Genomic DNA, 144,049 nt, shown 5'->3' with positions numbered 1-144,049 from the left:
TCCAACAAGACTGACATCTAGAAAATGAAAGGAAGCTGGTGCAGCCAGGATACAGAGCACCGAGATCAACTACAGAGACAGATGTGGGAAATTCTGGAGCCCTTCCAAAGGGCCTCATTGAGGAGACACAGCTGTGGATGATGAGCCTGCGTGAATGGGGGTCCTCCCAGAACTTCTGGACTCTCAGCTGCCCCTCCCTCCTTTCACAACTGCTTCCCCAGCACTAATCCCATACAAGACACATACAAGCATTCAGTAAAAATTGGCTAAACTCATGAGGAAGTCAACAGTCCTCACTTAATTCCTAGATTGGCCACGTTACTGAGAAGCAGCACACAAGCCCAAAGCTGGATAGCCACATCCATGAAGTATGTGAGAGAGGACGCACTTCTTGGGAAATTCACAGTCATCCAAGTTCACTTCCTGCTGGTGCAGGTTCAAGGACCCAAGAAGTGCTTTGAAGGTTGAGCAGTCACAGGCTTTTGCAGGCTGGGTTTGGGTTTCATTGATAGCATAATTCCTTAAAAAATTTAGTAGACCTTTGGTCTGTTTGGTTCTGGTCAATTCCAATGTGAGTAACTACAGCCAAAGATCTTATCTAGACATGGTTTTCAAGCCTGAAGATTCTGATCTTCTACTTTCTTGCCATTCCTCCAACTAGATGGTGGCTCTCTTCAAGCCACCTGAAACAACAGGCTTGAGTGGGAAAGCACCATCTCTCTTTGCCAATAGGCTCACAGCTTTTCTAAAGAGGGCACTAGTCTCAACTCCTCCTAAGGCTGCCACTTTGCAGTTACCACTCATAAGTGCTTCAGTGAGGAAGCAACTGACTTTTTAAACTCTGCAAAACTCAAAATTACAGGATTCTCAGTCAACCCAGATTACAGGTTATAGCAAAGAATTCTCCCTTAGCAAAGCTGTACAGAGTAGCTAGCTCTAGTTTGAGCTTCTCTATGTCTTTCCCTCTAGTAGCACTTTGCTAAAAGTAGCACGAAGAAGCCAGAAAACACCAACATTCTAAATTTCCCTACCTTTCTACATTGCTACCTTGCACTGCTACAACCTCAAATAGACCATAATATGCTTTTCAAGGCTGGGTATCTAGTGTCTGAAGATTGCCTCCAATGACACACGTCTCCCAGTATTCACAACCTTATGTAGTACCCTCCCTTTACGTATTTAGTTTTTGACACCCCGCGCCGCTTTCAGGAAATTAGTTCCCCGACCAGGGAACCACTGGACCACCAGGGAATTCCCAGTACCCTCCCTTTAAATCTGGGCTGGCACTGTGAATCACTTTAAATCCTTAAGAAAGTCTGACAGCTTTTACTTTTGCATACTTGGGGTCCAGCTGTCATGTAAAGAAGCCCAAGCTACAGCACATGGAGAGAGAGGTCACAGCCCTTCCAGCCATCCCACCAAGGTGCCACACATGTGAGTGAAGTCATCTTGGATATTCCATCCCCAGGCACCATCTGACTGAACCCTCATGCAAGACCCCTGTGAGACTGGCAGAAGAACCATCCAGCTGATCACAGTCAACCCAGAGAATTATGTGAAGTAATAAAATGCTTGTTGTTTTAACCCATTAAGTTTTGGCGGGGAGGGGTGGTTTGCCACAGAGTAATAGGTAACCAACACACAAAGTTTCGATCAAATATTTTACTACTGTCTAACCAGTCACAGGCATTCCAATCTGCAATGCCTGAGTCCTTGCCATCTGCAAGCCAACTGCACTCATTAATTAAGCATCTAGATTCTGTCACTTGCAGTGCCTTCTTTGCAGGTACCAAATTCAACATCAATTAGAATTAGGTTCACCTGTGACAGAAAAATTAAAGCAATTGTGGTTTAAACTAAATAAAAGTTTATTTCTGTCTCCCATAAATGCAGTCCAGAGATAAGTAATCTTGACCCTCCACAGTTTCAGGGACCCAGACCCCTTCTTTCTTGTTTCACCATCCTCAACACATGGCTTTTCTTTCATGGTCCAAGATGGCTGCTCAAGCTCTAGCCATAATGACTGCCTTTCAACCAACAGAAGGTGAAAGAAACAAAGATATGTCTCTCCCTCTAAGGACATTTCCTGAAGTTTCACAGGACACTTCTTCCTATATCTCATTTGCCAAAACTTACGTGGCCAAACTAAGCTGGAAGATTGGTTGGAGATATGGTCTTTATTCCAAGTGGCTGTGTGCCCAGATGTAAATCTCAGGTTCCACCGGGGAAGAGGAGAATGAATATTGTAGGTAAATTAGCAGTGTCTGCCACAGATTGCTCTGATTACATGGCTTTCTAGTCAATTCTGATTTCTGGAGAAAAGTCTCTGTAACTGAGCAGGACCCTATGAGGTCTTCCCAGAACTGACCCCCACTCATGTCCTCCGCCTGCCTTTTGTCTGTAGAAAAATTTTAGTCAAAGAGTAAATTTAAAGGGTAAGCTGTGACAAAGTGAGAGAGTGGCATGGACATATATACACTACCAAACGTAAAATAGATAGCTAGTGGGAAGCAGCTGCATAGCACAGGGAGATCAGCTCAGTGCTTTGTGACCACCTAGAGGGGTGGGATAGGGAGGGTGGGAGGGAAGGAGACGCAAAAGGGAAGAGATCTGGGAACATATGAATATGTATAACTGATTCACTTTGTTATAAAGCAGAAACTAACACACCATCATGAAGCAATTATACTCCAATAAAGATGTTAAAAAAAAAGAATAAATTTAATCAGAGAAATGAGAAAATGCAGAAAGAAAGGAAAGCAGTCAAGCAAGACAAAATAATAATACTTTAGCCATTAAACAAAGTCAAGGACATTTAGTTCCTCCTCAAGGACTATAGATAATATTCTGAGCCATGTCCAGTGAGCTGTTTTGCAGATACTGAAACCCCCACCAGGTGGAAGAAGTTATCTGTATGCTGCCTGCAAGCACATAGACTCCCAGGCCGGTTAGAACCAGAAGGTTGATGATGTTGACTCCCAATTACCTCACCACCAACCAATCAGAAGAATGCCCATGAGCTGCTCACACACTGCTGCTTGAACACTATAAGACTCCTCACTACCCCCTCCAGGGTGGGACACACAATTTTGAGGGCATTAGCCCACTGTGGCCCCCTTTGCCTGGCAAAGTAATAAAGCTATTCTTTTCTACTTCACCCAAAACTCTGTCTCCTTGTTTCTATTCGGCACCAGTGAACAGAGGTCAAGTTTCGGCAACATCTCCTCCTCTGCTTTTATTCTTCATACGTCCTTTGGTCAATTCCTAAAAAAAAAGATGAAGTAAATTTGTTAGTATTCTAGCTGGAACTAATTGAATGTATATAGTAATTTTGGAGAATTGACACTTCTATGAATTTATATCTTTCCATTCAAGAATGCAGCATGGGGCTTCCCTGGTGGTGCAGTGTTTGAGAATCTGCCTGCCAATACAGGGGACACGGGTTCGAGCCCTGGTCTGGGAAGATCCCACATGCCGCAGAGCAACTGGGCCCGTGAGCCACAATTACTGAGCCTGCGTGTCTGGAGCCTGTGCTCCGCAACAAGAGAGGCCGCGATAGTGAGAGGCCCGCGCACCGCGATGAAGAGTGGCCCCCGCTCGCCGCAACTAGAGAAAGCCCTGGCACAGAAACGAAGACCCAACACAGCCAAAAATAAATAAATAAATTAATTAATTAAAAAAGAATGCAGCATGTCTTTTCACTCATTCAAGTCTAGTTTTATACCTTTTAATAAGATTCGGTGGTTTCTCTTTATAGGTTCTGTACTTCTCTTGTTAAGTGTTTTCTGAAGTATTCCATAGTTTTGGTTGCTATAAATGTAATTTTCCCTCCAATTTTCATGGTAAGTATTCACTCTAAGAGTTAAAAAAAAAAGATTGACAGTTTTGCTTCCAAGTATGACAGAGCAGCTTTTGGCAGTGAGTGCTCCTGCTGAGAACAACTACAAAAGCCAGATAAAATAGTTCTCCCTACCCACCTCTCTGCCCCCCAAAATCTGTTCAGCATTGGCGAGGTGCGGAACCAACCAGGCCTGGGGACGCCAGTTTCCAGAGGAGGGAATCGAAGGAGAGAGGAGCTAACAGCCTACAGTTGCTTTTTATACCTCGATATGAAGTTTTCTCAAAAAAAAAAAAAAAAAAGCATTTGCACTTTTTGTTTATTTTTATTTTTATTTTTTTTTTGTTTATTTTATATACAGTCACCTTGCCCAATTCTTTTATTAATTCTAGCAGTTTTTATTAGAGTCTCTTAATGTTTACCAGGCATACACTGTTAACAGTAAAAAGAGTTTTATCTCTTTTTTTCTTAAGTTTATAACTCTATTTTATTTTCTTATCTCAATGCTCTTGTTAAACCTGGGTGGAATAACAGAATACTGGATTAATGGAAGGAGTTGCTAATGCCTTGGATGATGGAATTTTACTAAACTCTTTTGAACCCATTACCTGCCAGGCTCTATGTCTACTCTTGTGTTACTCCTCACAACTTCATGTGAAGCAGGCATTGTTGTCCCAATTTACACATGCCGATAAAACACTCAGTCTCCTAGTGGGGATGGCAGGGTGGGAGTGGCCCAGGAATGAGGAGCCCAGGGCAGAGCTCCCACTGCCCCTTTCTCTCCACCATCCTACACTGGATTTGAAAGGAGTTTTAAGCTCTCCTAAGGGAACCATCTCCTGAGGCAACAGAGCTAGTGTTACGTGTGAATCTGCAGGGATGGCAAATGATGGCTTTGTCCCTCCTTCATCTGTTCACTCATTCATTCATTCTCTCCAAGAATATTCATGGAGCACTGAGCACCTATTCTGTGCCAAGCTCTGCCTTGGGCACAGGGGACACAGACAATGAGGCCAAGTAACCACAGGATGGGCCTTGCCCACAGCTGGGCAGCATTTTCCAGGCAGAGGGAATAGGATGAGGCCTCCAGGGCCACAGAAAGAGAGGTTTAAGTAGAGAAAAGAAGGAGCCCTGGACAAGGTTGAGGGTATCAGGGTATCTGACACAGGGCTGTTGTATTCTTCCTGTCCCGCCTTGACCCTCTCATTCATAGTCTGCCTAGTTGCCAGATGCAGGCTTGGTTCTGGGCGGATACTTGCTCAGTGTTCTCCACTCCCAGAGGGACTTGGTGACAGCAGAGGGGGCTCTGTGTAGCCTAGATATTGTGGAGGGGCTTTGTCCTGACACGGAGCTGCACCGTTGGCAAACTTGGGAGCTGCTGCAGAGTTCTATGCAGGAGTGCCTGACAATGTGAGACCACATCTCACTCTCCTGGGCATCAATGGGAGTTGGTTCCATGTGCCATGACAGTATACGTGTTAACAGTTCCCTTGGTTTTAGGCAGAATTTTTTTGTACAAAGAGTCAAGGAACACACTATTAACAATTCAGCACTAGCTGTAATAAAATAAAAGGCCTTGTCAGTTTCACACTGCAATGAAAGAAGTGCCTGACACCCTGGAAATGCCTAACCACATGATTTAGTCCATCTTATGCTTAATAGCAAACCAGCTAGGAAAAGAAAAACTTCAATATTCATATCAAGATAAGCCAATCTCTTATAACATGAGAAAGATCCTGTGTCTGGAAGCAGGAACCAAATCCATCAAAAATACAAGTGGAAAAAGCAAAAGCAAACTTAATGCTATATGGGCAACAAAAGAAAGACTCAGGACCTTCATACAGAACTCCAGGGCATGTGTGAAGAGTCAGGTCAAGTCTCTGGAGAAATGTTGGCTAAAGATGAAAGACCTGACAGCTCCCCTTGGAGAAGAGAACACAGATAATGACTTGGACTTGGGAAGTGGAGACAGTATTTATGACCAGACCAGAGGAGCCAGGAGGAAACTGACTGATGTTGAAAAGTCGAGTGTGCATTTGAACATCCAAGATGGAGGGAGAAATCAATTCTACATCAACATTGCTAAAGAAGGAAACACAAAAGCCGACATGACTAATCATCTTAGAAGTATTCAGGCTGAGCAAATCTTGACTTTTGAAAAAGTGCATATCAAAGGCTTCAGGGAAGAGGAAATGAAGTGACTGAACTTTGTCAAGAGAAAGAAATGGAGTCTCTTGAGAAATTATCTGTCCTGGAAGATCATTACTTGGAACAAGAGGAGGAAAGTTCTGAAGCAAATGACAAGATGAGCATGCAAATGAAGAGCTGAAGACCTTCAGAGAGCAAATCAAAGACCTTTACGAAAAGCTGGAAAGCATCATTTGTTCTCAAAACCAAATTATCTCCCTTGAACCAAAAGGTCCTGATCGCTGAACAAGAGCACAGGAGGCTGAAAGAAACCTCTTCATCTCAAGACAAAACATTGCAGATATGAGACAAACAACAATGGAAACAGTGAGCTTCTAGAAGTGGTTCCTCATGCATCTGATGATCCAGATGGAGAATTTTCCAGGGAGCATTTGCAAGCCCTCATCTCTGGGCATGGGGTGCTGTTTCTTCTGAGATAGGAGGGTCTCAACACCCCTCCCCTCAGACCCTCTCCTTGGCTGCCAGGCTTTCTTCCTCCATTCCCAAATCTGGTGTTTCCAATACATTCAAACAGGGAGTTCCTGACAAGAAGACATCTTCCTCCCTGTATTAGTCAGGGCTCTATAGGGAAACAGAACCAGTAGGCTATACATACATATGTAAAGAGATTTATCTCAAGGAATTGGCTTATGCAATTGTGAGGGCTGACAAGCCTGAAACCTATAGTGCAGCCAGCAGACTGGAAACTCTCAGTCAGGGGCTGAGACTATAGTCCACAGACTATATAGTCTTCTTCCTCAGGGAAATCTCCATTTTGCTCTTAAGGCCCTTTGACTAATTGGATGATCATCAAGGATAATCTCCTTTACTTAAAGTCAACTGATCGTAGAGGTTAACCACATCTACAAAATACCTTCACAGTAACACCTAGATTAGCATTTTGACTGAATAATGGGTATTATAGCCTAGACATAAAACAAATAAAACTAACTGCCTCCCACTCCAGAAGCCTGGGTGAACCCCTCAGGGATGGCTTTCCACTAAGAGGTTGCTGTCCTTCTTATCTTCCCTCATGGGCTGGGTTTTTCTCTGGACATTCCTGTCCAGGAAATGGAAGTATGTTACCTTCCAGGTTCTTTGAGCCTGAACGTAACCTTTCTACTCAAACCTCTGAAACACTGCAAGACCATTTCAATGTTTTTCCTCAAAGTTATTTGAAAATTATCTACATTTTTTAAGTTAAAAAAAAATTTTACAACAATAAAGAACAATCCAACTGAAAAATGGAGAAGAAACATTTCTCCAAAGAAAATATACAAATGGCTAATACGCACATGAAAAGATGCTCAACATCACTGATCACTAGGGAAGTGCAAATCAAAACCACAAGACAATACTTTTCACCTGCTAGGATGGCTGTAATCGAAAAGAGAGACAATAACAAGGGTTGATGAGGATGAGAAAAACTGGAATGCTCATGGATTGCTGGTGGGATTGTAAAATGGTGCAGCCACTTTGGAAAATAGTTTGACAGTTCCTCAAAATGTGAAACAGTTACCATATGATTCAGCAATATCATACCCAAGAGGAATAAAAACATATGTCCACCCAAATACTTGTACACAAATATTCATAGCAGTATTGTTGATAATAGCTAAAAGGTAGAAACCAAAAATGTCTATTAACTAATGAATGGATAAATAAAACATGGTATAGAATGTTATTCATCAATAAAAAGAAATGAAGTACAGTCAACCCTCCATACCAGCAGGTTCTGCACCTGCAAATTCAATCAACTACAGATCAAAAATATATTAAAAAAAATTCCAGTCAGTGCCAAAAAGCAAAATTTGAATTTGCCTAGGGAAGGCAAATTTACATAGTTGTAAAAACACATTGTATTTGCAACTATTTACACAGTATTTACATTGTTTTTAGGTATTATAAGTAATCTAGAGATATTTTAAAGTATAGGATGTGTGGGGCTTCCCTGGTGGCACAGTGGTTAAGAATCCGCCTGCCAATGCAGGGGTCACGGGTACGAGCCCTGGTCTGGGAAGATCCCACATGCCACGGAGCAACTAAGCCCGTGAGCCACAACTACTGAGCCCCCGTGCTGCAACTAATGAAGCCCACGCGTCTAGAGCCCGTGCTCCGCAACAAGAGAAGCCACCACAATGAGAAGCCCGCTCACCTCAACGAAGAGTAGCCCCCGCACCGCAGGTAGAGAAAGCCCGCGCGGAGCAACAAAGACCCAACACAGCCAAAAAATAATAATAATAAAATAAAACAAATTTTAAAAAATAAAGTATAGGATGTGGATGTGGGTAGGTTATATGCAAATATTATGCCATTTTATACAAGGGACTTGAGCACCTGAGGATTTTGGTGTGTGTGTTTTGGGGAGTCCTGGAACCAATTCCCCACAGATACAGAGAGTCAGCTGTACTGATACCTGCTACAACATGGATGAAACTAGAAAACATTAAGTGAAAGAAGCAAATCATGAAAGGTCACATATGTCATGTTCAGAATAGGCAAATTCATACAAAGTAGTGGTCGGCAGGGGCTGGGGAGAAAGGGGATTGAGAGTGACTGCTAAAGGATATAGAGTTTTGTTTTGTTTTTTTGTGTTTTTTTGCTGGGCCGCATGGCATGTGAGATCTTATTTCCCCAACCAGGGATCGAACCCGCACCCCCTGCAGTGGAAGCGCAGAGTCTTAACCACTGCACTGCCAGGGAAGTCCCAGGATACAGAGTTTTGTTGGGCTGCACCCCACAGGCCTACAAGGCCTGTGCTTGCCCAGCTTCAAAACCGAAGAAAGAGCCCGAAGTCAGCAACAGAGACATCAATGGTTTAATGGATGGGGGAGCTTACACGTCCGAAGCAAGGTCCTGGAGTGACACCCCACTATGCGCAGCAGACGGCGGGCAGGATATGGTGGCAGTCTTCGCTCCCGAGGTAAGGGAAGGTTACCAGTTAGAGGGGAATTGATATCAGGTGGGCTCATTAGTTACCAGGGGAACCAGTATCACTGCCTCTTTGATAAGAACAATTACCAGCTGGGGCCTGGGGCAAGTGTGTAGGAAGGTCAGTCATTTGCGTAGGGTTTAGGTGAAGCAGGTACTGGTCCGGCAGGGGATTCACAGAGAGTAAGAGAACAGCCATCTTGAGTGGCCTGACCATACAAGTTTCTTTTTGGGGTGATGAAAATGATCTGAAACTAGATAGCAGTGATGGTTGCACAACTCTGTGAATATATCAGAACAGTGAATTGTATACTTTAAAAGAGTGAATTTCATAGTATGTAAATTATATCTCACTAAAATTATTTTTAAACTTTTACATAAGAGGTTTTGCTCCAGTTGCATTTTGATATAAATTTCAGAATTTTTTGATAAATAGAGATAATATAAATTATTCTCATTATATTATACTCTCTAGAAAATGTAAGTAGTAAATTTTAATTTGATAAGCCAGCCCACTATTCTCTAAACAATATATTATCCATGAGCTGTTCATCCACCAGAGATATTTGAAATAGCAAAATACTTTTCTCTCTGCTAATGGTTCTATGTACCACAGTTACAACAGAAATGTAAAAGTTAACTTGTTGGCTTGTTGGTCTCAATACATTGTAGTTAATTAAACAGCCTCTCAAAGCCAGTACTGCTGAAGCTGTTTCCTACTATGCTCTCAGCCCTTCTCACTTGTCAATCCACACTCTTCCACCCATCTGCACAGCTGTGAAGATTAAAAACAATCTCAGTAGCAATCATAGCTTCAGGGGTCTACGAAGCCCCAGGAATTATATGCAAAATGTGATGTGTGTGCATTTTTTCCTAGGCAGAGTCTACAACATTTATCAGCTTCTCAAAGAGGGTCATTGACCAACATTTTAGAGATTTATGTCAGGTCATGCTGCGTTTAGATTCTATAGTGGCATCTGTGGTTTTAGCTTGCCAAGCATCCTTTCTCCTTTCCCTTTTTTCTCGTCATAGCGCCCCCCTCTTTGGTTGGGGAGTGGGGAGACCTTTCCCTGACTTCCACACTGATGCTGGAAAATCTTTTTTTCATCTGTTACTAAATCCAGAGAATGTCCTCTGGGAGCTGTCTGCACTGTTCCCCCGCCCCATCCCTCTTTGAAGGAGCCACCAAGGGGAGCAGGGAGAGCAGGGAAGAGGGGCAGCACCAAGATTCCCTGAGGCTAGCTCCACCCTACCCTCCCTCCTTTCCGTCCTTCTGCAGTAGCAGCGGCAACTGCAGTCTGGAGAAGGTAGGGGTGGGACATTCCAGACAGACACAAGGATGGAAAACAGCGTGGTTTAGGAGAACTGATTCCTGGGGCTGCACGGAGGGGATGAGCTCAGAGGCAGATAGGATCAGCCCTGGCAGATCCCCCAGCAAGGCACGCACTGCATGAAGGTCCGAGGCACCGGGTTAGCTTGAGGTCAGGATTACAGAAAACCAGGAGCAAGACAGGGAAGCTTAAAGAGCCAAGCTGTGCATCCAGGACTGGGGTGATGGCACGGTCAAGCCCGGCTGGAGGAAGATTGAGCCCCGCCCCCGACCGAGGGAGGAGGGCTGGCCTCACCCCCCACCGGAATCTGAGCGATGCTAGTCCAAGACCACCTCCAAATCACAGATGACTTGTTATCCAGTGAACTGAAGGTCAAATAGGGGATCAGTCGGTGGGCCTGGAACTGGAGAGAAAGGACGACTTTCTCTAGGATATATGTGCCCCCTCTCTTTGCCACCCCCTTCCGGTTTCCACTTGGTAGCACCTTCCTGATCCCCTTATCTCCAAGGCGCTTAGGGAAATGTCCCCCTGCAGGAGCCTTCTGGGACATGCTGCTCTGGCCGCCCTGGAACCATGAGCCCTGCAGCTCCGGTAAGAAAGAGGTCTCTGGGACAGGAGAAAGGGCCCAGGGCAGGGTGGGTTCTGTTCTCAAGGGATCTTTCAGGCCCTGACAAGCTCTATCCTCTGAATGACATCCTGCGTCTGCTCCTAGATGGGGGTTTGTGGGGCTGAGCTATTCAAGGAAATGATCCTGGAGGAACAGACTGTGGTGGTAGATAGAGAAACAGTCTTCTTTCTCTAGTTGGGCCCCTTTCAATCCATTTTTGACTGTCCTAGAAATACCTTTCCAACCCATAAATTGAACCACCTAACTCCTCACCTTGAAACCCGCAAGCCCAAGCTCCAGTCACTATGTCATAATGCCCAAGCTCCTGAGCCTGTCATCCAAGGCCTTCATGTTATATCCTTGCAACCCCTGCAGCTTCATCACCTGCTGATCCCCATGCCCTCCCCACCCCCACCCCTGCACTCTACTTTCCAAACACACTGAAATACTGGACACTCATACTCATCCTTCAAGACCTCTTTCAGCCTCCTCTGGGAAGCCTTCCTGAACCTCTTGGTCAAAGTCAGAGTCTTCTTTCCTATTGTCAAATCATACCCTGTGCTTTGTGTGTTTATGTTGTCTCCTCCACCAGAGGGGAAGCTGGGAAAAGAAGAGGAAGGGCCTTGTTGGATGATTTTTTGTGCCCTCCACTAACGCCCGGTGCCAGGCACAAACTGAGTATCAAGAAAACATGGCAAAACTAGGAGCCTGGTTTCTCCTTGTAATTTACATTTTTCTAGAAAATTAGAGCTCAAGATTCTTGGAAAAAAAGTATTTCATGATAAATGAATGAACAAAATAATGACTTAATAGCAAAATAAAATCGCAGGTGCGGCCTCTCACCTGTGCTCCGGTTGGGCACCGGGCTACCACCCACGAGAGGCTGTATATTGATTACCCACATCTAGGCCTGCAGACTACAAGTCCCAGAAGGCCTCCTGTCAGCTCATCTCTACACCCCCCGCCCCCTCCCTGGTGGCGGGGCGGGACCGGAGGGCGGGGCCCCGAGGCAGCTAGGTCCCGGGCGCAGCCTGGGGAGTGAACAGGCCCGGGCGCTCTGGGGCGCACAAAGCGCAGGCGCAGCGGGTTGGGAGGCCGCAGCACCAAGTAGCGGCCGTTTTGGCAGCAGCGTCGCAACAGGTGTAGACAGGTGGGTGCATCAAGGGGGGTTGGAGAGGGAGTTTGCACCTGGCCGTCTTATCTGACCTATGTCTGAGCTTGAAGATGGGAGGGAGCGGCAAGAGAAGCAGGGATAAGCACTGGCCTTCCAACCCAGGTGTGCCAGCCGGCCCTTGCTGCGCAGCAACAGGTGTGAGTTAGTGGGGGGAAGGGCGAAGGCACCAGCTCGAAAGTAAGCCGCGTTCAAGAACAGAGGGCACCTGGATTCCAATCCAAGCTGCATCACACACATGGACAAGTCACATGCTATATAGCTCAGTTTGTCCATCTGTAAAATAGGAGTAAAGATCCTACCCATCTAGTAAAGTACCCAGTAGAGTTGCAGTGGGGCCCAAACTTTGCTGTACACTGAATCACCTGGGTATCTTTGAAGACTGTCAGTGGTTACCTCCTGCCCCCAGATATTCTGATTTAATTATTACTGGGTATGACCTGTGTATTGGGAGTTTTAAAAGCTCCTACTAGAATAATGGTTAGAAGCCAGGACTGCTGGGTGTGAATCCTGGCTCCACTGCTTAATAACCAAGCAAATCTGCCCAAGTGACTGGACCTCTCCAGGCCCCAGTTTCCTGGGAATAACAAGGATTATTGTGGGGCTTCAACGAGATACTAGATGAAAGCACTTGAGAAGTATACCTGGCACACAGTGCTCGATCAATCATAGTTGCTGTTGAACTATTATTTTATGCACTTTGTAAATGGCTCCGGTGGGGTTCAAATGTGAGGGAGGCTTCTCTTATCATGAAAGCCCCTCATTCATTGCCATGATTCTAATATTCTCTGCTGCCAGCGTTTCAAAATTCCAGGGTTTCTAACATTTTAAGAGTTCCTCACTTCAGTCTCTACCTGCCTGATGGACATGCTTTTACAGATCTAGAAGTGGAGGCCAGGGAGAAGGGACTTGGTCAAGGTTATGGGGCTGAGATTGGAATCCGGGCTTCTGACCCCCCAGCCCCACCCCAGCGCAACGGGTGGCTGCCCTGCTGACCCCACAAGCACGGTGCTCGCATTTCGTGCCTGGAGCAGAGAATGGGCTGACCCCACAAGCACAGTGCTCCCATTACGTGCCTGGAGCGGAGAATGGGGAGGAGACAGACAGGCTTGCCCTTGTTTGTTTACTCACACTCCTTTAAGCGGTTCCTCGGTGGCTCCCCCAGGGAGGACAGGGGTGGGGGCTTTTCTCTGAGGAGCTGCTGTGGAGCAGCTGATGAGGCCCGTGCGTCCTGTGGCTCCTCTGACAGGTTCCGCCTGACTCTGCCCTGGAAAGTCCTTTTGAGGAAATGGCCCTGGTGAGGGGCGGCTGGCTGTGGAGACAGAGTGAGTGACCCTGGGCCAAGCCCTCATCCGTCCTGCACCTTGTCCAGGGGCAGGGATGAGGAAAGTGGCCTGTTGGACCTGCACAGTGAACCCTTCTCCCAAGAAATCATGCCCTTTTTATCCTCCCCTCCTTTGCCCATACTCTTCTCTCTGCCCGGAATGTCCTTCACATTCCTGACTGCTTGGTAAACTACTTATTCTTCAAGACCCAGCTCAGATGTCCCCTTCTGTGAGGAGCCTTCTCTGCCTTTTCTCTCCTCACCAGCCCAGCCCCTGCTGTAGCACCAAGCTGGGTTAGTGGCCCCCTTCTTCGTTCCCAGTGCCTCCTACATACCCCTGTTATAGCCCTGATAAATATATAACCATCTTTACCTGTAGGCCTCACCACTCCCCCACCTCATACTGGCTCCAGACTGTGAGCGCCTCAAGTGCAGGGACTGGGTTTAATTCTCCGTGTGTCCATAGCACCCATGCTCAGGGCTGGCCACAGAACAAGGCGCAGAACAAAATGAAAAATGCCTCTGTGCTTTGGAATTTGTAAAGCTCTAAGAAGATCTCTTATGTCTTTACCCTTTTCTGTTAAGATTTCCAGTCACAAAATGTCTAAAGCTAGGGCTCAGGCTTCCAGACCCACCTCTGACCAGAGTCATGATCTGAATCAGAGCTGTCCCAGGCTAGGAGCTCCCCACACCCTATGACCCGTACTCACTTCATTCAGTTCAGCAAACACTGAGTCCAGGTCCTGCTGGGTGCCAGGACAGGTGAGGTGAGGCATGGCCAATCCCTCTGCTCCCCATTTGGTGGAAGAGGCAGACACTACACAAATGACTGTCACCTGGGGCTTGGCCTTTTTTTTTCAGGTATGCTCACAGTAATTGTACACCCCTCAGCAGAATGGATGCAATGGAAACTAAGGGTTTCCTTAAGGCAAGCACTTGATGACTAGTTGTTTTCTGTTAATTCTTGCATAAATCATATTCTGCATTCATACAAAAACAACTTAACGCTTTTTCTCTGACAAACTGTACATATAGAAACAAATGTTCAATTGGACATGAATTTAAATTTGTGGAGGTGCTCCATGTCTTGTGACACTTAAAAAAAAAAACAACAAGATTTCCAGCTTCCCCCAAGGAAAGAATCTGATCATTCATTTACCATTCAGCACATTTATGGAGCCCTGACTATGTGTTAGGCCCAGTGGGAGGCAATGGGTGAGCAAGACAGAGAGAGGCCCTGCCATCATTTCAGGGGGTAGATGGACAAGGACGGGGTGGTTATAACACTGGGGGCCGGGGGGTAAGGGGACTCTGGGAACCCACCCAGGGCTCCTGCCCCCGAGCAGGCTCTGTGATCAGCCTGCCTGGCGGGTCTGGAATATCACACAGGCTCCATCCTCCGCCGCTGGAAGCGGAATTGGTTCGCCCTGTGGCTGGATGGAACGCTGGGCTACTACCACGATGAGACTGCGCAGGATGAGGAGGACCGCGTGCTCATCCACTTCAACGTCCGAGACATAAAGATAGGCGAAGAGTGCCGCGGTGAGCAGAGCCCCTTTCTCTCTGGCACTGTGACTATGGCCATGGCCCCCCCACTGTGTCTGTCTGAGAACACCTGCTGTTCTCAGGTGGAAGGCTCTTTGCGGCTTTCAGAGGCCTTCCATAGACATTGCTTCTGGGCCTCTATCACCTCCAATTCATGTGGGTGTGAATTAAGAAATCAGTTCCTTATTGAGTTCCTACTCTGTGCTGGACCTGGGCCCTATGCTGGGTTCACAGAGGTGAGTCAGACACAGTTCCTGCCCTCTCCAGTGCTAGGAATGGAAAAAGATGAAATGAAATAAGGAGGCTCAGAGAAATTAAGTGACTGGCCCAAAGTCACACAGCAAATTTCCTTGATCAAGGCTCAGGCCATAATTATACAGGGAAACTGGGAGATAGATATACCTAACTAGAGAAGCAGGCAATGTGGAAAGGTGGAAGGGTCTAAAGAGTTGAGCAGAATCCCAAGGAAAGTGTGTGGGATCAGACGAGGTTGGCAGTGGCCAGTAAAAAGGACTCAGAGAAGTCAGTTTCTATTCTTGTTTCTGGTTTACTGGGGAAACCTGGGGCCTGTGCCCTGTGGAAACCCCATATATGTGTGTCTGCCTTTAGATGTGCAGCCCCCAGAGGGCAGGAGCCGAGATGGCCTGCTGACCGTGAACCTACGAGAGGGCTCCCGCCTGCACCTGTGTGCAGAGACCCGGGATGATGCCATGTGAGTGGTTCCCAGGAGAGGAGGGGGTGGGATCTTGGGGAATATGACCAGACGCCTCCTCCTCATTGGGCCTCTAGTTCCCTAAAGGTAGGAAAAGGGGACAAAGACCAGTGAGCATGGTAGTCTCAATGGAGGCTGGGCAGAGTGGATTTGAATGGCTCATGGTGATTGGTATGGTATCCAGTAAACTGATATGGTTAGGGATGAATTCCGGACTGTTGGGGGAGGGGTGTGCATACCTGCCTCAGGTGTGTGGTCCCTGGTCACTCAAAGTTGGGTATCTAGCAGCCTCTGAGGTGAGCCCTCGCTTGGGGGTGATACAAAAGAACAGACAGCCCCGTGGCATCCTCAGAGGCCCTCCTTCTCACTCCCTTCCTAGAAGATGGCCTGGGGCAGGGGGTACTCTGATCTGAGGGATAGACCCTAACCTGCCTAACAGAGGCAGCCCGCGGGCCCCCCATGTGAGATGCAGATCCACACTGAGAGACTGGGCGTGTCTTCCTCACTCACATTCTTGCCCTTCCCACTCTCTGGCGGAAGGTCAGTTGGCCTTTGCGCTGTAGGAGAGTGAAAGAGATGGGATGTGTGGGGAGTAGGGGAGGCTGAGCTCGGGGTAGACAAAGCACAGAGCCGCCTTGTCCACCCCAGCCAGGTGCCATGGCAACCAACAAAGGCTCAATTGTCCGGTGTCCACTGGGTGTTCCCGGGGCTCTGGGGTCAGAGCATTGGGGAACTGAGTTTGTAGGTTTGGGATGTGGAGGTGGGCTGCAGCCAAAGAACCAGCCTAGGCATGTCAGAATCTGAACTCCTAAGGGACCACCCAAGCCCAGCTGTCTTTTGTCTAGATGGGGAAACTGGAATTTCTAGAGGGAAAGAGACTATGGACTAAGAATGAATTAGGAGGCTGCAGCTCAACTGAGGGCTTGTCTATGTGACTGGAGCAGCAGAGGGGGTCACCTTTGTCTACCCAAGGGAGTCAAGAGGATCTCCCCCTTCACAAGAGACTAGGGCTAGAGGCTGGGTTGGGGAGGAAAGTCTAAAATGTGGGACCCAATCTGCTTTCTCCTGAACTCCCTCCTCATGGTCTGGTGGGTTTGCATTGCAGAGCATGGAAGACGGCACTGCTGGAGGCAAACTCCACCCCGGTGAGCCCCCTTCCCTCCCTGTCTCCTCCCCACCCCTACCTGCCATGGAATCATGGGTGACTCAGATTCGGTCTCTGCCAGCCAGCAGTTCTCAGTTTCCATATATGTGAGTGAATAGACTTGTGCAGACTCAGATGCCCTGAGTCCCGAGTGGAAAAGGACAGAAGACATCCAGCTGGTGCTTGGAGGAGGGAGAGAGAGGCCTCCAAGAAGGCTTGTTGAAGGGGGTGGCATGTGAACAGGGGGAAAGGAACTATCTTTTATCCAGCAACTATTATGTCTCAGGTGTGATATAGTTACAATACCAGCTACTCCCCTTGACCGTCCTGTGAGGTTGGGATTATTGTTCTCTCTCTGCAGATGATAAGATTGAGCTTCATTCATCCACACAACAAATATTTACTGAGTTCCTACTATGTGCCAGGCGCTGTGCCAAGGACCAGGGATCAGAGGGTAGCTCAGGAGACGTGGGCCCTGCCTTCCTGGACTTAGCCTAATGGGGAGCTAGACGTGACGTCACAAATTACATAGTCAGTGATTCCATTGCAGTGGTGGTAACTTCTCTGACAGAGACAGGCAGGGTGCATTCAATGTGCATGCACCTTGATGGCCTGATCCAGGTGGGAGTCCAGACAAGGCTTAAGATGAGACCTGAAGGATAACAGAAATCAACTGGGTGAAAGGGCTGGGGTAGGGTGAAGGGAAGAGCTTTCCAGGCAGAGGGAACTGCAGGTGCAAAGGCCCTGAGAGGGGTTATGATGCTGGCAAGTTGAAGAACAGAAGGAAGGCTGGGGTGGCTGGATCTCAGGGAGAGAGAGAGCCGTGGGGGAAGGAGGGTTAGCAGAGCCAGGCATTAAAAGCTGTGTTAAGGATAGTGGTTTCTGCCAAGAACACTGGGAAGTCATTGAAAGTTTTTAAGCAGAGGAGCGGCATGAGCAGATCAGACCAGACTTGTAGTTTTAAAAAGACAGTCTGGCTGGTAGGTAGGGAATGGATTGTAGAGGGTAAGAGTGGATGCCCGGAGACCTGTTAGAAGGCTGGGACAGTGTGCAGGTGACCGCCTGCGGGTCTGGACTAAGGCCTTGCTGGCAGAGACAAGCTGATGAGGATAAGACACATTTAAGAGGTAGAATCAACAGAACTTAGTGATTGATGGAGGTATGGTTTTGAGGAGCTGCCCAAAGGCGTGGTTTTGAGGAGCTCGGGTGGCCAAGCTTGGCCTCAACCCCCATCTGCCTGACCCCAGATTCTGTGCTTGCTCCTTCTACCTGTGGCACGGTGGAGCTCCTTCTCGTCTAGAAAAGAAAAGTCTGCTGGGAAGTAGTAGGGAAGACTGGGCTGCATTTAGAAACTCCCTCAGGCATTCACCGGCTGAGGGCCAGGCATTGTGCTTGACCAGCCGGCATTGGTTATATCATTTAATCTTCAATAAGAAGGGGTAGGGGTTGGTATTTTTAGTCCCATTTTATAGCTGGGGAGCTGAGGTTCAAAGGGAAATTGACTCGTCCAAAGTCTCATAGTCTTAAGTCAGTGGAAGAGCCTGCACTGGAACCTAGGTCAGTGAGACTTTGAGGGAAGGGCATTAACTGCAGTAGGAGCTACATGAGCAGAGGTGGGGAAGTGGTATGTGCAAGTGTGTATATGCACACATGTGTGTCTAAAGGCCAGGAGTCTGGCCTGGCTGGAGGGTAAGGCATGGAGGGAAAGAAATAGGAGACATGACCTCTGAGGAGCCATGTCACAAACGGCCTTGAAGTCCAGGTGAAGGAACTGAACTTTATCCTGAGGTTTGTGGGGAGCAATAAAGGGCATTAAGCAGCGGGGCTGTGGTCCGGCTTTGGGGAGCAGACTCAGGCTTCTGGGTGGAGGCTGTGTAAGAGGAGGCTGGGGCAGTGGTCAGCAGGGTGGAGGGACCTGGCTCTGAGCTCCAAATCCCACTTAGGCAGGGCAGATCAGTCCCACCCAAGAGGGGCAGGAGGAAGGAGGTGAGGGCTGACCGTTCTGCACTCTGTGACTCTATGAAGCTGCCTTGTGTCTTCTCTGCCTATCCACCTTCCTGCTGCTCTGCTTCCTAAATCTCTCTCCTCTGACCCTCCACTCCACCTCCCCCAGCTCTACACACACATATACACACACGCACATGTGCGCGCACACACACACACACGCACGCACACGCGCACGTGCACACACACACATCCCTCTGGTCCCTAGGCTTGCTCGAACTGGGTGTGTTTGTACCTCTGTGTCTTTGTACTAGTGTCTGCCCATCTCTGAGTGTTCATGCCTGTGTCTGTCTGTCCTGTGCCTAGTAGGAGTGACCTGTGCTTTGTCCCTCCACATCCTGTAGGTTTATACCCCACTCTGGGTAGAGGCTCCAGGAGGAGCCCCTGACCCTGGCTGTTCCAGGGAACACAGGGCTGGGGGCACAGTCAGGACGCTGGCTGTTCCAGGGAACACAGGGCCGGGGGCACAGTCAGGGGCAAGGCTGTGGGGCCAGTGATGGGTGCAGGTGGGTGGGCAGTTAGATGAGAGCTGTACTGTCCTCCCTGGAGACTGGGAGCCTCAGCAGCCTGAAACAGGCGAAGGTGGGCTAATTCTGGAGAGACACTACTGATCCGTCTTCTCTGTGTAACTTTGGCAAAATCACCACCCCTTCTGAGCTTCCCACCATTACCATGGGCTGAGGAAGAAGAGGATACCCCCTTCCCTTGCCCAGCTGGCAGAGGGCTCTGCTAGGGCCTGTGAAGAGCGCCAAGTCTCTCCAGATGTAGAGGGCCTCTGACATCTCCCTCCCTCCCCTTCTTGGGTTTCTGTGGCTTGAGCAGGCCCCAGCTGGAGCCACCGTCCCTCCCAGGAGCCGCCGGGTTTGCCCCAAGGTCAGGTGTGTGACCCGCTCGTGGAGCCCCTGTAAGGTTGAGAGGCGGATCTGGGTAAGTGCTGGCTCAGCCCTCCCGGCCTCCATTCTGGCCACCAGGATGTGCCTCCAACAGTGGGCCCAGTCACATCCCTTCCCTGCTCGCAAAAATCCCATGGCTCCCGATCGTTCATAGGAAACCAACCACAGCCCTGCTTTCAAGGCCCTCGGAATCTGGCCTGGGCCAGACTTGCCCACCTCATCCCCCTCATCCCCTGCGCTCCAACTGCGCTGCTCAACCCCCTGCTCCCAGCTATGCCCGACCTTTTCTGTCTCTCCAGCCTTTGCATGTGTTGCTCTATCTGCTGCAAAGACCCTTAATTTCCTTACTCACCTGACAAAATGATGCTTATCCTCTAAGATGCACCTCAAAGGCTGCCACCTCCTCAGGGAGGACTTCCCAGACCTCCAGGCATTGTCACTCCCTCCCACAACCCACTGCATTAGTGCTTAGTCCTGTCTTCATTCTGCCTGATTTCTAGTTCCTTTATTTTTGTCTCTATTCTCCCAGGAGACCTGGCACTTCCTTCAAGGCAAGGATCAAGTTAGGTCAGCTCTGCCCCTGTGGAACCTGGCACAGTGCTGGGTATACAGCCGGTGCACAATGAGTGCTCAGTGATGGGGACAGTCTATTTTGACCCTCCTATTCCTGGTGCATGAGGGTGGGGTACAAGTAGGCCTCAAGCAGTAGTCACTGAATGGGCAAATGAGTGAATGAATAAAGAGAGGAAGGAAGGAGTAAAAAAAACCTCTGTTATGGCCTCACTACTGCGTATTATAATTTAGTCCGTGTCTGTCTCCCTGCCACACACCCCTCTCCCCAGTGTTTCTGGAAAGCAGGATTTGGGGATGAATCCCCTCTCTGTCTCCAGCACTCAGCCTGACCTGGGGTGGGCACAGTGGGGGGCTTGGGTTAGAGTACCTGTGGTCAACTGTGAACTCCTTTTCTAGCACAGTGGTGCTCAATGTGGCTGTGCATTAGAATCGCTTACGGACTTAAGAACATTTCAAATGTTCAGCTCCTACTTCTGGATGCTCTAATTTTGTAGTTCTGGGTGGGGCCTTGGAAACCTATGGTTTAAAAAATTTCTCCTGACGATTCTGATGTGCAGAACCACCGAGCCCAGAAGTGCTAGGACCACCTCGATGCATAGACATGGTTCTGCTGGATTCTCACTGTGCCTTGGGAGTGGGCAGTGTAGGAAAGACTGTCCTCATTTACAGATGAGAAAACTAAAGCTCTGAGAGGTTACATAACATGACCGGGGTCACTTAATTCATCAGTGGCAGGGCTGGGATTCCCAGCCCAGCATTCTGAGGCATCCCCCATACCCAAACTAGGATACAAGTTTGTTTAAAGTGGGTATGCCAAAAAATTGAATTTAAAAAGCTATAAACTTGAGCTTTTCTGAGGGGAGGGGTCCATTTGCATGTGACCTCCTGATTGACTGACCCTGTCCCCACCTACAAAAGGGGCTGGGCCTGGAGTGGGAGAGGATCAGGATCAAACCCTTAGATTCTGTGAGGTCTCTGGGGAATCCCCTGCCACGTTGCCAGGTGACCCACATGAGCTTACCTCTGGGCCTCTTAGTCCTGGAGGGTAGAAACAGGTGCCCCACAGAGACATGAGATGGTGTTTTCCACTTTCTCCAGGGCCTGACAGGCCCACTGGCTCACAGTGCAGGGCAGATGTAGGCTCTGGACCTCAACTTCCCTACCAGTAAACCTGGGGCTCTGAGTGCTTAGATCTCTCTAGCCCCTTCTAGGCTTAGAGCTCAGATCTTGGTCACCCCTACCAGAAAGCCCTATTGGATCACCCTTGGGGAAGGAGCACAGTAAGGGAAGTCACTTGAGACTGAGCGTTGTTCGTCTGAGCCTCCTGCATTGCTCTGGGTCTGGTCATTGTCCCTAACTTGAAACTGGACTTAGAGTTGGGTGACCTTAGTTCCAGTCTGACCCTGTATTTGACTCACTTGAGATAAATTCAATACATTAGGCACCTACCATGTTCCAGTCAGGCCTGATTAGACCCAGTCCCTGCCCTTGTTGGGGGCAGGGGGTGTTTTCTTCAAGTCTGATGGAGGAGACACCTCACAGGGATACAACAATGACACCATAGAGTGGTTGGTGCTGTGATGATGGAAGTCTAAGGGCCGTGGGTGCCCAGATGGGACCCTAACAGAACCTGAGGTTCAGGGAGAGTGATATGTGAGTTGAGTCTAAAAGACAGGTTAGGTAGTTGAATGAAAAAAGGTGAGAAAGGAATCCCTTTCAAAGGGAAATGGCATGGATACTTGAAATCACAGGTGTGCTTGGAGGACTCCCCTTTACAGCCAGACCTCTTAAAAGCGATGTCATGACATGCTGACTCCATCCCTCTTCTCTCTACCATTCTTCAGTCCTCCATAGTCTGGCTTCTTTCTCCAACCACTCCTCTGAAAAGTGTTTTCATGGTCGCCCACAATTTCCAATAAACCAATGGCTTATTCTCTTGGCACTGGACAAGAGGATGGACAGAAGAGCATATTCAGAAGATAAAATCATGAGATCTGGTGGCTAATATGATGTGGAAGATGTGTGTGAAGACAGCGGTGCCAACCTGATGTCTTGGTATGAGTGCATGGTGGTGGCATTTAGAGGAAAGCATTCACAAAAGAGCAGGTTTGGGGGGATCGAAGGATAATGAAATTACTTTGAGATGGTTTAAGTTTGGACACCTGGACTTTTAAGGGACCACCTGGACCATTTAGGTGTTAAGCTCAGTTAGAGATATAAGGTGCAAGGGGCCTAAGAAGTCTGTTCCAAGTCTGTTCCCCATGGATAAAATGAGGGTCTTGGATTAAAAGCTTCCATTTAATTCAGCATATATTTATTAGTCCTTGCTATTCCCTAGGCCCTGCTGGCAACACAAATGAATCAAAGCCCTTGCCAATAGGCAGCTCACATTCAGGGTGCAGGCAGGAAAGGCCAGGAGGAAGGCTAGGAACAAGAGGCACAAGCATAGTCCACAGAGAACTCAGGAAGAAAGGATTCTTTCTGAGGCCAGAAGGGCTTCCTGGAGTGGGTGACTTTTGAATTAGGCTTTGAGGGGTTGGTAAAAATCTAATGGGGGAGGGAAGAGGGCGGACAGTCTATTCCTCCCTCCCAGAGAGAACACTGACCATTCTTCTCTGAGCCTCCATCCCCAGCTGTGTGGCAGAGTGAATAATGCCTGCTATAAGGATAAGAGGAAATAACACATGTCAGCATCTCCCTTAGGACCTGGAACATGGTGGATGCTTAATAATACTTTAGTTACTTCCCATCTCTACCTTTCCTTTCCCTTCCTTCCTCCACAACCCCCTTTTATTTCCTGGCCAAGGCCCAGGCCCCCTTTCCATAACCGGGAGAGTAGAGAAGTCCATTGGGTTTCTCCAGGTGTCATCACTGGAGAGCTGCTAGCAAATATTAGACTATCTATCAAAGGAAGTAGGGAGCCATGGAGAATTTTTGATCAGGGGAGTGCTAGGTAGGAAGCCAGGGCAGGAAAATGGCATCGCTGGGAGCTGGATGGAGGGGCTGAAGTATTAGAGGACAAGGGCCTTGTGGGGAGGTAGGGTCTTTCTTCAGGAGTTTGCTGGTATCTGGGGACTCATTTGTAAACTTGGTGTGGTGGCTCTGTGGGCCCAGAAGGGCCTGAACCAGGTGTGGGGGGTAGGGGACAAAAGCCGGGCCCAGCTCTCCGGCAGCTGACCAGGCAGGGCTCCCCAGGTGCGCGTCTACAGCCCGTACCAGGACTACTATGAGGTGGTGCCCCCCAACGCTCACGAGGCCACATATGTCCGCAGCTACTATGGACCGACCTATGGTAAGTCTCCGACCCACCCCTCCCCCTGCCTCAATTCCCACCCCTGGTCTGTCAGTAGGGGCCAGGCCCCACCCTTTTAGTGACCATGGATTTTCCCAGGTGGGACCTTCCGCAAGGCCCCCTCCCCATCCCATGACTCAGAACGGTTCTTGAACCAGAGCCCCTCCCCACTCCAGAGCTGACCTCTTCTCTAGTCCGGCCTCTATTCGCTGGCTGCCCAGCAATACCCATTCTTGAGCTGGTAGCGACCCCTGGTGGCTAATGCGGGAAAGGCTACCTCCTCTCACTCCAGGGTCTGCCGTTTGGGAAGGCCCATCCATCATCAGGTGCAGTCTGGAGTTTCTTAGAGACCCCGGGGTTTCCTCGCCAGTCCATCCTAGCCCCACGGTCCCAGAACGTCCGTAGCAGATCCAGGGCATAGAAGCCGTGGGAACAGAGCGCACGTCCTTCCCACATCAAGGCCTCAGTTTCTCCGACTGGGGAGCAGGAGAGTGGGTTCAGTGCTTTATCTTGGTTTGGGCTGGAGTCTAGCAGAAGGAGGCGGATGATCTCTTTGCTCCCTCCTCTTAAGTCCCTGGCCCTCACGGGTTCTCTCTCCGCAGGCCCCGGCGTGACGCACGTAGTGGTCCGGGACGATCCTTGCTACAGCGCGGGCGCCCCCCTGGCCATGGGCATGCTTGCGGGAGCCGCCACAGGTGCAGCACTCGGCTCGCTCATGTGGTCGCCCTGCTGGTTCTGAGCACTGGACCCTGCGCGTAGACCAGAAAGACCGCTTTCCTGCTTGGTCCCACCCGCCACCATCCAAGCCCTGTCCCACTTGGCCCCTTAGTTTCCATTAGCCCCTTCTGGGCTCGGATCGTTCCTCCCACTCCCCACCCTCACCCCGCACATCAGAAGAAGCTATCATCCCAGGCAAAAACATAGCTCAAAATTCTTTTATCTACTGCTAGACACCCTAGAAATCCGTTATAGACAAATATGGGTATGTTTCCCCCAAACACGCCAGGACACAGAAAATGCAACTCATGGGTCTTCAGGTTGCCCAGGCACTGGAGATACAGGAGTCAGATTCTTTCCTCTGGCAGCTCCAGGCTTGGTGGGGCAGACTGGAGTAAACAAACACTTTACAAGGTGGAGTTATCAGTCTTTTGACAGTGTGATGGCAAAGAGTGAGGAAGGTAGGCTAGGAGTAAAGTTGTTGGCAAGAGTGCAGAGCCGTGAACATAATGGCACATCCAAAGAATTGAATGGGAGTTCGTTTGGGCTGGGGTGTGGGCAAGGGTCAGATCATGATGGCCCTCCAGGCTAAGGAGGTTGCTGGCTAAGGGGGAGGTGTGAGCTTTTTGGAGGGAAGTTTCATGATTGCACCATAATGAATATATTGCCTGTTTTAATACCCAAACCCAAAACACTCCCTGAGTTTAGCCCCATCCTTCCCAGCTACCAGATTTCTGGGTCCTTTGTTCCTTCAGTATTCAGAAAGCACCTGTTTTCCATGTCAAGGTGCCTGGGGCAGCAATTGAGCTGAACCTGGTGTCCTCTTTCTGGGGGGCAGGTGAGCTCTCTTTGTGATTCGCCCTAGGTTGGTGCCTCCATCAAGAAATGCACTTCTATTCCCCAAAAGCTTGGCCCTCTATCCATAGCTGTGGCTATCACCATCTCAGGCTTTGTCTCTTCCTTCACTCTGGGGGAGATGGCAGTGTTCACCTCTGGGACCTGGTCCACCTTTGTCTCAGTCCTGAAGGCCCCACATGTGCCTCCCTGCAGGTGGCCCAGCAGTCTCCCCATTTGGTCCCCTTCTAGTCTCCTCCCCTATCCTGTCCCAATCACTAGTAGAAATGCTAACATCCCTGCCCAGTAGCCAGAGTAGCCTGCTAAAGTTCCCTTGTAGATAGGGGCTCCAGTTGCCCTGCTGCAGAGACTAATAAAGGTGTGGTTGGCTCTAGCCCTGACTCTGGCTTTGTTTGTTCCCCCAGGGGGGCCCTGTTTCCCTGGAACACCTCTATGACTCAGCACCTACTAGTGCCCTCTCTGGTATAGTGAGAAGAGTGTGGATTCTGAGGTCAGGTAGAATTGGTGGCAGCATGTTAGCTGTGCAATTTAGGGCAAGTCACTTAACATTTCTGTATCTTGCTTTCCCCACCCATAAGCTGGCAGGTTGAAGCTGGCTGTCCCTGAGGGCTTGAGAGGAGAGGCTGCATCAGAATCTCTGTCATCTGAGCAGATGGATGATCCAGGTCATGCCCTGCCTGCTTTCTGAGAGCCCTGTGGTGTTGGGTGGGGTCTTTTCCAGTAGGTTCCCATCCTTCTAGAGTTGAATCAATGAGTTGGACTCATAGAGACAAAGGTGGCCAGGGAAGGAAACCATCTTACATCAGGCCTTTTCAGGCTGCAAGTAACAGGAACCCCCATGCTCAAACTGATTTAATCCCAAGAAGGGAAAATATTGGGCCACATACCTGAGAAGTCCAGAAACTGCTTGGTCCAGGGACTCAAATATTATCACTTAGACTTTGCTTTGTTTCCATCTTTACAGCCACTGGGCTGGCTCATTCAGAGGTTGCAGTGATATTCAGCAGCTCTAGACTAATGCCCTCCTTGGTTCAAGTCTAGCCAAGAGAGCTTCTTTTCCTCCAACAGTATGAATAAAAGTCCTGGCATGAACTTTTATTCAAACTGTTGCACATTAGCCTGAATTGGGTCTTGTGGCCATCTCTGAATCTACTGTGATCTGGAAAAGATGGTCTGAAATAACAGAGCTTAGAGCAGGGGTGGGGTGGTGTCCCAAAAGAAATTTAGGGCACTGTTCCCAGAAGTAGGATGAATAGGTGAGAGCTGGGTGGCAAAAATATCAGGTATCCACCTCAGCCCATTCCCAGACACCAACTTAGAGGGATACATAAACAAAAAGAAATGATTCAATGAAATTCGATAGGAACATGGTGCAGTGGGAGCTCTGAGGAAGAGGTATCCAACTGTGCCAAGGGGACTGAGGAAAGCTTTGGGACAGGAAGTGAAAATTTAGGGTGAGCCTTGAAGGATGAGTAGGAGTTTGTCAAACAGAGAAAGGAGAAAGAACAGATGGAAGAAATGGCATGAACAAAGGCCTAAAAACATTTTGGTCTTGAGAGCACTGTGAAGTTCAGGAAACAGTCTGATGTCACAGCAAGTTGCATGGTGAGGAGTGGTAGTGGATGGACCAGGTTATAGAGAACCTCCCACCGCTGGGTTAAGGGCTCTTTTCTCTGTGCATCTATGGTCTTAGGGCTACATTTATCATGGTCCTGATGATACCATGGTTATTTCCACTCACCCCACCAAACAGGGCAAGAAAGATGCAAATGGATGCTCCAGGTGCAGTTTGCTTCAAAATCTCTCCACTGATGGTTGTAGCATGAATTTTTTATCTTCCAGCTGTTCACTAGACAATTATTAAATTATTCACACACATATTAAGACAAACATTAATTCTCACAGACAACACAGTTTAATCTGGAGGTGGCCTATGGACCACATCTGGCCCACATATTGTTTTGTCTGGTCAGCACAGTGGTTTTTAAAAGTTTTGAATTAAAATGTGATATCACTACATACCCAACTAAATGGCTAAAGATAAAATAGATAACATTAAGTACTGATGTGAAACAACTGGAAATCTCGTTTAAGTGTAAATTGGTACAACTGCTTTGGAAACTGATCAGTTAAGTCACACATATGCATACCTCTTAACCCATCAATTCTACTCCTAGGTACCCTCAACAAAAATGGGTACATATGTGCACCCCAAAAATAATAGGTACAAAAGTGTAATAAAAGCAAAAACTCAAACTCTAGAATAGGTGGATCCATTGATATATTCCATTCACAAGATAGAATACTATTCAGTGAGAATTAATTATCCGTAAGTATATGCAAAATCATGAGTGAATCAAAAAAATGGCTGAGAGGACAAGGGGAGTGGGGGTAAGTGGGAAAATAGAGTTACACTATGACAAGTTTCCTTTTCCTTATGTGAAGTGTACAATATTAAGTATATGCTGATAAGTCAAAGATGCACATTAGAATTCCTAGAGCAACCAATGAAAATATAAAGAGGTTAAGCTAAAAAAGCCAGTAAAGGAGGGACTTTCCTGGCGGTCCAGTGTGTAAGACTCCAAGCTCCCAATGCAGGGGGCCTGGGTTCGATCCCTGGTCGGGGAACTAGATCCTGCAGGCATGCTGCAATTAAGACTTCTCATGCCACAAATAAGAGTCCTCATGCAGCAACTAAAGGGTCCGCATGCTGCAACTAAGAGTCTGCATGCTGCAAGTAAAAAGATCCCACATGCCACAGCTAAGACCCGGCACGGCCAAATAAATAAATATTTCTAAAAAAGTAAATAAATAAGCCAATAAAGGAATTTAAAAACATATGAAGCAAAGAAAACAAACACCAAAATGGCAGACCTATATCCAAACATACTAATTATTACATTAATGGTAAGTAGACAGAAAGCATAAATTAAGAGACAGAGACTGTCAGAATAAACAAACAAGCAAGACCCAACTATATAACTTTATACAAAAGATACACTTTGAAATGTGCAAGTAGGTTGAAAGTAGAAGAACAGAAAAAGATATGCCAGGGAATTCCCAGTCCAGTGGTTAGAACTCAGCACTTTCACTGCCAGGGCCTGGGTTTGATCCCTGGTCGGGGAATTAAGACCCCGCAAGTTGTGTGGCATGGCCGGAAAAAAAAAAAAAAAAAGAAAGAAAAGAAAGAAAAAGATATGCCATGTAAAGAGTAAGCATCAGGGACTTCCCTGGCACAGTGGTTAAGAATCCGCCTGCCAATGCAGGGGACACAGGTTCGAGTCCTGGTCCAGGAAGATCCCACATGCCACGGAGCAACTAAGCCCATGTGCCACAACTACTGAGCCTGTGCTCTAGAGCTCACGAGCCACAACTACTGGGCCTGCGTGCCACAACTGCTGAAGCCCACGTGTCCAGAGCCCATGCTCCTCAACAAGAGAAGCCACCGCAATGAGAAGCCCGCGCTGCAACGAAGAGTAGCCCCCATTCACTGCAACTAGAGCAAGAAAGACCCAATGGAGCCAAAAAAAAACTACAGTGAGATATTACCTCACACCAGTCAGAATGGCTATCATCAAAAAATCCACAAACAGGTACTTCCCTGGTGGTCCAGTGGTTAAGACTCTGTGCTTCTAATGCAGGTGGCATGGGTTTGAACTAGGATCCCACATGCTGTGAGGCTTAAAAAAATAAAAAAGATCCACAAACAATAAATGCTGGAGAGGGTGTGGAAAGAAGGGAACCCTCCTACACTGTTGGTGGGAATGTAAATTGGTGCAGCCACTATGGAAAACAGTATGGACGTTCCTTAAGAAACTAAAACTAGAGCTACCACATGATCCTGCAATCCCACTCTTGGGCATATACCCAGAGAAAAACATGGTCCCAAAGAATACATGGACCCCAATGTTCATTGCAGTGCTGTTTACAATAGCCAAGACATGGAAGCAACCTAAATGTCCATTGATACAAGAATGGATAAAGAAGATGTGGTACATATATAAAATGGACGGGCTTCCCTGGTGGCGCAGTGGTTAAGAATCCGCCTGCCAATGCAGGGGACATGGGTTCGAGCCCTGGTCTGGGAAGATCCCACATGCCACAGAGCAACTAAGCCCATGCATCACAACTACTGAGCCTGTGCTCTAGAGCCTGTGAGCCACAACTGCTGAAGCCTGTGCACCTAGAGCCTGTGCTCCACAACAAGAGAAGCCACTGCAATGAGAAGCTTGCACACCACAACAAAGAGTAGCCCCAGCTCGCTGCAACTAGAGAAAGCCCACACACACCAACAAAGACCCAATGCAGCCAAAAATAAATAAATAAAATAAATTTATAAAAAAAGAAATAAAGAGGGGCATTTTATAAACATAAAGAGTCACTACATCAGGAAGATGATAGCAGTTCTGTGAGAGAGATTTATACCTATAAATGCATACATTAAAAAAGAAGAAAGATCTCAGTAACCTACCTGGACACCTTAAGGAATTAGAAAAAGAACAAACTAAACACAAAGCTGGTAGAAGGAAGGAAATAACAAAGATTAAAGCAGAGATAAGTGAAATAGAGAAAAGAAAACAAAACAGAGAAATTCAATGGAACCAAAAGTTAGTTCTTTGAAAAGATCAATAAAATTGACAAACTTTAGCTAAGGGAAAAAAAAAAAAGACTAAAAAAAAAGAGAAGACTAAAATTACTATAATTGGAAATAAAAGTGAAGACATCACTACCGATTATACAGAAATAAAAAGGATTATAAGAGAATACTATGAACAGTTGTATGCCAACAAATTGGATGACCAAGAGCAAATATTATACTCAATGGTGAAAGACTAAAAAGCTTTCCCCTAAGATCAGAAATGAGACAGCATGCCCACCTTTGTCACTTCTACTGGAAGTTTTAGCCAGAGCAATTAGACAAGAAAAAGGAATAAAAGCCATCCAAATTGGAAAGGAAGAAGTAAAATCATCTCTATTCACAGGTGACATGATCTTAAATGTAGAAAACCCTATATATTCCACACACACAAAAAAATGTTAATAAACAAATTTAGCAAAGTTTCAGGATACAAAGTCAACACAAAAATCAGTTGCATTTTATACACTAGCACTAAACAATATGAAAAGGAAATTAAGGGGAAAAAATTCCACTTACAATAATATAAAGAAGAATAAAATATTTAGGAATAAACCTAACCAAGGAGGTGAAACACTTGTATGCTGAGACCTAAAACATTGCTGAGGGGACTTCCCTGGTGGTCCAGTGGTTAAGACTCTGTGCTTCCAGTGCAGGGGGTGTGGGTTCAATCCCTAGTTAGGGAACTAAGATCCCATATGCTATGTGGCATGGCCAATCAATCAATCAATCATTGCTGAAAAGAATTAAGATATAAATAAATGCAAAGTTCTATGGTCTGAATGTTTGTATTCCCCAAATTTCATACATTAAAATCCCACGAGCGACTTCCCTGGTAGTGCAGTGGTTAAGACTCCGCGCTCCCAATGCAGGGGGCCCAGGTTCAATCCCTGGTCAGGGAACTAGATGCCACATGCATGCCACAACTAAGAGTTTGCATGCCACAACTAAGGAGCCCACATGCCGCAACTAAGGAGCCCGCCTACTTCAACTAAGACCCAGTGCAATGAAATAAATAAATAAATAAATAAATATATAAAAGAAATAATCATTTAAAAAATAAATTAAAAAATAAAATCCCATGAGCAACTAACACAACATTGAAAATCAACTATACTTCAATTAAAAAAGTAAACTATAAAAATTGTTTAATAGTTAAAAAAATAAAGAAATCCTAATCCCCTAAAGGTGATGGTATTAATAGATGGGGCTTTGGGAGGTACTTAAATCATGAGGGCAGAACTCTTATGAATGGTATTAGTGCCTTGATAAAAGACACTCCAGAGAGATCTCTAGCCCCTTCTGCCATGTGAAGATACTACAAGAAGTCTGTGACCCAAAGAGGGCCCTTCATCCAACCAACTCTGCTGGCACCCTGATCTTGTCAGACTTCCAGTCTCCAGAACTGTGAGCAATAAATTTCTGCTGTTTATAAGCTACCCAGTCTGTGATATCTTTTTATAGCAGCCTAAACAGACTAAGAGAAATTAATACCGAGACGTGGGATTGCTGTCATAACAAATACCTAGAAATATGGAAGCAGCTTTGGAATTGGGTATGGGCAGAGGTTGGAAGAATTTGGAGGTACATGCTAGAAAAAGCCTATATTGTCATGAATGGACTGTTAAGGGCAATTCTCATGAGGGCTCAGAAGGAGAAGAGGAGAGCTGTAAAGAGGGCCTCAGTCTTTTTAGAGAATACTTAAGTGGTTCTGACCAGAATGTTGGTAGAAATATGGATGGGAAAGACCATTCTAATGAGGTCTCAGTTGGAAATAAGGAATGTGTTACTGGAAACAGGAGAAAAGGCAATCCTTATTATGAAGTGGCAAAGAGCTTGGCTGAACCGTGTTCGTGTCCTAGTTTTTTGTAAAAGGTACAACTTGTAAGTGATGAAATTGTTGTCTGGCTGAAGAAATTTCTAAAGCAAAATGTTGAAGGAGCAGCCTGGCTTCTCTTGAATGCTTATGGTAAAATGTGTATTAAGAAACAAAATTCAACTGAGTAAATTTTAAAATCTAATTGGCTTGGGAATTCCTTGGTGGTCCAGTGGTTAGGACTGGGCACTTTCACTGCTAGGGCCCAGGTTTAATCCCTGGTCAGAGAACTAAGATCTGGCAAGCCACGTGGCATGGCCAAAAAAAATCACACAAAAAACCAAAAAATGAATTGGCTTTATTCAACAACTCATAAATTGGGCAGCCAGCATCTCACCTAGCAGATAGAAAGGACCTCTGAGCTATACAAAATGGAAGGCTTTTTTACAGACAGAAGAGGGCAGGAAAAGAAATTTCTAGCAAAGAATGGATTGTTTCAGGCAAGGTGACTTTTCTATGGGGGACAGATGGGGTCTATTGGGTGGATTACCTTACTAGTGCTGGCCAGGTAATTCCAGATTGACTGGTTAAAGGTCATATTCCAGGGAGAGGCTGAAACTCCAATTAGGTTAGGTATTAAGTCTTGGTTTGCTGATACAGGGCTTAGCACAAGTGACTCCATTTTGGGTCTGTTGTTTCTTTTTTAACAATCCATCCCTTTTGATCAGACTTTTAGCCTGAGAGATATGATCAAAATTTAAGGTATTAGCATCATTCCTAGCTACCGTTCTGTAGTCTTGTAGCTTTTATTGAGTCTTTGTGTATACTCACAGGTCTTTTTTTTTTTTTTTGGCCACGCTGCACAGCATGCAGGATCTTAGTTCCCCAACCAGGGATCGAACCCGTGCCCCCTGCAGTGGAAGCACAGAGTCTTAATCACTGGGCCACTAGGGAAGTCACCAGGCTCAGTTTTTAGCCAGTCATTTTCTTCATTCTTTTTCTGGCATTCCAGTCTTAGGGAGATCATTTGCTTGGTTGTAGGTGGCTGCAAACATGCATTTAAAGCTTTTGAGAGAATACAGCACACCAGGAGGACTACTATAATTATTATATTCAGGGTAATTCCCAATGTTTGGAGTGCACTTTGGAGCCATGGTCCCCAAGACCCAAACAAATCAAAATTTAAAAGTCAAAGAAAGATCACTTGAAGAAATCACTTTCTGAAGCCAAGAGGCTTGTTCAGTAATCTTATGTAGCTGAGTTTCAACCTCCCCAGAATTGTTAATCCAGGTGCAGCAAGTAGTGCTAACCATAGCACAAACACCTCCTTGTTCAGCTAAAAGATAATCAAAGGCTATCCTATTATCAAGGACAACTTCAGCCAGAGTTTGATTTTTGTTGGACAGCTATTGTTTTAGCAGCAGATTCTGCAATATGTTCATTGTTAAGGAGAGGTTCCTTATCATAACCTTATCTGCATTTACTCTTTTTTTAAAATAAATTTATTATTTATTTATTTATGGCTGCATTGGGTCTCCGTTGCTACACACGGGCTTTTTCTAGTTGCAGCCAGCGGGGGCTATTCTTCGTTGTGGAGCGCCGGCTTCTCACTGCGGTGGCTTCTCTTGTTGTGGAGCACGGGCTCTAGGCACGGGCTCCAGTAGTTGTGGCTCACAGGCTCTAGAGCGCAGGCTCAGTAGTTGTGGCACACGGGCGTAGTTGCTCCGCGGCATGTGGAATCTTCCCAGACCAGGGCTCGAACCCGTGTCCCCTGCATTGGCAGGTGGATTCTTAACCACTGCGCCACCAGGGAAGCCCTGCATTTACTCTTAATTAGGAATTAGAGCTCTGCCAAAGGAAGCAAATCCTGAAACCGAGCGGGGGGCCCTGTGGGGCTCCCGGGCAGGGAGGCCTTTTTGTCTCCCATTTCTTGTAGGCAAGACTCTGGCTTCCATGACCTTCTCTGAGTTCCAAAGGGCAGATTTGGAACAGTTGCTAATCATGGGAGGAGCAGTCAGGAAACCACCTGAGGCAAGAATAAAGGGACCAGAGAAGCTCATCAAGATTAGGAGACCCTGACCACCTGAGACCCTGCACACACCCTAATCTTGTCAGCAACCCCACCCTTTTGAAACTTTGCAGAAGAAAGAAGAATGCAAGACTGTTACTGCCTTGATCCTTACCGAATACCCCTGACCATAAGACCCAACTATAAGACCTCTCCCTATTCCCCAGGGAGGGGGGCACATTTCTTGAGGCGCTAGCCTGCTGTGTTCCCTTTTTGCCTGGCAAAGTATAAAGCCACCCTTTCTCCTCCAAAACTCTGTCTCCGTATCTCATTTTGGCATTGGTATACAGGGAGCCAGTATTTTGGCATCAATCCTGAATCATGAATGCTTCCTGGTAGGTCCTTTCTAACTTGAAGATATAAATTCAGGGGAGCTGGGACTTCCCTGGTGGTGCAGTGGTTAAGAATCTGCCTGGCAAGGCAGGGGACACAGGTTCAAGCCCTGGTCCGGGAAGATCCCACATGCCGCGGAGCAACTAAGCCCATTTGCCACAACTACTGAGCCTATACTCTAGAGCCCGTGACCCATAACTACTGAGCCCACGTGTCACAACTACTGAAGCCTGCGTGCCTAGAGCCTGTGCTCCACAACAAGAGAAGCCACCGCAATGAGAAGCCTGCACACCTCAACGAAGAGTAGCCCCCGCTCGCTGCAACTAGAGAAAGCCTGCGTGCAGCAATGAAGACCCAACACAGCCAAAAATAAATAAATAAATAAATTTATATTAAAACAAACAAACAATAAATTCAGGGGAGCTGACCAATGTGGTATCTCAGTTTGTGAACAGTTAAAGGCATAGTTAAATAATGTAAGAGGCACTTTCTGGTTATGCTCCAGCCATCTAGGCATTCATAGGCCTAAGGAGAATGATAACTATCACTGATAAGGATAAACCCTGTCAGGGCACAAACCATTTCTGCTAAGGTGGCACTGTTAATGGACAGATTGGATTTTTTGATGATAAATTCGGCAGTTGGAAAGGTTACTCCCCTTAGTAATGGCCTGGGAGATATGGGTTATGGTGTTATCTTTCCAGGACAATGCCAGAGTAAAGGAAAGAGAAAAGAAGAAAGAGTTTCATGTTAAAGTAGGAAGTCGATCTGAGGTGGAAGCAGTCTACATCGATGTCAGCTACTTCTCTTCCTTGTCAATTTGACTTGGAGGTCTCCAGCATCTGCACAGGACCAGATGTCAGGTGGTGCCTTCTTTAGCTGTGAGATATGTACCCAAGGTTCAAGTCCCTGAAGTTTAACTGCTATCTGGATAGTGAAGAAGACCTAGTATAGTCCCTTCCAAGGAAATTTAAGGGCAGTCTGTTCTTAGTGATTCCTAATCAGAAGGGTGGGGGAAAATTAGAAACAGTAGTTTGGAGAATCATAGCCAGATATTTGAGGAAACTAGAAGAATTCCAGATCCAGGCCAGTTTACAGGTATATAATAAAACCTTAAAGACAATTAACAGGACTAGAATCGAGTATCTACAAAGTTGCAAATATAATTTTTCTCTCTACAATTATCCCCATTTTTTACCAAATATAATCATAGTAAAACTAATTTGTTTGCAATAAACTTGTCTTGATTATTTACATAAATGCAACAAGAATATTAATTGACCATATAAGCTCTTTTTAAGCCTGCTTTGCTGAAACTTTTCACAAGGAATCTCAGATTGCACTCTTACAGCCTCTGAGGCCAGTAAGCCAAGCCAAGAACTCACCATCAGATTTTACCTGCAATACCTATAGTTTGGGTGAATTCTTCTCTTCTCAACGTCCTTCCAAAGATCCTGAGGTTCCTGGGCCTGCCAAGAAATGACCTTCCTTATTCACCTCTTAAGGCTGCTGGGAACCCTGTAAGCAGAATACCAGGCCAATTTTCCCAAGGGGCTTTATTGGCTTTATAAAGTCAACAGTTTCCTTTTTTTTCTCTTTTTTCACCATGCCACACAGCTTGTGGGATCTTAGTACCTCAACCAGGGATTGAACCCATGCCCCCTGCAGTGGACCACCAGGGAATTCCCAAGTTAACAGTTTCTTAAAGCTGTCTGGTCATATTTGAGTCTATGCACATCTCTCTCAAATGTGACATTCAAGTCAAAGCCTTGGTAATATAGCTAATGTTTCCAACTGTGTCCTATTACAAGGAGAACAGATTCTTATTGCTGAACAACTATGTTTAGATTACCCATAAAAACTTCACGAGACGTTAGACAAAATCAGCCATCATCCCAAGCTATTTTCTTATTGTTGACAAATTTTATAACAGAGATAACATGAGCTCACTTAACTTTCAGTACATCTAGGTAGAATAAAAACATTATATTTAATGCTGATAACTCTGAAGACATGCCTGTTTTAATTAAACCAACAAACTTAAACCAGCTTTCATTTACTTAAGATTAATCTTAGATCATGTGAACCTGAAAAAACATTTAAGTCTCTATTATATTTCTGAGATTTTTAGGAATATTTAATTCATAAGTGCTTAATTTTCTTTAAGCCAATCAAATAAGAGTTTTACGAACTAATTTTGGCAATACCACCCAGAGGTAGAAAATACATCAAACACACACACACACACACACACACAGATATAGATATAGATATGGGGGGGGACATAAAAATACAGATAGACACAAACAGAGACCTTATAGCTTTCATTTAAAACTTTTAGCCATGAGACAGGTTGTGGTAATGCAAAACTCACTAGCTTATGGAATAAGTTAAGTTTACCTGCTCAGATGGCTAAAGCTTTTTCTACTAATATTTCTGGAGAAGACATCTACCCCCCCCCACCACCACTTCTGTTAAGAAATAACTCCCTGAAGCTTGCATTTCAAGGAGAAGGTCTAGATAAAAAACAGGAGTTCTCTGAGAGGACCAGGTAGAACATTTACATATAAAAGGCATGGGGGAAAAAATGCAAGTTCCTCCAAGAAGGACTTTTGTTCCCTAAGGCCAGAAATTTTACCATACCCACAAGTCTTTTGAGATGAATAGGCAAGGTTAATTGTTAAAAAGGATATGTGGACACTGAATTGTTTCTGGAGCCAAATTTCTGGTTTTGTAAAGATCTGTAAGATAAGGACAGTTGCTTTTAGTTTATTAAGGAATTGCATTGCAACTTAAATGACATCATAAGTTAGTCCACCCATACAACCACATTAACTTCAATTTGCTTTTTTATTTTTTTATTGGCCATGCTGCACGGCTTGTGGGATCTTAGTTCCCTGACCAGGGATCAAACTTGGGCCCTCGACAGTGAAAGTGCCCAGTCCTAACCACTGGACTGCCAGGGAATTCTGTTTGCGTTTTTATATCAGGAAGATTTCCAGCTTAAATGTAAATCAAAAGATTTCTATATTCTGGATTAGAGCTGTGTGTCTTTGGAATGTTTTAGTAAATCCTTCCACAAGGCTTTAAAATTTAAGGCTTTTCTTTCCCTCTGTTTACATAGTTTTATTTTAGCTTAAGGGAGAAGGCCTAAAAAATTCTCTTAAATATATTGTTAGCTTCCAGCCGGGACAAACAGTAAATATTTCTGGTAGTACTGAACAACCCCTCCTTGGATGTAAGCGGAATCAAAAAGGGTACAAAGGATACTACCTTCCCAAGATCCAGAGTCACTCCCAAAAAGTAGCCAAAAGAAGGAACTGACAACCTATATGTCCGAGGCAGGCAGAAAGCCAGGCCAAGTTCTTAAGACTCAAGACAAGATAAGCAAGAAGGCAATAACTATCCCTGGGAGGGACTTCCCTGGCAGTTCAGTGGTTAGGACACGGTGCTTTCACTGCCATGGACCCGGGTTCAATCCCTGGTTGGGGAACTAAGATCTTGCAAGCTGTGTGGCACGGCCAAAAAAAACAAAAACAAAAACAAACCTATCCCTGGAAGAGAAAGAATTAATAACAAATGGGTCTGGATTTGGAAAGCAATGGACAGTGTAAAATTTAATTCTCCTCTCTCAACTGGGCACCACAGACAGAGATTTGGGAGAGCTGATCTGGTAAGAATTCTCACTCTTTGCTGGCTTCTGCCAGTTTTCCCAGGAGCCGCTCTGTAGGCTCTGGTATCTATCAGAATTTGGCAAGATTCTTCATTAATTTAATTTTAAATTTTTCGCTGTTTAAGAGATTAATGTAGAAGTTTATCAGAAAAATCCCTCAGAGTCTTGTCAACTCAGGGAGGGGCCCATTTGGGGGCCCTCCTTCGAGGGTAGATATGGGGCCTTCAGCAAGGCTACTAGCTTGGCAGATTTTTTTTACAGTCTTGTTTTTTTTTTTTTTTAAGGCTGCGCCGTGCATCATGCAGAATCTTAGTTCTCCGACCAGGGATCAAACCTGCGCCCTCTGCAGTCGAAGCAGTGTGGAGTTCTAACCACTGGACCTCCAGGGAAGTCCCTTAAATGATCTTATTGAATTGGAACATTTGTAATAATGGACTTTGTAATTCTAGGCTGTTTTTAATAAGATTTTTGCCTTTTTTGTAGATATCTATGGCTTGTGGGACCATAGTTCTTAGACATAAACTAAGCAGTTGTGCTGGAAGGTGGTGTGCTCAACACTTTGGAATTTAAGGATCCCATTTTTATTAAATAATTAATTAGTTAAGATTTTGGGTCTCTTGGACCCAAACTGATACCTTTTTTTTTTTAAATTTGGTTGTGCCAGGTCTTAGTTGTGGCTCATATGCTCCTTAGTTGTGGCATGTGAACTCTTAGTTGTGGCACGCATGTGGGATCTAGTTCCCTGACCAGGGATTGAACCCGGGCCCCCTGCATTGGGAGCATGGAGTCTTAACCACTGCACCACCCGGGAAGTCCCTCAAACTAATACTTGAAAGGGATGTGCAGCTGAATTGGGAATTGTGTGATGTTTTACAGTGTACCTTGTTGCATGGAAATTTTCTTGAGGTTGGCAGGTGGCCTAGTGTCAATCTAACCTGGTCCATAACCAGCTTATCCTAACAAAGGAGTCTTTGGGTCGGTGGCAAGTGCTCTATTACCTTTTAAATGCTCAATGCATGCCCACCAATTTTGTGGCTGCTTCCAAGATTTCCATTAGCAATAGCCTTTACCTACACAAAACACAATGGACCCAGTCCAGTTTAAGCCTGGACCCAGTCTGGTTTTTAAGTCAGACCCAGTGTGACTCTGGCCAGTAACCACCAATAGTCCCTGATGTGGAATCTGGGACTACAACCAAATCCTGGGGTTTTCCACTCAAAATGGGGAACAGTGGAAAGCCAATTAGATTGGGGGCTCGATGGACAGAGAACAGAGCTCAGAACTGAGGGGAACTTACCCACAATCTTCAGAAATGGTGAGAAAGAGACCTCAAAAGGGTTCGTGGGTATGCCTGTGTTTCTTTTTGTCCCTAAAGCCATCAGAAGCGTCCTTCCTCGGTCCAACTGCTGCCACCACATCTGTTGAAAAACAAAATTCAGCTGAGTAAATTTGAAGATCTAATTGGTTTTATTCAATGATTCATGAATTGGGTAGCATCCCGTCTAGCAGATAGAAAGGAACTCTGAGGAGCTGTATAAAATTGAAGGCTTTTACAGGCAGCAGGGGATGGGAAAAGGAAGTTTCTAGCAAAGAACAATTTTTTAGGCAAGGTGACCTTCCTATAGGGACAGATGGGATCTATTGGGTGGGTTATCTCACTAGTGCTTACCAGGTAATTCAAGGTCAAGTGGTTAAAGGTCACATTCCAGGGAGAGGCTGAAACTGCAATTAGGTTAGGTATTAAGTCTTGGTTTGTTGACATGGGGTTTAGCACAAGTGACTCCATTTTGGGTCTGTTGTTTCTTTTTTAACATGTGAGGAGACAGAAATCATTTAAAGGTAGAATTCTTAATGAAAGAGAAAGCAGAAATTTAAAACTCGAAAAATTCTCAGACTATCCATATTGAAAGAAATAAGAAAACTCATTTGAGAGAGAATACAAAGTGTGTGGCAGGATCTGATAAGAAGATTGGTATGGATCTACCACTCCAACAGAAGCTGGGAGCTATTCAAGACAATGGGGAGATTGGTTGGTCATCTAAAAGAAGACAGGACCTATTGTCCAAGACAATAGAAGAATGACCCCGAAGGCACTCCCATCACAGTCTCAAACTGAAAGGGCATGTGGGGCAGAACAATTTCAAAGGAGGGGCTTCTGCTGCCTGGCACCCTCTCACATCCCAGGCTCTGCTCCCCCCTCCCCAAATTCTGGCACCTAGCACCTCAGCTACCCCAGGTGTAGTGCAGGCCATGGCGATGGTCCTTCCAGAGGGCACAGGTAGTAAATCTTGGCAGTGTCCACTGCACCAGATGTGGCTACCTCCACCCAGATTCCAAAGGATGGACTGTTCTGGAGCCTCTAATGTGCAACACAGAGGGCCGCTTTTGGGTACAGTAGAAAGCTCCTGTTAGAGCAATGCCCAGCAGAGTTGTGGGGATGGGACTACCCTCAAACCCCCAAACTGGTAGAGCCACTGGCATGACATTCCTCCTCTAGAGCCACAGGCACAGGACTCCAACCCATGAGAGCTAGGGTGGGGCCACCCGTTAGTCCAAAGTGCAGGTCCCTGCCCCAGCATGCCTTAAGGTTTTAGACTTGCGTGGGACCTCTTATCCCTTTTTTCTTTTCTATTTCTCCTTTTTGGAATAGGAACATCTATCCTATGCCTGTTCCACCATTGTATTTTGGAAGCACATAACTTGTTTGACTTCATGGATTCACAGCTGGAAACCAATTGCCATAAGCTGAATCTACCCTGAATCTCACACATGTAAAAAGTTAATAGGGACTTCCCTGGTGGTTCAGTGGTTAAGACTTCGCCTTCTAATGCGGGAGGTGCAGGTTCCATCCCTGGTCAGGGAGCTAAGATCCCACATACCTCGTAGCCAAAAAAACCCCACATAAAACAGAAGCAATGTTGTAACAAATTCAATAAAGACTTAAAAAAAATTAATAAACGGAAGCTTCAATTAAATAGTCAGGAGACCAGAAGAGGGAGCTCTCAAACCATGCAATGACAGCAGAGCCCAACAAGCAGACAGACTAGTCTTCCTTCCTGGCAAGGACTCAGCCAATGAAAAGTCATGGGCTTTGTTCATAGTCCTCCCAACTTCCTTTTCCCCTCTATAAAAAGCATTCTCCTTCCCTTGCCTTGCAGGGACTTGCCATGGTTGCAGACCCCAAACTGCAATTCTCCACTGATTCTGAATAAACCCATATTTGCTGCAGGAATAACCTGGAGTCTATTTGTTTTAGGTCAACACCCATATCTAATTTAGATGAGACTTTGGACTTAGACTTTTGAGTTGACACTGGAACAGGTTTAAGACTTTTGGGGTTACTGGGATGGAATGAATGTATTTTTCATGTGAGAAAGACGTGAATTTTGAGTGGGCAGGGGCAGAATGCATGGTCTGAATGTTTGTGTCCCCCCAAAATTTACATACTGAATCCTCCAAAAGATGATGGCGTTAGTAGGTAGGCTTTGGGAGGTGCTTAAATCATGAGGGTGAAGCCTTCATGAAAGGGATTAGTGCCTTTATAAAAGGGTCTCCGGAGAGATCCCTCAGCCCTTCCACCCTGTGAGGACACAGCAAGAAGGTGCTTGCAACAAACTGGGAAGAGGCCCTCACCAGGTGACTGTGCTGGTGCCTTGATCTTGGACTTCCAAGTTTTCAGAACTGTGCAATAAATTTTCTGTTCTTTGTAAGTTGCCCAGTCTGTGTTATTTTGTTATAGCAGCCTGAATAGACTAATACAGAAAGACATCCTGTGTTTATGGATTGGAAGACTTAATATTAAGATGACAAACTACCCAAAGTGATCAGAACAAAGCAGCAAGACTCACACTTCCAGACTTCAAAACTTACTACAAAGCTACAGTAATGAAAACAGTGTGGTAATGGCATAAGGACAGACACATACACAGATGGAACAGAACAGATAATCCAGAAATAAATCCTCACATATATGGTCAGTTGATTTTCAACAAGAGTGTTAAGACCATTCAATGAGGAAAGGACAGTTTTCAACAAATGTTGCTAGGAAAACAATATCCATATGCAAAAGAAGTTGGACCCCTACCTTATGCCATTTACAAAAGTAACTCAAAATGGATCAAAGACCTAAGCTTAAGAGCTAAAACTATAAAACTGTTAGAATAAAACATAGGAAAAAATGTTCATGACATCGGATTTGGCAATGATTTCTCCAATATGACACCAAAAGCATAAGCAAAAAAGGAAAAAGATAATTGGACTTGATTAAAATTTAAAACTTTTGTGCATCAAAGGACACTCTTAGAGAGTGAAAAGAAAACCCACAGAATGGAGGAAATATTTGTAAATCCACGTATCTATCAAAGAATTAATAACTAGACTATATGAAGAACTCCTATAACTCAACAACAAAAAATAAACAATCCAATTTAAAAATGGTTAAAGGACTGAACAGACATATCTCCAAAGTTTCTCAGTAAAACAGCCTGCAAGGAACTTAACAAAATAGACATCCTCCAAAGAATATATACAAATGCCAAGTAAACAAGATGTTAAACATCATTAGTCATTAGGGAAATGTAAATCAAAACCACAATGAGATAGATACCACTACACGCCCATTAGGATGGCTATTATTAAAAAAATCAGAACATAAAAAGTATCGATGAGGATGTTGAGAAGTTAGAACCCTCATGCATTGCTTGTGAGAATGTAAAACGGTGCAGATGCTGTGGAAAGAAGTTTAGCATTTCTTCAAAAAGTATCACATGATCCAGCAATTCTACTCCTAGGTTAAATACTAATAAGTGAAAACAGGGACTCAGATGCTGGTACACTAATGTTCATAATAGCATTATTTAAAATAGCCAAAAGATAGAAACAACACAAGTGTCCATCAACAGATGAACAAAATACTGTATATACATACAATGGAATATTATTTAGCCACAAAAAGGAATCAAATCTGATACATGTTACAACATGGATGAACACTGAAAACATCATGCTAAATGAAGGAAGTCAGACACAAAAGGACAAATATTGTATGACTCCAGTTATATGTGGTACCTAGAATAGGCAAATTCATAGAGACGGATAGCAGAATAGAGGTTACCGGGGACTGGAGAAAGGGAGAAAAGGAGGGTTATTGTTTAGTTTGCATTTCTTAGAATTTTATATAAATGAAAACAAAATATATACTTTACTCTTTTTTGTCCAACTTTTTTCACGAAGGATAATTTTCTGAGATTCAGCTATGTTGTTGGTATCAACAGTTCATTCTGATTTATGGCATACTATTCCACAGTAAGCATGTACCATGATTTGTTTACATAGTCACCTTCTGATGGACATTTGGGTTATTTCAAGTTCTTGGCTAATACAAGTAAAACTGCTATGAACATTTGTGTGCAAGTCTTTGTATAGACACATGCTTTCATTTCTTGTGGGTAAATACTTAGGTGTGGAATGGCTACTATATATAAATGTATATTTAACTTTTAAAGAAACTTCCAAACTGTTTTTCCAAAATCTCATGTAGCTGTGTATGAGAATTCCAAGTTGCTCCTCATCTTCACCTACACTTGGTATGGCCAATCTTTTAAATTTTAGCCTTTCTGATACATATGTAGTAGTATTTCATTGTGGTTTAAATTTGCATTTCTATAATGACTAATGATGTCAAGCATTTTCCATGTCTTTTCTATCAAGTTATGAGAGTTCTTCATATATTCTGAATACTTGTCCTTTATCAAGCATGCAATCTACAAATATTTTGTCTGTGGCTTGTTTTTTATTCAGTTCTTTGCAGGCTGTCTTATTAAGAAGAACCTTAGTTCCTCATTGGCTGGAGGCTGCCCTCAGCTCCTTGCTGCTGGGCCTCTCTACAGGCAGCTCAAATGTGGCAGATTGCTGCATAAAAGCAAATGAGGAGTCAGACTGTGTGAACAAGACAAAAGCCACAGTCTTTCATAATCTAACCTTCAAAGTAATGTAACTTTTGCTGTCCTATTCCTTAGATGCAAGTCACCAGGTGCAGCCTATATTGAAGGGGAAAGGATAATGCAAACATTTGAGTACCAGGAGGCAGATACCATTTCAGAAACTGCATTCAGAAGATACACAGATGCCTGTCACAAATACTATCTTCAAAATTCTCTGTTTTCAGTACTTTAATTTTCCTGATTTTCATCTCCCTGGAATTTCTGAATGTTGCTATATACACTATTCTCCTCCTAATCTTTATTTTTCTATTTCTTTGCTTTCTAACGAAAAGAGTTTAATTGAACGCTCTCACTAATTCAATGAATAGAATTCAGCCTACTACTTACCTGTTTTTTATTTCAACTATTATATTTTTCACTTAATAGTTATACTTGATTATTTTATGATTCTTGTTCCATACTGGTAGTATCTTACCTCTTTAATATTTATCATGCCATCTTTAAATTACTGGTTGTCTTTTCAAGTGGTTCTGCTTCAAATGGTATTCACTTTTTCTTTTGAGGCAGTTTTCAGGTATCCAACTACTCTGACTTATGAGTCCAAATTCTCCTGGGGTATGGGTTATAACTCTGGGATGGTATACTGGGCAAGGGTCAAAGACCAGAATGTGCAGTTTTAAGATAGGGAAAGGACAAACCTTGGGACAGAGTTCTAGGTACCACAAGACCACATGTATTGTTCCCATTCAGTATCATCTCACCAAACCAAACTTTATTTCAGGGCCTTACCTTTAAACCCAGTTTAGGAAGCAGCAGCTCTTGCAGGAGGCAGTCTCCCTAGATCACAGTCCACTAACTGATGTTTTGAAAGGGTAAAGAGTGAGTGAAAAGCCTAAGGCAGGCAGGTTATTCCCCACCTAGTTTCATCAACTCCTCACTTCTCAGGGACTTTTTATATTTTTTCTGCGCTGCACGGCTTGCAGAATCTCAGTTCCCCAACCAGGGATTGAACTTGGGGCAACGGCAGTGAAAGCACGGAATCCTAATCACTAAGCCACCAGGAAATTCCCTCTCAGGGATTTTATACTGCCCTGACGTTACCGCTGTGGATACCTGAGCCTGTAGTCTGGGCTGTGGCCTCCATTTCTATAGTACAGCGGACAGCTGTGGTTTACCCTAAGGCCTGTTTATACTTTTTATACTGTTTATACTGTATGTATATATGTATGTATATATGTATATATGTTTTATACTTTTTATACTGTTTATACTGTTTATACTGTTATACTGTTTAAACTCCATCTTTGCAGTGAGAAAGTATGGCTGAGGTCTAACAAAACTTAATTTAAGAACAGGTAGGAGGCTGGATTTGGTGTGAGGGCAGTTTGCCACCCCTGTCCAAAGGCAAAGGTGGAGTTAGGAGTGAGGAAGCATAAGCAGAACTTAAACTGCTTTTCTTAACACATCCTATTATTGCCTCCACCAGTGGCCCTATCTTTCAAGTTACAGCCACTTTCCCTCACCCTCAACAGTTGAAAAGAGTCTTGTGACTCCCCAGGGGTTTCGCAGTTTTGTTGTTGTTTTGCTATTTTTCTGGATTCCACATTCCCTTTATAGTCCTAGGGAGGAAGTAGCACATAGTAATTCATCACTTTGGCAGGAATGGGAAACCAAGTCAATAAGTGTTTTCTTTTGTGTTTATTTATACATTTTTTGGGCAGCAAAACTGTGTTTATTAAAAAAAAAGTGCACTATGAACACACTTCACTGCTTCGGTTGAAGAACCCCCAGCTAAATAAAAAGACCAATATTAAAAGCAGCACTAACTGGTTACTGCCTTAAAGATACATTAAAAAGAATCAAATGCTACAGTGTAGGAACACAATCACCCCCATGTCAGAAATCACAACTTCTTCCAAATAAAGAATATGACCCATCGCCATATTGAATTGATATTTATTTCAGGACATGCCATGTCAAAATAAAACAAAAGAGTCAACCCTTGCCTTTAACAATAATATTGTATTATAAAAGCACTTTACAACTCCATCCCGTCTTTGAGTACAAGTTACTGGGGTATGTGGGCTAATGATTATTTGAAAGCATTTCTCTATTCAGACCCATAATCCAAGTGCTCTCTGAATATTATAAGGTGACAGTAAGTGGGAAGTGGAGGAGGAAGAGGAAAGAGAGGGGAAGGAATAAGGTTCTCCCAGTTAAGGGTTTTGTTGCAATGAGGGGATGAGGAACTATGAAGATATTTCAGTTGTCTTTTCATCCTTATACTGTGTTAAGTAATGCTTACAACATAAATTCAGCAGGCTTTTCCTGAGCTGTAACTCAGAAATTTTCTTCTTGCAAACAATGTATTTACAAATGTATTTATTAACTTACACAGCAATCTCACAATAACTAGTAAAGATTAAAATGGTGCACTCCTAGTATATTTGTTTGCAGTGTTTTAAGGGAAATACATATTGCCATTGTTATGAAGCTCTAAATGACTGAATAAAACATCTAAAAATTGAAAGTAGTTTTAAAAAAGGCAAAGAAATAAATATCACCAAAGAAAAAAGATTAATTGTAGTTTAAATATAAAATTAAATCACTAGTTAATTAAGCAAACTATACAGAGCTAATAAAAAGCAAAACCAGATTGAGAGAACCAACATAAAAAAATGCTGAAAAATAAGGCATAAATCTGCATATTAAGTTTTATTTTCATTCTCTCCTTTCCCTCTTCTATGTATGCTTTTTCAGATCTGCCTCTAGGGCTTATAAGAAAACTGTTTCCATTTTCAATTTGACCTCAATTGTCCTGGGCAAAGTATTCGCTATTCTGTTGAGGATTCTTTAGTTGGTAAGCTTTAGATATCATTGTTTCTACTGGTTACAGTAGTTTCGATCAAAGTGCCAAATTTAAATTCTTCCACTGGTTCTTCTTAAAGGAATTTGATTTCTACAGTGCCTTGCCTGCATAGCATTTCAAAGAAAAGAAAGAAAGAAAGGAAGGGAGGGAGAAAGAAAGGAAGGAAGAAAGAAGGAAAGAAAGAAAGGAAGAAAGAAAAAGAAAACTCAAGAGAAATCTATTGCCTAAAGAAGTTTAGTTTTGTTTTTTAAACAAACAGAAGAACTCGATTTTGACAAATTTAAAATCTTGGGAGAAACAGCTCTTAGAAGAATTAAATATTTAAAACCTGTTCTGAAGCACTTTTACTTTTCTCTCCCGGAGTCTAACATGTGAAAGAATCATTTGTTTTGGTCAGAAATATATTTTATGTTCATTTATTTGTAGGTACTCAGTATGTTCATTAGGACTTATTCTGAAGACGCACCAGAACCTTTTCCTTATTCCAGCACTGCCTACCATGATAGTTGAGTTTTGACCTCAATTAAGGTCTAAGTAATTTATGTCAGTGCTTAAGAAAAATTTTGGATATCTTGAGAGCAAGTGGTATTGCTAAAACTGAAGGATAATTCCAATGGGCTTGGTCTGACTACTGCTTTACCCCCTCTTGTTTGTTTTGACGGAGGGAGGTTTGGAATAGGAAACGGGGTAAAGAACAAGCAAGTAAAGCAGGGAGAGATCAAGTAGGTAGGTAAGTGCTGCTGTGAACAACTGCTCCTTAACCAAGCCACATACTGTTGAGATTTCCATCACTTTGAAGTACATTCTCATAACATTAAAAAGGAAAAAAAAATGTTAAGAAAATGTATCTAATTTTTAAAGTTATCACTGGAATATGCTTGAATTGTTTGGCTTTTTGTAAAATATAAATAATGAAGACACTGACTTTTTTGTGCTTGTGAAGCTAATAGATCATCTCCAAGAGACAGGCAGCAATGCTGAATTGCAATACGTTATTACTGAAGGGAAAAGGGTCAAGCCAATATTCACACTGCAGTCAATGAAAGAGTAAGGGGGCCAAAGCAGTGAGCTTCTGGAGGAAAGTTGAAGGTGCCATAGGGGATTAGCAGGAACAGCCTCCTTCGCTGACTGGTTGCTCCTGAGGCTTTTCCAGTTTTATGTCAATCACTGAAACAAAAGCTAAGGAACTATAAATGGGAAAGTACAATTCCAATTCTGCTGAACATCGACAATTCTGCTAAGACCCCCTTCCATTCCTATTTGGCTTCAGAGACTACTCAGCCACTATTTTCTATATAGCTGGCTCACCATATAAGGTGCTCATATGGAATAAACTTGCTTATATCTCCTATATGCAGCAAGGTTCAGAATAAGGTTAATTCCTACTCATGGAAATCTATCCTAAGGAAATTATTCTACAGGAGTAAGAAATCACATAAAGATGATGTTCCTTAAAAAATTATCTATAATAAAAATCTGAAAATAGCCTATGAGAGAGTTCCACAACAGGGAGAGAATTTAATAAATAATGGGGCTTCAACTCTATAGAACACATTATGCTGCTAAAGTAAAGGCTTAGAAAACATAAAACATTCAGAAGTGGGAAGAGCTGAATACAAAGTGCTATGAATTCTATGGCTTAATAAAACTGTCTGCATATGGAAAAACACTAGAAGGTAAATATGAGACAAACAAGGAAAATATCAAAGTTCTTTTAAATAACTAATATTACATGTGCTTCATTCTGTCCCATTTCTGAAAGCAGAGGCCATGATAAAGCTCCAAACTTAGTTATCTCCTGCCTATGCCAAGTAGACAGTTCAACTGATAGAAAAAGCAGGGGAAGGAAATATGATATATATTGTGGGGAACAAGCCCAGAGCCAAGGGATGTCAAAATTAAGAAGCAGGAGGGTGGGATGTTAAGAGTTTCCTGCTCATTAAAAATCAGGCAAGCAAACAAACACAAACCCTCTCACTGATTAATCGTAGTGAGCAGCAGGCTGCAAAGAATGCAACTGGATACCCAGATCTCATTTGTTATAGAAAAACTTTTTGCTCCTAAACCATCAATTCTTGGCTGTAAAAGGCAATGGCATAATATTCCTAAGCCAACCAAGTGGGGCTCTAAAGACTTGTAGTAACAATAAAATTTCCTGATGAAACAAAAAGGATACTGTCTTCTCTGCTTCTGTCCTGTGTGCTTTCCATTCCAGGCAGAGCTGCTGCAACACGTCGGAAGAGCTGTGGAAAAAGAGACGTGATAATTGGGAGGGAAAATTTTAGCAAAAGGTATCAAGTAAAGGGATGACCACTGGATGGTTGAGTTAAAGGATATGGTTTCTGGGTTATTCCTTAGACCTTAGCACAATGAAAGCACATTAAAATGTCTATTTATTTTAAAAATGAATATCATGTGAAAACCAGCATGTCAAATACAAAGAGGATCCTTGCTTTCCAACGGGTGAGATTAGACATGAACAAACAGCTAAGAACTAAGCAGCAAAAATATCATTTGAGTCATAAAAACAAACTACTACAGGAACTCAGAGTAAGGACAGAATGTTCATTTAAACTGTATAGTGGCATTCCTATCTTTTATAATGAGTTAGGTTCTAAAGTTAGTGTACATATGGAGAAAGTCAATCTAGTCAAAATTGCCCTTGATAACTCCTTAGGAAATCACTATGTTAGAAACCACCATACCACACTCAATCCTGGTGAGATGTTCACTTTGAGAGGCATGTGGGAACAGAAACTGACTGAAGGAACAACAGAGCCATACTCTACTTCATGTCCAAACCTAGCTACCCACTTACTGAGAAGAATGGCAGGTAAAACTGCAGATTATTTCAATCATTTCTTTTTGTTAGGCATGCAGTGTAAAATTCCTATAAATTAAAATGCACATATGATGTTAACTACCTTATACTAAGTGCCTGCTTACTTGAGGCACTGTCTAAAGTTCTCTAGGGACACAGAAATGAACAAGATGTGCTTTTTAGATTCAAGGAGCTCACAGTTTGGCAAAGGAGATAGACTCAAACCATTCCTTGTGTTACAATGCAATGAGTGCTATGAACTAAGGAAGTAGAAAATGATATGGCAATACAGACGTAAGAAGGCCCTACTCAAGAGGCCGAGAAAAATCCTCAGGCAATGACATTTGAGTTGGGATTTAAAGGTAGTTTTAAAGATTTCACATGGTTCAAAAACATACCATACAAAGCACTCAGAGTTTAAGCACTCCGTAAATGTTGCTGAATTAAAATGAGAAGAAACAGAAAGAAGGCCAAAGATGAAAGAATGGAACTATAAGTAATCTGTCTAGGGAAAGAAGTATAGAAAAGGAGCAAATCTTTATCTGTAGGCAATAAGTATGATGTGGTAGGATTAAGGAAGACCTGAATAAAAGTATAATTGTCTTGGTTCTGTAACGTTTAGTAGCATTTAGAGATGTGCCAAAGTTAGGCATTAGCCTCAATATTCAACCAAAATCAGCTATTAGACTTAAAATTGCAGAATGCTTACTTGAACATCAGAAACCGTGCATGATCAAAGATCATGTGGTTGTGTAAATTACCATCAATCAAATCAATGTAACATTAATTGTATAAAGGTGGGTCCATTTGGATTAATATATGAATACTCAGTTTCAAATACAGATCAGCACTCTAGATCTAGATACAAGAATAAATGCTGCAATAATTAATGTCTGTGAAAGCTGTTAATTTTATGAACAAAAGTAACTTAAAATTTACAAAAGCAAAATGAACACAGAAATAGGTTAATATAGTGCATTAGATAACTTTAGGAAGAATATTATGCCCTTTCAAAACTAGCAAGTATTTATAATTAATTAATGCATGCCAAGTTGGACAATAATTCTAATCCTTTTGAAGTTTTTATATAATAGTATTAGATAATGAATTAAAAGCAGAATGTTAACTTTGTCAGCTGAAAATTTTATGCATCAGGAAAAGTCTAACACCCATTAAAAATCACTTTTCATCCAGAGATAAAGAATATAGAGTATGAAGGAAAAACATATTTTATAGACAATAAGAAAGCCTGAAAAAAAATGTGTTTCCCCTCCAACATCAACTGAAAACAACCATCTATTTAGTACTGCAAACCAGCAATGAGTATAGTGACTACTGGAATAATCTAGCAGCTGACAATGTGGCACTAAACAAATCTTGTATCCCAGAAATCCGTTCTATAATGGTGATATTCAGTTTTGGCCGCAATGATTTTCAAGAATGGTTAGGTAGTCCAGACCAACTGGAGCACACAATATTTAAAAGGATTAGAATGAAGCTATATATATATATGAAAGCCAGACTAAGAAAGACCTGCAAAGAATATGGACTTCATCTGGCAAAGGAAGGCACTAAAAAAAGCAGTGTGCATAAAGACTTCTTTCAATAATTCCAGTGTATTACTATGACTACAAAGACATACAAATCACATATTGAAAGCAAAAGATATTAAGGTGAGATGGCTAAAACCTAAAAGGTGAAGTGTTTACATTCTGGGTAGGCCACTTATGTGAGAGGTCATCTTTCTGTTTTTCAATTTTCTCATCTGTAAAATGGGCTTAAGATAATAGTACACTTAACTGACTATTGTGAAAATTAAGGGAAATCATTGTGTAAACTGCTTAGGGCTGATCTTCTACATAGAAAGTCTTTCATATACAATAGCTCTCTTCCTATCAGAACTGAGTATCAGTCACAATAACCCATGGTCCTGTGGGCTAAGGGAACAGAATGTTTTGAAATTCTGCAAGAATTCTAGGACTACAGCAAAGCACCAATAGGCACAAAATCCTGCTTTAAGAAACTGTGTAAAACTGACAGGAAAAATGTGGGGGGGGGGTTGGGAGAGATCATCTGAAAATATAAAAGCAGAAATGAAATGTTCTTACTTAGGAAAATCCAGAAATCTTCCCCAAGATCTCATAGCTTGCTCGGACATGAAATATTTATTAAACTGCCTACCCGTTCAAGATACATAATCTTTTTGGCTTCTAAGAATATTTTATTATGGGCTAGCTTAGAAATTGAAATTTTTTTTTCATGTTGGAGGCATAGGGAAGGTCTGTTTACCTTCTGTGAAAATGGAACAAGGTTTACAAGTTTTGAGGCTTTTTAAAAAATTAAAGTAAGTTCTAGTTAGTGAAAAGTACGTAACTAATGAGGTCTTTCAGGGAGGGTATTGTTAGAGTTACACCCATCTACCTATTCTCATAATATAACATAGGAATATCCTCCCCTGCTCCCAGCTCAATCTGTCTAGCTGATAGATCCTTCAGGATCCATTCCCTGATAACTCAGAGAAAAACCTCCCTAACCCATTCCCAGATTTCTTCAATCCCATCATCTTCCAATCTAATTAAACACTTCTATATATTCCAAGAGCACCCTGCATTTCTTCTTCTTTTTTAAATATATTTATTAATTTGTTTGTTTATTTATTTATTTATGGCTGCACTGGGTCTTCGTTGCTGCGCGCAGGCTTTCTCTAGTTGCGGTGAGCAGGGGCTACTCTTCGTTGTGGTGCACGGGCTTCTCATCACGGTGGCTTCTCTTGTAGCGGAGCACGGGCTCCAGGTGCGGGGGCTTCAGCAGTTGTGGCACATGGGCTCAGTAGTTGTGGCTCACAGGCTCTAGAGCGCAGGCTCAGTAGTTGTGGCACACGGGCTTTGTTGCTCTGTGGCATGTGGGATCTTCCCAGACCAGGGCTTGAACCAATGTCCCCTGCACTGGCAGGCGGATTCTTAACCACTGCACCACCAGGGAAGTCCCCTGCATTTCTTCTTTCAGAGCTTTTATTACACTGATTATAATGGTCTATTTACCTCCCAGTCTTTCCCTCTAGACTTTAACCACTGGAGGACAAGGCTCATATTTCATCTTTGTTATCCTAGTACCTGACATGCAGTAGATATTCTTTAAAATGTTAGTTGTAAGAATGGCTAATGCGTGTGAAAACACATCAGAAAGCACACAGTGCAGTACAAATAGTTGATTAGTGCCTTTATCCACTGGCTTTTTTGAGTTCACTTCCATCTGAATTCTCAGATAATTCTTAATTTTTTTTTGGCCACGCTGCACAGTATATGGGATAGTTCTCCAACAAGGGATCAAACCTCGCCCCCTACATTGGAAGCATGGAGTCTTAACCACTGGACTGCTAGGGAAGTCCCTCAGATAATTCTTTAGGCATGACTATCCATAATACTATTTAGTAGATGATCACAGATTTGAGAAAGCCTGTTTTTTTAAATCAAGTAAAAGAAAAATTAGCAATACTTATGCCCATTGACTCCTCCTGACCCCAGAAAACAAAAGAAATCAATGTACTCAGTTTCTTGTAGAAAAAGGAATTATAAAAGGAATTTTAAATTTATATGCAGAGTGACAGTGAAGGAAAACGCTGATAAACTTCAACTAGATGGAAAAACAAATGCCACTGAATCTCTCCAATCAAATATGAAAAAGGATTTTTTTAAAAACGAAGATTCAATTAACACAAGCAAATATAATGGGGGGAAATGGCAATTAAGAGGGACCAGAACAGGGACTTCCCTGTTGGCGCAGTGGTTAAGAATCCACCTGCCAGTTCACAGCACACGGGTTCGATACCTGGTCGGGGAAGATCCCACATGCCGAAGAGCAACTAAGCCCGTGCAACACAACTACTGAGCCTGCGCTCCAGAGCCCGTGAGCCAAAAAAAAACCTACTGAGCACGTGTGCCACAACTACTGAAGCCCATGCGCCTAGAGTCCGTGCTCTGCAACAAGAGAAACCACTGCAATGAGAAGCCCGCGCACCACAAGAAGAGTAGCCTTGCTCACCACAACTAGAGAAAGCCTGCGTGCAGCAACAAAGACCCAATGCAGCCAAAAAATAAAATAAATACATACATTAATTTAAAAAAAAAAAAAGAGGGACCAGAACATTAACTGGTAGATCTGAGAAATACACTTTTTTTTGTTGGCCGCACTGCGCAGCTTGTGGGATCTTAGTTCCCCAACCAGGAATCTAACCTGTGCCTCCTGCAGTGGAAGTGCAGAGTCCTAACCACTGGGCCGCCAGGGAATTCCCCAGAGAACTATACACTCAAACAAAGCAACAAGCCTCCATTATCCACAAAATTAAATATATTAGACACAGAGGAGTAAATAGGTTAACATGACCCCATAGGTCCCCCCACTCTCTTATTTTTACCTTTGAGAATAATTAGAACTAAATACTTCAGGAAAGCTTTCTTGAAAGGTTATGTGTGAAGTCCTTCCTTCAAGACCACTAGTTCTCAACACCTATAGTGCATCGGAATTACCTAGGAAACTTAACAACAAGCAAAACACCAGATGCTTGGGTCCCACCCCCAAAGACAGATTCTACTAGTTTGGGTGGGGCTAGGCCCTTAGTACATTTCATTTAAAATTCTCCAGATGAGGGACTTCCCTGGTGGTCCAGTGGATAAGATTCCACACTTCCACTGCAGGGGGCACAGGTTTGATCCCTGGTTGGGGAACTAAGATCCCTCAAGACCTGCGGCGTGGCCAAAAACAACAACAAAAACCCCCAAAATCTCCAGATGATTCTAATGTGCTCTGAGGGTGCTGTAAGGCCAATGCTGTAACAATAATCTGTAAGGAGTGTGAAGTAATCAATCAAATCAAGTAGGCAAAAAAAAAAGGTAATAATGAGTGCTTAACTTTACATATTTTCTCATCATAATCCTTGCAATAACTTGTAAGGAAGGTATTAATATCCCCATTTTATAGAAATCTAAGGCTAAAGAGAGTATTTGCCATCCACCAAATGAATAGCAGAGCCGAGATTCTAAAGTTCTATTTTTCCTATTACCTTATGTTGCCTAGTATAAATGGAAGTTCTTTCTATATGGAAAGCACTGTGGAAAGGGCTGTGTGAAGAAACAGCTAACAATCTTGGGAAGAGGAATTTGCTTTGTGAAACACTATTATTATATACAAATCACAGACATAAAAATTTAATCAATGTATCTGAAAAATTTGGTGCTCCCTAAAAATATTTCAATTAAATTACTGGGTTGGCCAAAGGTTCGTTCGTTTTCTTCCGTAAGATGGCTCTGGTAGCGCTCAGTTGTCTTTAACTTCATTCGAAATAATTTTGTTAGATCGTATATGACAGCTGTCATATCAGCGTGCATTTAAAAAAAGACATCAAAATTGGTGAGTTTTTGTGTAGCCATTTTAACATTGAAGATGGAAGAAAAAGAGCAATATTTTTGGCATATTATGCTTTATTATTTCAAGAAAGGTAAAAACGCAACTGAAACGCAAAAAAAGGTTTGTGCAGTGTATGGAGAAGGTGCTGTGACTGATCAAACATATCAAAAGTGGATTGCGAAGTTTCGTGATGGAGATTGCTCGCTGGACGAGGCTCCATGGTTGGGTAGACCAGTTGAAGCGATCAAATCGAGACATTAATTGAGAACAATCAATGTTACACCATGCAGGAGAGAGCCGACAAACTGAAAATATCCAATTAAAGCACTGAAAATCATCTGCACCAGCTTGGTTATGTTCACCGCTTTGATGTTTGGGTTACACATAAGTTAAGCAAAAAAAACCTTCTTGACCGTATTTCTGCATGCAATTCTCTATTGAAATGTAATGAAAACATTCCGTTTTTAAAACAAATTGTGACGGGCGATGAAAAGTGGATACTGTACAATAATGTGGAAGGGAAGAGATCGTGGGGCAAGTGAAATAAACCACCACCAACCACACCAAAGGCTAGTCTTCATCCAAAGAAGGTGACGTTGTGTACATGGTGGGATTGGGAGTCCTCTATTATGAGCTCCTTCCGGAAAACCAAACGATTAATTCCAACGAGTATTGCTCCCAATGAGACCAACTGAAAGCAGCACTCGACGAAAAGTGTCCAGAATTAGTCAACAGAAAACGCATAATCTTCCATCAGGATAATGCAAGACCACATGTTTCTTTAATGACCAGGCAAAAACTCTTACAGCTTGGCTGGGAAGTTCTGATTCATCCGCCATATTTACCAGACATTGCACCTTCAGATTTCCATTTATTTTGGTCTTTCCAAAATCCTCTTAATGGAAAAAAAATCCCTGGAAGACTGTAAAAGGCACCGGGAACAGTTCTTTGCTCAAAAAGATAAAAAGTTTTGGGAAAACAGAATTATGAAGTTGCCTGAAAAATGGCAGAAGGTAGTGGAACAAAACGGTGAATGCTTTGTTCAATAAAGTTCTTGGTGAAAATGAAAAATGTGTCTTTTATTTGTACTTAAAAACCAAAGGCACTTTTGGCCAACCCAAAAAAAGAATCAATGTCACTAACTTATACTAAACTTAGGACATCCCAAAATGGACCAAGAAAATGCTTTACAAAAGCCAAGTTCTATCCTTACATAAATATATGTAAGACAGGAAGGAAAAAACTCTAGGGGTTTAAGTTGTTTTAAATAATCATTAAAGGAAAATCCATATTTTAAATGCCAATGATATGCTAAAAGAGGCTTCTGCTATATTAGAAATGACAGAGGACTAACTATGGGGCCAGTAGAGTTGGTAATGTTTTTTTAAAAATCCTCTCACTTGTATTAACTGAATATCCACTTCCTATAGGCATTCTGGGGCATCCTTCTCAGGATGCTTACCAGAATATTTTCTTTTCCTGGAAAAATGGTGTCAATTCCACTCTGACCTCCAGGTGTAGGGTATTTTACTTGTAATTTCTAGGGAGAAATAGGCATGTTTAAGTTGCAGTGACAGCTACAGGAATTAGCTCTGGGGATGATGACAAGCTGAATATTGGCTCTCCATAGAAACTTTCAAGCTGAATATTTTGGGCTATGATTTTAGGTATTTAATTTAAAGGGGTAAAATGAAGATTTCAAAGTAAAATCGTTGTTGCTACCAGTTCTTACCTTTATTATAAGATTAACTAAGTACTTTATAAGCAAGAGGATATTCCATTCTTCAAAGAGTAAGCTAAGTTAATCAGTTCCATCAACGTACAGAAAATTTTCCATTATGAAAGTAATTTTTGTACTGTAAGGGCAGAGAATGTTTTATACACCACTACAATTCTCGTATGATGAGTGCTCAGTATTTGTTATCTTTGATTTTTTGCTAGATCTCTATTTTAATTTTGGTAGCCTAGCATTTCTTAAATGAAAGGTTATTTTATTACCGGTTTTTTCTTTTTTCTTTTTGGCAATCAGCTCTTAATGGATCTTTTTGCTTTCCACCCTTCCCCTTTTACAGTCTTATTTTTCACAGAGCAGCCAGTGATTTCTTTTAAATCCTAAATCAGAACATGTCAAATCTCTGATTAAAACCTTCCAACAGCTTCCTATCTTACTCAGAATAAAAGCCTAGAGCCTAAATCCTTGCTACAGCCTACATGGACTTAGACCTCTGTCCCCTAGAACTATCCCTCTGTAAGCTTATTTCCTAACACTTGCCCCCCTCCCTCATTCCACTCTAACTGAACCAGCCTTACTATTCCTTAAACATGCCAAGTACCTTTGAACTTGTTGTTGCACTTGATGCTTGGAATGTTCTTCCCTAGATACATAAACAACTTACTTCCTCAATTCCTTTAGATCTCTGTTCAAATATCACCTTATCAGAAAGGCTTTTCCTGATTACCTTTTACAAAACATCAATATCTTAACCCTTTCACCAGTACTCTTTATCTCTCTGACCTGACTTTTGCTTTTCTCCACAGCACTTATAACCTCATGAAGTATTATATTTTCATTTATGGCCTAACTTTCCATACTAGAATGTAAACTTCATAATGGTATGGACTTAGGATATTTTGCTCACTATTGTATATCCACTGCCTATAACGTAACAGAACTAGGCATGTAGGAGGCGATCAACAAATATCTGATGAGTGAATTGACTTAATAAGAGCATGGTCAGGGACTTCCCTGGTGGTCCAGTGGAAAAAAATCTGCCTTACAATGCAGGGGAAGTGGGTTCGATCCCAGGTCAGGAAACTAAGATCCCATATAACGCGGGGCAACTAAAGCCCACGTGCCACAACTACTGAGCGCGCGTGCCTCAGCTAGAGCCTGTGTGCCGCAAACTACAGAGCTCATGCACCTTGGAGCCTGCGCGCCACAACTGGAAAGAGAAAACCTGCATGCCACAACTAGACAGAAGCCTGCGTGCCACAACGAAAGATCCCGCGTGCTGCAACTAAGACCTGATGCAGCCATAAATAAATAAATAAATAAATAAATAAATAAATAAATAAATAATCTTTAAAAAATAAAATAAAAAAAGAGCGTGGTCAATATAATAATTTCTCATTCAACCAGTTCATGTTCACCATGTATATGGCTTCCTGACATTTAGTGATATTAAAGTCCTACTGTGTTAGGGATATAAAGCACAAAAGGATAAATTAGGGGTATGGATAAACATTACATGTTGTATGTAAAGTGCCTGGTAGAAAGACAACAAAGAAATGTATTAAAGTTAATATTTATAACATAATATTTATACAATGCATAGCAGGTAGTCTTGTATTATATGTTAGTTTCTCTTCTTCCTTGGAGTATCATCTTATCTATACAAATCAAATATACACCTCAAGGGTTTAGCTTTTTGTGGCTTTTTTTAAAATACATAATCTTTATTATTATTATTTTTAAATATTTATTTATTTGGTTGCATGGGGTCTTAGTTGTGGCAGGCGGGCTCCTTAGTGTGGCTGGTCAGCTCCTTATTTGTGGCTTGCAGGTTCCTTATTTGTGGCACGCGGGCTCCTTACTTGAGGCATGTGAACTCTTACTTGCGGCACGCATGTGGGATCTAGTTCCCTGACCAGGGATCGAACCCAGGCCTCCTGCATTGGGAGCACAGAGTCTTATCCACTGCGCCACCAGGGAAGTCCCTTTTGCGGCATTTTTAAACAAACCCTTCCTTGATCATCCTAATTGCATATGATCTTATTCATTTCTGCAACAAATATACCTCCTTGTGCCAGCATTCATTTTACATCTCAATAATTACCGTGGATCTTACTATCTTGTAGCATCTGCTATGCATTTATCATGTACTACCTACCTTTCACTGCATAGTTTTCATGAGAATGTAATTCTTCTCTTCAACTATAAGTTTTTTTTGAAGTCAAGAACCATATTTTATATAACTTTATGCTCTCCAAAGAACCTACAGTGGTCTTACATATTGTAGGCACTTGATACGGGTGGAATAAGGTGTGTGATAAAGTATAAGATTAAGACCTGCTATGAACCAAGAACTGTGGTTGACATGGGATTCAGTGGTGTAGGAAAGACACCATCCCTACCAATTCTTAAAATAAATGTTTTCTCAGCAGGTATAAAATAATTTTCATTCACGCGCATGCACATACACACACAACTCCACTGTGAATGGTACACAAGTTTTCACTGACTTGTTAGTGCTGATGCCCATCAGCTACCATTAATTTCTCACAAAGTCCTCCCTTCTCTTTCAAACGAATCTTTTTCTTCTGATAAGCACGGATGATTCTAGAAGTTAAAGATCAAGGAGTGTTTCAGTTCCTATTCTATTTTCCAGTACTGTAAAATTAGAGAATAAAATAAGAAGGGTGACACCCACACACTAAATACTTCACTAAAAGAATGTACTAATTCAGATGCAAAATGAGGTGGAACCTTAAATAATCACCTTATCATTACCACTTCCTTCAGCAATTTAAACACCAGACAACTTTCATAAATAAAGCAATATTATTGCTTTTTTAAAAACAAATTTAGAAAAATAAAGGGTAAATTTTTCTTAGGCTGTCTTTTTATGAAATATTGAAAGGATAAAAATCAATATTTAAATATCCTATATACTACAAGTGATCATGTTAGATTATTATTATATATTCTAGTTCTAACCCTGATAGTTTTTATTTAAAAACTACAAAATATTCTTTAAGACAGAAACAAGATTTTAGGGTTAAATGCTTAAACCAGACTAAAGAGCAAAAGGTTTTAAGCAAAGAACATCTTTAAATAAGAAGAAAAAGTAGCCATATTGGGTAGGAATAAATTTGTTTTATTTTAAGCCAAAGTTCTGAGGCATTAAGGCCCAATTACTTGAACCACGGTTAGACTTTCAATGATGCATTAGTGAAATCTCTCCTAGAATTGTTTAAAAAGGAAAAAGAGCAATAGAGAAAGCCCATTTTAAGCTTTTATTATATATATTATAATCTAGTACATGAGGGAGTGGGGAGGAGGAATCCAATTAGCAGAAAATTAAAAAGACATCTCTGTACATGTAAAGTACAACTAGATAGTACCTTCAGTACTGATATACATGTCTTATATACAGAAAGACTTCTGTGTACCTCTTGGTGAACAGGCATGATTTTGTCAAATAAGTACAATGCACAATCATCAAAAGTAACTGCATTTTGCAAACACATGGCTGAACAAACATACACAATGCTTACTTAACAGCTCGTAAGACTGTGACTCTCAGTGTTTTCCAAGAGTGTGACTGGACTGTAAAATTTACCTGGTAAATTTTTGAATACCAGCACCATTTCTGAATTATGACTGACCTACAACAAAAACTCAGAAGGAATCTGAGATTATTTCTTCATAATCACTTCTGTTGATGTGTTACTCACTGACCAAATAATTTAATTCAAAAACCTACTTATATTAACCTTAGATAAGCAATAACATACAGAATTCAGGAATTCTGTATGGAATTCTGGAACAAACTGGTCTTCTATATTAAATAAAACCAAGTATGTACATGCTAAATAGTCTCAGTTATTTCATTTATCAGATATTTTAATTTTTACCCCATAATTTCAATACAGACTCCAGTTTTGGTAACAGCAGAGTAGCTTATATAGGACTAACACTCTTGCAGATAGCATTTACTAACTGTGGACAACTATTTGAAGGCTCTCAAGAGTAACAAAAAGCAGATACAAACTAGGAGGAATTCATACTAGAAGGGAACCCACACTCACTGGGTGAGGGTCACCTTTATACAGGTTTTCCCAAGAGCCAATCCTAGTTTGTACAATATGGGGTGGTTAGAACTCAAGCAGAAAACTAGAGTTTTACAGGTTTGAGGTGTCAACTGACTACCGGAGTGGCTGTATTAAGGAAGAAAATAACAAAAAGGAGGGAGCCAACAGTAGGAGCCCTAAAATCTACACATAAAATTCCTGCAAATCCTCAGTTAACTCTTTAATGGTACATATGTAGGAGAGATTCCAAGGAGCCCATCTGAAAGCAACAGCTAGAAGGCTGAAAGAAATGAGCAGAGATTTCAGCTACTGCCTGCTCCAGGGATACAGTTTAGAGTTTCAATCCCACCAAGATAGAAAAGCTTGATAAACATCTCAGGCTTTCTACAGATCCACCCAAACAATGCATAACATCAAGACTCCACAACTTCATGGTGATCAGCCAGCAATATAACAACCTGCCATAATACAACCCAGAATTTAGCAGAGAGAAATAACAGAAACCAGAGTCTCTACGCATACACAATGCCAACCATACAGCCCAAAATTACTAGACACACATATATTAAAAAAAAAAACCCAGAAAACTCTAACCTAGAGGCAAGAGAAAAAGTAAATAGCCAATAGAAATAGACTCTGAATTGATCCAGATGTTGGAATTAGCAGACAAGAATTTCAAAGCAATTACTATAAATATGTTCAAGAACTCGAAGGTAACAATGACCATAATGATTGAACAGATGGGGAATTCTGACAGAGAAATGGAAGTTTTAAGAAATAAATGAAAAAAATCTAGGACTGAATTACAATATCTGAAATAATAAATTTACTGGATGGACTTAACAGTTTAAATATGGCAGAAAAAGGATCAGTGAACTTGAAGACACATCAGTAATAATACCTAATCTGAAAAAATAAAAAAGAGAGGGAAAAAATATCAAAAACAATGAGCAAAACCCTCAGTGACCAGGGGGCGTGGGTAACATCAAGCCATCTAACAGATGTGCCACTGGTATTCCAGGAGAGAAAAGAAGAAAATGGGGCAGAAAAAAATACTTTAAAACAACACAGGGACTTCCCTGGTGGCGCAGTAGTTAAGAATCTGCCTGTCAATGCAGGGGACATGGGTTTGAGCCCTGGTCCAGGAAGATCGCACATGCGGCAGAGCAACTAAGCCCGCGTGCCACAACTACTGAGCCTGTGCTTTATTTAAAGCCTGCGACCCACAACTACTGAGCCTGCGTGCCACAGCTACTGAAGCCTGTGAGCCTAGAGCCTGTGCTCTGCAACAAGAGAAGCCACCGCGATGAGACGCCCACGCACCACAACGAAGAGTAGCCCCCGCTTGTCGCAACTAGAGAAAGCCCATGCTCAGCAACGAAGACCCAATGCAGCCATAAATAAATAAATAAATAAATTTATTTTTTAAAAAACACAAAAAACCAAAAAACCACAACACATTACAAACAGAGAATGATATAAATTAGAGTTCCCTTCTCATTAGAATCAATGGAAGCCAGAAGACAATCGAAAGGCGTCTTTAAAGTATTGGAAGAGAAAAATCTATCAACCTCAAATTCAAAAACTAGCAAAACGTTCTTCAAAATTATTCTTCAAATGGCCTTTTGGAATATGTGAAAGCAGAGAGAATTTATCACCAGGATACCCCTATAAGAAACAGTAAAGAAAGTTATTTTGGCTAAAGAAAAATACCAGGTGAAACTCAGATCTATAATTAGGAATGAAGAGCACTGGAAATGGTAAATATATGGATAATAGAAAAGATTATCTTTTTTCTTCTCTTAATTACTGTTTAAAGGAAAAATTAAAATGTTTATTATGGAGGTTTATAACATATGTAAATATAAAAAGTGACAATAACACGAAGGACAGTGTGCATAATTTCACATGAAATGGCATAATATTAACTCTAGTTTAACCCCTAAGCATCCACTAAAAAGGTTATGAAAAAATTTAGCTAAAGATCAAAAGAGGAATTAAAACACAATATAAAAATATCTGATTAAAACAAAAATGAAAGCGGGACAAGCAGAAAACAAAGAACAAATGGTAGACATAAGTCCTACTACATTAAATCTAAATAAACCAAACACTCCAATTAAAAGGCAGAGATTTTCAGACTGGAGAAAAAAAAAGGAAGATCCAACCATATGCCATCTACAAGAGACCCACTTTACAAAGAAAAAGATATACCAAGTGAACAATAAGCAATTAGAGAGCTGGTGCGGCCATATTAAGATCAGATAAAGAAAAGGAATATTATTAGAGATAAAGAGCAGTATTTCTTAACATTTAAAAAGTCAACACATTAGGAGGACAGTTAACAACGCTAATATGTATGCACCCAAAACCAGAACTTCAAAACACATGAAGTAAAAGCTGACAGAACTAGGGAATTCCCTGGTGTCCAGTGGTTAGGACTCCGTGCTCTCACTACCAAGAGCCTGGGTTCAATCCCTGGTCCGGGAAATAAAATCCCACATGGCGAAGGAAAAAAAGAAAAAAGCTGACTGAACTATATACAAAACACATGATACAAATATTGTTGTTGTAGATTTTAATACCCCCTTCTCAGTAACTAATTGAACTACCCTCCAAAATTACTAAGGCTATCTAAGATCTGAACAAGGCTATCAACTGTGCTATCTAAGATTTGACCTCATTTATATTATTTATAGAATGCTGTATCTGACAACTGCAGAAAGACATTCTTTTCCAGTGCACATGGAACATTCACCAAGACAGGCCACATGTTAGGCCATAAAACAAGTCTCAATAAATTACAAATGACTGAAATGTTACAGAGTATATTCTCTGATCACAACAGAATTAAATTAGAAGCCGTAACAATAAAATATCTAGAAATGTCCCAAATATTTGGAAATTAAACAACATATTTCTATATCTTCATTAGTGTGGTCATTATATTTATATATACTTTTAACAAAATTCATCTAATTGTAAACTCAAGATGTATGCATTTCACTATACATAAATGTTTATCTCAATAAACTAATGGAAAAAAAAGTTCAATAAAAGTTTAGCTGAATTAAAAGAAACTCAATGTATCTATACCTAAGTTGCAGTCAAAATACTGAATGAAGGACAATTCCCCATGTAACCTACATTCTCTAAGCTTGTTCACTCCAGCTTAGAAAATTCTTAAGACAGACTCAAGCTCATTAAATAAATACAGTATATTATTCTTTCATTCAATGAACGTTAGTATATTGAGTTCAGTCTAATGGGAGGCAGAATTGACAAAAAACTTCAATATTAAAAGTAAAAAAGGGTGCTACTACAACAGATAGGAAAAGCACTTAATCTAAATTTGATTATGTTTAAACTGAGATTTTAATTACAAATAGCAGACAGGGAAGAAACAGTGTTTTAGAAAGAAGGACAATCACATACAATGGAAATGTGAGAACACAGTAAACTTGGGGCACTTTAAGAAGTACTGTATGGGTATGTAGTGGCCAAAGAACAGGGTAGTGACGTATGGAGGGGCCAGATCAAAGATTCTGAACAGCAGGGTGTAGCATACTAAGGAGTTTGCTTAAAATTCAGGATAAAACTCAGATGTAACCTAAGCAGATCTGAGGCAGGAGACAGATGGGCTCCAGGCTAGGCATTTACAACTGGCCTCCTGTTTACATTTCTTAGGGCAAGAAAAAGATGGGCTTCAGGCTGGACACTTACAATTAGCCTCCTATGTGCATTTCCTGAGACAGGAGATAGGTGGGCCCCAGGTTAGATATTTACAACCAGCCTCCTGTTTGTACTTCAAAATAGAAATAACAACAGAAACAGGGTAAATAGCCAGGCTTTGTCTCCTGAGGACACTTTAAGATAACAGTCATGGCAGGAACAGAGAGGGGCTAAACCCTGTTTGAGTAAAATTTCAAGAGGTCATATATTTCCCATCCTTGGGGCAAGGGAGACATTTCACAGGCGCAGAAAGGCTCCTTGTGGGTCAAAAAGGAGGGGTCACCACCGCAGAACAGGTGATGCCAAGCCCCCCCCATAGGCCTCTGGGCTGGAATCCATCTTGGAAAAAAGTTGCACACACATGTTGGGGAGGGTCCTAGGGCAGGTCAGGTGTGGAAAAAGAAACCAGATAATTGGCCAAAGGTAAACAAAGACCCAGAAGAACTGCCCTATATAAATGACTTAAGCCCCTCTTTACTGCACTCCTCCTCATTAGGGAGGACGCCCACACCCATTCTCTCCGGGTGTGTGTCTCTGCCTTGTTTCTGTCTTAACTAAACTGTTTCTCTGTGTGCTCTCCCATTTGTTGTGCTCTGCCTTTAATAATAAACTTTGCATTTTTTTTAAGGCCTTATGTATTTATTGCAAAATAGTTCTCGAGAAAGGCTGCACCAACAACTTAACATGAGGAATTAACTAAGATGAGGAAATTTCCTCATCTTCTTGCCAATTATGGGTTCTTGCAATTTTTATAATTTTTGCCAATTTTCTGGCCCAAATGAATATATCATCAACATTTAACTTGCTTTTGATTACTACAAGGGTACATTTTTTTTAATAGATATTTATTGGCGTATAATTGCTTCACAATACTGTGTTAGTTTCTGTTGCACAACAACGCGAATCGGCCATATGCATACACATGTCCCCGTATGCCCTCCCTCTTGAGCCTCCCTATCCAACCCCTCTAGGTCATTGCAAAGCACCTTTGCACCTGTTTTTACAGTTTTTGCCTCCTTGAAACACTCTTGCTTTCAAATGGAGGCAAGAGCCAGGGGAACTCTGCTTCTAGCCTCTAGCCCCTGGTGGACTAGGATTCCTGGTTTTCACCCAGGTTACCCAGGTTCAATTCTTGGGCAGGGAACTCAGATCTCACTTCAAAACACCGCTCACTGCTGCCTCTCCAAGATCAGATCTGCATTTTAAAACAATCACTTTGGTAGCAGGATGGAGAGTAAACTAAAGTAGTGCAAGGTTGGAGGCCAATACCAGTTAATAAGCTATGGTAGCAGGCAAGGCAACAGACAAGGGCCTTAATACAGCAATGGGAAAAGTAGAATCAATAAGACTTGGTATCTAAATTACTAGTTCTAAGTCGTGAATACGAGCAAATCACAAGAGCTTCTAGGTTTCACTACAATTGTCCTCCTACTTTATGAAGACACATTTTTGACACTCAGATACATGACATTTAATTCCTTGTAATCTGAATTTGGCTTCTACAAAAGATTGAGCAGCTTGAGTATAGTAAGCCTGTCTTCTGTATCTAGCAGGGGTATGGAATCAATATTTGTTCAAACAATTATCAAACTGAATAGATTTGACATACTTGCCAAACCATCTCTACGGCTTCCTGTGTCTTTTTACAAAGTACAGTTTGCATGAGAAATTCCCTGGGATTCTTATTAAAAATGTAGACTTTAGGACACTAGCCTAGACTTACTGATCAATATCCAGGAGTCATGCCTCAGGAACCAGTATATAAACTTTCAGATAACTATTATGCACATTAAAGTTGAGAACCATTAAACAATTCTCTAATCTTAGGAGATATTCCTAGGTACAATTTGCCATTCTAAAACCTCTATCCTTTCTTATCTTTGTTTGGATATAAGGTATTCTACTCTCTACCAAAGACAGCAAGGTGGAGGAAAAATACATTTAGCCTCAATGGTAAACTGTATGGGTTTCAAAAACATCTGTCTTGAAGAAAACTTGTCACAATTCTTTTCCCTACTGCCAAAGTTTCCAATGGCATGGTAAACATTAGATTTGCAAAATAAGCACTGAACTCCAACCACACAAGGTGAATTGTCCAGAGTCAAGAATTGGGCAATGGTTATTTGGCAGATTTGATTTAGATTTTACTTAGGAAAATTTGAATTTTTCTATACAGCTAATATATCAAGTGGTATCAAAGGCTTTTTTTTTTTAACACTGGGGTGATTTGTAGTGCAACTAAAAGAAAAAAGACAGACACTTCTTCCATTTCTGGTCATTTAAATAATTAAGTTTTTTTAATGATACTCTAGTTAATTAGTTCTTAAACTCCTTTATAAAAACTGATTCAAGGAATAGACAATCTATAAAAAAATATGATTTATTTCTTAGCTAATACTTAAAATCAGTCAGTAATTTTCACACATGACAGAAATGTATTCTATATGATGAACTATTGACAGTTAAAAGGGGAAGATTTTTTGACCTGTTACTTAAATGTGCTTATTAACGTCAGATTTTAATTCTCTTTTGGTTTCATTATCTCATGGGAACGTGGGGGTCCCAGGATTTCTTTCTTCCTTAACTAAATTACATGAGTTGACAAAGCACAGGTCTCTAAATATTGAAATAAAATTCTAATATACTGTGGTACTCTGTGGTACTCTCTATAAAATGAAAAGTAATGGTTTTTGTGAGTTAAGAAGGAAGCTACGGGACTTCCCTGGTGGCGCAGTGGTTAAGAATCTGCCTACCAATGCAGGGGACACAGGTTCGAGCCCTGGTCCAGGAAGATCCCACATGCTGCAGAGCAACTAAGCCTGTGTGCCACAACTACTGAGCATGTGCTCTAGAGCCCGCATGCCACAACTACTGAAGCCTGCGTGCCTAGAGCCGGACATGTTCAGACATATCATCTAAATAAGGAGAAATAATAAAGTAGCAAATGGATTTTGAATTCAGGATAAGACTGTTTTGTAAAAGAAGTCTCTCTTCATTACCAATGGCTAGCAATATCTGTCTGTATGGGTCAGGCTATTAGGAAAAATTACATGCCTAGTGATGAAAATGTTCTAAAATCGAATTATGATGATGGCTGCACAATGATGTAAATTCACTAAAAATAACTGAATCATACACTTAAAACAAGTGAATTTTGTGGTACGTAAATTATACCTCAATAAAGCTTTAAAAATTATGTGCTTATAAAATAACAAATGAATGACATACCCCATATTCTTAACATCCTAGGAGTTATCTAAACTTGGAAGCAATTAAATATCATGAGATACTGGTGCCTACTATATGCTGATGATTTCAGAGCTTCTAAACCTACGAGATTACTTAGGGTCAGGACTAGGGGGCCAGAGCAACCCTTTCTTTAGACATTAACCCAGACTGAAAGATGTCCTGGAGAAGGCCATATTCTAATATATAAGCAACTATTTCATATCCTTATCAAAATGTCTATAATAGAGAAAGCTAGATGAAGCTACCATTGCTTTGTCTTAGAACAGTGACATACGATAATATTACAGCAACTTCTATTTTTCAAACCCTTCTTTTAAAATTAATTTTTACTGGAGTATAGTTGCTTTACAATGTTGTGTTAGTTTCTTGCTGTACAGCAAAGTGAATCAGTCATACATATACAAATATCTACTCTTTTTTAGATTTCCTCCCCATTTAGGTCACAACAGAGCATTGAGTAGAGTTCCCTGTGTTATATAGTAGGTTCTCATTAGTTATCTATATTATACATAGTAGTGTATATATGTCAGTCCCAATCTTCCAATTCATCCCACCCTACTCAAACTCTTTAATAAATTCCAAATACATGGGCAGGTCTGAGAATATATAATTTTGATGGGAGAGCTATTTTCAATATAAACGTGGTAAGTTCTATGACAGTGGTTTCACAGGAGTCAAGGATCTATGGAAACACAGAAGAGAGTCATGTATCACTAAATGATAATACCTAGATGATAATACCTGGAGGTATGGTGGCAAACGTCAGAGAAAATGTCTCTGAAGAGCTGACATCTAAACTGAAACTTAAAAGGATGACTAGTTATCAGTCAGGAAAGAAGAACATGAGTATTCTAGGCAAAGAGAACAAAGCATGAACAAAGATATGGAGCCATGAAACAGTATACTAGGAGGAGGGAATTAGTGACAATTCAGTATTACTTACATATGTTTCAAGGCAAAGAGAGATGGGATAACCAAAAATGAAAACAATATAGAGAATTTTTCATAAAGCTCTACTTATTCAGTTTCAAGGATTTTACTTTACCCCTCTACTGATAATGTAGAATTTAAAAAATAATTTATTGGGAGGTAAATCCTATAAATCTGGGACCACTACTCTATACGACATGTAGCCCTGAAGAATTAAGCAGGTAAGTTTTTGGTTACCCCATCTTTTAGAAAACAGTTTGACAATGTGAGATCGCCCCATATTTTCCTATCCCCAAAACACTCCTGTTATAAACTCTGTTAAAACACCAGCAGTTTATTAAGGACAAAGTAACCAGAATGTATTTTTACAACAACAAGCAAAACACCATGCCTGAAAGCAAATACCTGCTTTATCATAATCTTACTATCAAATACTAAAATAAGGAAAATTTACCTTGAAACAATGCAGTTGGGATGTAGTGAGTGTGTGGTTGAGTTTACAACCTAGCAATCATCTTATAATCATAATCTTGTAATGAAAATGAAATACGTGTCCTACGAACAATCTGAAAAGTTTGGCACGTCTTTTCTCTTTTTCCCAAACTATGCCACATTTAGATTTTTCACTGTTCATTGTGATATGTCGCTAATTCATGAGGCCTGCTATTGCCAAGTGGAAGAAAATCTTACACTAGAGAATAGAAAACTCACACAATTATTTTATAATATGTTTTTTCAATTTGATAACTTCAACTCACCCATACTGAAAAAACACTTACCTGCTTTACATTATATCCTGCTTTTGCACTAGTTTCAATAAACATAACATTCAGCTCTTTGGCTTTCCTCTCTCCTTCCTCAATTGACACTTGCCTGTAGAAAACAAAAAAGATACACAAACTCATCTTTTTGAAAGATAATGATATAAAGATTATAAACAAGGTTCTGAAAAAAACTTTTCTTGATATGGTGGTTATACAGGCAAGACTAGTTTGAAAATTTATCAAGCTGCAATATACTTGAAATTTGTACACTTAGGTTAGAAAGAGAAAGACAAACACCATACAACATCACTTATATGTGGAATTAAAATATGACACAAATGAACTTTTATGAAACAGAAACAGACTCACAGACATAGAGAACAAACTTGTGGTTGCTGGGGGGAGGGAGGGATGAAGTGGGAGTTTGTTAGCAGATGCAAACTAGTATATAGAGAATGGATTAAACAACAAGGTCCGACTGTATGGCATAGGGAACTATATTTAATATTCTGTGATAGACCATAATGGAAAAGAATATATAAAAGAATGTATATATATGTATAACTGAATCACTTTGCTGTACAGAAGAAATTAACACATTGTAAATCAACTATACTTCAATAAAAAAAAATCTGTGCACTTCTGTGTGTATGTTATATCTAACCAAATGTTTTTACAAAGGCATTTTTTAATGATTTGCTTTTACCTGCTGAGCTCATCTTGTATTTTTTTAATTTTAAAAATCTTAATAGCATGCTATTTTCTCTTAGCTTCAGCATTTAGCTTTGTGATTAAAAACTTTTATGTGAAATAACTTTTTATGGCTAGACAATTTGTCAATTCATTACCATAATTTATGTAACCAGTCTCAAACTGTTAGAAATGTATGTTGTTTTCAAATTTTATTGGGTTGGCCAAAAAGTTCATTTGGGTTTTCCATAAGATGTTATGGAAAAACCCGAATGAACTTTTGGCCAACCCAATACACTACTGTGAAAAATGTTGCTATGAACATCTTTGTGCTTTGTGACTTTGGATCATTTCTTTAGGTTGGATTTTGTCGATTTCTACAAGTGGAACAAGTGAGTCAAATTAGTACTTCTTTTACAGGGAATTTTGTAGTACATTATAATTAGCAGTGTCTCTCAAGCTGTGAGCTCTTCAGGTGCAGGGCTATCCCGTTTATCTTGGTGTTCCTAGCACCTAGCAATCACACAGGTGTTTAATAAATATGCAACTATTCTAATTAAATGGATCTAAACCATCAGCTGATAAATCCTGCTTCCTACAACACAGACCACCAAAGCAATGCAAGAGAATTTCTACAAGCTCCCACCATATCTATCCTCCAATCTACCTATTTGTGTGCCTTTTATATTCTACGTCTAATCCTACTACTATGGAGGAACTGTCCTTATTCCCCAAACTCATACCTATGTACTAGAGTCCACTGTCTTCTTGTTTACAAGATGTTATTCTTGAATTTCTCCACTTTCTAAAAACAAAATTATTCTTTTTTTTTTTGAAATTTATTTATTTATTTATTTATTTATTTTTGGCTGTGTTGGGTCTTCGTTGCTGTGCACGGGCTTTCTCTAGTTGCGGTGAGCGGGGGCTACTATTTGTTGCGGTGTGCAGGTTTCTCATTGTCGTGGCTTCTCTTGTTGCGGAGCATGGGCTCTAGGCATGCCAGTTTCAGTAGTTGTGGCACGTGGGCTCAGTAGTTGTGGTGCACAGGCTTAGTTGCTCCACGGCACGTGGGATCTTCCCAGGCCAGGGCTCGATCCCGTGTCCCCTGCATTGGCAGGCAGACTCTTAACCACTGCGCCACCAGGGAAGCCCCAATACTATGTATTTTTTGACTTATTTACTGTCTGGTTTATTCTTGGAATAAAAGTTCCTTGAAGACTTGTCTTTTTTGTTCACTACTCTATCCTAGAGTGGCATTCTCTGAAACATAAGTGATACTCAACAAATACCTCCTGAATGAATGATTATTAGTCTGTAAATCCTACATGTGAAGAATTCCAGGCAGAGATCCTAACTAGTTTTAGACTATAAGTCACCCCCTTAAAATGGTTGAAAGTTAGCCATAGCAATGTTCACAACTGTGGTTTGAGTTTGTGGTTTGAGTTTGTCAGAAGCACCTAGAAAGATTAGTTAAAATAACTGAATCTGGAAGGAGGATCAAAAACATTAAAAATTTTAAGGTTGATCATGATCCTTTATAGCCAGAATCTTAAAAGAGATCTAATAAGCCATGTTTACTAAGTGATTCTCAGGTTTGAAACACCTGGGACTCACTGGGCCACAGGGGACATAAAGAATACTGAGAATCTAGGTGCTGAGACACGGAAACATATATTCTGGTCTTTCCTCCAAGTTTTCATGAAAAAACTATTCGTTTATTTAAAGAATCAATTTTATTTATTTTTGGTTGCACTGGGTCTTCGTTGCTGCACGTGGGCTTTCTCTAGTTGCAGCAAGCAGGGGCTACTCTTCGCTGTGGTACGCAGGGGCTACTCCTCGTCACGGTGTGCGGGCTTCTCATTGCAGTGGCTTCTCTTGTTGCAGAGCACAGGCTCTAGGAGCTCGGGCTTCAGTAGTTGTGGCACGCGGGATCAGTAGTTGTGGCTCGCAGGGTCTAGAGCGCAGGCTCAGTAGTTGTGGCACACGGGCGTAGTTGCTCTGTGGCATGTGGGATCTTCCTGGACCAGGGATTGAACGCGTGTCTCCTGCATTGGCAGGCCGATTCTTAACCACTGCGCCACCACGGAAGTCCCGAAAAAAATATTTACTTGTCAGAGAAAGTGGTAAAGTCATTTAACTTTGAATTGTTTTTATTAAAACTTTTTTTTTTCTGATTACAAAAGTAATTTTTAAAAGACCAATCATTACAATAAACTCCTCTATAATCCCACTCTCTTCCCAAAGATAACTACAGTTAAGTTCATGTATGCTTATGCAGATTTGTTCTAGGCCAAAGGAAAGATGTCTCTCTCTCTCTCTCTCTCTCTCTCTCTCTATATATATATATATAGGATGGTGTGTGTGTATATATATATTTTTTAAACAAAAAGGATTCATGTATACACACTGATCAAGTTTTTTTTTTTTAAGCTTCATGTATTAGACAGCAATAAATTCTTCTCATTTTTTTAGTGGCTAGAAGAATTTCATTTATAAAATGCTACTACAGCTAGCAGTCATTTAGACTGATTTTAATTATTTAATATTGTAAATAATGTAATAATACTTCTTGAATGTTCATCTTTTCACATTTCTGTGGTATATCTGTGGAATAAGTTACTGGAGGCGGATTTGAGTCAGTGAGTATTTTAAATACTGATATGTTAAACCGTTTCCTCTAAAGATTATATTAGTTACATTTTCAGTGTTTGTTTATTCAGACTCTTGACGATACTGTGCATTATTAATCCTCCTAATAATGGCTAACCTAATAGGTGAATACGATCTTTATATTTATGTATTCAAACTTATCAATCTTCCCCTTTATGGCTTCAGGATTCCACGTCATGTTTATAAAAGGTCACTCACTCCCAAAAGATTTTCTTTTAATGCTTTTTAAAAAAATTTAAAACTTTTACTCATTTAAAAATTATTTTATTGGGAATTCGGGATTAATAGATACACACTACTGTGTGTAAAATAGAAAAACACCAAGGACCTACTGTGTAGCACAGGGAACTATATTCAATGTCTTGTAATAGCCTATAATGGAAAAGAATCTGAAAAAGGATAAATACATATATATACGTATAACTGAATCACTTTGCTATATACCTGAAACACTGCAAATCAACTACACTTCAATTAAAAAAAAAAATCCTGCAACTATTACATTAAAATTTAAATAATAAAAATAGATGAACCCCCCCCCCCAATTATTTTAGTGGAATGAACAAAACTCTAATTCTTTTATTTTTTAAAATTAAAAAAAAAAATTTTTTTTAAAGACTCTTAATTCTTTTAAATGTGGATAACTGAGGGGTGACAGTCTGGCAAAAATTACTGAGAACTATGGTAATTCTAAAGCAATGGACAAATATTACCTTAAAGAAAAATTATTGTAAACATAATTTAGATGTTTCTAGCATTTGTATACTCAAATATTATGCAATAAAAGAACAGATGCTGTAAGCATCCTTTTAGATAACTCTGGCTATAAAGGGAAACAATTCAGATATACAATTTTTCTATTTAACAGTGAAGATATCTAGCGACTCTCCACTAGAAGAATATATACCTATATGATCTTCAAATTCTCATACTGAAGATAAATAAAATAGTGAAAATTTATGATAGCAACTGATGTCCAAAAAATGATTTTCATAAAGAAAAGTTGAAATCATACACTGAATTTACTTTTAAATTAGGAAAGACTTTCTTGCCAATTCCAAATGAGGTACCATGGCAGAAATGGGCTTAACATTTCATAAGTCTTTGAACATACTGGGTTTCTTTGCAACATTTTAATTAATAGCAAAAGTTCATCACTGGAATTTCAGTATCCAACTAATGAATAAACAAATAATAAATAGTAAAAGCTTCGAATATTAAATAAATGGTCAAGACTATTTAAAGCAGAAAGAATATCCAGTAGATCACTTAGGAATGCTAAAGGCAGATATTCAAGCCACGGGTTCTACAGTGAATGTTAATACATTTTGCATCGTGTGACTTGAATATGTCTTTGCTCATTTGACTAAGGTATCACAATCAAGCTATTCAGTTCAACCTCACAGTCTGGCTCAACCATACAATTAAAAAAAAGAAAAGAAAAAACTACACCACTGAATTATAATGAATATTTATAAGAAGACTACCAAAAGAGTGTGCATTTAATCATTACGAATACTTTTTTAACGATAGGATTTGTAAAACATTTTGTTCTTTAACAGAACACTGCTCATATTTATGAGCCCTAAAAAATGCAAAATAGTTATCAGCTTCATGTGTAAACAATCTTGCACAAGAGTTATTTACACACGAGCTTACACAAAACTAAAAAATTTAGTTTCCTTTAAGGACTGAGTTTACTGTGGTTTTTTTTTTTTAAAATAAATTTACTTATTTTATCTATTTATTTTTGGTTGCGTTGGGTCTTGCTGCACGCGGGCTTTCTCTAGTTGCAGTGAGCGAGGGTTTACTCTTGGTTGCGGCACGCGGGCTTCTCACTGCGGTGGCTTCTCTTGTTGCGGAGCACGGGCTCTAGGCATGCGGGCTTCAGCAGTTGTGGCACGCGAGGCTCTAGAGTGGAGGCTCAGTAGTTGTGGTGCACGGGCTTAGTTGCTCTGTGGCATGTGGCATCTTCCCAGACCAGGGCTCGAACCTGTGTCCCCTGCATTGGCAGGCAGATTCTTAACCACTGCGCCACCAGGGAAGCCCTACTGTGTGTTTTATTGTGTGTGTGTGTGGGGAGGGCGGGTGGGCCATGCTGCTCAGCTTGCAGGATCTTAGTTCCCCGACCAGGGATTGAACCTGGGTCCTCGGCAGTGAAAGCACAGAGTCCTAACCACTGGACCGCCAGGGAGTTCCCAGGACTGAGTTTAATGTTTACCTTTCTATTTCAGGTCCCCACACTAAAGAAAAGGGGCAGGGGTATAAAATTAAGGATTAAACATGTCTCCTTTTAAAGCAATTTTTCACTAACAAAAATAACAGGCTGCTTAGCAAAGAAATCAAACATTCCATACAAATATGAAATCATTCCATACCTCTTGTCAGCAAGATCTGTTTTATTTCCTACTAGCATGATGATAACATCACTTCCTCTTTCTGTTCTGACATCATCAATCCACTTTGTAGTTTGCTGGAATGAGTTAACATCTGGTACATAGGAGGGTGGACAGAGAGATTAGTGTTATTGCAAGTGCCTCCCCAAGTGAAGGACCAAACAAAGAAAAAAAAGGAAAAAAACAAAGTACTGGAAGTTGGAAAGGGGTTGGCACATTAGGACCCACTTTTAATGTGCCTGCAACATAACTCCATTTTATCTGAGTATAAATATCAATGATCTAAACAAATCACAATAGTAAAGTCCTTAAGGTACCTTTTATAATAGTTTAAAATTTTTGGACATGACCAAGTGAGTATAATGTACTATATGTAATTGAAAAAAATTTTTTTTAAATGTAAGGACAGCTATGGCAGATAATATGGTGTCATGTTGCCACAATGCTTTTTTGATTACTTAAACATACCAAACATGACAAAGAAAGCATCTCCAAAAGTATGTCAGCCAGTAAGTCCCAACACATCCACAAAATTTGTAAAGCCTTTAAATAGCTTTCAACACCACTCTGTTTGCATCGCTTATTCAGTTTGTGATCACTTTAACTTGAAGTTTATTAGTTTAATGTACCAGAATCACTTATAACAAAATCCATCTTTTCTAGCCCTGGATTCTAAGTAGAGTACTTCAATACATCTTACAGAAGCTAAAGAAAACAACTTGCTAATATTTTAATGGCATGTGCACAAATTTCAAAGAAAAATACACCAGGTTTTACTTGATTTGGTTAAAGTAAGCACAAACATTTTAAAGCTGCAAAACTTGTGAATGCACAATAATGAACATACATTTTTAAAACAAGTAGCAACCCAAAGAAAAGCTTCAAGAAAAGAAAGACTGCATTTGGCACCTAACCAAAAAAAAAGTCTCTGAATGCAAACCTCTTATAATTCTGCCATTGCAATTATTGTTAAGTAGATATGATTTCTGGTTGAGCAAATATGCAAAAATGTACACTAATAATATTACTAGCTCAAATCAGTAGATTGTTTATATAAGATGTTTTTAAAGAAGTCTAAGATGTGGTACTATCCTGGTCTTCCTATAAATTATGGAGCACTATATGGAATGATGCTTAATATTGCCTAATATATCATAAACTGATTCACAAAGACAATTTTAATCAGATAGCATTTCCCTGTCAGTCACCAATGCTCCATTCAAAATTTACAGTCACTTAAAAAACCAAAGGCATTATTAGTCAGTCTTGAAGGAAAAGAAAAAGGAAGACCATTACTTTTTTGTCTCCCATTTAAATTTTTTTCTTGGAGAGAAATGAAAGTATAATTCGTTAGCAACCAAGTAAATAAGTCAGAGAATCCAGATTTCATTCAAATGAAAATGATTAATAGAAAACTGCACATTATGTTTTCTCTGCCTTCCTCTATAGAGAGAGGATGGCTGGAAGGGGAAAGCAGAGAAAAGTTGGCTAGCGGAAGCTTTTAACAGTCTCAACAGAAGCCTTGAAGGATCTGGAGAACTTGGCAAGAGACTTAAATGCAGATTATTTTATCTTAGAGAAATCTGAGATCAAGTTAAATAAAAAAGGAGACATTCTTCCAACCATAATTATGGTGTAGGGATAACAGGATACTAAGAAAGCCTTGGAGACGATTCATAATTAGATCTAAAGGAAAATTTACAGGGCAAAAAAACCTGGCACAGTAGAAATAAAGCATATTGGTACAAACACCAAAGCAAATACTCTGACCTAGCTGGCCTGTGATAAGGTTTGCTATGATAAAACTCATTTTTACATGCCAGTATAGAAAACAAGCACAAGACAAGAACATGCATGCAACTAAGCTAAAGGTTGAAAGATTAGAAATGCATAATTCCCCCCCACTCACTTGTGATATCATAAACAACAACTGCCACAGTGGAGTCACGAATGTAGCTAGGAATCAAGCTCCTGAACCGCTCTTGACCTGCTGTGTCCCATAATTGCAATCGTACCTAACAATAAAATCAGTCAAACAAGCAAGAAAAATAAGAAAGGTCAACCCGTTGCAAAATACCTACTTGTGATATCGTAAACTACTACGGCTGCAGCAGAATCACGGATGTAACTGGGAATGAGGCTACGGAAACGTTCCTGACCCGCAGTATCCCATAGCTGCAGCCTGATCTGTGGGATGGGAAAAAATAAATAAAAAAAAAAAAAAACCAAACTCATACTGAAAAGAAATAATGTTTTTAAAGGGAGGAGCGTGGCAAGGAGGTAAAAAGGAAACTCATGCAAAAGGTTACAGGGATGTGAGGAATGAAAATAATACAAAACTCCTTTCCTTTTTCAAAAGGGAATAATATTTAAATTTGGCTTGCTCTGAAGGTACATAACTCAAAAAAAATGGCAATATGAAAGATTTCACAGAATCAGAAGTACAGCTTCCTTTTTTTTCCCCTCCCTGTAACCTCTCTTTGAATCCTATGCCTTCCGGAGAGCAAAAGTAGACTGCTGATGTTCAAATAGTGAACATAAAAGGGAAAAACAAGGGTAAATGTCAGTGAGCAGCTCAGGCTATCAGAGAAAAGGAATTAATGCTTTTCTGCAAGCCTCTCTGAAACTAAAATAAAATGTCTCTTTTCTCTATTGGATCCAGAACACTTTGAAATTGGATCTCTGACTACTGTGCTTATGTTTCTCCCACACATTTCTTCCTAGAACACTGTATATAATCTAGCAAAAAGGAGAAATATCTTTTTGCAACCTTACATAAAAATATCTTTACTTTCTTACTTTTTCACATCTACATTCCAGGAAGAAAAGCCTGAAAAGAAGCATTAAGTTCTCGTACCATCATAAAGCAGTTTCTGTTTTCAAATGTTAAGAAATAGAATGCTATATGTTAAAACATAAAAGAGAACATCCAAAAGAAAAAAACTCACAAACTTATAAGAAATAGCATTAGAGATAACTTTTTTGGGTATAGATCCCAAAATAATGCATTTAAGAGAGTCACTGTTTAGGTGACAGGAATCTCTTCAAGGGATAGCAGGCTAGAATACAGGATTTATATTGCACTTAAAAGGAGTATTCCAAAAGATAGAAGACAAAAATCTAACAAGTAAATACACATTACTTTTTTCTATTCATAGTCACTTTGGTACATATCATATTCTGACAAATAAAATCTTGAAGTTCACAAATTGTGTGATATTCAAATGAAATCTTTTTGAATGCTTCAAGAGTGGTATTCAAAAGGTCTTTAGCAGCTCTAATTTCTTCATGAAAATATTCTTATCTCAATGCTATTTGTTATAATTTTCCAAATCAAGACAAAATTTTGTTTAACAAGCCTAGGGTCATCAGGGTTTTACAAGTAACAGCTTTCTCTCCACTTTGGATTCTACTTGGGGATAAAAAACTCAAAGTGCTAACCTAAGTACTACTCACTCTATAATAACAGTTTTTCTCAAGGCCTGTAAACTAACTTTGGCAACTTTGCTTAGTACTTCTTATGGTGACAATCATTGATTATAGTTTTGATCATAATTTTCTATCCTGGAGTGTTGCAGAAAATTGCACACTGAAAACATTACTCACTGTTCGATCCTCTAAGTACATTGTTTTTGATAAAAAGTCAATACCAATTGTTGCCTGTAAAACAAAACAAAACAAAACAAAACAAAGAAGTTAAAAATAGTAATAGTTTAATGGCAGTCAGCAGTTTAGGGTTCAAGTGGGAATTATGATTGTGGAAGAAATAATGAATAAACATATAAACATATCATAGCCAAATAAAAATGAACAAAATTTTCAGTGATAATGGCTTCTACCTATTGAGCACTTGCTGTGTATCAGAGATTCTTTTAGGCCCTTTACATGATCATCTCTAATGCTAATACATCTCTACAAAGTAGCTAGTAGCATCATTATTTTTCTCATTTTATACATAACAATATTGGGGTTTGGAGAAGTTAAATAACTTGTCTAAAGACACAAAGCTTCTGCTGTGGAGTTGGGAATAAAATTCCAACTCTTTCTAATATATACTTCTATATTTGCTTTATATTTATATATACTTTAAAAATCTATCTTTATGTACATATTTTATACATTTCATATATCATATATATTCACATACATTATATATTTTTACATACACTTTATACATATATGTAAAAAATTTTTAATTGTGATAAAATACACAACTGCTCTTTAAAAAAGTCTTTTAAAAAAAATGGTTAAGAGGGTTAAAGGGTAGTTTTAGGTTCATAGCAAAACTGAAAGGAAGGTACAGAGATTCCCCTTTTCCCCCTGCCTCCACATATGCATAGCATCTCCTATTGTCAACATCCCCTACCGGAGTGGTAGTACATTTGTTATGACTGATGAACCTACACTGACACTGATGTAATTTTTTAAAGATAGGTTTTGGGACTTCCCTTGTGGTCCAGGGGCTAAGACTCTGCACTCCCAATGCAGGGGGCCCGGGTTTGATCCCTGGTCAGGGAACTAGAACCTACATGCCGCAACTAAAGATCCCACATGCCGCAACTAAAAAGACCCCGCATGCCACAATGAAGATCCTACACATGGCAACAAAGATCCCGCATGCTGCAACTAAGACCTGGCACAGCCAAATAAATAAATATTAAAAAAAAAACCTTTCTAAAAAATAATAAAGATAGGTTTTATTTTTAAATTGTCATAAAATTTGACATTTTAACTATTTTTAGGTGTATAATTCAATGGCATTAATTAATGGCATTAATTACATTCACAACTGTACAATTGTCAACACTATTTACAACTTTTTCACCACCCCAAACAGAAACTTTGTAACCATGAAGCAATACCAAATTACAATGTATGGATATATGACAATCTGTTTATCCATTCATCTATTGATGGACACTTTTGGCTACTATGAGTTCCTGTTTTCAATTCTTTTTGGTATATACCTAGGAGTAAAATTGCTGGGCCATATGGTAATTCTACTTAACTTTGTGAGGAAAGTTTCTACAGCAGCTGCACTATTTTAAAGTCCCACTAGTGATATATTCCTATTTTCCCTTTTCTATATAAATAGCCATCCTAGTGGGTGTGAAGTGAAATGTTACTGTGGTTTTGATTTGCATTTTTCTAATGACTAATGATGCTAAACATCTTTGCATGCTTTCATGTGCTTATCGGTCATTTGCATATCCTCTCTGGAGAAAGGTCTATTCAGTCCTTTGCCCATCTTTAAATTGAGTTTGTCATTTTGTTATTGATTTGTAGGAGTTCTTTATATATTCTGGATATTAAATCCTTATCAGATATGTAACTTTCAAATATTTCCCCCTATTCTGTATGTTGGGCCTGGTGCCTCTACTGAAAATCAATTGCCAAGAGAGATATATATTTATTTATAGGTTCTCAATCCTATTCCATTGGTCTGTATGTCTACCCTTATGCCATTACCACACTGTTTTAATTACTGTAGCTTTGTAGGAAATTTTGAAATTGGGAAGTGTGAGTCCTCCAACTTTATTTTTCTTTTTCAATAATACCTTGGCTATTAATACCTTGGTGAATTAGGATAAGGTCTTTCATTTCTACAAAAATGGCAGTAGGAATTTTGATAGGGATTGCACTGAATCTGTAGATTGCTTTGGGTGGTTGGTACTGACATCTTAACAATATTAAGTTTTCTGATTTATTTACCTGGGATGTCTCTCCATTTAATTAGGTCTTGTTTATTTTTTTTGAGTAGTTTTGTTGATTTCCATTTCACACAGACTTGTATTATAAAACAAACAACAAGGGCTTCTCTGGTGGCACAGTGGTTGAGAATCTGCCTGCCAATGCAGGGGACACGGGTTCGAGCCCTGGTCTGGGAAGATCCCACATGCCGCGGAGCAACTAGGCCGTGAACCACAATTACTGAGCCTGCGCGTCTGGATCCTGTGCTCCGCAACAAGAGAGACCGCGAGAGTGAGAGGCCCATGCACCACGATGAAGAGTGGCCCCCACCTGCCGCAACTAGAGAAAGCCCTTGCACAGAAACGAAGACCCAACACAGCCATAAATAAATAAATAAATAAATAAATAAACAATTCCCATTAAAAAAAAAAAAGTCCCAAATTTAAAACAAAAAACAAAAAACAAACAACAACAACAGAAGAAGATGCTTCCTCCTTTATCCCAAACTATGTGACTAATACACAACCTAAGTACTAATTTCACCTTATGACATTCAATCTGAGAATTATATCTGCCATAGGGTGGGACAATGGGCTTATAAACTTGAATTACTATGCAAGAGCATCTAATTGACAAACCTCAGGAGTGTACAGGAGTGACATAGCTGCATTTAAGAAATCTCACCGGGCTTCCCTGGTAGCGCAGTGGTTGAGAGTCTGCCTGCTAATGCAGGGGACACGGGTTCAAGCCCTGGTCTGGGAAGATCCCACATGCCGTGGAGCAGCTGGGCCCGTGAGCCACAACTACTGAGCCTGCGTGTCTGGAGCCTGTGCTCCACAACAAGAGAGGGCACGACAGTGAGAGGCCCGCGCACTGCGATGAAGAGTGGCCCCCGCTTGCCGCAACTAGAGAAAGCCCTCGCACAGAAACGAAGACCCAACACAGCCAAAAATAAATAAATAAATAAATTTATTAAAAAAAAAAAAAAAAGAAATCTCACCAGTAGAACCTCATTTACTCAGTGTGGCAGAGGTAGTTAACTACCTACACAAATATCCATCTACCCCTTCTTCCTTACTAACACAATCAAACATTTACTTAAAACCATACTTTTCCCACGAAAAAAATTACATTTTCCAGGCTTCTTTGAACTTTAAATAAATGGGGTTAACTCAGTTGGGAGGTATGTTCTTGTTTTTTCCCCCCTTTCCTCCGTCTTTCTTCCTGAACTGTGGCTACCAAGGCTGGAACTCCAGGAACCATTCAGTAACCATGAGGCAAATTTCAATATGGAAGTCATATATTAGATCAGGTTAAAAAGAAAGTTAGAAGGAGTCTTGGTCCTGGATGACCATGGAGCTGCCACACAAGCACTGAAACACACTACCTTTAGACTTCTTTTACATGAAAAAATATTCTCATGTCACTTATCAATGTTATTTTGTGTTTGTTATAAACAGCCCAAAATAATTTTTAATGGCTATAAATAGAAACAAGCATTTTCAGATCTCACAGTCAAGACATATAAATGTTTTTACAATTAGTACAAAGTCAGACTTTATGATAAAATGTACAACAGTCCCCTCCTTGCACTGTACTATCCTAGTTTTGGTGCATCACTTATATCACTGAACTCGTAAAGATCAAGATTAACCTGAAAAACATCCTGTTGTTACTCTTCTTTTTAGTTAATTTTATTCCAAGCTGAGCTATTACAGCATAGAAGTCGATCATGTGTAAGAATTAAGCCAACAGCAGGAAGAACAGAAAGGAGATGGCTGGGAAACTAATCGTTATCAGCTTTTCCAGCATCTTGAATGCTACTGATGAGGAACTAATTCAAATTTTCATAAAAGATGGATGAGACATTAGTGCTGCCTCTTGCTCATCTCCTTAAAAAAATGCAAAAGACAATAACTGCAGAAGGAACCAAAGGTAAGAGAAAATTCTCCCATGTATCTTAATTTACAACTTCATATTATCTTAAATGTTAACTAATTCATTGGTTTTGAGGGGGCAGGGGTCTGCTTTGTAAAAAAAAAACAAATTAAACTGAGTACTTATAAAAGGAGCTCACAATTCAAGGTTGAACAATGGCTTATCCAAATATATTGGAGCCAAGATAACAGTAACTTTTATTTGTTTAGCTATTTTATTTGGATGCTCTCCACTTAGAATGGTGCTTATTTACCCCAACAGCTATTTTATAAACGATTCAGATGTAAACTACTATTCTGTCTGACTCTGTAAATAGTGGTTTGTCACCTGTGTGATGCCACAGAAGCCAGAGACCCATAAACATTATGATTTTCCATATGGGACATGATTTTTCCAATACAAAACTAATTAGGTACGGAAAACAAGTTTTCTTCTGTACGAAGCAATGATAATCAGTTTCCTTCTGTGGTCCAAACACAAGTAAAGCTCTGTTGCCTGGTTGCTGCCTTCTCTAGCAAGAGAAAATAGAGAAATAATGAGTTGAAAGAGGCAATGACCAAAGGAAGAAAAGAGTGGGGAAGTTAAAAGAATCTAAAATTGAGTAACAGAGATAAATAAAAAGAATGAGGAAAGGAAAACGACCCCAGAAAGAAGATGCTGATACAGAATCCGGTTTAGAAGGGAATCCCATTTAAAAATATGTTTACATATATGTACGTATGTGGGAAAAAATATATGTATATACATTTTTCCCCTAGATATCTTTGTGCCATGTTATATTTCTGTTGATTAGGAAAGAAACTAGGTAGAGTCTGTGAATTTTAAAAATGAGTCATTAAAATGGACATAAAATTTTAGTTATGCAAGGTGAACAAGTTCTAGAGATCTGCTGCACAGCACTGTGCATACAGATGACAATACTGTATTGTACACACTTAAAAATCTAATAAGAAGGTAAAATCTCATGTAAGTGTTCTTACCACAATCAAAAAAAAGAACCTCACTCCCACCCCAAATAAAATGACAATACTTCTGGAAAAGGAAAAAAAAAAAGTAATTAAAAATTAAACAAAAATAAAAAGACAAATCAAACACAGAGTCAGCAAAACAGTCCATCTAGTTAAGGATTTTGTTTCTACTGATAAACTAGAATTCTGTACAGAATAATCTAGAGCTTTAACTTAAAGAGATTAAGGATATATTTATTCACCACCACCATCTTTCTGGACAAGTTCATTAGAGTGTCTAAAACCCACTGTTTGGACTTCTCTGGTGGTGCAGTGGTTAAGAATCCACCTGCCAATGCAGGGGACACAGGTTGGATCCCCGGTCCGGGAAGATCCCACATGCCACGGAGCAACTAAGCCCGTGCACCACAACTACTGAACCTGCGAGCCACAACTACTGAGCCTCCGTGCCACAACTACTGAAGCCCGCGTGCCCTAGAGCCGACGCACCCCAACTACTGAAGCCCGCATGCTCTAGCGCCCATGTGCCGCAACTACTGAGCCCACGTGCCACAACTACTGAAGCCTGCACGCCTAGAGCCCACGCTCCGCAACAACAGAAGCCACGGCAATAAGAAGCTCGCACACTGCAACAAAGAGTAGCCCCAGCTCGCCACAACTAGAGAAAGCCTGCGCGCAGCAACGAAGACCCAACGCAGCCAAAATTAAATAAAATTTTAAAAATAAATTAAATAAATAAATAAATAAAATAAAACCCACTGTTTTCTCTATGCTGTCCTGAAGTTAACTGTTGATTTGTAACAGCCTTTGGAATAAGAAATTCTCTAAATTCAAAGTAATCTCTAAAGTTACTCTGAGCAATATAATCTTCCTCAAATAAAAGAATTAAACTACTCCAACTGTGGGAATCTTTCCCGAGCTTAATTATATTAAGTTGAACTATATAAAATGGCCAATATTATACCATTTTTGAATGATAAAAATAGCAATGTAATATGGTTCAAACTGATATAGTTGAAACTGTTAGAAAAATCTGTGGGTTTATAATTGGTAAAAGAAAAAGAAGTAGTGAATGCTAGAGCAACTTAAGAGAAACGCTTCCAGACTCTCTAACTAGAAATAAGTTTCCCAGATAACTTAGATTTTTTGCTTTACTTTGAAATAATGACTAAAATATGGTCAATTAAGGACTCTTCTGGCCAACCAGTTTAGTCTTTTTCAAATGAAATTAATTCAGTGCAAAGGAATCATAAATAGGGCATGAATTATGAATTACATAAAATTTATCTTTTTTGTGAAATAAAACTTCACTAAGTTTCAGATATATATTACATATGGCTCAATAATACATTTCTAGCTATGAGACTAGCTCTTCAATTATTCATTTCAGAAGTCTTTGCGTTGTGTGTATGGTGGGGGTAGGGGTAGGGAATCTTCAAGTAATCCACTGAACAACTCTTCACCTGATAACTAAGTTGGCAGCTAACGACATATGGTCAATTCTTCATATATCAAGTTAATACTTGATATGCTGTCAAGCTGATTTCTCTAGGTAAGGATGTGGGGTGCTACATTATCCAAATTTTCCTGTTAGAGCTAAACTAAGATAATACCTCGGACTGTACCTAATTCTTACAAAAACTTGTAGTTTACGTTGTAAATCAGTGTCTCCTATTAATGCCAAAGTACAGTGATATTTTGGCTTCACTAGCAACAACTTTTTCACAAAGAATCAAAATCTTTCCTTCTCTCTCAAATTCTATTTAACCTCACCCCATCAACATCACTGCCCTTATAAATGTCTGAATGAACAGCAGCAATAGTCTTAGTGCATAAGTAGCAACAGCACTTTAGGTGTGCCGGAAAGATCTCCTTAATTTCACAGAGAACTTGGGTAAAATGAAATACTTCAGAAATACCCAGAGAACTCCAACTACAGGCTCTAGCTCATAATTCTTTAGCCTAAGACTCTGACTCTAGTTCAAATTTTTTAGCGTATGGTATTTGGTTCCACTCCCAAAGATTTGAGCTTAACACTCTCAGGTACTTTCTACATATGGCTCAATGACATCAATACTTTCTTCAGTCCCTAAGACTGGTATTTAGTTTCTCTGCTGAAGAGAGAGAGAAGCATTGCTCAGAATCAAAATATGGTATGCAAGAGGTCATCTAGGTGAAGCTATAAGCTGTAGAGTTGCAGGGACCTAGAAAATTGAGGATATCTGATATAAACGGGTCCAAAAAAACCCGAAGCACTCTTGCTAATTGTACTATTTTTTCATTTCTAAACTTGCTCTTTTCATAGTGTCTTAAGATGTAACTAAACCATTTCTGAAATATTCAAAAGAATGTAATAAAATTTATACGATACATATTCATTGGCTTTTAAGAAGTGACTTTCCTTAAATGTCATGTTTATGTTTTAGTCATTCCTGTTTCATGATCGTTATGGGTTTTAATAAAAGGCTTAATTAGAAACAAATTCCTTTGGGGATGAGATGGAAATGTTCTTAATCTTGATTGTAGTAGTAGCTTCATAGGTGTACATATCTGTCAAAATTTATCAAAATGTAAGGAATTAATAATTCTTTACTACTATCGATTATAAGATCCCACTGAATATTTTGGATAACAGTCTATTGTCATGTTTGCCTTTTGCAGATCTATGGTTTGTCTTCTCATTCTCTTGACACTGTCTTTGGCAGAGCAGAAGTTTCTAATTTTAATGAAGTCCAGCTTATCAACTGCTTCTTTTATGGATCATGCCTTTGGTGTTGTATCTAAAAAGTCACTGCCATATGCAAGATCATCTAGGTTCTCTCCAATGTTACCTTCCAGTAGTTTATTACAGAGTTTTACATTTAGGTCTGTGTTTAGGTCCATTTTTAGAATAACCTCTGTATCTACATTCATTTGCATGAGGATGACTAGCTGTCCCAGCACAATTTGTTGAAGAGACTATCTTTGCTCCTTTGTACTGCCTTTGCTCCTTTGTCAAAGATCAATTAGAAAAACCTTTGTTTACATCTTAGTTCTACCATTTAGTAGTTGGATGGTTTTGGACAAATTGTACAAATTTGGACAAACTTTTTCCTAGAAAACAAATGCCCAAGTTTTTCAGTTTTCTTAGTGTTCAAACCAGAAGGCATATCCCTGAAATAAAATAAATATTTCAAATACGGGAAAATACATACTAAAAAGGACAGGATTCAGATTTTATATTTACCCTAAAAGCTTTCCGAAAAATAAAAAATGGTTTAATAATTGAGACAGAGGCAGTTAATTACTATGGAAATTAACCATTCCTTTAGTCAGATCAACATTTGATATACTCCTAAGACAAATAATTGAAATCAAGTTTTTATACCAACTACACAGTAATACAGATATAAAATACTTCAATTAAAGGGGATTTTTAAAAATTTTATTTTAATAAGAATATTTCAGAAAGTTGATACAGGGACTTTCCTGGCAGTCCAGTGGTTAGGACTCTGCGCTTCCACTGCAGGGGCGGGGGGCGTGGGTTCGACCCCTGGTTGGGGAACTAAGATCCCATAGGCCGTGCAGCAAAAAAGTTAATACAGAAAAAGATTTATAATGTGCTTAGGGCCCCAGTGAAAGTACCTTGTATGGAGATTACTAATTTATTCTTTTTAGCTTTTTCTTTGATTTTCGTTTCACAATTAAGCATTTTAAACTAAGATACATACACACATATAACTTAGATACATATGCAACTGAGAGCAGACATCCTTGTCTTTTTCTTGATCTTGAAGAGAGCACATTCAGCCTTTAAACATTATGTCTGATGTTAGCTGTGGGTCTTTCATAGAGATGCCCCTTATCACATTTAGAAAGTTCCCTTGTATTCCTAATTTGCCAAGTGTTTTTATCATGAAAGGTTACTGAATTTTGTCAAATGCTTTTTCTGTGTCTATTGAAATAATCATGTGAATTTGTCCACACTGCGTGGCTTTTTTTTTTCTTTTTGGCCGCACTGCGTGGCTTGTAGGATATTAGTTCCCTGACCAGGGATTGAACCCGGGCCCTCAGCAGTGAGAGTGTGGAGCCCTAACCACTGGACTGCCAGGGAATTCCCCTGATTTTGTCCTTTATTCTATTCATATAGCGTATTACATCACTTTCTGTATGTTAAACCAACCTTGCAATCTTGGTACTAACCTACCAATCCTACTTGGTAAATGGTATAGAACCCTTCTTATTAGTTACCAGATTCAGTTCAGTAGTATTTTGCTGAGGACTATTGTGTTTATATTCATAAAAGATATTAGTCTGTAGTTTTATTTTTGATGCCTTTGCCTGGTTTGGGTATGAGAGTCATACTGACCTCATGGGATAAGTTGGGAAGTATGTCTTCCTCTTCTGTTTTTGGAAGTTTATGAAGTATTAGTGTTGTTCTTTAAATATTTCATAGAATTGACCAGTGAAGCCATCTAGTCCTGCGATTTTCTTTGTAATTTTCTTTTGATTGCTAACTCTATCTACTTATTATAGGTATATTCAAATTTTCTATTTCTTCTTGAGTTAGTTTTGGTAGTTTGTATCTTCCTTGGAATTTATCCATTTCATCTAGGTTATCTAATTTGTTGGCATATAACTGTTCACAGTATTCCCTTATAATCCTGTTTATTTCTGTAAGGTCTTCTCCTTCACTCCTGATTTTAATAATTTGAGCCTTCTTTTTTCTTGATTACTCTAACTTTAGGTTTGTCAATTTTGCTGATCTTCTCTAAGAACCACTTTTGGTTTCACTGAATTTCTTGTTTTTCTGTTCTCTCTTCCATATATTTCTGCTCTAATCTTTATTAGCTACTGAATTAAGCACGTCTTTATTTTCTGTATTTTTGTTGTCCTGACACCTGGGGCCTTCCTTATACTGGAGAGACTGGCCATCCCAGGGTTTGCCAATTCCTAGAGAAGTAAAACTTGCCTGTGGAGGGCCTTTCATATGAAAACCAACCAATCCAAACCCATAACCCAACCACCTCCTCTATCACACTCAGGGTCATTACTCCCCTGCCCTAATCACACTAGGGCCAAGTAGCAGACAACTAGGAACAGCCCCTACAGCCCAGAGACCAGTGAAATTACTTGAAGTAGGCAATCCTATATTTCCTCACCTGGTCTTACCCATCCTTCCCACAGAAATCACAATAAAGGCTAGTGCCTATATTTCCTGCCCACCCCCCCCTTCACCTCCTGACCAATACCAGTACTTCTTCCATGTGCCCCCCTCCTATGGTCTGGAGTGTCCCTTCCTCTTGAGATCTGTGAGTATAGTAAACTATCTTTACAATGGCCATCATCTCCTGATATGTCAGCCTCACCACACCTGAATAATAAAACCTACATTTTAAAGTAGTTTCTTACTTCTGCTTGCTTTAGGTTTACTTTTCTTTTTCTAGTTTCTTAGGATAGAAGATTAAATTACTGATTTAATGTATCTTTTCTTTTCCTTATAACACTGTTTTAGCTGTATCCCATAAGTTTTGGTATGCTGTGGGTTTTTTTTTTTTATTTATCTCGAAGTATTTTTCTAATTTCCCTTGTGATTGTCTTTGACCCACTGGTTATTTAGGAATGAGTTATTTAATTTTCCACATATGTGTGAACTTCCCAAATCTTCTGTTAATGATTTCTAATTATAGTACTCACTTATTCTTGACTTCAAGTATAGATGAAAATGTCATAGAATCCTAGACTTGGAGGAAATCTCTCCAAGAGAATAGCTATAATCACTCTTACTTCTATCCCAGATGGTATTAGCAATAATCTTTCAATAGACTTTGGAACAGAAGCTAAAGAAATCAAATGAAAAAGTTGAGGACTATGAGCATCATCAGTTATACTTCGTATTTATATAGAATTTTACAGATTACAGAAAATGCTTTTATATCCATGTCTGAATGTAAATAAATGCATTTTTAAAAGGACCTTGAGTATTACTTGTAACACATAAGAGACAACTAGTAGGTTGGCAAAAACAAAATACCTGATAGGTGTTGTCAAAACTGTCATACATGAATCTGGTAATCAGTGATGTCTTTCCAACTGAAATGAAAAGAAAAAAAAGATTGATTCAGTTAACACATTAAATTGGGTTCTCAAGCAATTTTTCTAAAGAGAACTGCAATTCAATTCATTGGAAAATATCTGCAATGGTTCTACTAACAATAATTTACAAACATACAGCCCTGAGTTTGTTGAAATGTTTTTCTTTAATAACAGATCATCTCGGGACTTCCTTGGTGGTCCAGTGGGTAAGACTCTGCGCTCCCAATGCAGGGGGCCTGGGTTCGATCCTGGTTTGGGAACTAGATCCCACATGCATGCCGTAACTAAGAAGCCCACAGGCCGCAACTAATAAGCCCACATGCCGCAAACAGAGCCCGCATGTTGCAACTAAACATGCTGCAATGAAGATCCCGTGTGCCGCAACTAAGACTCAGCGCAGCCAAAACAACTAAATAAGTTCTTCTTCCCCACCCCCCTTCCTCTTCCTCTCCTCCTCCTTATAAAAAAAACCCAAGCAAACAAACAAACAAAAGATAATCTCTCAAATTGAGAGCACAGGTAAAAGAATATTTATTGATTTAAGAGGTGAGGAAAATGAAGAGAAAAGATGGAGGAAAACAATCAGTTATGCTGACATCTCTAATTCACAAAAGGCAAGCAGATATTTACTTGAGCCCTAACAAAAAGAACTAGGATTACACTGGGAAGAAATTATAGTTAACTTCCTGGACAGTAACCTGGGGAAAATAAGGGTCAGGTCCACTTCATTCAGTGAATCAAAGCTTAATCTCGGGAAGTATAAAAACTAAATATGAAGAGTTCTAGGAGAGGTATGAGGGCTGCAAGAACTCGACTGTTTAAGAGTAAGAATGAAATGACATGGAAAATTGTTTTGAAACTCATTTCAGGATCCGATCTCTATTCTTTGGCAGGGCAATCCCAAAGATTCATAATACTACTTTGTATTGGTATTTTTAAGTTAATCCACATGAAAGTGCCACTAGGTAGAAAATAGTGGTATACTGCCAATATCCTTACCAATGGGCACAGTGTTCAAGGGCAAGAACCATATCTAATTTTCCTATATCTCCAGTAGCTTGACATAGATTCAATAAATACTAAATGAATACAAGAAATTATATCAATTAGAAAAGAACCGAGCAAATAAATATCTCAAATGCTCTCCCAAATGTAAATATTTTTGGGAGAAAAAAACCAATACCTAGTCACTCATATTTTTGTATGAATTTAAGTAACTTTTTTTTAAATAAAATATTTATTTATTTATTTATTTATTTTTGGCTGTGTTGGGTCTTTGTTTCTGTGCAAGGGCTTTCTCTAGTTGTGGCTCACGGGCCTAGTTGCTCCGCGGCATGTGGGATCTTCCCATACCAGGGCTCGAACCCGTGTCCCCTACATTGGCAGGCAGATTCTCAACCACTGTGCCACCAGGGAAGCCCCAAATTTAAGTAACTTTTGATTTCAACTTTTGATGTTTAGAGACCTGATCGTGGCCTCGTAAAATGTCCTCCATCCATGTGCCATATGAAAACCTGAGGAAAAAACTGAGCCAAAGAAGGAAGAATCCCATAAAATCACCTACTCCCAAACGTCTTATTTTAAAGAATCTAAAATAGCAGGTTGAACAGCTAAAGCTAGTTTCCCTAGACCCTGGTCAAAAGCAAACTGATGTTTGGGAAGAAGTCTCTTTTTGGAGCAATGAGTAGACCTATGCATTTCTTCATTAGTAAATAGTACATACAGTTTTTATTTTGTTTTGAAAAATGTCCCTCCTTTTTTATATAAAAGAGCAAAATGCATGTTACAAAGCGGGCAACACAGAAAAGACCAAGAACAAAGTGAAAATTAGGTATATCCTACCACCTATACATAACTAACATTAAAACTTTGGTATATGTTTTTCCAAAATATTTTTTATATATACGAATACATATGTATTTAAAGGCAAAACCCTAGAACCAATCATAGTAAAGTCAGGAACAATACACATTCTACTATTATTTAACACTGATCAGAATCTATAAAAAGTAAATCTAAAAATCTGAAGAGATAAAAGGCAAAATAGTGGTGGGGGAAACAGTGGTGGAGAAAAGCAAAGGGGCTTCATTATAAATAAAATATATAGTGAAGAAATACAAAATAGCTTGTTTGTTGAAACAGTTTTTACTCAAAAGATTAAATTTTCATTATTAAGCATTTTAAATATGATTCTTCAATATGGGATCCTTGTAAATTTATTGTTGTTTACCCCAAAACCTTCTGTAAAATGGTATGTAAACTTATGATTTGCTTAATGCTTGTTTTCCCTGATCATAAGCTCTATAATTGTCCTGTTTAGTCCACATCATCAGAGTCTGACACTGCTTGTCACATCACACTAAGCAAACAACACCTTTGCCGAACTGATACTCAACTCTTTTTCAAACGACAAAAAATAGGTATCTAGGGTTATTCAAAAAACAAAAAAAAAACCTTTTTTTTTTTTTTTTGGCTGTGTTGGGTCTTCGTTGCTGTGTGCAGGCTTTCCCTAGTTGCGGCGAGCAAGGGCTACTTTTTGTTGCGGTGCACGGGCTTCTCATTGCAGTGGCTTCTCTTGTTGTGGAGCACAGGTTCTAGGCACGTGGGCTTCAGCAGTTGTAGCACGCAGGCCCTAGAGTGCATGGGCTTCAACAGTTGTGGCACATGGGCTCAGTAGTTGTGGCGCACAGGCTTAGTTGCTCCGTGGCATGTGGGATCTTCCCGGACCAGGGATTGAACCTGTGTCCCCTTCATTGGCTGGTGGATTCTTAACCACTGCACCACCAGGGAAGTCCCTCACTGTAGTTTTGATTTGCATTTCTCTAATAATTATCGATGTTGAGCATCTTTTCATGTACCTCTTGGCCATCTGTATGTCTTCATTGGAGAAACGTCTATTTAGGTCTTACGCGCATTTTTTGATCGGATTGTTTTTTTGATATTGAGCCATATGAGCTGTTTGCAAATTTTGGAGATTAATCCCTTGTTGGTCAGGATGCATCGTTTGCAAATACCTTCTTCCATTCTCTTGGTTGCCTTTTTGTTTTGTTTATAGTTTGCTGTGCAAAAGCTTTTGAGTTTAATTAGGTCCCATTTGTTTGTTTTTATTTCCATTACTCTAGGAGATGTATCGAAAAAGATATTGCTGCAATTTATGTCAAACAGTGTTCTGCCTATATTTTCCTCCAAGAATTTTATAGTATCTGGTCTTTCACTTAGGTCTTTAATCCATTTTGAGTTTATTATGGTGTTAAAAAATGTTTTAATTTCATTTTTTTTTACCTGTAGCTGTCCAGTTTTCCCAGCACCATTCATTGAAGAGACTGTCTTTTCTCCATCGTACAGTCTTGCCTCCTTTGTCATAGATTAATTGACCACAGGTTCATGGGTTTATTTCTGGGCTTTCTATACTGTTCCACTGATCTATAGTTCTATTTTTGTGCCAGTACCATACTGTTTTGATGACTGTAGCTTTGTAGTATAGTCTGAAGTCAGGGAGCCTGATTCCTCCAGTTCCGTTTTTCTTTCTCAAGATTGCTTTGGCTATTCAGCGTCTTTTGTGTTGCCATACAAATTTTAAGATTTTTTTGGTTCTAGTTCTGTGAAAAATGCCATTGGTAATTTGATAGGGATTGCAATGAATCTGTAGATTGCCTTGGGTAGCACTGTCATTTTGACAATATTGATTCTTCCAATCTAAGAACATGGTATATCTCTCCATCTGTTTGTGTTGTCTTTGATTTCTTTCATCAGCGTTTTATAGTTTTCGGAGTGCAGGTCTTTTTCCTCCTTAGGTAGGTTTATTCCTAGGTATTTTATTCTCTTTGATGTAATGGTAAATGGGATTTTTCCCTTTAATTTCTCTTTCTGATCTTTCGTTGTTAGTGTATAGAAATGCAACAGATTTCTGTGAAATTATTTTGTATCCCGCAACTTTACCAAATTCACTGATGAGCTCTTGTAGTTTTCTAGTAGCATCTTTAGGATTTTCTATGTATAGTATCATGTCATCTGCAAAAAGTGACAGTTTTACTTCTTTTCCAATTTGGATTCCCTTTCTTTTTTCTTCTCTGACTGCTGTGGCTGGGACTTCCAAAACTATGTCAAATAAAAGTGGCGAGAGTGGACATCCTTGTCTTGTTCCTGATCTTAGAGGAAATGCTTTCAGCTTTTCACCATTGAGTATGATGTCAGTTGCAGATCTGTCATACATGGCCTTTATTATGTTGAGGTATGTTCTCTCTATACCCACTTTCTGGAGATTTTTATCATAAATGGGTGTTGAATTTTGTCAAAAGCCTTTTCTGCATCTATTGAGATGATCATATGGCTTGTATTCTTCAATCTGTTGACGTGGTGAATCACACTGATTGATTTGCAGACACTGAAAAATCCTTGCATCCCTAGGATAAATCACACTTGATCGTGGTTATGATCCTTTTAATGTATTGTTGGATTTCTTTTGCTAGTATTTTGTTGAGTTTTGCATCTCTCTCTGTTCATCAGTGATATTGGTGATGGTTGCACAACTCTGTGAATATACTAAAAACTACTGAATTGTACACTTTAAATGAGTGAATTGTATACGATTATTTTAAAAAACTTTTAATTTCCTCTAGAATTTATTGCAGTTACCATGTTATAACAAAAGCAGATCATTCTTAATGTGTTAATTTCGTTTATACATTTAAATAAAAATATATGATCCCCATCACATAAACAGATAATTCTAAATCTACTTTGAAGTTTAATCAATCAATAAGTATCTTTTTGGAAATTGTACCTAGTATCATATTATACCAAAGATAAGACTGCTGTCCTCACAGAATACATGGATCATTGGTAATCAATCTTTAAACTAGTGAATACCATTAATACATTGGGAAATATTGGAAAACTAACAAATTTATCTAGACATTGTTTATCTTGCCCTTCTGAGAGACCTGTAGGTCTAGATGAGATTAGTTTGGAAATGGGGTCTCGTTTAGTCCAGAAAATCTTCAAAGTCCAATATAGTTCTCAGCTAATCAGAGACTAAAGAACCTTTATAAGGAGAAGTAGGCTTGGAAATCAACCAGTCTTATTTTGAATTAGCATGTTTTAGTCAAAGTATGGAATTAATGATCAAGTATCAGTCAGGAATTTCTGTAATATACTCCAATGCCAAGTGACCACTAACATTCTATTTCCTAGTATAATAATTCCTTGATGAGAGGTAGAAGGCAATATTCTTTATTGCCAGCTATAAAATAAATTGCACTCCAATACCTATGAGCTCTAAAGATAAATCTTTTTTTAAATATAAGAAACTCACTAAATCAAATGAATACTAATTAAAGCAAATGTAGTGTACATAAAACTGAGGTAAGAGACCTCTAATTACACAGGAAATCTATGAAATGTTTAATCATTTTAAGAGAAGAATTATTTTTCCAGTAGCCCCACTGCTTTGAATATCATCTTCATGAGCCTGGGCCACCTTCTCCAATGGAATCTGAGGACCTAATACTGGTCTCAACCAACCAATTTCCATTCCGGCTTGAGGGCTGCTGCAAACTGCTGAAATTCCTTCTTGGTGGATGAATAGAGAGCAACTCCTATTATGCTAGATTCCTTTGCCATGGTGTCTCCCGTGGGTTTATTTCAACAGGACCTCTGCTGCCAACAACTATTACTCGTTCTCCATGTGACAAAGATTCAAATCATTGCTAAGATTTACATTAGCTAACATTTCAATAATCACATCAACTCCTTTTCACCAACAGATTTCTTAATTTTATCAATATAATTAGCTTCTTTGTGATTAAACACTTCGTGGGCCCCATTTTGCAAAACAGTGTTTTGTCCTTCCTCAGTACCAGCTGTGCCCAAAACCTTTAAGCCATAAGCTCTAGCAATCTGGCATGCTGCTATCCCAACTCCTCCACTAGCTCCATGAACCAGAACACTTTCTCCAGCTTTCACACAGGCACTGTGGAGCAGAGCTCAATAAGCAGTAAAATATGGGATACTGATGGCAGCTCCTTGTTTAAAGTCCAGTTTTTCCGGCAGTGTGTAAACAGGGTAATTGGCTGCTAGAGCATACTCTGCGTAGCCCCCAGAGATCGTGCTGGTAGTGAAAACTCTGTCACCTTTCTTGAAAGCAGATACACATTCTCCAACAGCTTCTATTATCCCAGCCACATCTAATCCAGGAGTATAAGGTAGAAGTGGTTTTCTACTGTAGGTACAAGAGTGAATTTGTGTGTCCACTGGGTTTACACTACACGCTTGGACTTTGATTAGAACCTGATGGTCTTTCGGAATCGGTACGGCAACATTCGACTGGAGTTTCATCACTTCTGGTCCACGAATTAAAAAACTCTAATAGCAGGCTTCCTTGGGGGCGCAGTGGTTGAGAATCTGCCTGCCAATGCAGGGGACAAGGGTTCGAGCCCTGGTCTGGGAAGACCCCACATGCCGCGGAGCAACTAGGCCCGTGAGCCACAACTACTGAGCCTGCGCGTCTGGAGCCTGTGCTCCGCAACAAGAGAGGCCGCAATAGTGAGAGGCCCGCGCACCGTGATGAAGAGTGGCCCCTGCTTGCCGCAACTAGAAAGAAAAGCCCTCGCACAGAAACGAAGACCCAACACAGCCAATAAATAATTAATTAATTAATTAAAAAACAAAAAACAAAAAAAAACTCTAATAGCTCTCATCAACCTCTGTTCCGTCACCATGGTGATCTAGATACGAGTTCTAGAGTGGGAAATCAAAATCTGCGAGAGCTCCTCAGATTCCAGGGAAAAAAGGGCTGTGTGATGTACGATTTCATCTCAATAAAGCTGTTATTAAAAATCTATCATGGATTTCCCTGGTGACTCAGTGGTTACGAATCCCCCTGCCAATGCAAGGGACGCCTAGAGCCCGTGCTCCACAACAACAGAAGCCACCGCAATGAGACACCTGCACACCACAATGAAGAGTAACCCCCGCTCGCCACAACTAGAGAAAGCCCGCGCACATCAACGAAGGCCCAACACAGCCATAAATAAATAAATAAATAGACAGATAAATAAAATCCATCGTGGTGATTATTGTACAACAATGTGAAATACTTAATGCCACTGAACTGTACACATAGAAATAAGTTAAAATGGTAAATTTTACTATGTATAATAATTTTAATACTGGAGCACCAAAGATAACTAAAAAAAAGGGCTGATAATATATTAAAGATTAGAGGAACTAATTATTGGGCCTCTAGAAGACCAAGGTATACTAATTTAACAGATAACTTCTATAAGTGGTAAAGTAATTCCTCACATAATATACTCTTCAAGAGTACTTAGGATTCAAAGATTATAAGACTAATGTTTGCATAAAAGGAGAAGTCTCAATTATTCTACAACCTATATAAATGAACATTTATGAACTGCTTCATAATCTGGTCAGTTATATTGGTCAGATAATACTGAAACAGAGAAGATATTTATATTTTCTAATATTCCCCCCCAAAATAAGCCCTTATAAAAGATTAATGTGCTATGATAATAATAGTACCTTAAATCAGATGCTATGATTTTAGTAAGAGTTAAGCATAAAAATACAACAAACACACAAAAAGAACACTATCTGTAGTCCATCATGGTAACGAAGACACCTGAAAAAGGTACCTAGGGACCACAGCAAAAAAGCTCAGCTGCAAGCAAAACTCACTGCAATATCACAGCTAAGATGTCTCACCTAGGTGATGCAATTCTACAGCAAAAGAGAAAATCAATTAAACCAAGCTAACATTACTCCAATGCAGCAAACCTAGTCAACAACACTGAAGTTCAATAAAGTTAGTAGCTTTTCTCTAAAGACCTAAATTGAATAAAGATTTCGTTTTTCCTAAAGCTTAAAAAAAAAAAAAAAGGAAGAAATGGAATATTACTCAGCCATAAAAAGAAATGAAATTGAGTTATTTGTAGTGAGGTGGATGGACCTAGAGTCTGTCATACAGAGTGAAGCAAGTCAGAAAGAGAAAAACAAATACTGTATGCTAACACATATATATGGAATCTAAAAAAAAAAAAAAAAGGTTCTGCAGAACCTAGGGGTAGGACAGAAATAAAGAAGCAGACGTAGAGAATGGACTTGAAGACACGGGGAGGGGGAAGAGTAAGCTGGGATGAAGTGAGAGAGTGACATGGACATATATACACTACCAAATGTAAAACAGATAGCTAGTGGGAAGCAGTCGCATAGCACAGGGAGATCAGCCCGGTGCTTTGTGACTACCTAGAGGGGTGGGATAGGGAGGATGGGAGGGAGATGCAAGAGGGAGAAGATATGGGGATATATGTATATGTAGAGCTGATTCACTTTGTTATAAAGCAGAAACTAACACACCATTGTAAAGCAATCATATTCCAATAAAGATGATTTAAAAAAAAAAAAAAGAAGAAGAGAACTACAACTACACTTGTACAATCACATTCAAAAACGGGGAGAATGAATTTGGTTGTATAAAATATTTGCTGAATAAGTAATTTCACATCTATGGCTCAAAAGTTGTTTTTTAATAAGTATGATTTATTTCTTTATAATAATATTTATGTTAAAGGCATTAGACCTATGATATGAGTTTCCAAGATGATGAAATGGAGACATCCAAAGAAAAAACAAAAATATTTGACTACACAAAACGTGAAGACAGAAAAGATATTCACATAAAGGTAACGACCCACTGGCTACTCTTATCAAAGATGAATAAAACATAAACAAATATATTAATTCTTGGATGGCTACTATTTCCAACTTCATTCCAAAACTTCCAAGTGCTAGGAAACAAGGAGGTTGGAGGATGAGAATGACAAACAAATGTAAGTAAGGCCTTGAATGCAAAGGAGTTTACAACGGCTGAAAGAGGGTGAACAAGAGAATAAAACACTGTGCAAAGAAAGTGTCCATCCTCTATACTGCCAGAGATACCTTTCAACAATTTATAAACATTCCAAGGCTCCCCAGTCTCCATAAGCTAAAGATCCTTAGCAGGCATTCAAACTTGAGCTTAGCCTTTCTAGTCTCATCTCCTAACCTTGCCAAACACAAATACCATCTGACAATGATGGAAAGCTATTGGTTATTCTTCAAGCATAACAGGTTCCTTGGAGCCTCTGAGATTTTGCTCATGTAACCCAGTTTTGTGGAACTTTTCTTTCCTGGTTACATTATGAACTTATGAACTCAGTACCAGATGTGGTTCTGCCTGGAGGAGAGAAAAACTAAATTACCTCTCAAAACTACTTTCAGCCAAGCTCCCTGGTGGCCTAGTGGTTAGGATTCCAGGCTTTCACTGCCATGGCCCAGGTTCAATCCCTGTTCAGGGAACTCAGATTCCCGCAAGGCATGCGGGGCGACCAAAAAAAAAAAAAAAAAGAAAATTACTTTCAGCCTAAGATTGTATTTCTAGAAGTATTTTAGATGGCAGCAGGGCTTTTATTTTATTCCTACAACAAAGTTAACATTCATCTATGAATGTATCTTAAGGATAAAATGACGAGTTGGACTAATTAAAAAAGATACATGCATCCCAATGTTCATAGCAGCACTAGCCAAGACATGGAAGCAACCAAAATGTCCATCGACAGATGAATGGATAAAGAAAATGTGGTACATATACACAATGGAATACTACCCAGTCATCAAAATGAATGAAATAATGCCATTTACAGCAACATGGATGGACCTATCATACTAAGTAAGTGAAGTAAGTCAGAAAGAGAAAGACAAATACCAAATGATATCACTTATATATAGAATCTAAAATATGATACAAATGAACTTATTTACAAAACAGAAACAGACTCACAGACTTAGAAGACAAGCTTATGGTTATCAAAGGGGAAAAGGGGCTGGGGGAGGGATAAATTACGAGTTTGGGATTAGCAGATACAAATTACTATATATAAAATAAACAAAAAGGTCCTAGGGACTTCCCTGGTGGCGCAGGGGTTAAGAATCCGCCTACCAATGCAGTGGACATGGGTTCGATCCATGGTCCGGGAAGATCCCACAGGCCGCAGAGCAACTAAGCCCGTGCGCCACAAATACTGAGCCTGTGTTCTAGAGCCCGCAAGCCACAACTACTGAGCCCGCAAGCCACAACTACTCAAGCCCGTGCGCCTAGAGCCCGTGCTCCGCAACAAGAGAAGCCACCTCAATGAGAAGCCCACACACCGCAACAAAGAGTAGCCCCCGCTCACCCCAACTAGAGAAAGCCCGCGTGCAGCAACGAACACCCAATGCAACCATAAATAAATAAGTAAGTAAGTAGGTCCTATTGTACAGCACAGGGAACTATATTCAATATCCTGTAATAAACCATAATGGAAAAGAATATATATACATACATACATGCATACGTATATATAACTGAATCACTTTGCTATACACCAGAAACTAACACAAATCAACTATACTTCAATACAAAAAATGTTTTTAAAAAGATGACTTGGAAATAATCTGTACCCTCAAAGAACAGTTCAGTGGGAAGTTCAAAATAAGTACTAGCATAAGACTAGCTTCTCCAGCATTAACTTTACTCAAAAACTTTTTAAGTCTAAGTGTAGAAAAGCATGATCCACTCCTTCTTACGGGGAAAAATAAGAAAAAAATGGCAATATAAGGAACTTAACTCATATTATCTTGTTTGTGCATTTATTTACTAGTTTACCTCTCCTAACTTACAAATGATAAGCTGCAGAACAGGAACCTCATCTATCTTGTTCATGGCTATACTCAATGTTGGTCCCTGCCTAGCACTAAATGAAATAATCAATGAAAGAAACCATCAAGTAGACAGCATTCACTAAGGTTGTCCAGAGTCTGCATTCTTGGAAAAATGAAAGTAGATATAGCTCACAGGGGCACACTTATGATAAAACTCAGTGAACTGAGGTTTTAGAACCAGAAGACCAACTTCACTAATTAATTAAGAAATAACTTTCATAAGGATGGGAATATTCAGGTCAATATAACTAGCAATTTTTCTTATTCAAGCTGTACACTTAAGATTCATATACTTTTCTATATGTTACATTTCAATAAAAAGTTTTCCTTGTAAAAAAAAATCTAAACAATCACTCTCTGAAATAATATCTTATGGGGTTTTACACACACACACACACACACACACACACACACTTAAAGTACACATAGTAAGTCAAGTCAGAAGGAAGAATGGTAAGTAGAATTAGATTGCCAAGGTCCCTGCACTGTCCAGAAGGGTAAAGGAATCAATTACCTGTAAACTTTTTAAAGTCATGGCTGCATGCCACAACTTCTGGGCTAATCACAAAAAGAAAAAGAAAAAAAAAATTGTATAACTTCCCAATTAATAAAGAATATGGAATAATTTTTTAAAAGACTACAAATTCAAATAACACAAGAAGAGGAAAAGAAACACTCAGGACAAAAAGAAAGCACATTGAGAAGATGGTAGATTTATTTTAAATCCAAATATATAATTATATTAAATGTAAATGTACTAATGTTCCAATTTTAAAAACAATTATCAGACCGGACAAACACAAAACTTAACTAGATGACTACTAAGCCACATCTGAAACATAAGAATACAAAAATGTTGAAAGTAAAAAGATAAAGGGACTTCCCTGGTGGCGCAGTGGTTAAGAATCTGCCTGCCAATGCAGGGGACACGGGTTCAAGCCCTGGTAGGTCAGGGAACTAATAAGATTCCCATATGCTGGGCAGGGCAGCCAAAATAAATTAATTAATTAAAAAGGACAGAAAAATATAAATACTATGAAAACATTAGCCAAAATAAAGATGGTATACCTATACTAACATCAAAGTAAACTTTAGGGCAAAAAGCATTACTAGAAATAGTGGAACACTTGATGACGATAAAAGGTTGAAGTCACCAAGAACACAATAACAATTCCAGACACTTCCCTGGATGTCCAGTGGTTAAGAATCTGCGCTTCCACTGCAGGGAGCACAGGTTCGATCCCTGGTTGGGGAACTAAGATCCTGCATGCCACGTGGTGTGGCCAGAAAAAAAGTCTCAAAAACCTATAAGTTAAAAATGGAAAAACTACAAGGATACGTATACAGAGCCACAATCACCATGGAAAATTTTAACATACCTCTCTCAATAACAGAATAGACAAAAATTCGATAAAGACACACAATATTTGAACCACTTGATTAACAAAACTGATCTAGTGATCATATATTGAATTCTGCACCTACCAAATTCATTCTTTTCGGGCACAAAGGGAATATTTATTAAAACTGACATAACATATGGACCATAAAGAAAAATATCAAGAAAATTAAAAACAGTGAAAATATATTCTCTGACCACAGTACGATTAAAGTAGAAATCAAAAATATAAAGAAAACTAGAAAGTCCCCAAGTGTTTCAAAATAATATACTTCTAATAACCAATGAGTCAAAGGAGAAATCAAAATAGAAATTAGAAAGCATTTTGTACTGAATGACAAAAATACTGCAGAGCAAATCTCCAAAACACTACTATAATAGTACTTAAAGGGAAATTTATACAATTACACACACACACACACACACACACACACACTTATATGAGCGTATATTAGGGGAAAAAAAAAAAAACTAAAACATGAGCTATATATCCCTCTCTCAAGAAGTTGGAAAAGACCAGCAAAATAAACCAAAGAAACTATAAGAAAGGAAATAAAGAGCAGAAATAAAACAGAAAACACACAATTGAGAGTCAACAAGGCTGACCAAGGCTGTTTAAGTTCTTTGAACAAAAAACTATTAAATTGGGTTTCCCTGGTGGTGCAGTGGTTGAGAATTTGCCTGCCAATGCAAGGGACACGGGTTCGAGCCCTGGTCTGGGAAGATCCCACATGCCATGAAGCAACTAGGCCCGTGAGCCACAACTACTGAGCCTGTGCGTCTGGAGCCTGTGCTCAGCAACAAGAGAGGCCGTGACAGTGAGAGGCCCGTACACCGCGATGAACAGTGGCCCCTGCTTGCCGCAACTAGAGAAAGCCCTCGCACAGAAACAAAGATCCAACACAGCCAAAAATAAATAAATAAATAAATAAAATTAAAATAAAAAAAAACAACTATTAAATTTATAAACCTCCAGTAAGTCTTACCAAGAAGAAATGAAAGGTACAGATAACCAGTATTAGAAATTAATGAAGCATGATTACAGATCCTGCAGACATAAAAACATGAGTAATATGAGTAATCTGCACTAATAAATTTGAAACAATAGATGAAATGTACAAAGTCCTAGAAAAATAAGAAAAAAATAAGAAAGAAAAAAGAAAATCTTAAAGAAATTGAAGCTCTATTTTAAAAACCTTCCCCAGGGTTGCAAAGGCCAGAATTGCCAAGCCATTCTTAAATAAAAAGAATAAGGTGGGAGGATTTTCTCTCTGGTAAATCAGTAATTTTTATATTAAGTTATAGTGAGTAAGTTTTGTATTGTTGCAAGGGTAGACAAAGCATTTAGCAGAATAGAAATTCCAGAACCAGGTCAATGAATTTATAGACAGTTGGTCATTATAAAAACGACATGGCAGAGCACTGAGGAAAAGAAATGTTTTTAAATACATGATGTTGGGATAATTACATACCCACACTGAAAAAAATTAAACCTGACATCTATTTCATAGTACACACAAAGATCAATTTCAGTTGGATCATAAACCTAAATGTGAAAGGCAAAGCAAAACAAAACACAAAAAACAAAACAAAATTTCTAAAATATAATAGAGGAGACTATCTTCATTACTCAGGCTATGGAAAAACTTCTAAATGGGACACAAAAATCACAGATTTTTATAGATTGATACATCTATCTACATTAAAACTAACATTTTCTGTTCATTAAAAAGTTGTCATTAAGAGTGAAAAAAGCAAGCAATCATAGGTTGGTCTGTTCAAAAAAAAAATACACCTTTTGTTTTTCTTTATGGAGAATAAAGGACACATGCTTTGAAGGAGGATGAAGTAACAGTTTAATAAGACTATCATAGTGTCTGTGTTACAGATTAAAAGTCTTTCTCTAAACTGTGAGTGTAGTTTCTTTAATGTGCACCTTAACTTTTCTACAGCAAAATTTAAGCAAATAAGTTTTGACTTTGGAAAAACATTTCTCAAGAATACAATAATGAAGTAATCAAAACTAAAAACCCAAGAAAGAAAAACAAAGCTCGAAAATACCCTCCCTTCAACTCTAGTAAAACACATTTTCCAGCATACCAATTTTTTTAAAAATTACAATAAATAAAGAAACTAAAGTCTTTGCTCTCATGGGGTTTAAAACTGGCAATACATATACCTTACAATACAAGTATATATCATTTAAGTATAGAGGATAAATTCTTTAATATTTTGTTCAAGGTAGTTTTTGTTTTGTTTTAAAGACAGAATCTCCAGGGACTTCCTTGGTGGTCCAATGAGTAAGACTTTGCACTCCCAATGCAGGAGGCCGGGGTTCGATCCCTGGTCAGGGAACTAGATCCCGCATGCATGCCGCAATTAAAAAAAAAAAAAAAAAAAAAGATCCCGCGGGCCACAACTAAGACCCCACAACTAAGACTAAGACCCATTCATTCATGCATGAATGAATGAATTTTTAAAAAAAGACAGAATCTCCAAATAGTAGATCAGGATCTCAATGTCTCATCTGGTCAGCATTCAAGTTGTTGTATCTTCCTTGTATTGAGGGTAACCCAAAACTCCAGAGAAAGAGTATAGTCCACTTAGGTAGCTCTTTTACATTGTCCAAAGACATATTTTAGCACCCTTTCATATATTCCTACCCATTTATGATCAATACTTCTGGAAGCTATTTAGTTTCCGGAAATTAAAATAGCTCCTTTTCATAGAAAGATTAGACATATCTAATTTTAGAACAGCATTCCTTCTGTATTTGTATTTCTTCTGTATTCATTCAAATCTCTTCAGCTAAGCTTATTTCTCCAAAATAGTTTTCAAAATCCCTAACAGTACATTCTTTATATCCTCCTATATAAAGGCAATTTAAATGACCATTTCAATCAAAGCCTAACTAATCTTATCCTGAACACCGTGGCTATTCATTTTTCTTCCAACAATATTTTAACATTTGTACTTAATACTCCTGTGCCACCATACACACAAAACTTCATACAGCATTATGTTCTAATACTTTTCTTCCTGTCCCACTCCCAACCCATGCCATATAATTTATTCTGTATTATATAAATTTATTCACTCAGTCATCAAGAAGTTCTGATAGGGCTTCCCTGGTGGCGCCGTGGTTGAGAATCTGCCTGCTAATGCAGGGGACACGGGTTCGAGCCCTGGTCTGGGAGGATCCCACATGCCGCGGAGCAACTAGGCCCGTGAGCCACAATTACTGAGCCTGCGCATCTGAAGCCTGTGCTCTGCAACAAGAGAGGCTGCGATAGTGAGAGGCCCGCACACCGCGATGAAGAGTGGCCCCTGCTTGCCGCAACTAGAGAAAGCCCTCGCACAGAAACGAAGACCCAACACAGCAAAAATAAATAAATTAATTAATTAAAAAAAAAATAAGTGTGAGCTACTAATAATAACTACCATCCTGTAGGAAAATCCAAATGAATGTCTCCATTATTAAAAAAAAAAAAAAAAAAGAAGAAGTTCTGATAAAAGGAAGCATATATTGAGGCAAGGAAGACCAACTAAAACTAACAAGAATATTTAATTATCAACAAATATGGTTCTATACAATACAAATTAGAAAACTGTTAAGTATTGTAGGTATACTCCTGGTTCCGTCTGAGTATGCCTAGCTCTTCCAAGAAATCATTTCTCTGTTTAAAAAAGGAAATATCGGGGCTTCCCTGGTGGCGCAGTGGTTGAGAATCTGCCTGCCAATGCAGGGGACACGGGTTCGAGCCCTGGTCTGGGAAGATCCCACATGCCGTGGAGCAACTAGGCCCATGAGCCACAACTACTGAGCCTGTGCGTCTGGAGCCTGTGCTCTGCAACAAGAGAGGCCGCGATAGTGAGAGGCCCGCGCACCGTGATGAAGAGTGGCCCCCGCATGCCGCAACTGGAGAAAGCCCTCGCACAGAAACGAAGACCCAACACAGCCAAAAATAAATAAATAAAATAAAGAATTTTTTAAAAAATAAAAAAAATAAAAATAAAAAAGGAAGTCTCTCCAGGTGATTTCATAACCCACTCTTAATATTTCTACAACCTTTTCAGTCAGGAAATTCTTCCATATATATGACTTAAATTCACTATGTTTCATAGCACAGGGAGATCAGCTCAGTGCTTTGTGTCCACCTAGAGGGGCGGGGTAGGGAGGATGGGAGGGAGATGCAAGAGGGAGGAGATATGGAGATCTATGTATACCTATAGCTGATTCACTTTGTTATACATCAGAAACTAACACACCATTGTAAAGCAATTATACTCCAATAAAGATGTTAAAAAAAAAATTCACTATGTTTCAGCTTAAGCCTTTCTCTTATTGTTCAGATCTTAGAATTGCAAATTAACAAATTATCTTTTCTGTAAGATATTACAAATCCAAAGACTTTTTTCAGTTGTACTTTTGCCTTCTTGATGTGACTGGACAATTCTCATTTGAATATCACATTTTAATTCCATGATTAAACAAACCTATGATTTTCCTTGTGTATAAGCAACATGTGAAGTGATTCTTATTACTTCTTATTCAGTGTCAGCCAGTAACACAATCATCAACAAAGCAAATTTTATCAAAGCCATTGAATTTTTAAACTTTCTTTTTTGTAATTATTTATTTTTGGCTGCGTAGGGTCTCCGGTGCTGCACACAGCCTTTCTCTAGTTGTGGCGAGCAGGGGCTACTCTTCGTTGTGGTGTTTCTCATTGTGGTGGCTTCTCTTGTTGCAGAGCACGGGCTCTAGGCACGCGGGCTTCTGTATTTGTGGCACACGGGCTCAGTAGTTGTGGCTCACAGGCTCTAGAGCGCAGGCTCAGTAGTTGTGGTGTACAGACTTAGTTGCTCCACGGCATGTGGGATCTTCCTGGACCAGGGATCAAACCCGTGCCCCTGCATTGGCAGGTGGATTCTTAACCACTGAGCCACCAGGGAAGTCCTCAAAGTCACTGAATTTTAAAACTAATTTGTTTATCTTACTCTCTACTTAACTGTAAGTTACATGTATTAAGAATTTTGTCATATAAATTACAAAAGTCCAGTATAGCAAAATACCTGAGAAACACTTAATCTTATCTAACATTTAGTTCATGTAGCTCAACTTTCCAGAGATGATTACAGTTTTTTCACTCTTATGGTTTTGGGAACACCAAAGTATCCTGTACTTTCTGCACATTTTCTACCTATACAAAATTTATCAAGGAAAGGTTGTATAGTTTAGTGTCTTAGTACTGGAGCTCTAGAACCAGGCTGTTGAGCTGAAACCCAAGTTTGGCCAGTTACTAACTGTATATACTACTGAGACAAGTTATTTAACCTATCTGTGCCTGAATTTCCTCATGGTAAAATAAGAATAACAGTAGTACCTATCTTATAGGAATATTTCAACTTTTTTTCATTGAAATATATTTGATTTCAATGTTGTGTTAGTTTCTGGTACACAGCAAAGTGACTGTTTTATATATATATATATTTTGTTGTTGTTGTTGTTGCTATATTCTTTTTCATTATAGCTTATTACAAGATACTGAATATAGTTCCCTGTGCTATACCGTAGGACTTTGTTGTTTATCTATTTTATATATAGTAGTTTGTATCTGCTAATCCCAAACTCCTAATTTATCCCTCCCCACCTTTCCCCCTTGGTAACCATAAGTTTGTTTTCTATGTCAACTTTTTATTTTACAGAAAAGTTACAAACCTCCTTGGTCTCCTCTCATCGGTGACATTTCCTATCTTTCCTGTTTTTATGACCTCAACACGTGCAAAGAAAACTGGTCAGTTATTTTGTGTAATGTCCCTCAATTTAGATTTGTCTAATGTTTTTTCATTAGAATGAGGTCATACATTTTTGACAAGACCACCACAGAACTGATGTGCCTTTCTCAGTGCATCATAAAATAAATACATGATGTCATATTAATGTCTTATTCCTAGTGATGTTAACCTTGATCACTTGATTATGGCAATCTCCACAGTTTCTCTACCATAAGTTACTGTTTTTCCCCTTGTAAATTATAAATATCTTGAGGGAGATACTTTGAGATTATTCAAATATCCTGTGTCTTCACAAAATTTTGCCCTCTGATTTTAGCATTCATCAAATGGATCTTGCCTGTAGCAATTAGCACTGTGGTATTCCAGTGGTGATTTTCTATTTCCCTCATTCTATCTACTACAACAGCGGTCCTTTCTTATCTATTTATTTAAATATGTATTCATAAATATCTTAATTATGTGGGTTATAATCCAGTATCACCATTATTTATTTTGTTGCTCAAAAATTTCCAACTTTCCCTATTGGGCGCTCTTTCACATTGGCTCCTGTGCCCTTTCACCATGTCCCCATCCCTTCATAAACACTTCCTTATTTTCTGGCACCACAATACTCTCCAGCTTATTTTGTATTTTCCCTGCCCCAGCCCTGAAATCAACCACTTCTCCAAAGATCTCACGGAGTTGGTTTTAAGGGTTAAACTAGTTAAGACTGTAAAGTACTTACAACAGGGTCTGATCTGTAGTAAGTAATCAAATGTCAGTTGATATTTAGTATTGATAGTTTGACAGGAAATACACATTAACCATTACAGCTGTCAGGAGGTGCTATATTTCTAGATTTGGTTGCAAAGCGATATTAAGCATTGTATTAGTTTGCTAGGGCTGCTATAACAAAGTACCACAAACTGAATGGTTTAAACAACAGAAATTTATTGTCTCACAGTTCTGGAGGCTACAAATCCAAAATCAAGGTGTTGGCAGAGTTAATTCCTTCTGAGGGCTGTGAAAAGAATCTGTTTCAAGCCTCTTCCCTAGCTTCTGGTGGTTTGCTGGCAGTCCTTGGCATCCCTTGGTGTACAGAAGCATCACCCTGATCTCTGCCTTCACCTTCAGATGGCATTCTCTCTGTGTATATCTGTGTCCAAATTTCCCCTTTTTATAAGGACACGAGTCATACTGTATAGCGGCCCATCCTACCCCAGGAGGACCTCACCTTAACCAGTTGCATCTGAGGTACTAGAGGTTAAACTTCAACATACGAATATGGGAAGAACACACACTTCAAGCCATAACCAGGCACAAATGAAAAAATTCTGAAAAATAAAAATAAATCATCACAGTATTTAGAATAATATCAATCAGACTGAGATTGAAATAACCATTTAGATTGTTTTTACACAGAAGACTAATTATTGCAGTATCAGAGATTTTGAAAACAAATGTACAATATTTTGGAGAGGAAAGTTCAACTAAAGAATTTTGAAAGAACAAAAGGAATGCTTTATTTAAAACTAAACATCCCAATGCAGCCAAAAATAAATAAATAAATAAATAAATATTTTTTTTAAAAGGGGGGGCTTCTCTGGTGGTGCAGTGGTTAAGAATCCGCCTGCCAATGCAAGGGACATGGGTTCAATCCCTGGTCCGGGAAGATCCCACATGCCACGGAGCAACTAACTAAGCCGTGCGCCACAACTACTGAGCCTGTGTGCTCTAGAGCCCGTGAGCCACAACTACTGAGCCCTCGTGCCACAACTACTGAAGCCCACGTGCGTAGAGCCCGTGCTCTGCAACAAGAGAAGCCACCACAATGAGAAGGCCACGCACCGCAATGAAGAGCAGCCCCCACTCGCCGCAACTAGAGAAAGCCCGTGAGCAGCGATGAAGACCCAACACAGCCAAAAATAAATAAATAAAATAAATAAAATATTAAATAAATAAATAAAACGAAACATAGTCTTTCTGTGAAGAGGAACTACTTTCAATTTCTGAAAGCTCTGAGAGCATTAAATAGGTAGGAATATATGAGAGGTGCTGACATTAAGTCTCTGGGTGGAGCCTACAGAGGACCATCTCTGCAGGCCGTATTATATGGGTAGATTCTTCTCATTTTACCTAGAGAGGTTAAAATGAACGCTTTAAGAGCTCATAATGTATAAGGTGGCAGAAAAAAGACCACAGTTCAGTATCCCTAACTCCTGCCCCAGAACTATCCCCCCATATCACATTAACTATAGAAGTTTCACAGGCCAAAGGAAAGAAACATTCCATATTAAACAACTTGATAAACAAACATAAAAGGTGTGCAAATTAGTAACTTCAATAGCCATCTAGTTTTGTCCTATTTACTTAATGTCAATATGTTGGTGCTTCTGTCACCTGCTTAAAGAAGAAAGAAAGACCTGTTTACTCAGATTCCTAATGACTGGACAGATTCAATATTTTATGGTTGCCTGTATGAAGGACATTATGCTAGACACCAAGGACAGAGATTTAAAAGATCTAAAAATGGATTTTGTGCAGCCTTAAGTACTACAGATCAAATATCTTTAGTCCAGAGGTGGCCTAAAATCTGTCTAAATCCATGAGTCATCACATTCTCTACTTCCCTATTATAATCAACTCACCTTGATTATGTAGATAATTTAAAGTACACATGCATAGATCTCTGAAAGGGATATTCTTCAGTTTTAAGAGGATGGTTAAAGCCAGATAAAGGGTTAATTAACCACATGAGACTACTGAAATTAAAGTGAAATAAAATTTTGAAATCAGTTCTCAGTCACTGTAGCCACCGCCATATTAAACAGCACAAATATGGGACAGTTCCTCCATCACAGAAAGCTCAATTGGATAGCAAAGATTTAGAGATCCTAAAATGTTAAGTTTCAAACCATGTAATGCAAAGTATCCCAAAAATAAAGGCCTCTGTGGGCAACTATATCCATGAATGTCAAGAATATACCAATAAGAAAGTTCTCATCCTTTAGCAATCATACCAAAATATTTGCAATGATAGGATATATGGGATTTTCTTCAACTCACCCTGGTATGTGGGGGCGGGGGGGATAATTGTTGAGGCTGAGTACGAGTTTATGGGGGCTCATGACACTATTCTCTGTACCTTTTTATATGTTCAAATTTTCCCATAATAAAGGGGTTAAATAATCCTTTAAGAACCCAGAAACATATCTGGTTAAATCACAAACTCACTCTTCAAATATGCCATTTATAACGACTGACTTCTTGACTCTCCAAAACTCTACTGAGACCACTTTTTAAAAATTATCAATTAGTTCTTGATAAATCCAATAGCCTTTTCTGAGTCATCATTTTCCTCATCTTGAGCCACTGACTCTTCAGATTCATACCAGATACTTGGCATATCAAACCTTTCTCCTCCTACGTTAGGTTTTTTTGTCTTATTCTGTTTTTCTTTTAATTATCCTCTTTTATGTGTATTTTGGAGGTAGCAAGCTACCTCAAAGCCTTTCTGAAACTAAGTATGGTAAAAATCATAAATCATTCACTTATTTGAAAATATTTAGTGAGCTCCCGCTATATGCCAAGCACTATGCAATGTGCTTTGAATACAGCAATGAACAATAAATTCATGAACACTACCTCTGTGGAACTTACAGAACAAATGGAAAAGAGAAATTTTAACAGACAAATAATTACAATTGTATTAAAGGCAGCAAGGAGAAGGACAGTGTTGACAGTCTATAAAGAATGGGAAACTAAACTACTCTGAGGAAGTCAGCAAAGGCTTGAAGAAGTTTCTTGAAGCTAAAGGATAAGCTGGAGTTAATCTGACAAAGGGGAAGAGGAAATATATAACAAGATGGAGATAGGTTAAGAGTTATAACTTAAAAAAGGTCAGTATGGCTGAAACAGAGAGAGATGGTGGGAGATATGCTCAAGAATGGACGGATGGGGAGGAGCCAAAAATTTCAGTGTGAGCAATGTAGATCATTTGGAAAGATTTTAGACCTTATTCTAAGAGTGATTTAAGCAAAAGCAAGGAAAAAAAAAAAAACCAACCTACAAAGGTGGGTTTTTTTGAGTTTTTACAATTTTTAAAAAATTTTATTGTGATAAACTATACCATAAGATTTACCATTTTAACCATTTTTAAGTGTACTATTCTGTGGCATTAAGCACAGTCAAAATGTTTTTGTTTTTAATAAGAAGTTACTCTGATTTACATTTTTATAAAGTTCACTCTGATATCAATGTGATGGATGGATTGGAGGGGAGGTCCAAGAACAGAGGTTGGAAGGTACAAATATAAAGATTTAAATCTACTTTACTGCTCCCTCCCAGACCATAAACAAGAAGAGAACAGAGATTATACCTGATCTGTTAAAAACTACATCCCCCGGGACCTAGCTCTATGCTTGGCACATAGTGGACATCTGTTAAACAGATAAATGACCTGTAAGATTCTATGATTCTTAGAACAGAAAACTTAAAATGCAAAGATGTGTGTTCTCTACAGCATGTAACACCTTAATGATTTTTTTTTTAAACTTAAAAAAAAAAAAAAAACCTGTCTAACAGTAATAGGTAAAGATGAGTTCTACCAACAAGGTTAGAGATAGGAAGGTAGAATCCAGACTCTGAAAGGGTCTAACTAGGGCAGAAGAGCTTGGACTTCATCTCAAAGAGAAGTCTATGCGGGGTGTCTGGGCAAGGTTTTATGCAATCTCACAATGGCAGGTTGAGATAACAGTAATGCTTAGTATCAGTTAGTTTAAAAAAATCATACAGTATTTGTCCTTTTGTGATGGGCTTATTTCACTTAGCATAACGTCATCAAGGTTCATCCATGTTAAAGCATGTCTCAGAATTTTCTTCCTTTTTAAGGCTGAATAATATTTCATTGTATGACACCAAGCATTGTAAATGGATGACCACAACAAAAGCAACAATGATTGCAATTACCAAACACGAAACACACTCATACTATGTCATAATATTGACATTCAGTCCAGTAATCCTCCACTGTAACAGCTCCTTTACTTTGCAGTGAAAATTGATTTGTATATTCTTTGGTGTCAGTCTGTTTATCGCTTGTAAAAATAAAATACAGTGTGTGTTAAATAAATAAATAAATAAATAAATAAAAGAAGTTAGATGTAATTTGTCTATATAAAAAAAAATATTTCATTGTATGTATACACAGTACCATGTTTTGTCTACCCATTCATCCATGGATGAACACTTGGATTGCTTCTACCTTTTGGCTACTGTGAATAATGCTGCTATAAACGTGGACATAAATGAGTTGGTTTTAATTTTATAAAATGTACTTTTAAAAAAGAAGAGGAGGAACTTCCCTGGTGGTGCAGCAGTTAAGAATCCGCCTGCCAATGCAGGGGACACAGGTTCGAGCCCTGGTCCATGAAGATCCCACGTGCCGTGGAGCAACTCAGCCCGTGTGCTACAACTACTGAGCCTGCGCTCTAGAGCCCGCAAGCCACAACTACTGAGCCCGCGTGCCACAACTACTGAAGCCCACGCACCTAGAGACTGTGCTCTGCAACAAGAGAAGCCACTGCAATGAGAAGCACGTGCACCACAACGATGAATAGCCCCCGCTCGCCGTAACTAGAGAACGCCCTCACGCAACGGAGACCCAGTGCAGACAAAAATAAATAAATTTATTTTTAAAAAAAGAGAAAAAAAAGAACAGAAACTGAAAACCCTAAGCAATTCTAAATGTTGAAATGTGTCAATTCTCAGAATATCAGTTAGAAGCTAGAAAGCAAATGCAAAGTGGTACCTGACCTAATAGATTCTATAAAGATCAATTTTAAACTGACAATGGGGAAAGCTGAGAAACAATCTGATTTGTGCCAGAGAACCGCCCCCCCCAATGTAGGCACCAAGTACATCTAGAAATAAGGGTAAAGATGGTGCTAAAAATGAAAGGAATGGATGAAAATCTGTTTAAAAGGGAGACTCACACCCTCACATCCCCTCCTCTATTCCACACAGCCAGGTTCCTCTCCCACTTCATCAGAAAACTATAGATTATGCTATGAGAAAGGAAAATAGAGGGTTTCTGGACTGGTGAATACAAGTTCAAGCGAAGGCTAAAGTACAAACAGTATTAAAAACAAAGTAAATTAAATTCATATACTCTGGTGTTATCTTCAAACCCTGTATCCATTCAGCTCCAAGAAAGCTGGCAACCAATCTTATCCTCTCCAGCAGGACACTGGACAACTCTTCTTTAAGAAATGTGACTGGCAGGACTTCCCTGGTGGTGCAGTGGTTAAGAATCCGCCTGCCAATGCAGGGGACATGGGTTCAAGCCCTGGTCTGGGACGATCCCACATGCCGCGGAGCAACTAAGCCCCTGCGCCACAACTACTGAGCCTGAGCTCTAGAGCCTGCAAGCCACAACTACTGAAGCCTGCGTGCTACAACTACTGAAGCCCACGTGCCTAGAGCCCATGCTCTGCAACAAGAGAAGCCACCGCAATGAGAAACCCACACACCGCAACAAAGAGTAGCCCCTGCTCCCCGCAACTAGAGAAAGTCTGCGTGCATCAACGAAGACCCAAAGCAGCCAAAAATTAATTAATTAATTAAAAAAAAAAAAGAAATGTGACCGGCAAAAAGACTTAAAAGAGCTAACATTAGAGATTTCTTCCCCCCAAAATAACTCAGCCAGATTGTCCTACAGAGAAGCCCAATAAACCCACAAAAGAGCTTAAAATCAAATTTTTAGTGCTCAACTCTTAAACAGAAGGAGACAGTCAAGAATACTAGTTCTAAAAAAAAAAAAAGAATACTAGTTCTTTGAGGACCGCATCAAACAAGAAATAGAGAAACTAGAATAAACAAGTGAAAAGCAATTTACAAAAAACTGAGTATTGAAAAGAAAGCCATATATCTCTTTAATATCCTCAAAATGACAAGAGATACAGCAGAAATTAACACAATGTTGAAAATCAACTATACTTCAATTAAAAATATTTTAATGACAAGAGAAGACACTAGAATCAAAAAGATGTTATAGAGAGAAACAATCAGAAAACAAAGAGCTCTTTGAAATTAAAATGATAGCAGAAATAAAATGTAATAGGGTAAAAGAAAGTTGAGAAAATTTTTTAAGAATTAAAACAGAAACAAATAAATGAAAAAGGGGCAAGATAAGATACAACTAGAGAATCAATCCAGGAGGTCTAATAAGAATTCCAGAGAACTGAAAATGGAGAAGAGAATATCATACTAGTTAAGTCAAGAAAATTTCCTGAAAATAAACAATTTAAGTTTCCAGTTTGAAAATATTTATACCTATTACTCAGCACATAAAATGAAAATAAACACATCATTATGAAAGATCAAAATACCAAGAGTCATAATGGCAATACTAGACTCTACAAGGCAATACATTTGTCTTCAAATTTCTGAAGGAAGAATATATCCAACCCAAATTTCTAAACCCCACCAAACTTCAGTGTAAAGGTTGTACAAACACATTTTCAGACATAAGGGTCTCAAAAAACTTCCTCTCATGTTCCCTTTATTAGGAAGCTACCTACTGGTGGATACATTCAACGTAATGAGTAAAACATAGAAGAAAAAAGTAATCTGAGAAACAAGGGATCCATCCAACACAAGAGAGAAGGAAATCCTCCAAATGAAAGTAAAGGAGATCACACGTTGACAGTTGTACATCAATTCTGGAGGGTAACTATTATACAACAGTATAAATTAGAAGAGGTCAGAAGGTTCTGGGAGAGATGTCCCAGGCAAACCTGATGCATTCAAATAACTGAGATCTACACTACTGGTAAAGAGTTTGGAGATAATTAAGAAAAAAAGGAAGTCAAATAGTGACACAAAGGAAAACAAAAAAAAAAAATACGGAATATAGTACAAGTAATCAGTATACTACACAGCTCAGCTGTGAATACCATTACCTAATAACAATAATGTGAAGATTAAATACTGATCTAACCAAAATGTATAATATCTATATTTAGAGGATGGGGAAAACAACACTGCCAGGTTAGTACTGCATATCAGAAATGAAAAGAATTTAGAAAGGTTAAATAAACTGTCCAAGATCACACTGTAAACACGGGGTTCAAGATTAGAACCAAAGTCTGTCTCTCGAGCTGTCTTTATCACTATATATTGCCTACCTAAGAAGAAAAAACTTAACTACAATAGTAAGGGAATAGATTTGAGAATTTCAGAACAGGGAAGTTTAATACTAAAAATTACAAAATATGTTCTCCTGGAGATCTCTTAGAATGAAGTAACTTAAGAGTGGTCCAGTTTAATTGTCACAGACAAGAACAGCCTAAGGAAATCTAACAACTAAATCAAATGTAGTATCCTAGGTGGGATCTTGGAACAGAAAAAAGACATTAGGAAAAAAACTAAAGAAATCGAAATAAAATATCGAAATAAAATATGGACTTTGGTTAATAATAATGTATCAATATTGGTACATTAGTTGTGAAAAATGTACACGTGAGCTGTTAATTACAGAGGAAACTGGTGTAGAGTATACAGGAATTCCGTATTATCTCTGCAATTTTTCTGTACATCTAAAACTATTCTAAATCAAAAAAATTGTATTTAGAAACAAAACAACAGAATGGGAAAGTGCTCTAAGTACTAATGGGAAAACATCTCTAGGAGTTATTGTTAAGGGAAAAAAAGCAAGAAGCAGAATAAAATCTGATACCTCGTATGTAAGGAAGAATAAAAAATTGTATTCATATTTGCTTGTGTCTGCATAAAGAAATCCCAGAATATACATAAGAAAATAGTATATATATATATAATTACTAATAGAGGAGGCGGTGGGGAATGAGGTCACAGGAACAGGGGTAGCAGTAAGTTTTCTGAAAGTATATCTTTTTACATAATTTTGATTTGTGAACTATGTGATTGTGTTAACAGTTAAAAATAAAGTTAGAGGGGAAAAATAGCAATCCAGTTTAAAGCCCTAAGAGAAATGGATTGGGTGACTTCTTCAAGTCTCCTCCAACTTTGGAATGCTCTAAATCAAGAATTTCAACTAGAAGATCCTTAAACTTTTAGTCAGTCATATTTATAATGTGTCAATACCTTCCCTGAAATTCCATGCTCCCCTGTCACTTCTCTGTATCTTTTAACTCTACTTTTCAAAGCAGCTGCACTCACTGCACTACATTGTATTAGGTATTATATGTTTCTTCCATGATGAAATGTATATTTCTTAAGAGTAGGCTCTTAAGAAATATACAAACTATTGATAATTGACAGAGTAGCAGTTTTCAGTAAACATGTGCCAGGCACTCTTCTAAATGCTTTACATTTATTAACTAATTTAATCTTCACAATAACGCTATATGATAGGTCCTATTATCTTTATTTTATAGATAAGGAAGTTAAAGCATAAAAAAGTCAATAATCCGCCCAAGGTCAGTGAGCAGCGCTAAAATATAAAACCCAGGCTCTGTGCTCGTAATCACTAGCTGTACTGATTAGTTTTAAGACTTCAAAACAAGATATGGAAAAAACTCCCTTTGACTGTTCTAAATGCAATATGGGGACTTCCCTGGTGGTCCATTGGTTAAGAATCCACCTTCCAATGCCGGGGACGTGGGTTCGAACCCCGGTTGGGGAACTAAGATCCCACAGGCAACTAAGCCCATGCACCACAATGAAGAGCCCAAGCACTGCAACTAACCCAACGCAGCCAAAAATAATAAATAAATGTTAAAAAAATAAATAAATGCAATATGAAGCTACAAGATACAAATGGCTTAATATCATCTAGAAACTAGCAGATCTCAAAATGCAGCCCACCAACTCCCAGGATCCCCAGGACCCTTTGGCTGGGCCACTACTCTCCTGAGGGTCAAAACCACTTTCATAATATCAAGATGTTATTTGGCTTTTTTCACTTTTGTTCTCTCGTGAGTGTATAGGAGTTTCCAGAGCCTACGTGATGTGTGATATTACAAGAGACTGAATGCAGAAGCAGCTGTGAGAAGCAGATGACTTTTAATACACCAGACATTACAGAGATTTGCAAATATGTAAAACAATGCCACTCCCTCACTAAATTATTGTTTGAAAAACAGTTCTCTTTCATTAAAATTATGTCAACATGTAATGGATTTAACACTATTCTTTTTAAATGAATTAAATATTAAACAATTTTCTCAGTTAACTTTTGACACAGTAAATAGTGATATAAACCACATAAACAGCTCTTTAGAAGCCTCAACAATTTGTAAGAGCATCTTGAGAGGCTCTTGAGAAGAAAAAGTTTAAGATCACTGATCTAGCCAATCTAAACTGTTCAGTATTCCTAGTCTCGGACATTAAGACACTTTTTCCCAACACAGCATGTTATAATTCAAAAGAACTGATGTAAAAAAGGTAATAAAGGGCTTCCCTGGTGGCGCAGTGGTTGAGAGTCTGCCTGCCAATGCAGGGGACACGGGTTCGAGCCCTGGTCTGGGAAGATCCCACATGCCGCGGAGCAACTAGGCCTGTGAGCCACACCTACTGAGCCTGCGCGCCTGGAGCCTGTGCTCCACAATGAGAGGCCGCGACAGTGAGAGGCCCTCGCATGGCGATGAAGAGTGGCCCCCGCTTGCCGCAACTAGAGAAAGCCCTTGCACAGAAACGAAGACCCAACACAGACAAAAATAAAATAAATAAATAAATAAAAATTTTTTTTAAAAAGGTAATAAAAAGTGAAAAAATAAGTAGTACTAGGCCAGGTATGTGTTCCTTTTTGAAATTACATTTCCTAATTTGTAACTCATAACATTTGTTTGTAAGTATTACCTTCTACTCTAAACCATTCCTAAAATTGCCTCTGTATTTCAAGACAATAGCCAAAGGTGGTAACAAAAGAGGTTCCTTAAAGAAACTTCAGGTTCAAGCTGTGTATTTCAACATTTCTTTATTAAACCATGTATACTACTGAAATATAAAGAAACTGTAAGAATTACACGAAGATTACCAAGACTGGTATCATTAATTCAATATGAGGCTTCATATACTGAAACAATTCATCTTCATTATAGAATACAGAACCTTATTTTTTTTTGGCTGTGTCACGCAGCATGCGGGATCTTATTTCCCCGACCAGGGATGGAACCGGTACCCACTGCAGTGGAACCGGGGAGTCATAACCACTGGACCGCCAGGGAGGTCCCAGAACCTTAAGTTTTTGAAAAGCTAAATAGTCTACCTAACTTCAAATTTGTTCCATGAACATGTCTTTAATAATCACTTGACATACTTTTAGGTGCTATACTAATAGCAAATAATTTAAAAATAACTTTAACAAAACAAAACTAATTTTGTTCAACTCAAAAAAAAAGTATAAAATTCAGGTCAGTTGTTGTTTTTTTGGTTTTTTTTAGTTACACCATAAAGGTTATATATAAATTATTGGAATCCCTGCTCTCGAGCATCTGGAGTATCTCTATATACAATCAAATAATGTAAGTATAAAATGTTATTGTTGGGAATTCCCTGGCAGTCCAGTGGTTAGTACTCAGCGCTTTCACTGCCGGTCCCAGGCTCAATCCCTAGTGGGGGAATTAAGGTCCCACAAGCTGCATGTGGGGCCAATAAAGAGTTATTGTTAAACTATTAAATGCGCAAGGAAAAAATGTAGACTTCACCATAACAAAGATGACTACTAGCTTTGGTTACTATTAGATTCAACCATCATTTATTCTGAGTACCCACTACAAGCCTGGCATTATTCTAGGCACTGGGGATACAATGAACAAAAAATTTAATAATTTTTAATCTTCATGGGACCTGCATTCTGCTGTGGGAAATAGACAAAAATAAACACAAGTAAGAATTAGAAATGTGGTCAATGCCATTAAGGAAACAAACAAGGCTTTGCCACAGATTAGTCTTTGAAAGCTGAACTGTGGAATTCTAAAACCTAAAAATAAAAAATTCATGAAGAGTTAAATCAAGATGACATGGACTGTGCTTCCCTGGTGGCACAGTGGTTAAGAATTCGCCTGCCAATGCAGGGGACACAGGTTCGAGCCCTGGTCCAGGAAGATCCCACATGCCACGGAGCAACAAAGCCCATGCGCCGCAACTACTGAGCCTATGCACTAGAGCCCGTGAGCCACAACTACTGAAGCCCACGCGCCTAGAGCCGGTGCTCCGCATCAAGAGAAGCCACTGCAATGAGAAGCCTGCGCACCGCAATGAAGAGAAGCCCCTGCTCGCCGCAACTAGAGAAAGCCCGCGCGCAGCAACAAAGACCCAACTCAGCCAAAAATTAATTAATTAATTAATTTAAAAAAAGAAAACAAGATGACACTGACTCTACAGACCTTTGCTAATGCATACGAAAACTACAGACACTGCCTGTGAAAACAGAGATCCGTCTTTCCAAAGCTACTGGATGGTATTACTTAGCAATGTAGTAGCCTCAAAAGATAATTAAGCTCACAGTTCCACAGAGTTAAAAAGCATGTAAACACAATACTAAAAAAACTAAGAGGAGCCTAAGGAGACAGGACAACCAAATGTAGTGTGGTATCCTGAATTGAATGCTGAAACAGACAAAAATAAAGGAAATCTGAATAAACTATAGACTTTAGTTAATAATGTATCAATATTGGTTCATTAATGGTAACAAATGTACCTTACTAATATGTTAATAATATGGGATATTGGGTGGGGCTATATGGGAAACCTCTGCATGATCTTCTTAATTTTTCTGTAAATCTAAAACTGTTCTAAAAAATCAAGTCTACTTAAAAAAAAATCTAAGATGGCTTCAGGAATTATGGTGGAAGGAAGGGGAGTTAGTAAAGACTTGAAGAAACTAAGAAATGAGAAGCTATAAAACTCTGCAATGTGAATTAGAATACTCAAGAAATTCAACAGAAATCAAGTATGATTTCTATTCATACTAAAAACTTCCTAGGACAGAGATTAATGGATTTTTCATGCAAACTAAATAGCTCTGCATCACAATGTAAGGCAGGCAATAACATCCCTGAGTGCACAATAAGCACTTTAGATCCTATTTATCAATAATAACCAATAGGCTGTATTTTATGTATGTCACTGTCCTGAAATTGTCATAAAATACCTGGACAGGGATCAATCTCATAGGTCTTACTAAGTCACTTAAAGAAACAAGTTTATATTTGCATAGCAAAAAAAAAGCAAAAAGGACACTTGGTAAGAGGGCAGGGAGAAAAGATTATGTATGAAGGGAGAAAAACAACTTATCAGGTCTAACTGGAAGCAATTTTGCAACTATAATTAACCTACTCTGATGCCACACAAGTTAGTATAAATAGTTCAGAGCAGTAATAAGAGCTCTGAATTTATATCAGTTATCTTCTTTCCAATCGAAAGAAATAAATGTCTTCTATAGCCTAACCTAAAACACCTACCATGTAACTCAATGTCTGATGACTCGGGAGGAACTAATCTCTCAACGTCTCAATTTTAAAGGTAAGAAAAGTGTGAGAAAAATAATGGAGGATGATAATCTCTAAACTGCAGAGTGTGAAGTTTGCATAATACAGCATAAAATTGGAATTACCACGAGAAGTAATTTTTAGAGACAGCCATCAGAAAATTAGAACCTTATACCCAACACAAAGTACAATGACAGCAGGAGCCTGACCAAGTAAATGAGATAACAATTTCACTCATCAGATACTATGGAATATTAACCATAAAAGAATCATTTAGCCAAAATGGTATTATATATTCGAATCGAATTTAGATAACTGGATGATGAATCTATCTCTTCTCTACTCTGTTACTCCCTATCCCCAAAGGAAACCCTACAAAACAAAGATGTTCGTTATTCTAAAGCCTTCTCTCCCTAAGGAATCCTGAATATATAATTGGAAAATACTCAAGAAGAAACGGAATAATTAACATTTCTCCAGTAATTCCTGTTTGCACCACCGTGAGGAGAATCAGACACTGCGCTTCGTGTTGAAGCAGAAAAAGGAGAGGTGAGATGTGAAAAATTCCAAGTAAGCTGATCATGACATAGCATCTGGCAGAGACTGGAAAAGCATGAACACTGCCAAAAGAATCGCCAGGGATGAAAGTCAAGAGAAGAAAACGAGGTTTTCCAACAGGCCACAGCCTAACCCAAGGGGCAAAAACCGCTACCGCCGCCGCCACTCCCTCACTCCCCAACCATTCCATCAAGTCGCCTCCAATTCAGATATACATCCTCTATAACCCAGACCCATTCCCCACCCAGGTGAAAACAATCCAAGAATTTCCTAGAACCCCCTCCCCCACTTCCATAAGATCCGCACTTCTCGGGGCCAAGCCTCTGGGGAAAACAACGCCCAGATCCCACCCTCCCGGCGCAAGGTTGAAGAGGGCCGGTTCCCCGGAGTGGGGCTTCCCGGGTGGGCCTCACCGAGCTGAGCAACTGGGATCAGAGCAAGGAACAAGGGTGGGGCTCAAGGAAGGGAGCTGGGGTCGGTGAGACGACGGAGACCCGAGGAAGAAAGGGATGGACAGGAGGCTGGGGCTGGGCGGGGTGAGGAGTGAGGAAGGCAGATCCACGGGAGAGGGCCGGGCTGCGGGGAAAGGAGCGGGCGGAGTTGGGAACGGAAGGGTCAGAATTCGATCGACGGATCATGGCGAAGAGGAATGTGTGGCTAACAGGGGTCGGCGAACAGGCTCAAGGGCTAGGGGGTGGAAGGAAGCGCGACCGCGAGGCCCGCAGGGAGCCTCCGCGGACAGAAGGGCCGCGCTGGGGGCGGTGCGGGGAAGCCACTGCCAGCTGCCAGGAGTGGGGGAGCCGCGCACTCACCGCTCTGCTCCCCTAGGAACACCAGCTTGAATTTCCTCAGCGGATTCCCGAAGTCTCCGCCCGCGGACATGATGGAGCCGGAGGAGCTGCCGCCGCCTCAGCCCAGAGACCTCTCAGACCGACGCCGCTCCAACCGGTTGACGGGGAGGCTAGAGGAAGGGTCGGCGCCGAGCTCTCTCAGCCCCTGCAGGGCCCGGCAGCGGAGCAAGGCTGGAGAACAAGGCTCCTCTCACAGGCAGCCGTCGCCGCCGCCTCCCCTCGGAGTCGCCTAGCACCGAGCGAGGCCCGCAGCTGGGAAAGGAAGGAGGGCGGTGTCGGAAGCAGCCAGGGGTGTGCTTGGGGGTCCCGAGGCTAGAGCCGTTCCCCTCTCAGCACCCGGCACAGAGACTGAGGCGAGGGTGGCGGAGCCGGAGCCGCAGACGCGTCTGGGACCTCTCACACGCAGCGTTCCAGCTCCACAGCTGCCACCACCGCAGCCCAACCTGCTGAGTGCGCGAGCCTGTGGCGCGGCGCGGGGCGAGCCCGGGCGCGAGCCTGCCGCCCAGCCAGCCACGGCGTACGTGCGTGCGTGCGTGCGCGTGCGCGCCACAGCCAGCGCCTTCCTGGTTTAGCCTGCTTTCCCGGCTCCGCCCAGGCAAAGAAGACGTGAGGAGGTTAGGTTTCCCCTCGCGTCGGGAGAAGCAGGGAGATGGTGGGGTGGAGCCTGGGAGAGCTGACGGGGTAGAATAAGGAGCACTTATGTCACTTACGGGATGAGCCAATCGGAAGAGGTTAAGGGCGGGCAGAGATGTCGAGTGAGGTGGCAGCGCCAGAGCGCGCGCGGTGCCCTCCTGCGGTGGAAAGCGTCTCACCGTGGCGGCCATGCGAAGTGTGGCCCGTCGCAACCTGAGGGGAGGGGAGGGAATTGGGGCGAAGGCGGGGCCAGAATGGAGGTGGCATTGACCCCAAGTGTGGGTGAAGCCGGAAGGCCCTGAGGTGTACAGAAGGTTCCTCTTTCCTGAGCCCTCAGCTCTGCCTCACAGTCTTCAGATCCGCCCTTCACCTCTGCACCCGCCTTCTCCATCTTCTTTCTTATAATTCCTCAGACGATACCCTACTAGGTACTGTTGCTCCCAGGAGTTTTGTAACAGAAGCAGGGCCTCCACATTTTTGTAGACAAGGAAGCTGAAGGTCATAGGAAGGAAATGATTTACAAAATCCGCAGAGCCATAAAGTGGAACCCAGGTTTTGTCTTTTCCCCCAATTGAACCTCCACAACCTCCTCGTTGATAAGCCCATCCACTTCCCTAGCCTGACCTGGCTTGGTCTTCTCTTACCAACCTTTGTTCCTCAGATATGAACAGTTCTAAGTGACCCCCACCTTATACTGTGATAGAAAAGGAGTTACACGTCATGTAAACCAAACCCTTCATTTCACAGGTGGTGAAACTGAGGCCCAGGTAGGAAAATGGGGTTGCAAAAAGGTCACACAACAAATTAGAGGTAGAGCATGGCCCTGATGTGGGGAAGTAGACATTGAAAGATCACCTGGGGACTTACCTGGTGGCGTAGTGGTTAAGAATCTGCCTGCCAATGCAGGGGACACGGGTTTGAGCCCTGGCCTGGGAAGATCCCACATGCTGCGGAGCAACTAAGTCTGTACACAACTACTGAGCCTGCGCTCTAGAGCCCGTGAGCCACAACTACTGAGCCTGTGCTCTAGAGCCCGTGAGCCACAACTACTGAAGCCCGCGTGCTTAGAGCCCGTGCTCCACAACAAAGAGAAGCCACCAAAATGAGAAGCCCGCACACTGCAACGAAGAGTAGCCCCCGCTCGCCGCAATTAGAGGAAGCCCGCGTGCAGCAACGAAGACCCAATGCAGCCAAAAATAAATAAATAAATTTATTAAAAAATAAAATAAAAAGATCACCTTTCTACAGATGTAGAAAAAAAGCATGGTTTACGGGAGGGGAGGATTAAATTGATAGATTGGGATTGACATATACAGACTACTATATATAAAATAGATAACTAATAAGAACCTATTGTATAGCACAGGGAACTCTACTCAATACTCTGTAATGACCTATATGGGAAAAGAATCTAAAAAAGAGTGGATATATGTATAACTGATTCACTTTGCTGTACAGCAGAAACTAACACAACATTGTAAATCAACTATACTCCAATAAAAACTAATTAAAAAAAAAAGATCACCCATTCCTTCTAAAGCAGGGCTTCTGAATCTGCTGTGGGTGAGCCTCCCTTAAATTAGACATCTGCAGCATGTGTATTTTTCTGTGGAGAGAATCCATAGCTTTCATCAGATTTTCAACCCAGTTCATGACCCAAAAAATGAAGGTTAATGTCACACTCAAGAGGAGCTCAGGAATACATGACAACTAAGTGTAATGTGGATATAACTAACATGATAACTAAACTGGTAAGTTTTAAGCTGAATGGGATCCTGGAACAGAAAAAGGACATTAGGCAAAAACTAAGGAAATCTGAATAAATATGGACTTTAGTTAATTACAATGTATCAATACTGGTACATTAATTGTAACAAATGTACTAATGTAAGATATTAATAGAGGAAACTGGGGATGGGGAGAAGTATATGCAGACTTTCTGTACTGTCTGCTCAATTTTTCTGTAAATCTAAAACTTTTAAAAAATAAGATCTATTAATAAAAGATAAATAAAGGTTAAGAATTATCAAATTAGAGAATTTATAATCCACACCTTACCATACTTCAGCCACAACTCACCATACGATGGGACAGCATTCGAAAAAGTAATCCTTGACCTTGAAAAGGACACTTTTAAAAACTGGTATCAAAAATAGTTCCAAGTTAATAATAAAAAATAAGTCCTTAAATTTGTGTATAGAGCCTTACCATTCACAAAACACACTTATGTACATTTTCTCATTATTAGAGGGTTATTGTTTACTTAGCTGTAGAAATGGCAGGATCAAACAAGTGCCTTCTCAAACCCAGGGATGAATTGCTGAATGAACTAGAATAAATTAAGGGGAGGAAAAGAGATTCTTAAATTTTCATTTATTCTGGCCTATCAAGACAACAGCTATAACCCCAAATCTTCTTCTCTATTAAAATTTACTAACTTCTACTTCCTCTCAGCCAAGCAGCAGAAAGATTTTAGATCATGCATCTAAAATGAAATGGTAGAAACCTGAGTTGTGACATGGATGTTTGATTTTTCTTTTTTAATACTTGAGTTTAAAAGTAGCTTGTCAGGTCTGATAAGGCTCGCCCCAACAGTAACCCAGAACCCTAGTACACACAAAGAGCAGCCAATACCAAGACAATATTTAAGAAGAAAAGCTCTGCAAACAAAAATGAGTGGCTATTTTTTTTCTTTCTGATGGGTACCAGGTTTTCATTATGTTTCCTGAAATAGCTTTAAAGTAACATCTGAGGCTTGGAACTATAATTACTTTGTACTTCCTCCAGAACTTTATGAATCAATTCTTCCCTGCTGCTTTGGTCTCTGTAATCACCTAGGTAGGTGAGGCTATTCCTATCATTTTGAAGAGCGATATGATATAATCCACCTCTTACCTCAGATGTTTTTAATGTTTTAACTTAGCATTTTGTGTTGATACATATAAGGCCTCATTCTCCTCTGAAGCCAAAATCATATTTATCAAGTGCTCTGTGTAAGTCATATGTTTTATCTTTAGAGATCTTATGGTCTAAAAGTTACATATTATGTGCTATGGGGTTCATCAAACGGAGAAATTACTTGGGAGAAGGAGGAATTAAAGAGGCCTTTTTCAAGGGTGCTTTCACCAGCACTTTCACTTCAATGATTTCTCTTAATCTTGAACACGTGCACCTCCCTCCCTCGTCCCAATTCCTACTCATTCTTTAGGTATCATCTTTAAAAAGTCCTCGAAAAGACCTCTCTGTCTGCTTGCATTCCACCAAAGAGTGTAAGTACTCCTGCCTGTCCTCCCATTGTACCCTATTCTTCCCCATCACTTAACTGTTTTTGTTAATTGTCAGTCTTCCCCACCTGACTATAAGCTTCATGAGATCAAAACTCATGTCTTGTACTCCCAGCACTTGCAGAGTGCTTGCTCCACAGCAAGCATGCAACAGATATTTGCTGAGTAAATGAAATAAATGAGAGAGATTATTTTTAGTTTTCTTCAAAAGGTGAATGGGATTTGGGCATGTGGAGATGGAAGGGCAAGAGCGTTTTGGAGAAAGAGAACGTCACTTAAAATCATGTGATGTAAATTGATACTGCATTCCTTTACAACACTTGTGAAAAAGATGCCCAGATCAAATCTCATAACTAAAAACTGGGGACAATGGAAGAGGACAGCTTTGGCAGCTCCAAAGGGAAAGTACCTAGAGCTGTTTTTTTGATCAGTTTAAAAGGGATTGTTAATTTGAAGCCCATGAGTATGAGCAGGAATCTAACACACAGAAATTGTAATATAATTACAGCTTGACTTTCTGCCCCAGAGACAAAAAACTTCTTGAGGGAGGACTGAGATTTCATCTTATTCCCTGTGACAGATACTATTTGTTGCCTATCCAACAACACACACACACACACACACACACACAACACACAATTTCCACAATATATATTGGAAATGACAGATACTGTTCCAGCTTCCCTTCAGCTAAGCTATAGGCACCTAACTTGATCTGAGCCAGTGGGATACAAAGGAAATGTCCCAGAGACTGCTGAGATAAATTTTCTTCCTTGATGAGAAGAGATAGATGAGGAAAAACTGCCATTTTTCTGCCATTGGATATGGTTATATAAGGACATGATATCTAGAGCAAAGACATCTTGTGAACATTAACATATAATCCTGAAGAAAAAAGCCAGCCACTGATGATGGCTAAACAAAAAGCTAAAAGGCCTCATTGGGCCACTGTACCAACCCTGGAACTGGACTTCCTCTGGATTTCTTTTTAGCAAGATAATAAATGTCTTTATATGTATTAATGTCTTCATAATATGTCTTTTTTTTTTTTTATGGCTGTGTTGGGTCTTCGTTTCTGTGTGAGGGCTTTCTCTAGTTGCGGCAAGTGGGGGCCACTCTTCATCGCGGTGCGCGGGCCTCTCACTATCACGGCCTCTCTTGTTGCGGAGCACAGGCTCCAGACGTGCAGGCTCAGCAATTGTGGCTCACGGGCCTAGTCGCTCCGCGGCATGTGGGATCCTCCCAGACCAGGGCTCGAACCCTTGTCCCCTGCATTGGCAGGCAGACTCCCAACCACTGCGCCACCAGGGAAGCCCCCATAATATATCTTTGTCATTGTTACTTGCAGCTGAAAGCATCTGACATTCTCATCTTTAGATCCCTTAAAACACCTCACACAACTCCTTGAACATTACGCACTCGATACTGTGTGTGTGTGCTTTGTGTGTGCGTGTGTGTGTGTGTGTGTATGTATATATACATGTGTGTGTGTATATATATATATAAATATATATATATGTATATATATATAAAATACAGTAGTGGTTACCAAACTGTAATGTCTATTTCTGTTTACTGCCCCCTAAAAAGGATTTATTACTCTTGGAGAGGCAGGAAATCAATAAAAGGAGAAAAACTGCCTAGGTAAAAAGACTGAAATCATATTGCTCATATCTGAAACAAATAATAGCTCTGGCAGGAATTCAAATTCCATCAAATGTGAAGCCCTTCTAACCTACTCTGCAAGTTATTAGAATCATTGCTACTAAAAATAATAGTGGGTCAATATACAAAGCATAAAAATGACAAATGCCCAATAATTCAAGATGACCAGTTAAATAAGCACAATTAACACAAGGTATGTTTAAGCAAGTCTCATTTCAAAAAGACTACAATTAAAAAAAAAAAAAAAAAGACATACGAGGCCTCATGTCAAAACCTGTTTTCCAAATACCTTGACCTTCAAGGATGTGCCATGGTAGAAGTATAAATGTTATTCAGTCAAGGTGGAGAAGGCAGTTAGAACTTCAATGGAATTGTTCTACCTATGATTATGACCAGTTTATAAGCTATGTCACAAGATATCTTTGCTGCAGAGTGATCTATAAAATCTATTTTTGATAATTCCATTTTGTTCCATTCATGTGAATCATGGTCCTTGTTATGAATAATGTGATTTCTCAGAGCCTTAGATGTGAGGTGTTACTTCTAGGTTTTGAAACTGCAGTGGGAGAAGAGGTTGCTTCTTTTTGTGTAGGTCCAGAATGTGTAATATCTGACACATTGCTGGAACTCTCCTCTCCCCACACTCTATCCCCCACAAATAATAAAGTCTCCTCTAAGATGTGCCGGAGAATGAATCACTCCACTTGCTACTAAGAGATAATCTCTCTCACAGTAGAAGAGAACAACTGCTTCTACTGCTGTTTATGTAAAGAACAGAGCATCTTAGGACAGAAAAATGAGACCAATACTGTTTGCACTGAAATGCCAACAGACTGTACAGCCAAACTGTAACTTGCCTAAGATGCTAAGAGAAACCATCTCTTAGTGAACATTTCTTCAGATTTTTGAATTTTAAATAAAAATCAAAAGATATCGAAATCATTATGGTAGCTTATAGCTGAAACTATCCAGTGAGATAATAAGCTGCAATGCCATTCAGAAAAATTGAACAAACTTCCAATTTTAGGATGGTAGATTAAAGGAGTTTCTGCCTCCTTCCTTTTCTGAAATTGTTCCAAAACAAGAAGAAAAAGTAAAAACGCAAACTCTGGCTTTGACATCTCTAACCCAGACCCGTAATATTTTAAGTTGGGCGACAAAGATAGAGCAACGGTAACTGACTAAACAGAGGATAGAAAGTGCTTACTGAAGGGGAAAGTAAAAAGAAGCAAGTCAATCAGCCAAGCAGAACCCCAGAAAGGATCAGGAATGTGAAGTACCAGGTACCACAGAAGGTAGGGAAGAGAAAAGGGGCCCAAAACAAGGGAATTGTATCAAAGACTATATAAACAGTAGTTATAAACCTATTCCCATCTTTGGAGGAATGGCACATAAGAGGCTCTAGGCTCATAAACCAGGCATAGTAGACTACTAGGGTGAGGTGCTGTCAGAAGATATGGGGATTGATAACCAATGGTCTCTCTCCAAGCACCTTTCATAACACTGGCAGCATCTTATAAGCCTGAAAAAGAGATGGAAAGGTCCTTCTGTGTATAAGCTGAAACATCCCAGAGAAAGGACCTGTAAGTTCTGAATATAGAGGTAACTTCAATAAAAAAGCCAGTTCACCACCAAATCATCTATAATGAACCCTTCTAATCAAGAAATTCTACCCCTCACATTGAGCTTCCAATTACGTTGATGTTTCTCTTAAATCTGAACAAACTGTAAAAGTTTGCTATATATTTGATAAAATCTCCAATATGAAATAAAGAAAAATAAAACAAATAAGCCAGCAAAAAGAAAGATAGATAGAAAAGAAAGTCTATGATAAAAGCTATTGCATTTTTCATTTTATTTATTTATTTATTTATTTTTGGCTGCATTGGGTCTTTGTTGATGCATGCAAGCTTTCTCTAGTTGTGGAGAGCAGGTGCTACTCTTTGTTGTGGTGCGTGGACTTCTCATTGCAGTGGCTTCTCTTGTTGTGGAGCATGGGTTCTAGGCGCGCGGGCTTCAGTAGTTGTGGCACATGGGCTTAGTTGCTCCACGGCATGTGGGATCTTCCTGGACCAGGGCTTGAACCCGTGTCCCCTACATTGGCAGGCGGATTCTTAACCACTGTGCCACCAGGGAAGTCCCACTATTGCATTTTTGAAGGAAGAGCAAGATCCTATTTTAAAAAAAGAACACTGTTTCAAAACAGGCTTTCTTGGAAATTAAAATTATGATAGCCAAAGTTTAAAAATAAAATAGAATAATTGGAAGATAACATTAAGGAAATATTCCAGAAAGCATAGCAAAAAGCTAAGAGATGAACACTAGATAATTTGAGGAGTATATAAGATTACTCCAGGAGACTCATGCAAATAATAGAAATTATATATAGAGAGAACGAAGAAAACTTTAATGCAGAGATTATTATAAAATAAATTATATAAAATAAGTTCTCACACCTGGGAGACATGAGTTTCCAAATTGAAAGTGTATGTCAGAGGCCCAGCAAAAATAAAAGATCATTTCAGTTCACATCATCATGAAATTCCACATCAGAGACAAAAGAAGATCTTAAAAGTTCCCAGAAATTAAAACAGGACATATCAAAAGGATTAAAAACCAGAAAAGGGAGACTTCCCTGATGGTCCAGTGGTGAAGAGTACGTCTTCTGATGCAGGGGACGAGGGTTCGATCCCTGGTTGGGGAACTAGGATCCCCCATGCCTCGGGGTAACTAAACCTGCGTGCCACAACTGCTGAGCTTGTGCACCTCAAGTAGAGAGCCCACGTGCTGCAAACTACAGAGCCCACGCTCTCTGGAGCCCTTGCGCCACAACTAGAGAGAGAAAACTGCATGCCTCAACGAAGATCCCACATGCTGCAACTAACACATGGCACGGCCAAAAAAATAAAATAAATTAAAAAAAACCAGAAATGGCATCAATGTTCTCAATAATAACATTGGAAATTGGGGAAAAAAACAAAGAAACTTCTAAGTGAAAAGATTTTCAGACTAGAATTCTATTCCCAGGCAAACTATCATTTAAATGTGCAGGTAGAGTAAAATATTTCCAGATATACAAGGTCTCAAAAATTCACTCTTTTCCAAAAAGCTATTGAAGAAGCCAAACAAGGAGTTAAACAAAAGAAAAGGAAGTTATAGATCTAGAAATAGTAGATCTTACACAGGAAAGAAGTAAAAGGTATTCCTAGGAAAAGCAAAAAAAGTCTAGAGAGTAACCAACCCAGACAGAGCAGAAGAATGTAGGTAAATTTAACCATACAGAAAATGGAGTTGAAGGAAAACTTGCCAACAAGTGCAAAAAAACTAGACAAATGAAAAATAGCATTTTAGCACTATTAGACTTTTAAAAACTATGCATATATACACTTGAATTAAACATAATTGAATTTTATAAATGGTGTTGGGAAAACTGGACAGTCACATGCAAAAAAATGAAACTAGACCACTATCGCACACCGTACACAAAAATCAACTCAAAATAGATTAAAGACTTGAATGTAAGACTTGAAACAATAAAACTCCTAAAAGAAAACATAGGTAGTACTTTCTTTGACATTTGTCTTAGCAATATCTTTCTAGATGTGTCTACTCAGGCAAGGGAAACAAAAAAATAAACAAATGGGACTACATCAAACTAAAAAGCTTCTGCACAGCAAAAGAAACTATTAACAAAACAAAATGACAAGGACTTCCCTGGTGGTGCAGTGGTTAAGAATCTGCCTGCTAATGCAGGGGACACAGGTTCAATCCCTGGTCCAGGAAGATCCCACGTGCCACGGAGCAACTAAGCCCATGCGCCACAACTACTGAGCCTGTGCTCTAGAGCCCACGAGCCACAACTACTGAGCCTGCGTGCTGCAACTACTGAAGTCTGTGCACCTAGAGCCCGTGCTCCGCAACAAGAGAAGCCACCGCAATGAGAAGCCCACGCGCTGCAACAAAGAGTAGTCCCCACTCATTGCAACTGGAGAAAGCCTGCATGCAGCAACGAAGACCCAACTCAGCCAAAACAAAACAAAACAAACACAAAATGACAACCTACTGAATGGGAGAAGGTATTTGCAAATGAAATATTCGATAAGGGGTTTATACCCAAAATATATAAAGAACTTATACAATTCAACAACAAAAAAACAAGCAACCCAGTTTAAAAATGGGCAGAGGAGCTGAATAGACATTTTTCCAGAGAAGACAAACAGATGGCTAACTGGCACGGGAAAAGATGTTCAACAGCACTAATTATTAGGGAAATGCAAATGAAAACTACAATGAGATATCATCTCACAACTGTTAGAACGACTATTATCAAAAAGGCAAGATATAGCAAGTGTTGGTGAGGATGTGGAGAAATGGGAACCCTTGTGCACAGTTGGGGGTAATGTAAATTGGTGCAGCTACTGTGGAAAACAGTATGAGGATTCCTCAAAAAATTAAGAATAGAACTACCCTATGATCCAACTGTCCCACCTCTGGGTATTTATCCAAAGAACATGAAAACGCTAATTCAGAAAGATATATGGGGGGCTTCCCTGGTGGTGCAGTAAGAATCCACCTGCCAATGCAGGGGACACGGGTTCGAGCCCTGGTCCGGGAAGATCCCACATGCCGCGGAGCAACTAAGCCCGTGTGCCACAACTACTGAGCCTGCACTCTAGAGCCTGTGAGCCACAACTACTGAGCCTGCGTGCCACAACTACTGAAGCCCGCACGCCTAGAGCCTGTGCTCTGCAATGAAAGAAGCCACCACAATGAAGCCTGTGCACCGCAACGAAGAGTAGCCCCCGCTCGCCGCAACTAGAGAAAGCCCGCGCACAGCAATGAAGACCCAACACAGCCAAAAATAAATAAAAATAAAATAAATTAATTTAAAAAAAAAGATATATGCACCCCTTTGTTCATTGCAGCATTATTTACAATAGCCAAGGTATGGAAACAAGCTAAGTGCCCATCAATGGATGAATGGATAAAGAAGATGTAAGATAGATATATATATTCATATATATATGTATATATATGAATACTACTCAACCATAAAAAAGATGAAATCTTGCCATTTGTGACAACATGGATAGACCTTGAGGGTATTATGCTAAGTGAAATAAGTCACATGGAGAAAGACAAATACTGTATGATTTCATTCATACAAAGAATATTTTTTAAAAACTCAAAACAAAATAAATGAACAAACCAAAGCAGACAAAAACAAAGTCATAGATACAGAGAACAGAGTAGTGGTTACCAAAGGGGAAGGAGCAGAGGGCAAAATGGATAAAGGGAATCACCTTCTATGGTGACAGAGGAAATGCTCTGAGCACGCTGTGAGGTATACAGAAATAGAAATGTAATGCTGTACACTTGAAATTTATTTATTTATTTTTCAATTTTTATTGGAGTATAGTTGCTTTACAACGTTGTGTTAGTTTCTACTGTACAGCAAAGTGAATCAGCTATATGTATACACATATCCCCTCTTTTTTGGATTTCCTCTTTCCTTCTTTTTTGGATTTGAAATTTGTATAATGTTATAAACCAATGCTCCCTCAATAAAAAATAAATCTAGGGACTTCCCTGGTAACGCAGTGGTTAAGAATCCACCTGCCAATGCAGGGGACACAGGTTTGAGCCCTGGTAGGGGAAGATCTCACATGCCGTGGAGCAACTAAGCCCATGTGCCACAACTACTGAGCCTGCGCCCTAGAGCCTGCGAGCCACAACTACTGAGCCCGCGTGCCACAACTACTGAAGCCTGCGTGCCTAGAGTCCGTGCTCCGCAGCAAGAGAAGCCACCACAATGAGAAACCCGTGCACCACAACGAAGAGTAGCCCCCGCTTGCCACAACTAGAAAAGCCCGCGCAGCAACAAAGACCCAACACAGACAAAAATAAATAAATAAATAAAATTTTTAAAAAATCTAAAAAACTCTCAAAATTAAAAAATGTAATTGAATTTTTTAAAGTACTGAGGTGCTTCATGCCAGACCACAATGATCTTTCCTCCTCCACGACTCCTTTAATTCTTATAGTTTGCACCAGTCCTTCATTAAGCATTAACCACATGCTACCTTCTATTGTTATTAAACTTCTTTTAGAAAACTAAATATTTTTGAGTATTTATTAAACACCCTAATTTATTTATACTTCATAATAGCGCTATGACGTAGATATTATTATCTTCATTTAAAGTTTAGGGAATAAGGGAATCAGTCACAGAGCCAACAAGAGATGGAAATGACTTAAATCAGGATATTTACTGTTATCCTTGACCTTTTCTTCTTCCGTATCATTCATATGTAATCAGTCATCAAACCCTGTGAAAGCTATCTCTTTAACATCTCTCTGTTACAATTAGCTCCATTTTCACCGTTACCACTATTAAGATAATCTGAATGAATGTATGCCTTAATACTCCTACCACAGGCCCATTTCAGCATAGCACCACAGTCCAAAGAAACACAAAAATGTCACTCTCTCCACTCCACAATGTTCTCCAATAGAGAGTCTCATTACACCTACAGTCAAAATCAATCTGAGGAGTTTGTCAAAAATAAAGATTATGGAACCCCAAGCTGAAACTACTGAGTCAAAATCTCTGAAGGGGTGGCCTAGGAAACTGATTTTTAACAGGTGTAACAAGTGGACTTTTATGCACCCTAAGTTTGAGAATCAGTATGCTACTCCATACTTTCTTTGTGTCCTAGTTTGTCAATTAGATCATAAGCTATCCAAGGTAGGGTTGTACCTTATGTGTATAACGTACCTCCAGGGTCTTATAGGTATTTGATGCTCAGAAATATAGGTATTTTGGTACATCAGAGTTACATCATGGTGCATTGTGTTTATGACAAGTGTGAAATCTCAGCTGAATCTTGGCATACAGGCAGAATTTGAATAGATGGAAAGGGAGGAGAAAAAGGTAAAAGTACTGAAACTAGTATAAATAATATCATAATAACTACAAAGAACCAGCGTCAATATATATCTTCAAGTCTCCTGAATATAATTGCCATTAGAATTCTCCCCTGGGGCTAAAAAATGCCAGCATTGAGTGGTAGAATCAGCCTGAAAATTCTCATTATTTTCATCAGTAGAAGCAAGAAGTTTCCATACAGCACTGACCCTAAAATATGTCTTCCTGGCTTCACCTGACATGGCTATTATTGTTTTTGTTGCCTAGATCTGAGACTATCAAGGTTAGTGTGCAAAGGGTCTTTTCAGAGGAGGTTTGTAAGAACATCTACGTTACAGCTGGAGTCCAACACAGACAACAGAGATGACAACAGGGTCGACATGTGCTCTTTGTCCACACTCCACTGTAGTCTAACAGGGAAAAAAAAGCCACATAGGTTGTTTGCTATGTTATCTGTTTACTAAAATTATCGGTTAAGATTCTTTCAACTGGAAGAAATAGAAAACTCAACTCTAAATAGTTTAAATAGTAGGGCAAGTCACATAAAGAAATCCCAAGTTAGGGCACCTTCAGAGCTGGTTAATTTCCATCCAGCAACGTCGGCAAAGACCACCTTCTTCTGTCTTTCTGTTCTGCTTTCCTCAGTTTATTGACTTTGCCCTTAGATACTAGCATCCCCAGTATTCACAAGATGGCTGTCATAGTTCAAGTTGACACTTCTAGACACTATAAAGTCCAAAGAAAGAAGATGCCTCGCTGCATCTCTTTTTTTCTTTTTTCTGTTTTGGCCCTGCTGTGCGGCTTGTGGGATCTTAGTTCCCTGACCAGGGATTGAACCCGGGCCCTGGGCAGTGAGAGTGCAGAGTCCTAACCACTGGGCCGCTAGGGAATTCCCCGATGTATCTCTATTTATAAGTGAAAAACTTTCCCCAGAATCTCCCCAGCAGATTCCCCATTACATCTTTTTTTTTTTAAACATCTTTATTGGAGTATAATTGCTTTACAATGGTGTGTTAGTTTCTGCTTTATAACAAAGTGAATCAGCTATACATATACATATATCCCCATATCTCCTCCCTCTTGTGTCTCCCTCTCTGCCACCCTCCCTATCCCACCCCTCTAGGTGTTCACAAAGCACCGAGCTGATCTCCCTGTGCTATGCGGCTGCTTCCCACTAGCTATCTATTTTACATTGAGTAGTGTATATATGTCCATGCCGCTGTCTCACTTCGTCCCAGCTTACCCTTCCCCCTCCCCATGTCCTCAAGTCCATTCTCTGGTAGTCTGTGTCTTTATTCCCGTCCTGCCCCTAGGTTCTTCATGATCTAGGTTCTTCATTTTTTTTTTTTTTTTTTAGATTCCATATATATGTGTTAGCATACGGTATTTGTTTTTCTCTTTCTGACTTACTTCACTCTGTATGACAGACTCTAGGTCCATCCACCTCACTACAAATAACTCAATTTCTTTTCTTTTTTAGCTGAGTAATATTCCATTGTATATATGTGCCACATCTTCTTTATCCATTCATCTGCTGATGGACACTTAGGTTGCCTCCATGTCCTGGCTATTGTAAATAGAGCTGCAATGAACATTGTGGTACATGACTCTTTTTGAATTATGGTTTTCTCAGGGTATATGCCCAGTAGTGGGATTCTTGGGTCGTATGGTAGTTCTATTTGTAGTTTTTTAAGGAACCTCCATACTGTTCTCCATAGTGGCTGTATCAATTTACATTCCCACCAACAGTGCAAGAGTGTTCCCTTTTCTCCACACCCTCTCCAGCATTTATTGTTTGTAGATTTTTTGATGAAGGCCATTCTGACTGGTGTGAGATGATATCTCACTGTAGTTTTGATTTGCATTTCTCTAATGATTAATGGTATTGAGCATTCTTTCATGTGTTTGTTGGCAATCTGTATATCTTCTTTGCCCATTACATCTTACTGGCAAGAACTTCTTCATATAGCCATCCTAAATCTGTCACTGGCAAGAGAAATAGGATTTCTATGCTAAATACAGAAGTGTATGGCTGTGTGGAGGGAGATGGGTTATTACAAAAAAATTACAATTTTGTGATAAGGAAGAAAAGATGGAAAAGGACATTTGGTAGTCCACCACCAATGTACACTACACTAACACACCAGTCCAGTTTCAAGTATGTTCTGCCCTGATACATTCATTTATTCATTCTACAATACTTTTACCTACTTTATACCAAGCACTGTGCTTTCCTACTGGAAAGACAAAGCAGAAAAAGATTTGGTCCCTGCTCTTGAGTTCATATCAATCTCCTGGTGAGACACATATGTAAAAATGTAAGCTAGAATGAAGTAATAGAGTTGCAGGTACATTAAAATTCTATTTTACTTACAAGATCTGACAAGAAGAGTAAATTATTGTCTATAGACTTCAGCGATCATATGTATATTTCATATTTCATCCAGCACTTTGATACTTAATACAATATAGGTGAATCTTAATTTCCTCCTCCAAGAGGAACAGGATTTATCTGCTAATTTGATGAGTTTTCTATTTGCATTTTATTATACCGAGAGCCCAAGAGAAGAACCACTGTTGATGATAAGTAGTTTTACTATACTATACTATACCAGAATGGAGCTCAGGGCACAAGTCTGAGCTGGAAATAGAAATTTTGGAGTCATCGGCTTACAGATGGCAGTTGTAGCCATGAGGATTAATGTAATCAATTAAGTAGGTGTAGGCTGAAAGGCCAGGACAGAACTCGATGGAACAGCAATAGTTAAAGTAAGGCAGGGGGACTTTCCTGGTGGCACAGTGGTTAAGAATCCACCTGCCAATGCAGGGGACACGGGCTCGATCCCTGGCCCGGGAAGATCCCACATGCCGTGGAGCAGCTAAGCCCGTGTGCCACAACTACTGAGCCTGTGCTCTAGAGCCCAGGAGCCACAACTACTGAGCCCGCATACCACAACTACTGAAGCCCGCGTGCCTAGAGCCGGTGCTCCTCAGCAAGAGAAGCCACCGCAATGAGAAGCCCGCACACCGCAGCGAACAGAAGCCCTGCTCACTGCAACTAGAGAAAGTCCGCACGCAGCAACAAAGACCCAATGCAGCTATAAATAAATAAGTAAATAAATAAATAAATTTAAAGTAAGGCAGGGACTTCCTGGGTGGTCCAGTGCCTAAGACTCCGCGCTCTCAGTGCAGGGGGCTGGGGTTCAATCTGGGGTTCAATCCCTGCTCGGGGAAACAGATCCCTCATACCATGACAAAGATCCCGCACGCGGCAAGGAAGATCCTGCGTGCCGCAACTAAGACCAGGTGCAACCAAATACATAAATAAATAAATATTTAAAAAAATAATAAAGCCTGGCAGAGAAAGTAATCTGTGAAGAATTATCAAAAAGTTAGGAGAGAAACCAGGAGAAAGTGATGGCCAGAAAGAAGGGAAGAGAAAGTTTCAAAAGGAAAGGTATGGTCAGTAGGACCAAATGTATTCAGAGCAGTTAGGTAAGTTGTGGACTGAAAATCATTCATTGAATCTGTTCTCAAAAGGTGAGTGAATGCAAATGGGCACAGGGCTCTTTCCAAGGCAATAGAAATGTTTTCAGATTTGATTGTGGTGATGATTGTACAATGTTGTAAATTTAATAAAAATCACTGAATTATAATTAAGCCACTTAAAATGAGTGACTTTATCATATGTAAATTATATCTCAATAAAGTTTTCCTTTTTTAAAAGGTCACTGTCCTGAGTCAAAGAAGTTTCAATGGAGAGAGGAGGACAGAAGCCACGCTTGGGTTTAAGAGGAAATGGGAGACTAAGAAATGGAGGGGAAAAAAAAAGAAATGGAGGCAAGAAGTGAAGACTCTTTAATCTAAGGAATTTTGTTCTGAAGAGAAGGAAAGAAAAAAGAAGGTAGCAAATAAAGAAGTGGCGCATACAAGGTCAAGAAAGGCAGGAAGATAGTGAGTTTAGTTTTACACATATTTCATTGAAGTAAGAATCCAATAGCTAGAGGTAGATAATTATTATTTACTGTTTTAGAAGTAGGAATTGCCATGCAAGGTTCCACAGTAGGTGGACATAGGATTGAAGCTGGAAAGGGAACAACACACAGCAGATACAAGTCCCCTCTCTGGTCTCCAGGCAAACTCCTTTTCCCATAATTACTGAGCTCAGAGAATATTTGTAGCGCTTATTCATCTCTATCAGCTTCTAGGCATATAAACATCAACTGATCCTTTAGTATACTATATAGTGAAGAAAATCTCTCCACTCTCCCCATTCCAGTTCTTCATTATCAGGAAATGTTTCCTTGTATTTAACTCGGATCTCTCTTTTAAAAATTGAGTGCTTTAAAACTCTTCACTTAAGAAAAATGTTGCATGCAGTTGTGCTTTCTGTTGTTAGTGTTTACAAGATCACCAGATATCCTACAAAAATATTGGGTCACATCTCCAACCTCTCTAGCCTTGGTTTCTCCATCAGAATTAAATTAAATGATGTCTGTAAAGCATGTAGCATAGTGCCTGCACAGAGAAAGAACTCAATAAATAGTTATCATTTGGAGGGAAAGATGCAAAAAAAAATGTTTATATAGAGATGTTACTCTTTTCCCCTTGGGATAACATCCCTTTTGTATTATTTGATAGAAAACTTAACATTAGTATCTGAACTATTAACCCATTTTACTTATAAACTCAAAAATTAGAGAATGAAATTATTCACATTGCAAAACAATTCATCCATTGCAAAGGGTTCATAGGCTTCCTTTAAGTACCATCTTCTTAAGTGTTTGTTTAGAGTCATTAAATTCCATTAATCTTAACAGAAGGCAAACCCAAAAGCTCAAAGTATAACAAACCACTACTGATTAAATATCAATCACAAATTAAGATAAAGCAAGTTTGAAATTATAATGAAAAAAGAGCATTTAAGTGTCTAGCTTTCTAATTTTTCACTTTGCTGTATAGAGAGTTAAAATATTGAACAGTCCTGTTCAATACCAGGTATTTATGCTTTGGTAGTAATGAACAGGCAAAAGCCATGCTAATTCCAAGAAAGAGCTTTACTACAGGGGAAGGACTCTGTTCTTCCTAATACAAATACCTGAAAGGGACCAATACTCAACATTCAAAGAAACAAACTACAGAGAGACTGACAGGCAGCTCTATATAGTAACATTATTATACATGTAGTTTTCGTTTGTTTACATGTAATTTCAGTGTTCTGCCTTGTATCTTCCAATATTATAAATTCTTTGAGGACACACATTTTACCTTCGGTTTGACCTACAAAGCCTAGCCCAATGTTTTACTCTAGGGGTGTTCAATAAAAACATAAGTTGAAATAATGAATGCATAATATTGGTATATTAATGAGATTGGGTTGCCAGATAAAATACTGGATGACAAATTAAATTAGAATTTTAAATTCTATATTCAAATTTAACAGGGCATCCTTATTTTTGTTTGCTAAATCTTGCAACTCTAATTATGAGTAACCTTTAGTAAGAAATCAGATCTTGCAGCCCCACAGACTGGCTAAGGGTTTCTTTCTTTAGCAGTGAGACTGCCCTAATCCAAACGCGTTAGAACCAAGCAATCTCCCATGCTCAACAGAGAGACTGAACTAGAAAACACATACTATAATTGTCTGATTTTTATAGAGGATAGAGTAAAATACTCACTATAATTCCTAGTTGCAGAAAATTTGGGAAGGAGCAAAGGAGATAATTATTATGACTTTTATATGTTCTTGAGAAGAGGTATGCTGTGCAGGTACAAAAATCATATTTAGATACACTTTTTTTCAGGTCTGCTTATTTTTAAAGGCAATTCTGATAGAAGATTGGCTCAAGGGGTCGGAAGGTTTGTGGAAAGGTTTGAAAGAGAGAACATTATAATTGGCAATTTCTGGGACTTCCCTGGTGGTCCAGTGGGTAAGACTCCACACTCCCAATGCAGGGGACCTGGGTTCGATCCCTTGTCGGGAAACTAGATCCCACATGCATACCGCAATTAAGAGTCCACATGCTGCAACTAAAGAAGCTCACAGGCCAGATCTAAGAGCCTGCGTGCCACAACTAAAGATCCTGCATGCTGCAAGGAAGATCCCGCGTGTCGCAGCTAAGACATGGTGCAGCCAAAATAAATAAATAAAAAAATTTTTTTTTTAAATTGGCAATTTCTTCACTTATAGAATTGACTGCTTAGTGAATGCAGCTTCTATTTTGGACAGATTCTTTTTTTTAATTTCCAAAAGTAAAAACTTCCATATTTTTTTTAAAGCACAACATAATATGGGCAGACGGAATTGGAACCTCTGGCTTTGGTGTGGTCATGTTTCTCCAGTATTATCTCAACGAGCAGGGAGACCGGATCTATTTGCTGAAGAAGCTTGACCCTATGAGACAACAGACCTGTGTGGCCCATCCTGCTCAGTTCTCCCAGACGACAAATACTCTTGACACCAAATTACCATCAAGGCATGCTTTAAGGTGCTCATGACCCAGCAATTGCGCCCTGTCCTCTGAGGACCTCTTAAAATTTCATGTCTCTTCTGCTGTCTGCTCGCCCTCAAGAGACTTCCTGAAACCAAGCTCTTCAATCTGTGAGCCTTGAAGCTTTCCTACGACCCTTGCTCTTTGGAATCCAGTCTCATGATTGCCTTCGATCATGCTTGTTGTGAGGCAATCATGGTAGCATCCCCTATAAAGGGAAGACGTTTGAATCTTCTTATCATACTTTGAATCACTGCCAGGTTATTAAAATGATTTGAAGAAAAAAAACCATAATATGACCCCACCAACATTACCACCTACTCCAGTTAGGACAGAGTCTAAAAATCCCTCCTATCCTTGTGATTTCTAATTGCTCTCTATCCCAAACCTTATAGTCTTGAAGGAAAAAAAAATGCTACTTAAAGATGTCCAGAAATGAATGTGATGGGGAAGCATTGGCACTATATATACACCACATTTCATCTTGACTTGGACACACGCTGGAAGGACTAGCCTCGTTCAAGCCTTAATAGAGAGCACCATGTAAATCTCAGAGAAAGAGAAATTCATAATATTTACTTTACAAATTAATGAACAAAATAAGAATAAAGATGGTAACAGACCTAAAGTTCTCTGTAGATATTTGTTGAATAAAATGATTTTAAACTTCAGACATATGTGTCCAATTTTTTTTAAAGTCAAATTTTGCAAGGGCATTTCTATTAATGTACACTGGTAGAAAAAAAATTTAAGTGAAATTGACATTTTGGCTCTTGGCCTCAACAGGGAGCCTTTCATGTAACTCATCCAGTAAAGATTTAGATTTCTAAAGTCTTGGTATCCCAGGCCATGAATTAAAGACCCATTCTATAAACTTTATGTCCTGAAGTAAGCCAGGATCCTGCTTATTTATGTTAAATTAATAAATAAAATAAAAAATGGAAAATAAGTTTTCATGAGGATGTAGAGAAATTGGAACCTTACCCATTGTTTTTTTTTAAATTTTATTTATTTTTTGGCTGCATTAGGTCTTTGTTGCTGTGTGCAGGCTTTCTCTAGTTGCAGCGAGTGGGAGCTATTCTTCGTTGTGGTAAGTGGACTTCTCATTGCGGTGGCTTCTCTTGTTGCAGAGCAGGGCTCTAGGTGCGTGGGCTTCAGTAGTTGTGGCATGTGGGCTCACTACTTGTGGTGCAGGGCCTTAGTTGCTCAGCAGCATGTGGAATGTTCCCGGACCAGGGATCGAACTCATGCCCGTGCATTGGCAGGCGGATTCTTAACCACTGCACCACCACGGAAGTCCCCCCTTATCTATTTTTGATGGGAGTGTAAAATGGTACAGCTGCTGTGGAAAACAGTATGACAGTTCCTCAAAAAGTTAAAACATAGAATTACCATATGACCCAACAATCCTACTCCTAAGTATATACTCAAAAGAATTGAAAGCAGGGAATCAAACAAAATACTTATATGGGAGTTTTCATAGCAGCGTTATTCACAATAGCCAAAAGGTAGAAACAACCCAAGTGTCCATCAGCTAGCTAGTAAATGGAAAAACAAATTGTGATATAACCATACAATGGAATTTTATTCAGCCATAAAATGGAATGAAGTACTGATACATGCTACAATATGGATGAACCTTGAAAACATTATACTGAGGAAGTAAGTCAGACATAAAAGGACAAATATTGCATGATTCCACCTATGTGAAATATCTAGTAAAGGCAAATTCAAAGAGACTACCAGGGGCTGGTGAAATGGGGTAATGGGGAGTTATTGCCAAATGGTAGAGTTTCTGTTTGAGGTGATAAAAAATTTTGGAAACAGGTAATGGTGACAGTTGCACTACACTGTGAATGTAATTAATGCCACTTAAAAATGATTAAAAAGGATTTGCAACAACATGGCTGGAGCTAGAGGGTATTATGCTTAGTGAAATAAATCAAAGACAAATACTGTATGTTTTCACTTATATGTGGAAACTAAAAGATAAACAAATGAATATAACAAAAAACAGAAACAGACACAGATATAGAGAACAAACTAGTGGTTACCATTGTGGAGAGGGGTGGGGGAGGGACAAGATAGGTTAAGGGGATTAAGAGGCACGAAGTAGAAGATATAAAACGAATAAGATACAAGCATCTAATGTAGAGCCAATATGTTATAACTTTAAACGGAGAATAATCTATAAAAATACAGAATTACTACATTGTAAACCTGAAAACAATATAACACTGTAAATCAACTACACTAAAATAAAAAAATAAAAATGATTAAAATGGAAGTGTTCGGTACATACATTTCAGTGCGCACGTGCACACACGCACACACAAACAAAAACCTGGGCCTAAGACTTCATCTGGAGTAGGGTGGCTCTAAATTCCAGAACAATCCACATTTATGACTGTTGGGCCAATGGTAATTAATAGTATCACCTTAGGCTTTCAAATCTGTGCCAGTTTTAACAATAAATTATATGGTCACCCTATCTCTAAGGATCTGATTTTAAGTGCTTCTGAGATCCTAACCACAGGGCATTAGGACCTTGGAAAGGTTTTGTGATGACATCACCTATTGAAAATTAAAACCCGTCGGCCTCCAGGGAACTGGAGGCAGTGAAGGAAACCTCT

At 40.0% G+C, this 144,049-nt stretch overlaps 2 protein-coding genes and 2 pseudogenes across 7 annotated transcripts; 2 read left to right on the top strand and 2 right to left on the bottom strand.

The window, feature by feature from the left end:
• Positions 1–11,896: 11,896 nt before the first annotated feature.
• Positions 11,897–25,497, top strand: PLEKHB1 (pleckstrin homology domain containing B1). 3 transcript variants are annotated; one of them, XM_082411329.1, is made up of 8 exons: positions 11,898–12,044; positions 13,315–13,390; positions 14,779–14,931; positions 15,544–15,646; positions 16,752–16,791; positions 19,617–19,721; positions 23,456–23,552; positions 24,155–25,497. In XM_082411329.1, the coding sequence occupies exons 2-8, from the start codon at positions 13,354–13,356 to the stop codon at positions 24,289–24,291; spliced, it is 672 nt and encodes a 223-aa protein (XP_082267455.1). In that variant the 5' UTR covers positions 11,898–12,044; positions 13,315–13,353; the 3' UTR covers positions 24,292–25,497. The 3 variants fall into 3 exon arrangements, with proteins under 3 accessions (XP_082267457.1, XP_082267455.1, XP_082267456.1); XM_082411331.1 differs by lacking the exons at positions 23,456–23,552; positions 24,155–25,497 and adding an exon at positions 20,217–23,449 and having other exon boundaries at positions 11,897–12,044; XM_082411330.1 differs by lacking the exon at positions 19,617–19,721.
• A 20,034-nt stretch (positions 25,498–45,531) lies between these two features.
• RAB6A (RAB6A, member RAS oncogene family) lies at positions 45,532–122,515 on the bottom strand. Of its 2 annotated transcripts, none has more exons than XM_082411340.1 (8): positions 122,377–122,515; positions 89,541–89,599; positions 78,537–78,590; positions 77,012–77,117; positions 74,913–75,024; positions 69,190–69,283; positions 48,638–48,704; positions 45,532–47,628 (listed from the first exon to the last, which is right to left on the bottom strand). In XM_082411340.1, the coding sequence occupies exons 1-8, from the start codon at positions 122,444–122,446 to the stop codon at positions 47,564–47,566; spliced, it is 627 nt and encodes a 208-aa protein (XP_082267466.1). In that variant the 5' UTR covers positions 122,447–122,515; the 3' UTR covers positions 45,532–47,563. The 2 variants fall into 2 exon arrangements, with proteins under 2 accessions (XP_082267466.1, XP_082267465.1); XM_082411339.1 differs by lacking the exon at positions 77,012–77,117 and adding an exon at positions 76,840–76,945.
• On the bottom strand, positions 89,618–108,869 carry LOC309637157 (zeta-crystallin pseudogene; annotated as a pseudogene). Its single transcript, XR_014268522.1, has 2 exons — positions 108,769–108,869; positions 89,618–100,918 (listed from the first exon to the last, which is right to left on the bottom strand). The product of XR_014268522.1 is annotated as a zeta-crystallin pseudogene (transcript).
• A 17,078-nt stretch (positions 122,516–139,593) lies between the features above and the next one.
• Positions 139,594–142,889, top strand: LOC309637172 (H/ACA ribonucleoprotein complex subunit 3 pseudogene; annotated as a pseudogene). The gene has a single exon. The product of its transcript is annotated as an H/ACA ribonucleoprotein complex subunit 3 pseudogene (transcript).
• Positions 142,890–144,049: the final 1,160 nt, after the last annotated feature.

The sequence above is a fragment of the Balaenoptera physalus genome (genome assembly GCF_965194825.1).
Source record: "Balaenoptera physalus genome assembly, chromosome: 10".
NCBI lineage: Eukaryota > Metazoa > Chordata > Mammalia > Artiodactyla > Balaenopteridae > Balaenoptera > Balaenoptera physalus.
This window is presented reverse-complemented; position numbering and strand designations above follow the sequence as displayed.

Bases quoted from the DNA above. Each gene is read 5' to 3' on its own strand.
- PLEKHB1 (XM_082411329.1), top strand. From the start codon at position 13,354: ATGGCCCTGGTGAGGGGCGGCTGGCTGTGGAGACAGA. The intron at 14,932-15,543 runs GTGAGCAGAGCC...GTCTGCCTTTAG, and splicing joins GATAGGCGAAGAGTGCCGCG to ATGTGCAGCCCCCAGAGGGC. The intron at 19,722-23,455 runs GTAAGTGCTGGC...AGGGCTCCCCAG, and splicing joins AGGTTGAGAGGCGGATCTGG to GTGCGCGTCTACAGCCCGTA.
- RAB6A (XM_082411340.1), bottom strand. From the start codon at position 122,446: ATGTCCGCGGGCGGAGACTTCGGGAATCCGCTGAGGAAATTCAAGCTG. The intron at 78,591-89,540 runs GTATTTTGTTTT...TTTGTTTTACAG, and splicing joins GTTTTGACAACACCTATCAG to GCAACAATTGGTATTGACTT. The intron at 47,629-48,637 runs GTATCCTTTTTG...CTTTTGTTTCAG, and splicing joins GGACAGAAGCAGAGAAGACA to TGATTGACATAAAACTGGAA.